This window comes from Xyrauchen texanus, chromosome 18 (genome assembly GCF_025860055.1).
Source record: "Xyrauchen texanus isolate HMW12.3.18 chromosome 18, RBS_HiC_50CHRs, whole genome shotgun sequence".
Lineage (NCBI taxonomy): Eukaryota > Metazoa > Chordata > Actinopteri > Cypriniformes > Catostomidae > Xyrauchen > Xyrauchen texanus.
The window spans coordinates 20782102-20926280 of NC_068293.1; the positions used below are offsets into that span (position 1 = coordinate 20782102).

General features: G+C 39.6%; 4 protein-coding genes and 2 pseudogenes across 4 annotated transcripts; 3 read left to right on the forward strand and 3 right to left on the reverse strand.

Moving 5' to 3' along the window:
- Positions 1–8426: 8426 nt before the first annotated feature.
- On the reverse strand, positions 8427–22049 carry LOC127659069 (ADP-ribosylation factor-like protein 5A). Its single transcript, XM_052148699.1, has 6 exons — positions 21675–22049; positions 15934–15994; positions 15600–15747; positions 13576–13659; positions 13283–13434; positions 8427–8963 (listed from the first exon to the last, which is right to left on the reverse strand). The coding sequence occupies exons 1-6, from the start codon at positions 21718–21720 to the stop codon at positions 8915–8917; spliced, it is 540 nt and encodes a 179-aa protein (XP_052004659.1). The 5' UTR covers positions 21721–22049; the 3' UTR covers positions 8427–8914.
- A 2121-nt stretch (positions 22050–24170) lies between these two features.
- Positions 24171–42809, forward strand: LOC127658799 (translin-like; annotated as a pseudogene).
- Positions 42810–43123: 314 nt separating this feature from the next.
- LOC127658638 (uncharacterized) lies at positions 43124–90849 on the reverse strand. The gene is made up of 9 exons (XM_052148017.1): positions 90720–90849; positions 65504–65652; positions 61132–62268; positions 60668–61083; positions 52301–52475; positions 49811–50009; positions 48536–49113; positions 47948–48093; positions 43124–45389 (listed from the first exon to the last, which is right to left on the reverse strand). Exons 3-9 carry the CDS (start codon positions 62215–62217, stop codon positions 44564–44566), a joined length of 3426 nt encoding a protein of 1141 aa, XP_052003977.1. The 5' UTR covers positions 62218–62268; positions 65504–65652; positions 90720–90849; the 3' UTR covers positions 43124–44563.
- Positions 90850–119047: 28198 nt separating this feature from the next.
- LOC127658634 (ELL-associated factor 2-like) lies at positions 119048–123854 on the forward strand. Its single transcript, XM_052148013.1, has 6 exons — positions 119048–119247; positions 119778–119872; positions 119978–120114; positions 123062–123225; positions 123334–123561; positions 123644–123854. The coding sequence occupies exons 1-6, from the start codon at positions 119145–119147 to the stop codon at positions 123691–123693; spliced, it is 777 nt and encodes a 258-aa protein (XP_052003973.1). The 5' UTR covers positions 119048–119144; the 3' UTR covers positions 123694–123854.
- A 2305-nt stretch (positions 123855–126159) lies between these two features.
- On the forward strand, positions 126160–133418 carry LOC127658800 (sterol 26-hydroxylase, mitochondrial-like; annotated as a pseudogene).
- Positions 133419–135807: 2389 nt separating this feature from the next.
- On the reverse strand, positions 135808–142563 carry LOC127658636 (rho-related GTP-binding protein RhoE-like). Its single transcript, XM_052148014.1, has 5 exons — positions 142119–142563; positions 141371–141458; positions 138225–138334; positions 136830–136958; positions 135808–136652 (listed from the first exon to the last, which is right to left on the reverse strand). Exons 1-5 carry the CDS (start codon positions 142212–142214, stop codon positions 136407–136409), a joined length of 669 nt encoding a protein of 222 aa, XP_052003974.1. The 5' UTR covers positions 142215–142563; the 3' UTR covers positions 135808–136406.
- Between the last annotated feature and the right edge of the window lie 1616 nt (positions 142564–144179).

Here is a 144179-nt window from a genome sequence, read left to right on the forward strand (position 1 = left end):
ACAGAGATTTTGAAAAGAGAGACAGACTTCGACTCACAACCTATTTACCAAGAGCCAGATACTGACTCGGAGGGTCTAAAGAGTACACCTGAGCCCACAAAGGTACAGGAAGGAGAGCCTGGAGTAAATGTTCAGAGACAATGTCCAGAGGTACCAAAACAATTTGTTATCTCTATGAAAAGAAAAATGTGGAATGGGATCAAGCCACGAATATGGTCATCAAAATTAAGACCACCTTGGACAGACCATGTGTATGACAGCTTTAAAGAACAAAATCCATGTTGTACTCTCTCATTTAAATATCAACATGCCAAGACTCCCTGGAGCAGAAAAAAAACACACTTTTACAATGCAAAATAATCCTGCTGCACTGGGAAAATGTGATGTGAAAATGTTAGTCCAACAAACTGGAGATATACACCACAAACTTTCAGAGAAAAAGGCTAGGCCAGCAACCAAACTAAAAAGAGGGAAAATAGCAAAGGCCCTAATGCATGGACCCAGTCAGTATTTTTACAGCGCACTACAATCAACACCAAACAAGCAGCTCCTGGCTGGGAACATGACGGAATCTCTCAATAAAAAAGTGTTGAAAGTTATAGGCTCAGAAATGAGGAAAAAGGAGTCCATTCACTCCAATGTCATGATGGAAATATACTTAATGCAGACATTGCTCAAGGAATGTGACACAAAATACTTCACGGTACCAGGCTACGTACAGCTTTTCAGTATGAATCTGCTCATTGTTCATTCAGTACACCGAGCTTGGCATCAGCATTCTTGTGCATCATTTGCGAAGTAAGTCTTCTGTGTCCCTCTATCTTGATGCCACTGGAGGAGTTTTGTCAAAAATATCGAACAGCCGGGCGTGTGCTGTACTATGCACTCGTTCTTCCAGGGAACGCTAGAGATGCTCCACCTCTTCCCATCTGTGAAATGCTCTCCAACAATCACTCAGTACCACCAATCACATTCTGGCTCATGCAATTTACATTGCATTTGTCAAAATACACACAAATAAATGTTCACCAGGTCGAGACTGATTACAGCTGGGCTTTAATACAAAGTGTAATGCTTGCTTTCAACAAAGAGCACATCAGCTCTTACCTCGACAGAGCATACAAGTTCTGCATTGGGAAAACATCATGGGATGAAATGAAGTCATATACTGTCTTGCACATTTGCTCTGCACACATTTTGAAAGCTGTCAGACAGGCAATCTCTAGGCAAACAGATGACAAAGGACTGAGAGACTTTGCCACGTATGCTTTCAAGAAGACTCCAAAATGCCAACAACATGACTGAATCAAGAATTGTGTTCCGTGCATTTTGTGGCCTGCTCACTAACCCCATAAAACACAAACCTTGTCAAAGAAAGTCTGTGTGTTTTGGAGAGTGTCATTTCAAGATCCAAAGAGGATACACTGGAAGAAACTTCCCAATCTGAAGACTGGGAAATGTGTGAAAGTGAAGAGAGAAGACATGCAATGACCATCATTGGCAGATCACCATTCACTGCTTTCTTCCAGCAGATCATGAAAGAGGTGAAGGAAGAAGAGGAAGGTGATGAGACATGTTTGGCCAAAGAGGACAACCCATACTTTTGTCCATTTTTCCTCTTTGGAGTGGCTTGCTGTTGGGAGACCTGACTACCGGTAGGTATGAATCTTGTGAACAGGATTTGGTGACAACATTGACACTACCAAAAACAAGAGATACCAATTGTCACTTAGAAAGGTGCTTTGGAATTGTCAAACATTCCATAATGCATAAAGAACAAAATGTCAAACCAGGAATCTTCATAAGAAAAATGCATCAGTCTCTGCAAACAAGATATACAGAGCACATCATTCTGCATAACCTTCCTCAAAAGCTGTTGCTCCAGCCTGAGCCACCTCTGAACCTTGATCAGTGTCAAGAAACTTGGATGAAGAAGAAGGAAGAACGTTTCCCAAACACCAAATCCAAATTCTTTTCTGTTCCTCAGAGAATGCCTGTTCCACCAAAAAAGAAAAGAAGGATCCACAAAGATAAGCCAAAAAGCCACAAACAGTCAAGTCCTGAGCCAATGCAGCTTCCTGCAGAGGCACTCCCTGTAGAGGAAGAGGTAATTAAGTTAGTACAACAAATGAAACTATTTATTGCATATATTCAGCTAACTTATTATTGACTATATGAAGTGTGTAACATTCACAGATTGACATGTTATGGACAAAACCAGCACAATGAACTGGTTGTAGCCATTGTGAAGTCTGACGATCAGAATCTGGAGTTCCTGTTACATCACGAGGAGTTCCTAACACTGAAGCCACATGACTGGTTATTTGGAGAGGTACACATATCATAACAAAAATATCTAGTAAATACAAAATTGTACTATATATACATTTATAAACTATAAAAAATGTTGTACCTAAGAAAAAGTAAATGCCAGATACTAAATGTTTTTTTCTCAATGTACGTACTAATTTAAATAAATTGAATAATTGCAATTATTTATCTTTTTTTTCCCATACTTTCCCATATGAGACTAGTAATGTTCTCCGCTCTCCTTCTAGATGGCCAAGCAGGTGGTGGAACACTTTCCAAAAATTCCTGAGAGCATCAACATAATACCCAGCAAAGAGGAGATGTGCCACATCAGGAAAAATGTTGCCAAAACAATTTTGCAGGCATCAGGTATTGGCAAACTATTTTGAAAGAACAGTTTATTTCCAGAGACAGAGTGATGGAGTATAATTATCTACATTATCATAATTGCAGTGTCGAGAGATGAGTATTGCTCTGTAGTGGACAAAAAGACACTAAGAAAAAAAAAGGCCAAAAGGACCCAACAGAGCAGCTCTGCACCTGGGTATTCTTTATGTCATTATTGCCTATTTGTTGAAAGTGAAAAGAAATTGAAGAGAAAATGAGTTTTCACAAATACATTTCATAATTACAACAGTTTCTGAATAAATCTAACAATGTCCTATTTTTCTTCCAGGTTCAAAGTGAATTATGCCAGAGGTGGTTTCATGTCCAGTGCCTCGAAATTAATCTGCCACCAAAAGAGGAACCATGGATTTGTGGTTTGTGTTTGTAAGCTATTCAGTTAGAGGAGCTCATGCTAAAAGTGTGTTTAAATTGTAAAAAATATGTATGTATTTGATGAAGCAGAAAAAATACATACGTATATATATTTTCTTGCTTATGTTTTATCAATTTTGCTTATGCTTTATCATTTAATCATTTGTATATTAAATATAATTTAACCAAATCTAATCACTCATATTGTAAGAAACATTACTATTAGGTTGATGTGTTTACCATTATTATCATTTGAAATGTATGCTTGCTTTTCTTTTATTCATTTGTATGCCTCAAATGTAGCTGACTGATTTAGAAGTCTGTAAGTGTCCATAGACAGACCACAAATGCTTGAATGTCTCAGAATAAAGTGACAAATGAATGTTCTCTTAGCTAAACCTCTTGCAGAAGGGACATGTTGTGCAGTTCTGTATTGTGTATTGTATTAAGATGAACATAAAATAAACAACTTTCTGACTGACACTTTTAGGGTACCAGACAATGTGTGTATGCCTCACCCCACTTGTCCTGGCAAATTATCTCCGCCCCATAATTCCCTTTATAAAACAGACAATATAATTTTCCTTCAATGACTTAATAATCAACAAAATATCTCAACATTGCTGATTCCAGATTCATTTCTGGAAGCCGGGCTAAATTAGCAAGCACTGTTAGTGCATTCAGATATCAGATACAGACATTAAAGAATACATGAAAAGAACATTTCAGTAATTACACTGGTAACTTCTATAACAAAGTAAAATCTCACAAGCCTGGAGAAGTCATTCAACTCATGTGATATTTAGAAAGAAAAATATTGATGAATACCTTGATAAGTCACTTATTACATTTACATTGAAGCAGCAGTTTATTCCAAAATCCACACCCAAAATAAACATCATGTTTGCTGTCATGTTTTCTGAGTACTTGTCAATAATCTGATGGATTCAGTACCACGGACAGTAATATTTCTGCAGGACTGTAAACATCAATCAATGTACATGAATTGTGTTATTGTTCCATGTTAAACAGGGAAACATAAAATAGAGTTTAGCCATTCTTTTTATTCAACACCTGGAGAACACTGTTACACAGTCTTTATCACAGATAAAAACAGAAAAACAGAGGTGAATAAAACAGCCATGGGCTGTAGTATGTTCTGTAGAGTCCAGACAAGATGATCCAACTTGCTTTGTAGCAGTCGTCTCAATGCTTTTCAAAACCTTTTGAAATAAATCATATGTCATTATTAAAACCACCACACTTACACAGTTCTTTTTCATTTTTTTTTCTCAAATAAATAAATAAATATAAACGGTTGTAAAATGAAGCAATTAACTATGTTCAGGAGATTAAACATGATTTTCCTTTCTACAGTCTGGATTGTTACCAAATTACAGTTCATGTACAGATTCATTCATTATTATTTCATAAACACATTTTTAAACACCATCATTATAATGCAGGTTTAGTTGCTAAAGGACATTCTATAGCATCAGAACACATAATGTGAGAGATATTTGCCAGTAGGCTACATCTGCAGTTAGCTAAAATGTAGTTGTCTGTTTGCACACGATGACAAACAATATTAACTTTTTAGACGGTCCCTATCTTGGTTAGGTTACGACACACATTGAATATTCATCTCTAAATTACATGCTTAAAAATATACTTGCCCATTTTGATCGATTGTAAAACATGTTGTAGTTCACAACCTTTGTTGTCAATATCATGTAGCTGCTTCGAATCTGAAAAAAAAAAAATAGCTTTATTGACAATTTAATTGAAAAAGTTCTTTAACGCGAATGTGCGAATATAAAACCAACTTTACCTAAGTGGATAGGTTGGGGTGTTACCCGCCATGGAAAGCTGATCGAAAGCTCTGTGGGCACACTCAATTTTGAGCCGGTGGCCCGTTGTGTCGATCAAATTCAGGATAAGCCCGTCCAAAAACTTCAACATATCTTGACCTTTTTTCCCGCTGGGATTCCAACAAAACGAACATTACGCCTGCTCTGATTTTCCATTTCGTCTAGTAGTTGATCTCAATGTACATTTATTTGCCTGATCAGCAGCATCACAGAGAATCCATTAATTTGTTGATATTAGGTCAAGAACGCAACAAATCCATGAAAAAAATAAAATAAAACTCAATAGTGAAGAGAAGAGTGGCCATCAGCAAGCTGCAGCAAACATACAATAAGCTGCAACGTGGAGGTTAATTTACTAATTGGCTACAGGTGGCTGAACAAGGGGACGGTATAACACATACATATTTTACAAATTACAGGGTGTCCCATAGTTAATCATATATATTTTCACATTCAAAACTGTTTTTTTATGTACTTAATTATTCACATTGCCAAACATAAAAACCTGTGTTGCAAGGTGGCATAACAGGATTAAAAGGTAGACTTAACAGTGGAAGGAACACCAACATTTTGTTTTAAGCTCTGTACCTGTGAATGAATGACAGGTATTTATATATATGGAAACATGTATAGGGTGGAAATATGAAGGCTAAATTAGTTGCAAGTCATAACTTTCAAGTCAATTCAACATCTACTATGACACATTTTACAGTTTTAATATTTAACTGATTTTCCATGTAACATGGTGGAAGGTTAAACATAAAAAAGATCAGAAATCGAGAGTTGTATTAAGACTTATTTTCAAGAATGCTTTCTATTTGAATTACTCTCATTATGTGGTCACATCAGGAAAATTATGTCATATTTTGTTGGGTTGTAAATCTACCATTATGACACACAGATTGGAAAGTTGTATGCAGGCAGCAACCATAGCCTACTGAGGATACTGTATAATAAAGATTTCAAGATTTTTGCTTAAAACCCCCAAAACACACTACCTCTGTTTAAGTAATAATTAAATAGTGTTACATATTCAAATATTTACTATTTTATTTAATTATATTAATGTGCTTAAATATACAACTTTAAAAAAAAAGTTTGGTGAGCCATTTCAAACAATGAATTTTAAATGAAATGATTTTCTTGAGTGAAAGACACTAAAGTGACTGGCGCTCTTTATGACGTTCATTGCAAAATGTCAACATTAATGTATTACCAAAGTTTATGAATGTGCTATTAACTTTAAATATTTTCACATTTAAATGCTTTTAATAGAGATACTGATATTTCCAAATGACTGCCTATAAGCTTATGACAAGCAAAATTCTTCAGTAAAGTGACCCTAGCAGAGCAACACTGGTCATGGAGTGTCGCAAAGCTTAGTCAGTTGAATAAATGAGTAGCTGATATAACGGGGTATCTGAACAGCTGAGGATGGGTATTAACACACCTTGAATGACACCCTGTTTAAATAAAAACAATTCTGGAAAACATCAATAACATTGGTCATGGACTTAAACAAAGATGCTGTGGCAGACAGCCTGTTGGGTTTACAATAACTCATAAAATGAAAAGTAACTGTCTGCACAATCAATACTACCACACAGGTAAAAACAGACAAAAAAAAAAAACAGTAAATGTTTGTGTAGGCATAGCTTTCAGGCTCTGAAGTGTTGTTGCGATGGTAGTGGAATTTTCAGAAAAGTGCAAGGTACTTGTGCTTTTATACACACTAAGAACTTATGAGTATTACCAGAACAGTGCTGTCCCGTCTTCAAATGTATCCTCATCAATAGGGACTGAAGTTACATGAGGTCATCCTTTGGTGAGTCTTCCAGAGGAAATTAATATGGTGAGGACAAGCTCCACATTATTGGCTGATTAAAAGACACTGCAGCAAATTACAAGTTGAGAACCATTAGCAGCATCAAATTTAATATATATTTTTTCCCTAGTCAATACTCTAAACTTCACACTACATATTTAGTCAAATACGAGTTGAGAAAATGACCGAAATTAGAGAAAACAGCATGACTTTTTTTATAATCCACATTTGGCAATACAGTCGTCTCTGCATATTAAACTGGAAAAGGACAAATCTTGACAAAGAAACTTGCACAATTTACCTTATTAAATGTAAACATATATATATATATACACACACACACACACACACACACACACACACACACACACACACACACACACATACATACACACACAGGCGGCCAGTTTGAAAGAATGTACAGATTTTGCTGTACAAAGAAATTTGTACTTTTATTCACCAAAGTGGCATTCAACTGATAGTCAGGACATTAATAACATGAAAGATTACTCTTAAAATTTGAAAACATTTTTTTGGAACTTCTTAAAACTACTTAAAATTTCTCATAAAAACATCCTCCACGTGCAGCAATGACAGCTTTGCTGATCCTTGACTAAGTTTGTTCAGGTACTCCGGTAACATTTCACCCCACTTCCAGTAGCACTTGCCATAGATGTGGCTGTCTTGTTGGGCATTTCTCACGCAACTTACAGTCTAGCTGATCCCACAAAAGTACATCTGGCCTTCCACATCTCTTTCTGTCCTTGTTAAAGCCAGTTGTCCTTTGTCTTTGAAGAAAAAAAGTTTCTTTTTTTACCATATTGTTCTCAAGACAAGCCAGTCTATTGCTTACTGTGGCAACTCCAAAACAAACACAAAGACAATGTTAAGCTTCATTTAATGAACCAAATAGATTTCAACTGGTGTTTGAAAAAAATGGCAAGAGATTTTCTAGTAACAAATCAGCAATTTAGCATGATTACACAAGGAGTGTTGGAGTGATGGCTGCTGGAAATGGGGCCCGTTTAGATTTGATCAACAATGACTTTTTTCAAATAGTGGTGATTCTGTTTTTACATCAGTAATGTCCTGACTATACTTTTCAGATAAATTACACTTAGATAATAAAGTACAAATTTCCTTATGAAACTGCAAAATCTTTACATTATTCCAAACATTTGGCTGCCAGTGTGTGTACACACACACACATATATATATATATATATATATATATATATGTATGTGTATGTGTGTGTGTGTGTGTGTAAGTACTCTACATACTTGCAATCACTTTTCAAAATTAAGTAGGTCTGATGTCAAAATTCTGTGATATTGACATGTGGATGATCTGGGATATAAATTGTATAAATGTCAGAATAAATGATATGTCCAGATTAATTTTAGTCTAACCCTACTCTGAAGTGAGTCCTGGTTGCTTAAACACTTCATGACACATCTTAGCTAACAGGTTAAACTGATTTTAGAAGTTGTCCATGCAAAACATTTGTTGCCCCCTAGAGGTAGCAAACAAACATGTGAAATGTAACCAAACAGTTTAACATTGTGAATTTTGGCTGCCAACTTTTCTTTACATTCATATCAAGCTATAATAAACTGTAATAAGAAAATATGCAGAGAATAAAAGAGTGAAACCTCTGTCATGACAGATAAAAACACTATTTATTTGTATTTTACATGAGTGCTGCCTCCCCTTGCATGGCATCTTGTCTCCTCAGCCTAGGGGAGACAGAAAGTCAGGTGCAGGCACAAGGTTAATGAAAATACTGGACTGTACACACTGGGTAACACCATGTCAGGTAGTTGGGCAAAGCAGCAAGGCCACTCCAGACAGGGATCCACTCAGCTAGAGACAAGTCCTCTTAGACCAAGGTCTGTACCACCCTAAAAAACTTTTTAACATCTATCCGTGCAGAAAAACACAGTTTATGCTTGTAAGTCTTGCAAGTCCTGACAAATTTTAGTAAGTTAGATGCAGATTGTTTGTTCACAGTTCTCAATGATCTGTAATAAATTAAAGAAACAAGTTCTGGTGACGTCACTGAGTAAACTTCACAGTGAGCGACAACCGGCCTCCACGCACGGTGGGAGAGAGAGAGAGAGAGAGCACACTGCTTTCTGAGGTCAGAGGTCATCTTACTCGTAGCCGTGACATCATCCATTCTAGTCCCAGGCAGAGCCTATGGACAGGAAAAAAACATTCAGAGCTGGAAGTTAACAATGAGTCCTTTTTCTGGCTCTCTGAATAAGACAAAGAAACACATTTGTGCTCTGTCTGTTAGTCAGAAAGAGCCTTTAAAGTAATGACCTGGAGCTAAAAATAAAGTCATGCATCTTGATTCCAATTCTGTCATCATTTACTCACTATTCCAAACCTGTAAGACAGAATGTTAGGTCTCAGTCACCACTCACTATTCATTGTATGACAAAAGTGAATGGTGATTGAAAATGTCAATCTGCAACACTCTGCCCAATATCTCCTTTTGTGTTTCATGGAAAAAAGTAAATCCTTCAGGTGTGCAACATCCTAAGGGTGAGCAAATATTTAAGCTCTGTCTGTTTAATGGCTGAACATTCCATAGGCTTTTTGAACAACATTATGGTTTATAACACATTTTAAATACTAGTACCTGCTCAAAAAGTGCACGAGTGCATTTAGGAATCGGAATACATACATAGCAAAAGCAGAAATGTAAATTTTGAAAGGTCTGTTTGCAGCTTTGTAAGTTGCTTTATTGATACAATTTGCTAACACCCCAAGATGGTGCACTGGTACAGCTCAAAGCCTTCAAAAATATAAAATATTCCTTAATAATAAAGACCAGTTTGGACTGAAAACACAAGGATGGCTCTGCATTTGCCTTTCAGCAACTGGTGTCTACTAATAGGAATATTCTGTGTCCAATACAAGTTAAGCTCAATCGACAGTATTTGTAGCATAAATGCTGATTACCACAAAAATGTATTTTGACTTGTCCCTCCTTTTCTTAAAAAAAATGCTAAAATCAAGGTTACAATGAGGCACTTATAATGAAAGAGAATGTGGCCAATTTTTTTGAGGGTTTAAAGACAGAAATGTGAAGCTTAAAATTTTATGAAAGCACTTTAATTCTTCTGTTAAAACTCATGTATTGTTTGAGCTGTACAGTTGTTTAAATAGTCGTTTTTTGGGTTTGTTGACATTAGATTGCCATGGCAACAAAGTTGTAAAATTGGCTAACTTTACACAGAAAAGGTTAGTAAGTGATTTTATCACACTAAAATCATGTTAACAAGCAAATGGTTTACACCTTGTGGCTACACTTTTGAAACATTGAGTAAATAGCGTTTACAGATTGCCCCCCATTCACTTCTGTTGTAAGTGCTTCTCTGTAACGCAGATTTTTGGCTTTTTTCTTTATAAGAAAAGGAGGGACAAGACAAAATTTATTTTTGTAGTATTTACGGACTACGTTTACATGGACATCAGTAAGCAGCTTATTGCGAGAAAACGGCGTTCCCGTTTACATGCACTGTATAAACTGCGTCCCCTTTACTCACATATACATGTGAGCAGTAAGCGGCTTTCTCCATAGCAATGTAATTTTCCTGCTTTACTTCTGTAATTAACACACATGTCATCCGAGAAAGACTTAACTATTTTACTCTGTTGATTCGCTTTATTTCCAGATATTCCAGAGTTGTTGCTGTGTTTGTTTCCTTAACATTCTATTGCGACCTGCAGCTGAATTGCGATGCAGTACTGGGTTTCCCCAACGTACAAGTGCATATATACGTGGACATGAGGCACAGTCGATATTTTACAACTGTGTGTATAAATGGGTTTAGTTTATATTGTATGTGATTTTCCAGCTGTACTCATAGAAATGTTGAATTCTTTCCACTTGTTGTTGGGCTATGACGTTTGTTATCAGGTCTGTTTGCACTCTTCAAACACTCATTAGAACACCGCTTATGTGTTTACATAGCCACAATAAGCTGCGTTCTCGGAGAGAAACCTAGGTGTATTAAACTGATTTCTTTTAATCCCTTAACCTGTTGATACGCACCCCCTTTTTGAGCACAAACCATGAAAATGACATACCTGAACTTAAATGGTTGTATTTAGTGCTGCACGATAAATCATATCGCAATCGCTATGTCAGCCTGTGCGATTATATGACGGCAAAATTCTGAGATTATATTAAATAAATAAGTGTATGTGTGGACGTGACAGCCCATTCTCTTTTAAAGCGGTTTGCCCGTTTTCTACACTGCTAATAAAGATGACCAGTCAGTCTCAGTTTAGGCAGTGGCACGTGTGGTCATGTCATGTCAGTTTCCGGTGTTCAGCGTGGAGATAGATGCCGAGCAGACTGACACTGAACTGGTGGCCAGAAAAAAAATAACATAGAACATAGCTTGGCGATATATCTTTATTTCATTCTTAATTAAAGTTCATATAATACAGGAGCGTGCCAGATACATAAACACAAACTCCAAAACTGTCATTCTCGGTGTGGTCAGAGCCACTTCAACCAGTTGCGGAAGACACAATCTGAGCGGGAGTCGAGACCGGGAGAGATTTAAAGTTCTGCCGGGTGATGCGCACTCTAACACGGAGATCTTATTTTCATGAAAATGTGTATGTTCTTATTTATTGTTCCATTTTATTTAGGTGTAATATTGAGAAAATAACAAGTTTGCAGAAATGCAAAGATGTTATTATTTAATTTAGTAAAAATATTTTAATTTGAAAACTGCATTTATAATTGTTGCTAGTTTGTATGTTTGAGTTGAGAAATACACATTTCAGCATTATCAGTTATCCATTTGTGCATTTTCCTTGATAACCAACCAAGTTGACTCATGTTACCATTTGTTTATTATATCGAAATCGCATATCGCAATATGACATTTTCCACAAATCGTGCAGCCCTAGTTGTATTTAATGGACTGTAGCAGGGCGGAAGGTGGGGCCGGGTTGTGATCCTACACACCCGTTCCGTATTAGGCTAATTAAGCCTCCGAGGGATAAAGGTCGACTGCAGGGGATCGTGCGGGAGAGAGAGATCGTTTACAGACATGTCCGTCATGTGTGTGTTTATGTTGTCTTTTAAGTTTAACATTAAAACTATTATTTATATCGTCAAGCCGGTTCTCAACGACTCCTTTCCATTGAATACGTTACACGGACCCTTTGGAGTATGACACAGTTGTAGTATCTTTTGAAAAAGACACTTTGGGCTTTATTTCCCAAGTTTCAGAATTAATATATGCTGTTATTTTTAAAGTTAGAGAAGCTGAAGTTTATAGTAATCGAAATATTTTGTGCTGAACATGTTTTTATAATCTACGAAAACAATAATAAAAGTGCCAAGACAACCCAGATATACCATGTTCTCAAAGCCACAATTCTAAAGAAGTTATGTTTCAAATTTGAAGATGATCTAACAAAAAACGAGGTTCCTGCAAGCCTTTTTCTCTGTAAAATCGCTGGAATCATACAGAGTAAAATTAAGGCTCCGCCTTTCAAGACGACACAAAATCTGACTACACTGCTCGGCCATTAAGAATAAAACTAAGCTACATTTTAAAAAATAGACTTTGGAGACAGGCTAGTTTTGTTTATGAGACTCTAATATATAAGATAATATACAGTTTTACAACATGAATGCTGCTCAGATTGCATAGTTTGTTGAAGAATGATGACGAAGGGCAATTCTTTCAGGTGAGATCTCATGTAAAGAATGGAGAATATATCAATATTTCTCAGATTTATCACTTTTATGGACAAAAAGTGCTATTGGATGTTTTTCAATGAACGCTTGTCATGGACAGTTGACCCAACTGTGGTGAACTGGATTCATCTGGCGATTGCGTTTTCATAACAAAGGTATGAAGTCCCGTTTTGATATTGCATGTTTTCATTTGTACTCCTGACACAAATAACTAAATTGCAGTCTCTGGAGCATTGCTATTGTGAAACAGATATCGGATAACAATGTTGAACCCTTAGACCTTTGAAAAGATGTATAATTTGTTAACATTAATTACATTTATAGATGGTAAATTATATATTAAAACGTAAGCAGAGTGACGTCACCACGGCGTTCGGGGGGATTGCGTATGAACAGGTTAAACGGCATAAGGAAATCAGCGTTCTTGATTACATGATGTTTCAGAACACCTCTTTCTGCTAAAACCCAGAATAAACCATGATCTTAAATGCATCCAAGCATGGTCAGTATTATGCCACTAATGCTGTAGATTGAGCACAACTTGTATTGAACTCTGACTATTCCTTGAAGACCACTAATACTACCACAACACTTCTATAATTTAGTGGTTCCAAGTTCAAACAACAAAAATGACTACAATAGCAGACGTGTACACAGAGAAGGTGACAATTTCTAAACTTGTTACGTCTGCAATTAACTCAACCTGTATATGTAAATTTCTTTATACTGTGTAAACTTTGGCCCATGTGCTGTCTGTAGGTTGGATAAATTGGTCTTACCCCTCCCCAGTAAGGGCACAACAGGCCTGGATGTGCCACTGATGGTCTTTGATGGAGGTGAGCTGTAGACTCTGGGAAATCTCAGCAACAGTTAAACAACCTTTCACATCTTGCTTGTTGGCAAAAATCAACAAACCAGCTTTTTTCAGATCCTAAAAAAGGAAAAGGGAAATGAGCAGTATAACAATAAAAAGCAGAAGAGAAAACCAGACATCATCATCACTTCTAAGCATAATCCCTTTAGAGTATTTGTATTTAAACTCAAAGGCATGTACTGACATACATATACTCACCTCATGGGCTAACATCCTGTAGAGCTCCTCTCTGGTCACTGAGATTCTCTCTCTGTCTGTGCTGTCTACCACAACGATAACAAACTGCACAGAGAAAACTTTAATGAAACACATTCCCTTTGCCTTTCCATACTTTTTAATCTTTATGCAGTACATCTTTAATTTATAATAGGGACTAGCACCAGTGCCAGAGCAAGCACAACATTTTTACTGATTTTGAATTTCAATAACAACTATACACATATGTGTTGAAACGGTACCTCATCTGAATTATTTACAAATGCAGGATGTGAACAACTGGGCAGTGCGCTCATTAATGGAACAGAATGCTTGATTATGAAATGATCTTAAACAAATGTACTTAACACAAGTACATGCAATGTGTGTGGCTGTGGCATATATTCACTCTTGTTCCAGTTGATAACATTTTATCCGTTAATATTATGTTTTTACAGTCGATTCTTTCTAATCACCCCTCAGACTGTGTACATCGGGGGTGCCCAATACGTCAATCGCAAAGGCAATTCTGGTAGATCGCACAAAATCGAAATGTTCTTTTGTTAAATTTTTAATAAATATAATGTCTTTCCTTCGTTTAGTTTCTGTCTGACTTGAACTTGACAAGAAAATTTTAACCAGGCGAGATTTTGGTTTATTCAGTTACCATGACAACTAGGTTTGCGCCAAGGGCTTCTGAGAACAGAGCATGAAATTGCGAAGCTAGCAGTGTTTGAGACTAGCTACCAGCAGCTACTGCCCGGATTAAGCAAAACTGTCTGATTCCATTCAGTGCAAATCATCAGAATAAGGTAAATGCCCTGTCTATTGTAATCTATTGTGCTGCAGGTGTTTTGGGTTTAGTGTTAAAACTGGATGATATCAACATTGAACATTATTTTATTTTTTTAAATTAATCTGAAGATGAATTAAAAAAATGGTTTATTAAAAAATTTAATTTTATTTAATTAAAAGTAGATCACGCAAAAAAGTGTGGACACCCATGGTGTACATGATAATATTTTTAGTGAAACTGAAATAGTTTTGAAAGTCTCTCGAATGTTTTCTTTCTTGCTGAGAAAAATCAACAACAAACTTGTCATCGCTACTACATCTGGAAGATAAATAATTTTCTTTTTTCGATCTACCCGCAAGAGAACTCGTTTGTTTGTCTTGGTTGTTTTGCAAACATGTCAAGTGGTTCTTCTCATCTTTGATGGGCAAAGAGCAGACCAGCTCAAAAGGTGCGTTGAGCCACCTATCATACCGAAGTAAAATTGCATGTTGATAAGTGCCACCTATCGACAAATGCCATCCTTGGCCCATCCTTCAATACTGGCTAATCTGTTTCAAATTCAAACTTGCTATAAAATACATAGCACCTGTCGTATGGCTCTTACCATTGCTACTCTTTTTTCTCTGTAGCATATTACACATACTCGGAACACACAAGGTTCATGAAGTGTTTTCCACCAAAATGCAATGGCAATTGCAATAGCAATGTTGCTTAAGAAAAAGAAAATATTACAGAAATATTAATATTGTAAATAATAATAATACGATTTTATAATAATAATAAAGTATTATATGAGTAAGTAATGAGCAGAAAATCAACAGAGACCCTTTCACAAAGTTCACCGTTTTATTTATTTTTAATTTTCGAAATACAGTGATACCATGTTCTAAAACAAAAGCGCAATACATCTGAAGTGTAAAAATAAATAAACTCAAATGACATAATAGTAATAAATAATCTATTATTGAGTAAAACAATTGTGATTACCATTTTAACCTTTATCGTGCAGCCCTAACAGAGCGTATAATGATGAATATACGACACGCTAAGCAAACAGCAAGCCAAGCGCTAAAGAAGATAAAATGACCAAATTTCCCATCCCTAGTTTGAATTAAATTCATTAGATTGTAGTTAGATTAAATTCATTTTCCACACTATATGGTACATTTAAGAAAAAGATAAAACACCACACATAGAAGAGTCAGAGAGATAGAGATCTTAGCAATCCTACCTCTGTATTAGTGTAGTAAGTGTTCCAAGAGGAACGCAGTGATTCTTGTCCCCCGATGTCCCACATAAGGAAATGTGTGTTATTGACCACAATCTCTTCCACATTGCTTCCTATAGTTGGTGAAGTGTGGACCACCTCATTCATAGAGCTGAAGATTAGAACAACATAAACCAAACTCTGCATTCTGAATGGAAGTATTTAGAGTGCCTGCATGTCAAGAATGCATTTAGTCTATTACAAATTATATAATCTAATGTAAAGCAAAATCATAAATTTATGTATTTTGAGCATATTCAAGAATTAACTGCCTATCACAAGCAAGCACAATACTTACAACTGATAAAGTATGGTGGTCTTTCCTGCATTGTCCAGCCCAACAATAATGACTTTGTGCTCTGGGAAAAACAAAACAGGAATACAGTTAAATGTTGTGGTAAACATTGCACATCAAGTGCAGAGTAGGAAAATCATTAAACAAATTAATGTTGTAATATATTTTGCTATATTTTAGATACCTGCAACCACTGCAGCCATTCACGTGGTGATTAGAACCTGTCTATTTCTAACCTGAACATATTTTCATATATTCAAAAGGAAATATTCTAAATTCAAAACAATCAGCTTAGCATGCTGCTTTATCTTTTCAATGCACATACAAAAATAATAATAATAATATTATGTATAATTCTCTGCACAAAGGAGTAGGCCCACATCAAATCTATGCACGTTTTTTAAATTCCGATTTACAACAATACAAAATATGCCATTGCCCAGCACCCTGGCAAAGTTTCTGATGTGGTAAAACATCTGGAAGAGAAAGGAGGTTACTCAAACACTAGTGCAGAAATACACACTACAACCAAAGATACTTCATGCTGGAACTACTAAACACCATCCGGGCACAAGTGTTCGCGCCTGCAAAAATGTCATGTAGGTGATGTGGGAACACCTATTAGGCTGTCAATGTGGCCAAATAGTTCCCAGAAAAATAGAAAATACCTGTAACAGGTCTTCACCTGCTCCAGTGTATCAAGTATGACAACACACAAAAAGGAAATGTACAGGTAATGCAAATATCGGAGGCTAATTTAACTGACTGACACATGCAAAAGAGATTTTTTTTTCCATTGTTCACAAAATAGGCCCAGCAGAGCATAGGATGTATATAATATAAATATTAGTCACTTCATTTAGGTATTTGTCAAACAGTAATGTGATCATGAATTGGCTGCATGTTCATTTCCAGCTCTGTGAAGTGTTTAGATTTTAAATAAAACCATGAAAAAGGAAATGAAATCAAGCTTTTCTGTAGTCCATAGTTTAAACAGGATGTGAGGAAACATATGTTGTTTTTCTGTGATTCACATTTGGTAAAAATCAACCATTAAGTTCAATCGACAGCATTTGTGGCATAATAATGATTACCTTACAAAGGTAATTTCAATTGCCCCTCCCCTTCTTTAAAAATAAGCAAAAATCTGGATTACATAGAGGCACTTACAATGGAAGTGAATGGGAATGGGAATTTTAAACATTAACAGTGCTTTCACACTAATGACATCAAAGTTTGGTTCCTTTGGGTGGTATGAAGGCTGTTTTCCAAACTCAGATACACACCCGCGAACTGCACCAGAGTCCACTTAAAAAGGTGGTCTGGGGTATCACGTATATTTCACGCCTTTTCAGGCTCCTGATCCCAATTACTATGGTTTAATGAATTTCTCATACCTGCTTTTGTCCAAATAAATCACCTTCGGAAAGCTGCTCACATTCTTCGCATCTCTTGCAATGCATCGTTGGGCTCGTGGCAGACAAACACTAATATTCTTCACATTATTGCACATTCAATGCATCCATGGCAGACAAACATAATAGTCATTTTGTGCATTAAAGTGTAGGTGGTAAGTCCACGGAGATGAATATTTTAATAACACAGCGAAGCTGATATCTTCTTGAGTTGTTGCCTAGTTACAGTGGTAATCAGCTGCCATTGTACTCACGTTGATGACGTAATCAGACCACGGTTAGGATCCAAAAAACATGATGTGAACAGAGACAAGTGGGGGCAGGGGGGAGAAAACAAACTCTGGTTCGGTCCAATCATTCGAACAAAGTGTGAATGTACCCTCTAATACTCACTGTTTCAAAAGTATAGCCACAAGACAAACAATATGCATTTTAACAAGATTTTTGTGTATTTAAATCGCTTACCAACCATTACTGTGTAAAGTTATAGACAATTTTACAACCTAAATGCTATGACAATGTAATGTTTAGAAATGTTAAGCATTCACTTTTTTTTTTTTTTTAGGTAATAAATTACTCTATAAGAAGCCTAACTGGACCTATACAGTTCATGGACAATGAATAGCCTTTTGAGGTGAGAAAAATAAATAAATAAAAGCAAAACCTCTACACATCTGAGAAAACACCCTGAATAGGCATACAACCCAACAGAACTTGTGTATACACAAAGGACTTCTTAACTGCACTCAGCCACTGCCTGCCAGTGTCTACTGCATCTTTACCTGCATCATGTATTCAAGGAAACATTCAGACACACCTATTTAGATAGCGTTAAAAAATTAGGCTCAAGTATGCACACTAAACAAACCACTGAACACCGTGCTTGTTCATGAGGACACAAGAATTGTTTAGACTCTCATAAAATCATTGAGTAGATTTTATGTAAGCCATGTTCTTGATAGATTCCGTTTATAAGAGCTTTGTTGAATCCACAAGAACATACAAAACTGCTCTATACCCTGTTTTGCAAGAGAAATAGGCCAGGTTGACACTGTATTTAAAAACACTATATCATGGGGCTAACTGGGAAAAACACAAGGTGTATCACATTCAAATTTAATGCTCTGTTGACATTCAGATTTAAAAAGGTAGTTTGAGCCACTTGGTTCCGGATCTGATTCCTACAGCAAAGTCCGCACTCTCAATCATCTGCGCTTTAGATACACATTAAGAGCTTTCAAAGGGACACAAGAACACCTACATCTAGCAATGTAAGAAACGTTGACTACAAAGGGAAAATATTAAACAAAAAGTGAAACTTGCTTGTTAATTTCTCTTACAATTTGAAACTTGATAAACATTTCCAACAATTTTTTACTTTCATATTCTCATTCCTAGAATGCAAGATCCTCTTTACCTGTACAATAATTAACATGTAACTAACAAAGTGATTTGGTCATATTACTTCTCAAATAAACTGGTTTGAAATATAATTGAAGCAGTTGTGTCTTCCAAGTGTCCACCAAACGGGCAAGAGCAACATTGTTAAACAAAAAAAAAAGAGCAAACCTGTAAAACTCATTTTTATGTGTACTTGGAGGGTAAAACCAAGAACTATCATAAGAAACTCCTAGAGTCTTTTTAATCACTTTTGGGACCTCCTCTTAAAAAAAAAAAAAAAAAAAGTACTATTGGTGCATCATATATTTGCAAGAAACCGTGTTAAAGGGATAATTCACCCAGAAATTAAAATTATATCATTATTTATTCATTATTTACATGATATCCCAGGTGTGCATGACAGGTGTGTAACACATTTGAAAGAGAAATATCATAGCTCAGTAGATCCTTAAAATGCAAGTGAATGTGATTTTTGAAGCTCCAAAAATCACAGATAGTCAGCATAAACGTCATCAGTGCGACTCCAGTGGTTAAACGAATGTCTTCTAAATAGGGTTGCAGTGGTATACCACAGTTTGAAAATTGACGGTTATCATACCATGTACATTTGCTTATCTACGGTATTGAGAAAAAAATGCAACCGGACGGAGATTCTCACATGCGCGTGTGCATCTCCTTTCCTTCTCGACTGTCTGTCAACTTGCGCCACACACACACACATGCAGCAGATGTCAGAGAGAAGCGAGGGGGTTTGACATGAGTGTGTGTGTGTGAGTTAAAGCAGTGTTTCTCAACTGGTCTATTCGGACTGGGAAATAACAATGCCATGGTAACTTCTCCCATTGAAGACATTTCGGCGGCCGCACAAGTGATCGAGTATTTTGCGCGTTCAACAACTGGGCTTCCCTCGATATCAAAACTGTGACCAATTTCAATTCTAGCAAGACTTTTCTAGTTTGAAGTGTTACGGAGATTGTCAATTCGAACCTTTCAAACAGTAGCAGCCCTGACAAGCCAAGCAACACTGAGGAAAAGAGCAACACTGTGCTATGAGCCAAAAATAAATACAAATCACACACATCACCTTTACAAATTTGTTTCAGGATTTTACATGAGTAAAAGTAACTATTTTGACAAAATGTTATAGTTTCATATGAAATAATCTAAAGTTAGAATCTATTAGACCTCATTTTATATCAACAGTGGCAGTTGTAGTTAAAGTTTCAAGATGTGTTTCAGCTAGTATTTATTTTTCATAAATACATGAATTTATTATTATTATTATTATTTAAGACTAGCACACTGACCTAACCAAGGTAATGACGAGCCTTTCCTTCTGTGGAATACGTGTATAAATATTTAATATTAGGTAACAAATGAGATAATAATGGGCTCATATAAGTAAATATGCTCTTAAATTTTAAAAGGGGGAGAGACAGCTTCCTGCAGATTTTGACATCAACGACAAATATAATGTCACTTGATGCATGTCCTTGTACTGGAAAACCATGAACAAAACTATGCAACACAAAAGGAAATGCAACCCAGGATACATTAAATACAAGGTTATGTTTAATCTATGGCAGGTCGACACTTGATTTCCAATGTAAAATCTGTCCTGAAGCAAAACTAGTTGAGAAGCACTGAGTTAAAGGTACAGACAGGAGCAGTCTGGCTCTGTCGCGCACCTACAGTATTATGTTAACTGTTAATAATCATAGGACATTACTTCAAAAGCTCACACAGCTGATGTTATTTTTCATTTAGTAGTTAATTTAACATGATGTTTAACAATGTGTTCTGGTGAAGAAAAAAAGTCATACACACCTGGGATATAATATCGAGGGTGAGTAAATAATAAAGAATTTTCATTTTTGGGTGAACTATCCCTATAACTCATGTTACAAGGCTAACCCATATCACAATTATCTGTTCAGCTAATGAGTAAGGTGAGAACTGAAGAGAAATGTTCCACTGGGTTATGTTGCAATTTGCACAGGCTCAAGACACCTGAAACTATGCACTGAAAACAGGCTTACTGATAGAAATCTAGAAAAAAATTCCATTTGCAATCCCTCACACACAGATTTGCAAGTGTTCAAACAAGATTGAGCTTAATGGATACGGGCAGTCATGCAACAACCATTAGCACCACTATTATTATTATAAACCCACAGCATGTATAATAAATGAGAGACCGCTAGCTATCACATGGACGACCAATCAATGCTAACACAAAGTCCACAGCTGACCACAATGCTTGTATAATGCCCTCGCTGCGCTATCACAGAGCAAAAGGAGACAAACAATGTGTTAGAAAAGAAAAAAAATGGTGTAATGGCTTTTCCACATTTTGATTTGTATTTACTGCTAAATCGTGTCAATATATTCTCAATTCTGTTCAATGCCTTTCACATTCACTTGTGTGTACTCACTGGTAACTTAAGGCACATTACATCAAAACAAGACAACTGAACATATAGTACTACCCACATTGAAGGACTACTTGTGAGGAGGGATGTATCGCATAAGCGTGTCACTTGGATTTAAATGCTGCACAATAATTATCTATTAGTGGAAATAATGATTTCAGGGATAAAGCCTCCATAAACAGAGACTGTACTGAACAGCATTCCAACATCTGTCACCCAGTGCGGATCTCAGCCAGGATTATTGACGTTTTATCGACTATTTAATGCAAGCACATTGCGTGACAGGACGCCTCTGCCCTGAAGAATGTATATTAAGCGCATTTCCAGTTAATTAATTTGTATATAAACATCAGCATCGGTGTTTTAAAGAGATACAGGCAGGTTAGCAGACGCTTGCTAGCTAATAATTCAACAGCCATACAGTGGTTGAGACGCGTTAATATTTTAAAATAACATGACGACCGTTTGATATTTTGACATGTAATATTCGACGTACCTTGGTGGTTAAAAAGCCTCCATAACTTTGTGAAAATGATTCCCATTTCTGCTGTACGGCCACGGGCAATCAGCACCCAGGAGCGGACTAAAAACCGATGTGCTAGCCAGGTAAGCTAACGATCCACTCCAATTCAGTCGAAAACAAGAGCTCGCGGTAACAGCTTTTAACTAATGTAATATTCTGTGAACGGTATCCATGCTTCTTGATAATGGGGTTTCGAAATACTGCATTATTTCGGCGATGTCATCTCTGGAAAGTGAAACGAGGGCGTTCATTTGGCTCGTCTTGTCGTGCCTTGTCTGCGGCAGTCAGAAAAGCGTCTATCCGCATTCGCAACCACTCAAAGTTATCTCTAGCAAGTCAGTCCACTGTCGGCCATATTTGGAACGCTCTCGGGATGCTATTTCCAGTCGTGCCAGTGCAGCTCATAGCCACTTAAATAGATAAAGACCAAAATCACAAAAACGGTTAGTCAATATTACGATCAAAGGACATATTTCAAATAAAAAATACAATCTGATAATTCTGGTATCATTAATAGTGATTCTTTACCTAACATTATGCTAAAAAATGCAATTTCCCCGGCTTGTATAGCTAATGCGCATGCGCGTTCTAGTGATGATTGACAGGTGATGTCTGTATCTAAAAGATGATTGGCTTTTTAACTGTAAGGCTGGATCTCCTTTCTACATCCGTTGAACGTTGGTTGCTCAGAGCGCCTTGGTTTAGTGTTCCAATTTCTCCCATTAATTTTAATAGAAGTGGCCCATCTCTGCTAAATATTCTCTGAACCATTGAACTCAATCAAAGCCACGCAACACTCTCCGGAAGTCACTTTCACGATTCGTCTCTAGGGATGGGCGGATCGACCCTAAAAGTATTAAAAACTTTTAGCGAAAATATCGATAATGCTTAGGCCCACATGAAATAACTGATGATACGTGTGGCCGCCAGAACAACGCCAGAGCTTTTGAACTTTATCAATCTAATAACACGATGCCTCAGCACCGTTGAGTGAATTGTGTTTTATTATTATTATTTAAAAAAATATATATATAACAAATGTACAGAGGTTCTCTCTAAACGTGCACGGAGATGCACTGGCAAGACAGACAGCCAGACTAAGCTGATCCACCAATCAGAACGTTCATTTCAGACGCGATTGGATGATTGCCAACTAATCACATTTTTCGTTTCAGTAGCCTAAGGGGCGGGACATTTCCAGCGTCTGACACACAAGCGCTGGAAAAACTATAATTTGCACTGCATATTTATTTCCCTGCTAAACGTAAATGTATGTATACACATTTAAATGTAACTTATGCAATTAAACATTGTGAAAATACTACATGTTATTGCACCCCTGATAGTTTTTGATGCTCTTTTTTTTTCTTTTTTTGCCCTTTACTGCTGTCCGTGGTGCATTTTTCTCGTCATATCAAATAATGTATATTTCTAAGTAGGAAAACAATTTCACTATACACAGAAAATCACATAATATTACACAAATAAATAAAAAACATACATTTTTATGTAGGCTATATATGTAATACAATATAAAGTGTTAACGTGAACAGTACAGCTCATATTAATGCTTAACAGTTTATTGCGTATTATGAATTAGTTTATTATTTAGAATAATAATCAAGTATTAACCATTTTCATAGTAGCATAATAAAAGGAACAATAATGACACCTATTAATTTAAATACATATTTAACATGAAGTTACTATACCATTGAACCCATTGATTTACTATACAGTAATATTGTAGTAGTCACATGGTTAATTGTGTGGTAACTATGGTTTAACTAAATACCATGGTTAAACTATACTGTATTACTGTAGTGAAATGGTTAATTTCTGTAAGGGTAAACAAAACAGAAGTCTAATAATTTTCTGTTAATGCAAAAAATAAATAATAATAATAATAATAATAATGACTCAAAATATGATTTAAAATTACCAATTTTATCCAAAGTAATCGCAAATAAATACATTTAACAGAAGTATCGTATCAGTATTGGTATCGACGATATTGGACTTGAAAACGTTGTTATCGGAACGAAAAGAAAGGGTATCGCCCATCCCTATTCGTCTCAAACTTTAGTGCGCTACCTATAGGCATAGGAAAGAGATAACACAAATGATGCCATATTATATCCAAAAAGCTGTGTAGATAGGCAGCTCACTCGGTTTTGACGAAGACACAACCTCAATCTCTCTGACTATATAGTCGACTGCAAGAAATAGTATTTCTGCATGCTTATACGGCATTATAAATGCAAACCCAGAAGTGTCTAGATAGTAGATCTGTGTGAAAAGAATATGAGAAAAAAGAAAAATGCAGCAATACGTTTTGACTGATGTTTTAAAATAGAGAACAATGTTTGTATTGTAAATTATAGAAACTTATTGAGAAATACGTTTAAGATTTTAATAGTGCATGCGGTTTAGGCCTACACTTTCATAAGATCATATGCAGCGCTGGTAATGGGGGAAGGAGTTAATTTAGAGGGGTGGGTTTTTTTTGCATCAGGTCCAATGCATTCACCTTCTCCTGTTGTGCAACTGAATGCGTGTTGGGTCAGGAGCGCCACTGGCCTGAGTTCTTGAATTGTATTGAAGCCAGGAAGTAGTCACGTTCACATAAACGATAACAAGCGGCATTTAAAGTAGTGCTTGAAGTGGGGCGGTACCAGTATCGGCAGATTTTCTTGCGTATCACCATTCCTCAGAGTCTCCTACCCAGTACGATGTAATGTCTTTATTTAATGTAAGTCAGTTATTCACTGAGGCCAGGCAATAACTTTTATCCGAACTTCCAAATTACTTTTGATAAAATCGCGGTAAACAAACGAGCGCACTCTGCGCAAAACTCGAGCGGTGATTTTAACAACACTCAACACGTGCACAGCATCAGCGGTCGTCAAGGAATCCGTGGTCTAGTTCCGGAGAAGCGCGCATGTTTAAACTTGTCTGGGCTAAGTTCAGTTACAGTCTTCTCCAGCAACTTTTGGGTGAGCACATTTTATCGCGTCTTATTCAATTAAATGTATTTATGCAATTGTTTTTGCTGCTGGGTGCAGTCAAAACTACAGACTTTAAAAAAATGTCAAAGCTGTTACAGAAGTCGTCAGCTCATATGCACAACCTTTTTTTAACAAAAGATAAATCGATGATGAAACCGAAGCTTCAATAAAATATACCGGAAAATTAGCTTTTTATTCGCCATTCTTTTCTGTAGTGCTTGTAAAAAGATTGTGAAGTGTCAATGAACCTGCCTATTAATAAATCCTGACAGTTGCGGAAGCAGACGAAGGCAGACGAGGGGTGAGGATCTAAGTGCGGTTTATTGAAAATAATAAGACTGGAACAACAAAACATCCACAAGGGGAAACAAAAGATATAAACAAGGGAAAACGTCCATGACGGGCTCAGGCAGGAACACAGACCAGAATATCCTAGACATTAACATTTACCTTTAAACATACATTCACATATGAACATACACATTCAACGACAGACTACGAAAGGAGAAACAACAGGGTTTAAATACACAAGGACAATAATGACTAAACAACATGCAGGTGAGAACAATGACTGACTGCAATGATGAGGGCAGGGAATTATGAGAAGTGTAGTTTATGACAAGTGAAACACGGGGCAGACAACAGGGGATCGTGACACTGACAGTGTTTAGTTCTACATACGCGTTCACAGTCCTGACTTGAACATCATCAAATCAGTTTGTTCATAATTTCTAATGATTATTTATTATCTGCACAAGTATCTGGCTCCTGTGTGCAAATTAATGGGTGCAGCACAAGAAAAGGCTCATTATCCCCTCATTGAATGGGAGGATAATAATACAAATGAAACAGGAAAATCAGACATAGGCCTAATGCTTTTTTTTTTTCTTTAACACTTTTAGGACAAATTATTTTGTGTAAAAAGACAGTTCAACATTAGATTGCCATTGTTCTCTTATGTGGGTTGATATTGTCAAAGATACAGACTTAAGCAGGTCTAAATATTCTTCCTCAGATTTCATAAACAATATCCCTACATTGTGTGTTTTTATTTTCAAAATAAAGTTAATCTAACCCTATTTGTTAGTTGATGGTGTGAGGTCATGTTTGTTCTTCAGCAAGATCTTTTGTCCTTCTGGTAATTTTTGACCCATATTGAAAATAATTCAAAATGCATTAATTCTTGATTACTGTACAACGGCCACTAAAGACCCCTTAACAAAAAATTGTCTTGTGGTCCCAAAGTGTATAATGACTGGGAAAAAAGTGCTAGATTCTGAATATAACTGAATTAATAATTTTTTTATATAATTAAAATAAATACATATTTTTTGTTGACCCTTTTATATATATATTCATGTTAGTAAATGTGTTTACTACATATTACCTTTTCAAGACTCTTCAAAACGTTCTGTGTGTGTGTGTGTGTGTGTGTGAGTGTGTGTGGACATGTGCATGTGTGCACAAACCCCATTTTAGAGAAAAGAATGCAATTTGTGGGAAAGATGCAGTAGCCAGTGAAACAGATGGGGAAGCTAGAGCAACAGCGAGAGAGGAAGAGACTATTTTATTTATATGAAATGCCGTACCTGCTTTCCAATCTTCATCTTGATGTAATCCTTCTTCGTGATCACCCAGCATGTTTTCATGAGCTGAATAGGAGGTTAAACAAAAAGTTAAAATTTGACGAGTCATACCCAACCTGGGGTGGATAATGACTAGCAAGGGCCCTGGGGCCAATTTTCTTTTAGGAGAAAATCTTGCATATATACAGTACACAATTCATCTTATCCTGTAATCCTGTGTCTAGCTGTTGTATTTCTGTATATACTGGAAGCTTTTGATAAGAGGCCAAATTCCGTATGTGTGTGTGTGTGTGTGTGTGTGTGTGTGAGAGAGAGAGAGAGAGAGAGAGAGAGAGAGCACATCTGGGCAATAACAATGTGATTTCTGATGGTAACAGATGGCAATACCATGGCATGGCACTTTGATACACAACTATTTATGCACCATTCTGTAGTTGCATGGTGCTTCAAAGTACTTCAAAGTATATCATGTTACTACCATGGTAATTTGATATACGATTACCATATTCTTATACTGGTGTATTTACATAGTTTTTCAAGTTAATAAAAAAAAATACCATGGTACTTCGCTATATTACCACATTCATATAACATTGTATTAACATGGTGCTTCCAGGTAATGGTACATGTCCAAAAAACAGTAATGTCATGGTACTTCTTAAAGTGTTTTTGTGTAGGCTAATAAGTAAGATACTCTTTAGGTTGGAGATTTTATTTACCTGCAGAAGTTGTTCACAATCTGCACACGTATTGAAATTAATAAAGACTTTTTTCATCAATGGCAAACGATAGGATGTATTATTATGTACAATATTGTGAAATGCAGCATTTTTTTGTAACTGTGCCAACCAGAACAATTTTGTGTAATACATCTTTTTTTGTATGTTTAACACCTAACGAAGCAGGATTTTGGAGGGCTACCCAGCGCAACACCACAGAAATAGAAACTATACAGCCAACAAAATGCCCTGTTGCTTATTGTTTGTTAGAAGAGAGGATTTATTGGTAAAAATTTAATATTTTTAAGTCTTTAATATTTTTAAGTCCTAAACAACAGCATTGAGGGATACAACATACCATAGAATGCCTCATAGGCAGATTTTCTTAGGAGGTCCCTCCCCATACCCATAGTCAATAGGTTTGACCTCCAGGGTGTCTGTGTTCAGCAGGTGTTCTTGTTTGATGTCTCCGTGGTGAACTCCACGTCGACAACATATCTTTGAAGCTAGCATTGCCTGTGGCATGAAAAGCCTAGCTAACATCTTGTAGATGGTGCCTCAGTGGTGCTCCACAAAATCCACACTGGGTGAAGGATGCTCCAGGACCATTATGTACTGATCTCGCTCCTCTTGTCAGTCCAGATCTCGGATACTCCGGGGCCCTTGTAGGCAAGGATTGTAAGCGCCACCTCTAGAGGAAGGGGTTTAGGATGTCCAGGCTAGGAGAAAGACAAGTTTTATGATAGTTAGAAGGTGGTTTCCCAAATAAGGATTTAGCTCAGTCTAGGATGAGTTGTTGTCAATGGCAGATTGTCTAATGAAAAACCACTTGTGGTCTGTGATTACCATTTATATATGATGTCTGAAATTGAAAACAGAGATTTAAAGGAGAAAACATAGAGTACATACAATGCTGATGTAATAATCATCATTCGTCCTGATGACAAATTATAAAAATGACAAATTTTATCAATAATAAAATGACATCTTAAGGTGATCCTTTAAATTCTGTAACCGGTCCTGCTCAACCCCACTCTGAGCGGTGTTCAAACCGGGGTCCCCATCATGGGAGGCGGGCAAGCTAACGAGGTGGCTAAACGCAGAAGTACACTTCCGGTATGCGCGTTGCGTAATGTTCTGCGCACAGTAAGTGTGACGCAAATTGCGCCGCCTACATTTTTTGGACTCACTCACGAAGTCCCCGGCTTTGCCCGTCGTCTGCACATGTGTTGGCCATTGACCGTATTAAAAGAGTTGTGCCCTTCAAGTGGAGTCGGAAATGTCATAATTACGAGTTCCGAGCACATGAATGACCCAGCGAAGCCGTATTAAGTGGAAAGCTTGGATTTCTAGATGATACAGGAGTTTCCGAGTTGGCGCGTTGGAAGGGGCGTGTCAACATGAAAGATGATAGGAAGGAAATTATTTCAACTTACATTTACATTTATGCATTTGGCAGATGCTTTTATCCAAAGTGACTTACAGTGCACTTATTACAGGGACAATCCCCCCAGAGCAACCTGGAGTTAAGTGCCTTGCTCAAGGACACAATGGAGGCGGCTGTGGGGCTCAAACCAGCGACCTTCTGATTAACAGTTATGTGCTTTAGCCCACTACTCCACTACGCCTTTTATAAGGCTGTCAACTAATGACTCACCTTTCATGGTTTGTTTTAAGCAAAATCATTATTAATATGTTAGATACCATTATAAGTGTTGCAGGGTTATTCACTAATGTTTATTCACTGGTACAACAGAATAAATTGCATTTGCCGTCGTGCATTTCATAATTGATTAAGTTTGGCTTCTTCCGTTTATATTTCCCCTACTTTAATTCGTAACATGTCATTGTAACAAATGCCCAACTCGGAGGTAGGAGCTTCCCAGGTGCACTTGAAGGAAGCAAGTGTCAAAAAGCAGTTGTAGTACGCACGCATCAAACATGTTCCTATTCGTTCGTGGTCAGAAAAGTATACTCACAAAGGCAACGCGGTCGACCAGGTGCAAGGCGATCTGGAACATGCAAAAACATGTACCTGGGCCTTAAAGGCTACAGCCTCTAAAAAATTTTTTTGGATGAACACCCCCCTACTTCATTCCCTTCAATCATCCTGCCTCTGTATACAGCCTCTGAAGGCAGCATTTTCCTGGTTTCGGATGCAGCACCTGTTTCGAAGTCACACCTAAAAAATCAATTGCCTTGTGGTCTTAGGTTTGTAACTGCCAGAGCAACGCAAGAGTGTACGTAATGTATGTACAACAGGACCACTCGTTGGCCATGCGAAGTATGCGTACTTGCTTGACGTATGTTTCAGCCTTAAGAGCTTGAGTTTTAAGAGCTTTATGCTCGCACTGCTCTGTCCATTGAGCTGTATCCATCTACAGAGCCATACAGGTACATTAGTCGAGGTTGTGCCTCCGCCTGTTTATTTGACACGGCTAAACCAGATAATTCAAATGCATCGCTAGACTTCAAAATCAGATGAACCACGGTACAAATGCGTACCAACTTGTTTAATTGAGAACCAACTGATATACTCCAAATCTAGATAAACGTTTTAATGCAAAGAGGAACTTGACGATAGATTTGATTATTATAACTGATAACCACCCCCCATATGTAACCTAACGACCCCATTTCTACTAATTGGCTCTCAGCACACCCAAGCATCCTTTGAAAGTTTCCTGGAGACGGTACCGCCCCGTTGAGAACCTCTGTTCTTGCGTCAGTTGCTAGTGTGCCTGTTGAGGCCAGGGGAGTGAGGTTTACACAAACTGCAAAGCCATTGGGTCAGGAATTGGCTGGTTAGCAGGTTCCTGTTAGCACCTGCTAGTAGATAATGGAACTACTCCATCCGATGCAAAAAGCATGTTTCTCCATAGAAAATAGTTGTGTTTTATGACTAAATAATTTTTTCCCCAAGAACCATTTCAATTAAAATTATTTTGATGGACTGTATTTGAAGGGATCTTAAAAAATCTTTATATTTTCCCTGATCTATTGCCATAGTGACACCCGATGCCGGATGAGCAAATATGGCAGCCTCCATTTTGCTAGTTTTCTGGGAACCCTGTGCAAGCTGAGCACAGTCATGTATATGAATGTAGATGCTAACGAATAGCACTCTCTGGGTATTTTATAACTCCACGTGCACTGCACGTGCCAGCTGGCAGAGATGCAGGGTTGTAATGAAAGAGTACATGATTGCAGTCTTCTTTGACATAGAAAAGGCTTATGACACTTTGTGGAGGGAAGGTTTGCTAATTAAACTGAATAAAATTGGAATAGGTGGCAAATTTTATAATTGGGTTTTAGATTTCCTATTTGAACGCACTTTTCAGGTGAAAATTGGGGAAGAATTATCAGCTCCTTATAACATTCTAAATGGAACTCCACAGGGTAGTGCAATTAGCCCATTATTGTTTAATTTAATGATCAATGATGTTTTTGATAAAGTTAATAGACCAGGAATAGGATTGGCTCTTTATGCAGATGACGGAGCATTATGGAAGAGAGGCCGTAATATTAAAAATGTGGTTAAAGGTATACAGGAGTCAATTAAAGAAGTGGAAGAATGGTCATTGGATTGGGGTCTAAAGTTTTCAGTCTCAAAAACACTATATATGCTATTCACAAAGAACAGGAGGAATGAACATTTATATCTGAAGTTGTATGATCAAACATTGGAAAGAGTACCTGTTTTTAAATATCTTGGATTATGGTTTGATGGAAAATTAACATGGAATTGTCATATCAGTAAAATTGAGTCAAAGTGTAAAAAAATCTTAAATTGCATGCCTACGGTTGCTAGTCACAACTGGGGAGCTAGCCGTAGTGCATTGTTGTGCATGTATCAAGCATTGATTCGTTCTTGCTTTGATTATGGATGTATTGTGTATGGTTCGGCATCCATGTCTTTACTGAAGAAATTCGATATAATTCAATCCAAAGCATTAAGAATATGTTGTGGAGCAGTTAAAACATCCCCTGTGGATGCAATTGGAGTAGAAATGGGAGAGATGCCTCTAGATATTAGAAGGAAAAACTGGCAATTACATACTGGGTAAATCTTCAACAATCAGCAAATAATCACCTTACTCGCAAAGTATTGGAGGAGTGCTGGGAATACTCATATGATGGAGGACACAGTTTTGGATGGAAGAGCAGAGTATGGGCCAAGGAATGTTGCATGGACAATAGGATCTTCTGTCCCAATATACCACTTACTGATACTCCACCATGGAAAGTCCCTGAACCGCTTGTAGATTTGAGTTTACTAAACAAGTCCAAAGAGGAGTACATTGGAAATGAGATTAATGCTTTTTTAAATAACACATTTTATTCAGTGTTACAAATATTTACAGATGGTTCAAAGGAACCTATCAGTCAAAAGGTTGGATTAGGAGTATATATTCCACATTTTAAAAAAACAGATTAGTTTGAGGTTGACTGATGAGATGTCCGTGTACACTGCAGAGTTAACAGCTATAATAATAGGACTACAGTGGGTTGAACAATTCAGACCAAATAAAGTAGTAATATGTTCAGATTCTTCTTCAGTTTTAAGTAGTATAGTACATGCAAGATCAGACAGAGAAGATTTATTAATGGAAGTATATGTATCTGTCACGAACCCCTTTCCTCTGCCCCATCTCAGCTTCCTCACACACGCACACTATCACCCATACACTCCGCGAGCATGCTCGCTTCCCGCTCCCTCGCTCCGCCCCCTTGAGCGCGTACGCTCTTTTTCCTCCCTCGAGCACTCACGCTCCTTTTGCTATTACGAGCTCTCGCTCGTAAACTCTCTCCCCCCTCTGACTCATGCTCGCTTCTCACGCGCACCAGCCTGAACATTAGTAGTAGTAGTAGTCCTTTATTGTCACATAGTAAACCAGTGAAATTGGCCATCAACCTGTCCATACAAACATACATATGACAAGGGGATAGACAGGACAGGAAGACAGGGAATTAGAAGAAATACAGCATGACATGAGGAGAGGAGAGGAGAAAAAAAAAAAGGCAGCCCCCAGACTATGCTCCTTAAGAAGTACAGTGTGGGAACAGGGAAAAAAACACCTCAGCAACATTAGCACATAATCAGTACACTCTACAACATGAACAAGACTTGCAACAGGGGAGGGATTGGGGGGTGGAGGTGGCCCAGCACAGGCAAGCAGCCATCCGGACCTGCAGCCATGTTCGGCGCTGGTCACAGACCCGCCTGTCAGACTGGGGGTACAAAGCTGCAGGCGAGGGATAGGGTATCGGGCGGATGATTGCATATCTGTATATATGTGTAAGAGTTCATGTGTGTGTAGGCCTGGAGAGTCGCTATGCCAGCATCTAATCTAGGTGCCTCAGTCCACAGGGTTGTCATAGCGATACACAGCAAGTTGCCATGGAGACAACCTTGATCAGGTCCCAGACATAGTCAACAATCACCAGGTGTCTGGGGAGTCGGGAAGGAACGCGAGAGTGGCTCACTGCAGTGCTCTTCCGGGGAGTTGTTGTTCCAACAGCGGCCTTGGCCAAGGCCAGTGCTGGTTGAGGGTGGCGAAACAGATAAGATTGGGATTGTTTGGTCTTAAGGAGAGTAGCGCATTCTAATTTACACGGCTATTCTCCTGGTCCATTTTGGTCTCTGAAGCGATCCATTTGCCTTTGCAAAGCTGTGAGCTTCTCCATGATGTTATCCGTATTTTGGTTCATAGACCCAGTCTGAGTGCAGACAGCTCTGCCCACTGTTTCAATCATGACGGGCAGCCTTGTGAGGCTTTGGACAGCTGTCACCGTCTTCTTAACTTCGTCGATAAACCAGGGCAATGCCTAATCCAATCAGCAGAAGACCTGTTATCATGGTACCGAATAGGTAGATATCTTCAACGTCCTCCACGGAAAGAGCCGCCAGACACCACGACCGCCACCTCTCCCACGCGTCCATCGTGTAGCCAGCTGCGAACGTTCCGTCAGGGCAGACAGGTTCCCCCGAACCCAAGCTTCTCCTCGAGAAGATGGTGTCAATTGCGTTGAGAGACCAGTTGATCAAATCCATGATGACTTAGTTTGAAGAGCAGTGCTGAGAGAGTCTCTCAAGTACAAGACAGTAGACTAGATATGACGAGAGGAGCAAAGCAGGGAAGATAAGGGTAGGGAGAGGGTGAGAAAATGCGACCGCCTTCGTTGAGAGCCAAGAGAGAGAGCCATTATGACCACTTGCACTCACGCGCTTCCTATCCCCACACATTAGATTCACCTGCACTCGTCTCGTCACCTTCATTGTTCACACCTGCACCTTCCCCTATAAATACCCAGCACTTCCGTTTCACGGGTGTTGGTTATTGTATGTATTGTATGTATTTAGATTCCCGTGTTTATGCCCCCGCTAGTCTCGTCTAGTTTTGCCTCTGCTAGTTTCGTCTAGTTTCGACCTCCCTCCTCTTGATTATCCTCTTAGCTTGCCAACTCTCTCGTTCCCCTGTCTTTGTTCCCGCTAGTCTCGTCTTTTCCTTCGCCCTAGTTGTTAACTGTTTTCCCGCTTATCGTTCACCTCCCTCATTAGATCTGCCCCCTTGTTTATATCGTTGTTTCCCGGCTTCCGACCTTACGCTCCCCTCGACTACTCTCACTGGATTTCCCTTGTTTTGTACTTTTGCCTGCACTGCTTTTAATAAACATTAAAAGCAGTTTCATCCACATTGTGACTGTCTCATCTTGTGTGTGTGTGACCGGGTTACAGAATAACCAACCCCACCGTTGACAGTCACAATGCCCCAGCTAAGGAGTCAGCGCAGCTCACTAGAGCGGAGGTGCCGCGTCACATTCGGCAGCGGAGCTACAGTGTGGAGAGATGACCACGCGCTCACGACCCAGGGGCAGCAGGTATGCGCTATTTCTGATTTTTTTACCGGTTTCACCTGTGTCTGCCCCTGAGCCCGTTTACGCATGTCTGAGCGCCGTGAACTCTCCACCCCGGAGAGGTTTTATGGCTCTTCGGACGCAGACCAAGGGTTTTCTATGCAAGGCAGCGGTTATGTAACGCATAACCCCGCCCTTGACATTATGGAGCCAGCGGCCCGACTATTGGTGTTGCGTCAGGGGAGTCAACCCTTGGAGGTTTATGTCACTGATTTTTGTGCCCTGGCCAACCAGGTGAATTTTGATGAGGTGGTTCTGAAAGACATTTTTCAAGATGGACTGAATGAGCCAGCCTCATCATACATGCCTGGTGGTCGATGCTCTCTCAACCTGGCTCAGTTTATTGACCTCGCCCTGCTGTGCGTTGGTTCCTCGTTTACTGTGGGGGAGGCAGATACTGAACCAGCGCTCCACACCATGGCCCCCGTCTCGAAGCCTACCACGGCCCCCGTCTCGAAGCCTTACACGGCCCCCGTCTTGAAGCCTTACACGGCCCCCGTCTTGAAGCCTTACACGGCCCCCGTTTTTAAGCCTGACACGGCCCCAATCCCGAGGCCTGTCACGGCCCCAGCCTCGAAGCCTGGCATGGCCAGCGAGTCAACGCCCATGCCTGCCACGGCCAGAGAGCCAGCGCCCATGCCGCCCGGCCAGAGAGCCAGCGCCCATGCCGCCACGCCAGCGAGCCAGCGCCCATGCCGCCACGCCAGCGAGCCAGCCCATGCCGCCACGCCAGCGAGCCAGCGCCCATGCCGCCCGCGCCAGCGAGCCAGCGCCCATGCCGCCACGCCAGCGAGCCAGCGCCCATGTCTGCCACGGTCAGCGAGCCAGCGCCTGTAGCCTCGACCGCCCCAGAGCCAGCGCCTGTAGCCTCGACCGTCCCCATGGCCACATCCCCTGTTGGCCGAAGGCGTCAGAGAAGGAAGAGGGCCCCTTCTCCCCAGTCTCGTCTTGTGCTCAAGACCGCAGAGACACCCCAGAGTCTTCCACGGCTCTGCCGGGTTCTGCTCCGCCCCAGAGTCTTCCACGGCTCTGCTGGGTTCTGCTCCGCCCCAGAGTCTTCCACGGCTCTGCGGGCTCTGCTCCGCCCCAGAGTCTTCCACGGCTCTGCCGGGCTCTGCTCCGCCCCAGAGTCTTCCACGGCTCTGCGGGCTCTGCTCCGCCCCAGAGTCTTCCACGGCTCTGCCGGGCTCTGCTCCGCCCCAGAGTCTTCCACGGCTCTGCCGGGCTCTGCTCCGCCCTCAGAGTCTCCCACGGCTCTGTCGGGTTCTGCTCGCCCCTCTGAGCCCTCCCGGGCTCCGCCTCCACGAGTCTCCAAGGGCCCCTCACAAGCCTCCCAGAGCTCTACCCCTCAAGTCCCTCAGGGCTCCACCCTTCAAGCCTCTCACGGCTCAGCCCCTCGAGTCTCTCAAGGCTCCATCCCTCGAGTCTTTCATGGCTCCCCCCTCAAGCCTCTCACGGCTTCAGCCTCTCCGAGTCTCTCAGGGCTCCATCCCTCGAGTCTTTCATGGCTCCACCCCTCAAGCCTCTCAGCCTGGCTCTCAGCCTCTCGCCCTCGAGTCTCTCAGGGCTCCACTCCCTCTCGAGTCTTTCATGGCTCCACCCCTCAAGACTCTCACTCGGCTTCAGCCTCACTCCCGAGTCTCTCAGGGCTCCACTCCTCAGCCTCTCAGGGCCTCAGCTCCCCTCCTCCCCGAGTCTTTCATGGCTCCACCCCTCAAGCCTCTCAGCCTCGGCCTCTCAGCCTCCTCTCGAGTCTTTCAAGGCTCCCCCCCTCAAGCCTCTCGAGCCTCCCAGGGCTCTGCCTCCCGAGCCTCCTATGGCTCTGCCTCCCGAGCCTCCTACGGCTCCCCCTCCAGAGCCTCCTACGGCTCCACCTCCCGAGCCTCCCAGGGCTGCAGCCACTAGAGGCTCCTATGGCTCTGCCTCCCGAGCCTCCCTACGGCTCCCCTCCAGAGCCTCCTACGGCTCCACCTCCCGAGCCTCTCATGGCTCTGCTCCCAAAGACTCCAGAGCTTCCTAGGGCTCCGCCTCTCGAGCCTTCCACGGCTCCGCCACCCGGGCCTCCTGCGGCTCTGCTCCCTAAGACTCCAGAGCCTTCTAGAGATTTGCCTCCCGAGCCTCCTACGGCGCCACCTCCCACGGCGTCACCTCCCCCGGCTCTGCCTCCAGAGCCTACCAGGGCTTCACTCCTGGAGCCTCCAGAGTCTTCCACGGCTCTGCCGGGCTCTGCTCCGCCCCCAGAGTCTTCCACGGCTCTGCCGGGCTCTGCTCCGCCCCCAGAGTCTTCCACGGCTCTGCCGGGCTCTGCTCCGCCCTCAGAGTCTCCCACGGCTCTGTCGGGTTCTGCTACGCCCCTCTGAGCCCTCCCGGGCTCCGCCTCACTGAGTCTCCAAGGGCCCCTCACGAGCCTCCCAGAGCTCTACCCCTCAAGTCCCTCAGGGCTCCACCCTTCAAGCCTCTCACGGCTTAGCCCCTCGAGTCTCTCAAGGCTCCATCCCTCGAGTCTTTCATGGCTCCCCCTCAAGCCTCTCACGGCTTCGCCTCTCGAGTCTCTCAGGGCTCCATCCCTCGAGTCTTTCATGGCTCCACCCCTCAAGCCTCTCACGGCTTCGCCTCTCGAGTCTCTCAGGGCTCCATCCCTCGAGTCTTTCATGGCTCCACCCCTCAAGCCTCTCACGGCTTCGCCTCTCGAGTCTCTCAGGGCTCCTCCGCCTCTCAGGGCGTCCCTCTTGAGTCTTTCATGGCTCCACCCCTCAAGCCTCTCACGGCCGCCTCTCGAGTCTTTCATGGCTCCACCCCTCAAGCCTCTCACGGCTCGCCTCTCGAGTCTTTCAGGGCTCCACCCCTCGAGTCTTTCATGGCTCCACCCCTCAAGCCTCTCACGGCTTCGCCTCTCGAGTCTCTCAGGGCTCCTCCGCCTCTCAGGGCTCCACCCCTCGAGTCTTTCATGGCTCCTCTCCTCAAGCCTCTCACGGCTTCGCCTCTCGAGTCTCTCAGGGCTCCTCCCCCTCTCAAGCCTCTCAGGGCTTTGTCTCTCGAGTCTTTCAAGGCTCCCCCCCTCAAGCCTCTCGAGCCTCCCAGGGCTCTGCCTCCCGAGCCTCCTATGGCTCTGCCTCCCGAGCCTCCTACGGCTCCCCCTCCAGAGCCTCCTACGGCTCCACATCCCGAGCCTCCCAGGGCTCGGCCACTAGAAGCTCCTATGGCTCTGCCTCCCGAGCCTCCTACGGCTCCCCCTCCAGAGCCTCCTCACGGCTCCACCTCCCGAGCCTCTCATGGCTCTGCTCCCAAAGACTCCAGAGCTTCCTAGGGCTCCGCCTCTCGAGCCTTCCACGGCTCCGCCACCCGGGCCTCCTGCGGCTCTGCTCCCTAAGACTCCAGAGCCTTCTAGAGATTCGCCTCCCGAGCCTCCTCACGGCGCCACCTCCCACGGCGTCACCTCCCCGGCTCTGCCTCCAGAGCCTACCAGGGCTTCACTCATGGAGCCTTCTACGGCGCCACCTCCCACGGCGTCACCTCCCTCGGCTCTGCCTCCAGAGCCTTCCAGGGCTTCACCTCTGGAGCCTCCCTACGGCGCCACTTCCATGGGCTCCACTTCCTGAGCCTTCCAGGCCTTCAGCCCCTAAAGCCCCCTTGGCTCCACCTCCAGAGCCTTCCAGGCCTTCAGCCCCTAAAGCCTCCTTCGGCTCCACCTCCAGAGCCTTCCAGGCCTTCGCCCCTAAAGCCTCCTTCGGCTCCACCTCCAGAGCCTTCCAGGCCTTCGCCCCTAAAGCCTCCTTCGGCTCCACCTCCAGAGCCTTCCAAGCCTTCGCCTCTAAAGCCTCCGTCGGCTCCACTTCTAGAGCCTTCCAGGCCTTCGCCCCTAAAGCCTCCGTCGGCCCCACCTCCGGAGCCTTCCAGGACCCCACCTCCAGAGCCACCTACGGTGCCACCTCTGATGGCTCCGCCTTTCACGGCTCAGCCCGGACTTCCTGACCCTCTACCTGTCCTGTGGCCTCTTCCCTGGCCTCCGGACCCTATTCCTGTCCGGTGGTCACCTTCCAGACCCCCGGACCCAGTCCCTGTCCTCCAGTCGCCTTCCAGACCTCCTGACCCAGTCTCTGCCCTATGGCTGCCCCCTAGACCTCCCGACCACCCGCCTGTCCACTATGTTCCCCCTGACCTTGTCTTGAACTGCCCATTGACCCCCATGGACTGTTTCATTTCCCTTTTGTGCCTTCTGCCCTTGGCTGAGCTCACTACGCTGCGTTCTGTTCCCCATCGAGCTCACACTCTCGTTCTGTTCCCTCGAGCTCACACTCTCGTTCTGTTCCCTCGAGCTCACACTCTCGTTCTGTTCCCCGTGAGCTCACTGCGCTCGTTCTGTCCCCTCGAGCTCACACGCTCGTTCTGTCCCCTGCGCTCCTCGCGGCCCAGCGTGGCCGTCAGGAGCCGTCCTTTTCAGAGGGGAGTACTGTCACGAACCCCTTTCCTCTGCCCCATCTCAGCTTCCTCACACACGCACACTATCACCCATACACTCCGCGAGCATGCTCGCTTCCCGCTCCCTCGCTCCGCCCCCTTGGCGCGTGCGCTCTTTTCCTCCCTCGAGCACTCACGCTCCCTTTGCTATTACTGAGCTCTGGCTCGTAAACTCTCTCCCCCTCTGACTCATGCTCGCTTCTCACGCGCACCAGCCTGAACATTATGACCACTTGCACTCACGCGCTTCCTATCCCCACACATTAGATTCACCTGCACTCGTCTCGTCACCTTCATTGTTCACACCTGCACCTTCCCTATAAATACCCAGCACTTCCGTTTCACGGGTGTTGGTTATTGTATGTATTGTATGTATTTAGATTCCGTGTTTATGCCCCGCTAGTCTCGTCTAGTTTTGCCCCTGCTAGTTTCGGTCTAGTTTCGACCTCCCTCCTCTTGATTATCCTCTTAGCTTGCCAACTCTCTCGTTCCCCTGTCTTTGTTCCCGCTAGTCTCGTCTTGTCCTTCGCCCTAGTTGTTAACTGTTTTCCCCGCTTATCGTTCACCTCCCTCATTAGATCTGCCCCTTGTTTATATCGTTGTTTCCCGGCTTCCGACCTTACGCTCCCCCTCGACTACTCTCACTGGATTTCCCTTGTTTTGTACTTTTGCCTGCACTGCTTTTAATAAACATTAAAAGCAGTTTCATCCACATTGTGACTGTCTCATCTTGTGTGTGTGTGACCGGGTTACAGTATCATTATACAGACTGAAAGAGGTTGGAGTAGTGGTGTATTTTTGTTGGGTACCAGCACATGTTGGGGTATCTGGTAATGAAGTTGCTGATAAACTAGCAAAAAAAGCACTAGACAAGAGGGAGGTGGATGTTAGAGTACCTATGGGGAAAAAGGAGGCAAAATCGATTTTAAAGAGAAAGTTAATGAATAAGTGGCAAATTAGATGGGATAGTAGTAGCAAAGGGAGATGGTGTTATAGTATCACACAGACAGTAGGGAGGATAAACTGTCAGGGAGGAAATAGGAAAGAAGAGGTATTGCTGTCTAGGTTAAGACTGGGACATACAGGGTTAAACTCAACACTGGCAATTATGGGGTTACATGAGAATGGATTATGTGATGTGTGTGGTGTATCTGAAAATGTATGTCATGTTTTATTTATTTGTAGTAAGTATAATATTTTTCGGGGTGTATTATTCAGTTATTTGGAAAATGGAGAGGATAGAATGAAGAATGAGGATATTCTAGGAAAAGGTTTATTGAACAGACAGATATATAGAGCACTAATTGCGTTTATATATCATTCAGGTTTGGGTTTTAGAATATAATATGTCTGTAAAGTTGAACCCACCATGGGGGCTGAGTGTGGACGGAGGAGCTGAACACGCAGCGCCGGATGAAACTCAATGAAACTTCTATTGCAGGTACTATAAATACTGGTGATGTGTGTGGGATGATATAGATAGTTAGTCAATGGTCCACTGGTAGGAAGGAAGAGGAAACAGTTTTAAACTTCAGACTTATCACCCAAGGTTAATTTGCTATCCAGTACAGTAGGTGGCGATAATGCTCCTTAGGAGTTAATCGCCATTAAACAAGAAGAAGAAAAGAAGAAGAAGAAGGTGCAGGGTTTTTATTTTGACTCCAAATAAACAGTATATGAATGTCAAACACGTCTCTCGTGAGACCTGTTGCAATCGTAGGGTTATCTTCTAGTCATCATTATGTTGTTATAATGCGACGGATATTGGTGGATTACTCGAATTGTAGCCGCACAAACAGTACATTTCTGCAGCAGCGAGTTACCATAAAGAGCAACGGCGCACAAATCGAACACGTTTGACGATGTCTGTGACCGAAATGTTTAGCTACATCCAAGGCTTTTTAAGTGCTGACCAAGATATTCGAGAGGTAAATTGGCTTTTTAAACCGTAAACACACACAAAGCAAATACACAAAATAAATTGTTTTTAAAAATCAGCATGCAATCTTGTTGTTTGAAATGTCACATATACTGTTGCTATCGCAAAACTTCAGCTTTAAGTTATGGAAAACACTGGACATTTCCAACGATAACATCAGAGAACATTAGAACACTGAATTATACACAATGTGCCACAGATTCCACAGTTTTGATAGAAACTTCTCATCTTTCTTTTTCTTTCTTTCTTGCTTGCTTGCTTTTTTCTAAATCAAATGGGTTCTTGGCTGATTCAAATTTGTGTTATTTTAGGACATAAAAAAAGTAGTCCAGGTCCTGGAGCAGACGGCGAGAGAAATCCTAACTGTTCTTCAAAGTGTCCATCAACCTACTGGATTCAAAGACAGTAAGACAAGTTGCAATACTTACCCTGTGTTATTGATCTACACGATCTGTATAAGTCTTTATAATGAGATCTTATTCACTTTTTCAGTTCCTAGCAAGTGTCTGAAGGCCAGAGGACAGTACGTTCTGCACTGTTAGAACTCACACTGGAGAGCTGAAAACAAAGTTCCCTGTGGAACAGTACTATCGGTTAGTGCACATATCACATGAGCTATTTTATTTATTTATTGTGCTTTTCCCCCCAATGATGTTTGTTTCCAGCCCCCAAAATTGGCCTGTCTCCTTTCACCTTTCCATAGGTATCATGAGCATTGGAGATTTGTTCTTCAGCGTCTTGCCTTTCCTGCAGCATTTGTGGTATATTTGGAGAGCGAGTCCTTGGTCACGCGCGAGGAAGTGGCAAACATACTTGCCAGTAATGTATTGTGCATATCTGAAGTGTAAATTTATACGTCTTATACATTGTGTGAAACCATCATAAATTAATATTACCCCCTTATTTTGCAGTTGAAGTTGACAGAGAAAAAGGCTTTCATTTGGATGTTGAAGACTACCTAGCAGGAGTTCTTATTTTGGCCAGTGAGCTGGTAAGAGTTTTTTTATTGTGAGGACCTACAGAGATGAAATATTCTTTTAAAAATCTTCAATTGTGTTCTGCAGAAGAAAGAAAGTCATTCACATCTGGGATGGAGTGAGTGTGAGTAAATCATTAGACAATTTAAATTTTTGGGTGACCTTCCCTTTTTAAAAAAAAAATCATACATTGTTGTTTTTTCTTTTTTTTAGTCCAGGTTGGCAGTAAACAGCGTGACAGCAGGGGACTATGGACGGCCGCTTCGTATCTCAAACTTCATCAACGAACTGGACTCTGGCTTTCGGCTGCTCAACTTAAAGAATGACCCTCTCCGCAAGCGCTACGGTGGCCTCAAGTATGATGTGAAAAAGATAGAGGAGGTGGTGTATGACCTTTCCATCCGAGGCCTTGCCAAGGAGCAGGAGACTGGAGGTGATAAATAGAGCCAGTAGGGGAACACAAGAGGCCACGGGGCACTACTCTGGCTGGGATTCTCCATGACTTGGAAAGTAAATAAACCTGTCAGCAGGCAGGTGATCAAAGGAGGGTGGTAGGAAATGGAGGTTTTGAAGCCCCAGAAGCATTGAACAGTGGCTTGTTTTTTAAGCCACTTGTTCACCATGAAGGAAAGCCATTCAGGTATGTTATAGTGGGGAGATGTTCAATGTCTTACCATTGTTAAGAGATGCTGGCTTACAAATGCATTCTGTTTGACCTGTTCTGTTTACTTGGATATGCATTTTGTATTATTAATATTGTCTATGTCATCACTCTTGTGAATCGTTGTTTTAGGTTGGGGAACTGTCACTTGACTACAGTAGTTTTGGTGAGGGACAAATTGGCGAATGATATTGGAAACTGGATATTTTGGATATTGGATATTTTTTTTTTTTACTACTTTGACCAATAAAGACATCAAGACACATGTTTTCACAATGTTAAGCAACAGAATTGCCCTTTACTTGAGATGACTAATTAATATGATGGGTGTTCCACACACATAGCACTTTTCTAGATTATAACCATGACTGAAACCTATGTTAATGTTATCTCGCAGGGACCTATGTGAAGATAAAATTTGTAAATTTGTGGCAAAATTCCTGAGCCTAAATGTTTACTTTCTTTAAATGAAGACATTGATATTTGAATTTGTAATGTATGTGATGTAAAAAATCAAGAGACATTTTTAATGCACTTGGTATCTTGCTGTGCATGTTTGATTACTTGTCAGTTTGTATGTTCTCTGCCCTGTTTCTGCTTTTACATTGTAGCATGCTGCACACAACTGGCAGAACTAAAATCTTCAAATGCAAAACTGTCAATGCATCTGTTTTACTTTTCAAGGCTTAATGGCAACTTTAATGTTCTTCCATATTTTGTTTGTGGATTCTCAGTGCTTTAGCATCCTGATAGGCTTCTTTTGACTGCTCTGTTTACTGTTGTATCTTTGTTGGTGCTTGTGTTTGTTTGTTTGTTTGTTTGGGTATTACTAAAAAAAAACTATTTCCAAGTAATTGTTAGCTGTAATGCTTTGTATTCTTTGTTTCCCCCAGCTAAGATTTCTCACTATTATTTCCTATTTTGACTTTGAATTTTACAAAGTATTATTATATTTCTGTTTGAAATGCCTGTATTGATTTGGTACTTCCAGGTTTCAACCCTAATTGGAGAAACGTTGATTAATAATGTAATGTAAATGTAATTTCACTGGGGAAAAATGCTTTCAGATAAGCAAAAGCAAGTCAGTGAAGAGAGAAACTGATGCTTTTTTTTAATTGTAATTCACAATATTTTACACAAGAAAATTAAATTAGGTTTTATAAGAACGGAAACAGTATTTTACAGCTTGATTGGTCTCAGTTAATAATTTCAGACAAAGTTATCTTGCAGGTGAAATTCCTCTTTCTGTTGTGTAATGTGGAAGCTATATTTCTAACAGTATTGATGCCATTGGATAAACAGTAAATGTTCATGTTGAAATCTAAATCCAAAAAGTGTCATTTATTAGTGGCTATTTTAAACATACAATGAGGTCACAATTGCAGGGTGAATGAGGTTGATAGCTATTGCTTAAGTCAACTGTGGTTCATGTTTCTCTTAAAGCTCAAACAATCTTTAAAACAAAGTACAGTAAAGCTTTTTAAACTGCAGAACAATGTCCTCACTCCAGTTTTAGGACCTTAATATTAAAGTGCATCAAACTAAGTCATTTAGCGAGTTGTCATAAAGCATGGGTTGTACATCAGTGGGACAGTTGGAACTTAGCACTTACTGAAAAGGAATAGTTTTTCAATATTCTGCTTAAGGCCTGATTTGAGGGCAAAGAAGAGGGAAAACAGAGTAGTATGAGTGTCTTAATCAGTATCAAATAAAAACAAAGGCACATATTTCCTCCCCCTCATATTACAAAAGAAAGCTACATCTTAATCATAAATTACATAATTTTGGGGGTTCAAAAACCATCACATCAACATTTTGTAAATTGTGGTTTATAGTTAACTAATTTATGGCTACAGATAGTTTCAGCACAACCATTAATGTGGCTTGATGCTTAGACCGATACTACATTCTCATTGATGGAGAAACAGCACAAAACTGTTTTGTTACATCACTGATCCCACAAGAACCTGTGAATAAAAACGTAGCGTTACCGTTGCTACTGGGTACAATGAAGATTATTGCTGCTTTGTAGGCCAGCACAGTGATAAATATACAAAAACGGCCTCTGGATCTTTTGTGGCAATGGGAGTAAGTTCTTACAGAAAACAGAGGAAGAGGTAATTGAATATTCAAGGTCAGAAAACAAACATTGAGCTCTACCTTGGTCTTCACACCAAACACAAGATTCCATTCTGTTGTGCATTGTTACTTTAGAGTTTACTTGAAAATCCATTCGATCACATACATTTCATCTTATCATAGAATCCATTTCACAACTGAAAACATTTATGAAAATTTCTTCTCAGTAGCAAACTGGTTGTACAATCAGTGTTATACAAGTGCAGCTGTGAGGCACCTAGCAAGGCCCACATTTTGGTATGCCAAAGGGCATTACTTTTTGCATGACAGTTATACAAAGTACCCCCTTGCAGTATATAATAATATTCCATTCATCTTTTAAATCACAGTAAATCCTTGCGAAGTATAAGTCCATTAGTGGAGAAACATCTGATTTCCTAACACAAATACTGTACGTTCATCAAAATATTAACTTTGTTATTTACATCAGAGTAATGCTGGGACAGGTTTAGATGTCTCACGACCGACTTTGGGTAGTGCTAATCATAATATTAGGGAGAGCGTTGCGTCTTTTTCTCCAACATCCCAGATCACAAGCATATCTCTTGATCTGACAAAACCACTGCTGAGTGCGAAGTTTGTCCGAGGCACGGAAAACGAAGGCCTCGCGCCGAATGTCAAGCACTTCAAAAGCATCATCACAGTCAGGGTCGGCGGATACCACACAGTTAGCTAAATGGATCGGCTCGCGTAACACAGTGAATTTCCCACTACTTTTGTCTTTGATGAGCACCAGTACACCATCCTGCACCATCTCCAAGGTCTCCAACTGCTCTACTCTGAGAGACCCATCAGCTGAAGTCACCACCTCTGCTGAGCGCAGTTTGCGTACCATGAGTAAACTTTGAACATTCTGGAATTTGAGAGATTTACTCCCCTTCTTAAGCCACTGGCCATCAGCAGGCTGGGCCAGCTGGAGAGGCCCCTCCATGATGAAGCGTGTGCTCTCCCGAGTCCAGCCCACAGTCTTTATGGACAGCTCTCGCATCTCAATGTTGAACACCTCCCGGTTCTTGCGGCTGTCTCGCCGGAAAGAGCGCAAGGACCACGTGGCGATGCCCTCCTGTTTGGTCTTCATGTTGATGTGCTCGAGATGGGACTCCACGCGGCTCTTGGCTTCCTTTAAATGTGAGTAATCCGGGTGACACTCGTTGGTGGCTTTGCTGATACGACTCAACAGCAGCGGGTACTTGGTCACGCGTTGAAGAGGGGCCATGAGGAAGGAGCGTAGATTCATCCGCCTAAGCGCTGTGTTGTCATTCTGGGACACGTCAAGGAATATCCTGAGGGACAATAAAGGAGAAAAAGCATACTTTAAACTTCTTAGACTCAAGAGATCTAAGATTCATGTGTATATATTATATAAACAAGTTTGGTATTATTTACCTTCTTAAAGTAGAGTTGAATGAATTAAGACTTTCTTTCTAATCCAATATGAGTTTGCAATGTAATGTTCTACATATCAGGGCCCAGATTCACAAAGATTTGATCTTACCACTAGGAGTTCTTGAAAGAGTTCCTTTTTTTTTTTTTCTCCAGATGAGCTACAGGAACACTACAAAGAAAATCTTAAGGTAAGAGTAAGTTGAATTTTACCATGTTGCAATGGATGAGGTCATATTCAGTAAACAAGCTCTCTTATATATATATATATCCCAAAGTGATTGGTAGACAGGGAACTGCTATTTGTTGGTAAATTCTTTATAGACAGATAGTGGGAAGTGTTATTATATAAACCAGCTTTAAAAAGACTTCAAGCATAAAATACCATTGGATAATACAGAACCCGCACCAAAGAAAAGGCAAAGGAAGGTTGTGGTTACTAGCTCAAATTACAGGGAAATTTGGAAGCGGCATCACCGTTAACGTGAAAAAGAAAGCATGGGGGACAAACATTTCACATCAAAGTGCCATTTCCTTTGATTTTGTGAAATATTAAAGAGTGTGAGAAACTGTTGAACTCTCTTCAGTCTCAGTCAAACGCAGAGATTGCGGACTTTATGCAACAAACATCTGCCACACGTAATTGGTTCATTCGTTCTGTGTAACTGTAATCATACAATGTAGCCTATTTATATAAAATAAAGTTAGCTTTATCTCACAATGCTTCACCCCAAACAGTAGACTACTGATTCTAATAATATATCATTCAAAATCTTTATCTCTGGTGTAATAGGGTTGAATTGGCTCCTGGGGGAGGTAATTGCATACCTATATAAGTTTACTGTAATGAAAACACTTTCACGATTTTTAAAAGGTCAATGGCATTGTTAATGACATAATTATATATGCATGTAATATATTGTAATACTGACTCAATTGCGACATGGATTGACAAAAGCAGCCATGCTCTGGATCATGCTCTGGGGATTTAGGAGTCCTCAGAACGACTTCTTAGTTGTCTTGGATTTTAGGAGCTACGTTTAGCATTAAAATGCTCAATGAGTTACTCTTCGATGAAAAATATACCTAAAATTAGGAGTGGCAAGCCCATCATTTTTAAGAGTTGCTCTTACATTTCTGAATTAGTAGGTACTTTTAGCCTTAAGATTTTATTTGTGAATATGGGCCCTGATTGTCACTGCAATCCATATCTGCATAAAATATTTAAAATACATACATCCTATATGCTGTTATTTTTTCTGTGGATCACAAAGAACTTTGAAGAATCTTTCTGCAGCTTCATATTGTGGATTGCATTTATGCTTTTTTGTCATTTTAGGTGCTTGACAGCATGTGCTCACTATGAATTGTCATAGTATGGAAAAAGCTGTGTGAAGATTCTTCTAAATTTGCATTTTGTGTTTCACTGAGAACACAAATCAAGTGCAGGGTCAGTTCAGGCATGTCACGTTAGTCAGCTGATCATGATGTCTACAATACAATTCAGACTCCAATCAAAACAGTCCTTTATAAGTCCTCCCTTTATTCATTCTCTCAGCTAACTTTTCATCGCATGGATGCAAGCTGCACTTAACACCCTCCTCTATCCCCAGCTCCACATCTCGTATGACAGCTTTGCTTTTTAGTTTTCAGTAATCTGTCTTGTTGTTCTGTGCTCTCAGACTACAGTCGATTGCCAGTTTGGAATTCCTATTTTCAGTGTTCTTGTTCTTGAAGATACAGTATTTTTAAGTTTTATTAAGTGTTCATTTAACCTGTTATGCAAATGAACAAGTGTACCATGTTGTTCTATCAGAAATGTTTTATATTCTTGTAAAAAGTCTCCTGGATCTGTTCTGTTACCACTGGGGGGTTTTATTCGCTGCTCTTTCTGCTCCATCCATGCATGGCTGCATGGGCGGCGAGTTTGCCCAGAACAGAATCATACCGCCAACACCAACGGATGCTTAAATTGTGTCCAAATCAATAAAGTATTCATCCAAGTATTCAAGTTAGTATTCATTTGACGGAAGTGGTCCTGACTGAACAGCACAACAGATTTGGAATGACATGGGAGTGAGTAAATAATAACACACTTGTAACGTAATTTAATGGAAAGGAGAAGGCGAGAACCGGCTTGTCAATATAAATAATAGCTTTAATGATAAACTTAAAAAGACACAAACACACACGACGGACATGTCCGTAAATGATCTCTCTCTCGTCGCACCACCGTCTGCCATCGGCCTTTATCCCTCTCAGAGGCTTAATTAGCCTGATAAGGGACCGGGTGTGTATAATCACGACCCGGCCCCGCCCTCAGCCCTGCCACAACACCATTTCCTTTACTTTTACATTAACAGTTTTTACAATCTTTATAAGTGATACTGAATGAAACTGGAAATATTCAAACAAAACCCTAACACTGATTAATGTGTGTAATAGTGTTTCTTAGTACCTAAGAAGCTCCTTTTCTTTCTCAAGTGTGTTGAGCATATTCACAGATGTGGACTGCTGCAGGCAGTAGGTTTGAAAGGCTGGAAGCATGCTGACAAACTCCAGGAAGATTTCTCCAATGCACACAGCCTGCAGATCCTCATCACCCTGTATGGAAGCAGTCAGCATTCATTTAAATTTACCTGGCTTGTATATTTGGACTGCAAAAACACTAAATTCAGAGCAAAGCATGCATTTTACAAAAAACTGATTGCTGAATGTTTTTAAAAATGTCTAACCTTAATGCAAATTTTGGCATCCATTATAATGAATTAAAAACATTTTAAGTCATGGAAGTGATTGACCAATGTGGGTATTTCAATGGTAATATCTATTGAGAGTGCAAATTTTATTAATCCTGATAAATGATGATGATGTGCAACATCTGCATTATCCATTAAAAAGGTTGTCTGTCAGTTTTGGCACAAGAGAGAATAAACACGTATTTAATTGCAAGGATATATGAGTAAACAGCAATCATTTTTAAAATAGCTAAATGTTTGCTTACTAATTGGCCAGGCCAAACCGGTCTATCAGTGGTGCTCCTTACCTGATCAAAAGCCTGATCAATGCTGTCCTGCAGGTGCTCTGTGAACCTGTCATTCACATCAATGAGCTCTTGAACATTGCTGAAGACCACAGCCAGCTGCTCAGTTGTAAGCAGCCCTGCGCTCTGCATGGGGCAGTAGAACTCTTCCTTGATAATACGCAGGTCCTCTCCATAACTTGACTCAGTGTTGAGGAACTCCAAAATGGCCTCTTTGCGCTCAGTGCGGAGCTTAGAGCAGCGCTCGCACATGCCTTTCCCGTGCGCCCCCTCTTTATGACCGCAGTCTGGGCAGGGCTGCTGAACCTCCCAGGTCCTGAGAGATGGTGAGGGTCTCCTCCAGCCCCGAGCCAAACTAGGACCGATGCCACTGTCCATGCGTTCTACTTCGGCTCCAGCACTGTGGCGGGCACGCCGGGGCACTTCCTCTTCTTCGCGTTCATCGCTCAATCCGACCACACCACTGTCTGCACTCAAGCTGCTGACTGTACTCCAGCGGTGCTGTGCTGTCCGTGTCACACCCAGGCTCCTGCTTCTCTCCTCCCCTCTGGGCTCTGAGCAGCCCCTGCTTGTGCTCGGCACTGATGAGAGAAAACAAACAGTGGAGGTACAAGGTTATTTGTATGTATGTTCTTGTTTTGTTTTTAGTATGTAAAGGTATGTTCGTCTTTTTTTGTTGTTAGTTTATATATATATATATATATATATATATATATTTTTAATATATTTTTATTAATATAAATAAATAAAATATATATTTTTTTTTATTGTAATATTTTGTGATATTATTAATGATACAGTATGTTTATTTTTTTTGTTGTATGTGCAATATGACTTAAAAAAAAAAAAAAATAGTAGATGTATGAGGGAGGATTTAAATGATGTGTGTAGTTTCTGTGCCTCTAGGGACACCAAACAGAATTGTAAAAATCAATAATAAAAATAGGTCAGCAAATAATTGAACATGTTTCCAAAACATGATCCCCTTGTCTTCCATTGGTCAGATTAAAAATAAAACAAAGAATGGACGCTGAGTACGGGTGCTATGATGTGGAAAGATAAAAGCAGTGAGTCCTTAAGGTAGAGGTCATGCATGTGCTAAAATAAGAGCCACCTTAGGGCAGCTTTAAGTAAAAGCATCGTCTCAGTAATGTATCTAAAGAGATCCCCATGGATTGCAGGCAAGTCTGGGGATTGTTTTGTGAATACAAAACTAAGAGGTGAGCTCTAAAGTGCAGTTGGGAATTTTGTAAAGGTTTTACGCTGTGTTTGTCTTACCACTGTCCCTCTCTCGGCGGTGAATGTGCAAACGTGCTGCTGCCGCTATCTTCATCTCCAGCTGCTTGCGCTTGGCAGCATCCGTAGGCATAGGGTCGCTGTAGTGGGGCCTCAGACGGCACTCACGCTGGGCCCTCACTGACTCGGCCAGCTCATAGGCCATGTCTGAGCTGGAGCGCCTGCAGCCCACTCCAGATACCTGCCGATAGGACGGAGATCTGTCAATCATCCATGACCATCTTACAAACCATTCCTGTGTTTCAGTAATAAGAGTTAAACCATGTAAAACCTCAATGAGGACACATTTGATCATCTCTAAACACAACAGAATAATTGGAACCACTAACTGTTTCTGACATAGATCAGAGTGACTGCATTAAAAGTGCATCCAAAGGGGGCGTTACATTACCATGGTTTTAATAAATTGTTGTAGTAAATTGATAAATAATATTTCTATATCTGCTAGTGGGTTTTCATGCAAAGGTTATTGGCAGCCTCTGTTCAAAAATTGCATATTGAGCAGAAACATAAAATCAGAATTTACACTATAAGTATTTTATAAATACACATTTCTGGGTTTCATTGTAAATGATTCAATGCAAGCCCTCCCCTCCAACCACCTGACATATTGAGATAAACAATCCAAAACAATTTCGGTTGGAAAAGTCCTGTCCTATATTTTTCTCAGTAAATATCCTGTTTTACAAAGATATGTGTCACATTACGGAAGTCAACTGGGTTGCGAGCACTGTTTCTTGTTTACTTTAAAGGTAAACGCAGTAATTTTTCACTATGCACAGTAAACCAGGATTAATTTAATCCACGAATGAAAGTGTCCAATAAAAGTGACATTACTGTGATTAAGCAAGTAGTATTCAGCTGGTCATGTGATCCCAGTATGGTTATGTGATTGCATCCCTGTCCCATGTAGAATAAAACAGCTTTTATAAGGTTAATGATATGACTGAATTCTTCATCTCGTATGAGTGGTCATTATTTTATCCATATGTTTCAATATTACTATTTATTTCTTTAGAAGTAAAACTTTTTGAATGAGGAAAAATGTGAATACTGAGTGAACCTTTACGGCCACGTCTACACAAATCCATTTTCAGATCAGAAGGAATACATTTTGGAGTGCTGTTTCCTGGAGGGACCTCGAGGAGTAATATCCCAGAAGGTGCTCTTTGGTTAAGTTTTAATTATGGAAATTAGAAGAAAAGTCCAGGCACTTCTTCAAGTACAAAAGTCACATTACATAATTTCATTACATTATTATTGTGCAGTAACTGCTTTAAAACAAATGATGTCCTAATGTGACCATCCAAACAACAATAAAAGCTTTTTAACTTTTGTACTAGAAGAATTGAATTGGAACTTTCTTCAAAATTTCCACTAATCCATTTTCACTTGAAAACTGTTTTTTCTGTAATGGAAAGCATTTTTGAAATACTACATTCCAGTGTGGATGAAAGGCTTAAATGTATCAAAATCTATGTGTTTTTCTAGATATTTCTACATCTTAGCGTGGACGTGGCCTAAATGTATTGAAACTGACAAGATCTGTGTCAGCCTAACTCTCAGTCATCAGTTCTGACAGAACTGATGACCTTTCATATTTTACACCTCTAAAACAGTAGAAGACCATTTTAAAAATCAGTCTCTAAACCATGTATCAGTATACAGCCTTTTTCGGTTGCATCCGATAAAAACACACATCTTTGTTAAAAAACAATTGTCAACAACATTAGGTTCTCAAGTGCTATCAAAGCACAAGAAACAACACACCTTGGGTTCAAACAACATTCAGAATAATGAATATGGCAGCTGTTATCTTAATTAACAACAGACAAGGTGATATGCTCAACAGTAAGCCGATGAATCATAGACACATTGCACATATATGTCAGATTTACAAGGCTAATGCAAATCACAACCTCCAACAGACAGATGATCCAACCAGCATCACCTTTAAAGGTAGGTCACCCAAAAATTAAAATGAATCATTCTGCCAAACATCTCCTTTTGTGCATCACATAGAATAGAAAATCATATGGCCTTGGAACAATATGGGAGTGAGTAAATACTGACAACATTTCCATTTCTGAGCATCCAGCCAGTCTTATGGATGAATGAAAGTGGCGCAATGAAGATCTGGCCAGCATTTCAAGCAGTAAGGGCAGTAAATAGTGAGCCAAGCATTCACATACTGTAGATCCTGACATAAAGAAGGTATGAAAAGCAGTTCCTACCATGAAACCTTGCTTTAATCCTCCCTGCGTGCCGCTCTTAGCCGTGGCTCTGCGTGCTTCGCTGCATGGCTGCAGTTGTCTCTGCTGTGCAGATTCTCCTGCAACCTACCCTGATAATGCTCCCGTGCATGCACATACGAGTCCCTGTTGTCCTCATTCACAGGTGAAAATCAGAGGCAAAAGGTGTGTGTGCTTGTGTAGTGCGAGTGTGAATGTGAGAGACAGGAGCATTCCTTACGCATTCTGTTGGCGCTTGTCCTGTGGGCTGGAAGCAAGCCTCCTCTCCGCAGGCCGACGTTGTCATGGCAACCTGGGCAGATTGATGGTTGGGCTGGGGAGTGGTGATGTCAGTGATGTCATTCCGCTCACGCGACAGTCGGACGGGAGTCTCGGCTGCAATCTCTGCACTGCAGCTGGGGCAGGAAGAAAGAGAGAGAGAGAACATGATAGAGAATGAAGGAAAACAGACAGTTAAACTTGAATTGTAATTTTCTTGCTCCTATATGTGGTGTATGGTGTATGGTCTCTGAAAACATGTCTTATTATTTAACACAAATTTTCTTATTAGGTAAATGTATGTTGCTTTACATTTGTTTTGATATTTGTACTGGAAAACAAGATAAAAATAGTGATTTAGAAAGTGGTTGTTTGCAGTGAATCCCTATCCCCTAGGGAGGGTTGCTGCCCAGACCAGAGGGGATTAAGGAGGACAGCAATTAGACGCATCAATTCACATTAACACCTGAACTGCTAAGTGCAGGGGTCTGAATCTGAACACACTTAATCAATCTTTTAGATTCCTTTGTGTGTGCAGGTACTAGAAAAATAACGTATGTATCCATGGCTGGTGGAGCAACTGCAGACTGAATGAATTTATAATGGCACATCTGTCTCTCGTGAGCAGTGGTGGTTTCTCAGGGCCAGCAAAGCCTTCTCTGCTGGCGTAACATGCCTAATATAAATAAATACATTTTCATTCTCATTGACCTTTTTGCCTATGTATTTGCCTATATGAAGCGATCTAATCAGTTTTGGGTGATGACAAACCAAAATGTAACTCCTTTTTCACTATAAACCTTGAAATCAGCAGTGCCCTTTGTGATCATGATTTCAAGCTTGATTACACTTCCTAGCGTCATCTAGCCCCCTGCGTATGCATCAAGCTCTAGAAGTATAATCAAGATTGAAATCATGATTGTATCTAGAGAGAGCAATGGCAAGATGGACAGAGAAAAAGGAGTTATATTTTGGTCTGTTCTAACTCTAAATAGATTTAATCGCTTCAGAAGTTCTAGATTTAACCACCGAAGTCGGATGGATTAGAGCAAGGCAGCATCCTTTATGTGCTTTTTGGAGCGTCAAAGACTCAAATCAAGATTCACTTGCATTGTATGGACCTACAAAGCTGAGATATTCTTTCTAAAAAAAATTTTTAATTTGTGTTCAATGTCATACACATTTGGGATGCACAATGGTGAGTTATGTGTGTGAACTACTCCTTTAATGCCAGGTGTAAAGGGGCCAGGGTCAGAAATGAATGTGGGCTCTGGGCAAAAGTGCCACTGAAAGTGACAAAAATGCCCCTGTAATTTAAAATGTTGGGTAAAAAAGTCTATGTATATAATTGTATCTAATATAGGTCTTAATTTTCTATTTTAGGCCTATTTACTGTACTATATGCATTCTATCTTTGTTAATGTTAGTGAACTAGGTAAAATTAAGTATTTAATCTAAACTTATGACTCAAAGTACAGATATAGAAAAAAAAATTGCACACATAAAAGGTAAAAAAATGCCCCTGAGAATCAAATGCAGGGGATAGCCATGTAATGGTAAAGTTATTTCTGACACTGAAAGTGGCCAATATTCAACAATTAACACATTTGTTTATTCATTGTTAAATAAACATGCTAAACACATTAGTCAGGTGTTTGCTCCTCTCCTACAATTCTTTATATGCACTTGTCTCTAAAGTGTAAAGAACAGGTTTTTTGACAGATTGTTTTATGAGCTCTTTCTTAATTGGCTCTCCCACATCTTTTGTATCTACTTTGATGCCTCAATACCTGATAATGCTGCTACTCTCATTATTTGCATAGATCTGATCTGAGAATAAGAGAATGGTGCAGACAGCAACCATAAGCACTAATGAATAGAATTAAATGAAGACACACACACACACACACACACACACACACACACACACACACACACACACACACACACACACACACAGAACTCTTGACATCTCACAAGGAAAGAAAAAAAAAAAAAGATCACAGAATGTGGATGTTAATGGCCGGTGTGTGTCTAATGGAAAGAGTATCTCTTCTAACCTCTACAAACCTCTAGCCATGGACTGACAGCAATTAATATTCTTCTCTGAAAATGGCACTAAAACGAATGTCTTTCACACATGAATGAAATTGTCATTAAAGTGTTTCAGACCTGTCATATCAACACTGGGTTAAATGTATTTTGACTGTGTGGAGACACATATTCCAGCATACAGTCATTGGACCTATACCGTAGCAGCCAAACACAATTCAGAGCGGTTGATCCCTCACTATAGTTGCTACCACATGCTTATAACACAAACCTGTTTGCTGTATTAACAAGTTGACATATTTTGATTTCCATAGCATTTCATTTAGTCTTAAATAGCAAATTTTACATTTGAAAAGCACCCATACTGAATGCTGAATAATCTAGAGCAGGGGAGCCCAATACGTCGATCGCGATCTACCAGTCGATCGCAAAGGCAATGCTGGTAGATCGCACGAAATGTAAATGTGCTTTCGTTAAATTTGTAATAAAAAAAAATTATAATTATATATATATGTCTTTCCTTCTTTTAGTTTCTGTCTGACTTGCACTTGACGAGTACATTTTGACGAGGTGAGATTTTTGTTTATTCAGTAGCCATGACAACTAGGTTCAGGCTTCCAAGGGCTTCTGAGAACAGAGCGCGAAATTGCGAAGCTAGCAGTGTTTGAGACTAGCTACCAGCAGCTACTGCCCGGATTAAGCAAAACTGTCTGATTCCATTCAGTGCAAATCATCAGAATAAGGTAAATGCCCTGTCTATTGTAATCTATTGTGCTGCAGGTGTTTAGGGTTTAGTGTTAAAACTGAATGATATCAACATTGAACATTATTACATATATTTTTTTTAATTAATTACAAGATTAATTCCATGTAGGGATACATGCAGTTGTCCCAACAAGCATTTAAAAAAAAATTTAACTGATTTTTTTAGTTGGTAGATCTTATTGAGTTGGCCATTTAAAAGTAGATCATCATGCAAAAAAGTGTGGGCACCCCTGATCTAGAGGTTGATTTCATTTTTTGTTATATTCTAACTCTACTTGATTGTTTAACATTTATTTAATGAAAAGGGTGTTTCTTTTAAGGTGATGTCTTGCTATTTATTTAAAGATAAGTTATGGAATTGTTGTTCATGAATACGGACTCATGTATAAGAATTTCATGAACAGAATTATAAAAATAAGGCCTAGGATTAGTCATATATCAACACATGAACCTCCACTGAAATGTATTAATCTTTGCTGGCCAAAGAGAAAAAGATGCTAAGCTTAAATGCAAAAATGTACTTATGACTTGATAATAATATTCATGTTCTTCTTTCTCTATTAGGGAGACATAAAATGAAAATAACGGTCTCATAAAATGGATCTGGATGCCCAAGGCTGCTCTGTTGTAAATTAATACCCACACTTGGGGCACTATGGTACAGCCAGGATATTGGATGTTATATTCAGACTGTAAGCAGCCTGGACTCCTGCCCTGGAGGTACATAACAAAAGAGAAAGGGTTGTGTTGAAATGGCTCACATTCACCAGCAGTTAAGCTCTGTACTATGTCTGGGGCAAAAGCAGATGAAGAAAAATCTATACAGATTTATGCATGCATGAAACATTTGAGAAGACTGCCAGGGGCAGAATTATTTGCTGTTATGTTAACCAAATTCCTGTCAACTTCACATATTTAATGCTTGTGTGAGATTCTGTGTAAAGCGTCCATATGACAGATACTGTTGAGGATGGGGGTGAACCAGACAACCAGCACTACAAAACACAACCTCTGCAGAATCCTCACAATGGAATTACTGCCTTACTGAATCAATGGAGAATATACTGCATAACAATTGCTATACAAAAACAGTTTCTTAGTTTTATTTTGCAGTAGAAAAATATCTAAACAGAGGAGAACAGAAATAAACTGAGAAGCAAATATTTTTTCACTGTTTTTAAGCTTCTGAATTTAATAAGGTTTATGCACAAGTACAACAATCTACTAATGAAACAAGACAAAATCTTGCTGTGGTTCTTTAGGTATTTTATTTACTGAAAAACAAAACAAAGATACTGATTATGAATATTTTTCTTTTCAGTGTTCGCATAACATACTGTTTATTACCCATGTTCTCATTTTCCTAATATTGCTGAATCTTCTAATCACCACACAGTATCACATCTGCTAATGTGTTCCTGAGTGCCAGGCATGAATGAAGGTACGGAAATGAGGTATCACATCAATAATGATGATAAATTCACACTGTCTCACTGTATACTAGCTGTTAAGATATGCTGGAGTAAATCAATACTACAAACACAAATATTGATGCAACCACTACTGAAGCCTGCTATGGGATCCAATTTCACAGTCAACACACAATACTGATATCCCTAAAATACAGTGTTCCAGCTGATGTCTATGGCATTTTTACCATCCAAACAAGTTTGTGGAGTGGAGGGGGTGGGGCCGGGTTGGAATATCACGCCCGGTCCCCAATTCGGCCTGATGAGGCGCGCGAGGAATAAAGGCGGCCGGTGACGATGGTTTGAGAGAGAGAGAGAATTACGGGCATGTCCGTCATGTGTGTTTGTTTGTGCTGTTGGTTTAAGTTTGCATTAAATTATGATTTATCTTGACAAGCCGGTTCTCACCTCCTCCTTGCCCATCCTTTAACTGTGTTACAAAGTTATACAGAAATGCATATGCATATTTTACAAACATTCTGACTTAAAAGAATTTGATAACAGTCTTACTGTCTTTTTCAATCTGACCAATAGATGACGTAATTACTATTTCAACATTTGACAAAAAGCCAGAATGTAGAATAAATACAAATTTAACTTAAAGGAATATTCCGGGTTCGATACAAGTTAATCTCAATCGACAGTATTTGTAGCAAAATATTGATTACCACAAAAATCCATTTTGACTTGTCCCTCCTTTTCTTAAAAAAGAAGAAACAAAAACCAAGTTCCTTACAAGTTCCAAGCACTTACAATGGAAGAGAACGGGGGCCAATTTTTGATTGTTAAAATACTCACTTTTTCAAAAGTATAGCAAGACATAAACAATATCTGTGTAAACATGATTTTAGTGTGATAAAAATAATTTACTAACTTTTTGGTGTAACGTTATAGCCATTTTTACAACTTTGTTGCCAAGATGATGTAATGTCAACAAACCATAAATCCCTTTAGATGACTGTAAAAATTACAATTTAAACACTTTTACAGCTCAAATAATACTTGAGTTTTAAAAGAAGAACTAATATAAGTGCTTTTATAAAATGTTAAGCTTCAAATTCTACAATTTTCCTCAGAAGAAGAGGGGGACTCCGATGAACATTTGTATTTTGAAGAGTGAATTGATCCCGCCGAGGATAAAATTTCGGATGAGTAAGTAAATTAGTTTTCATTAGTTGACATGCTATTTTATATCAACATGTACATATTTTACTAGTGGGACTGTTTCTAGACTTGCCAGCCAGGATTCAGGGTATTGAAAATTGAAATATGCCCTAATAAGCAAGTTTTAGTTATATTTAAATGCTGTTTCGGCTAAACAGGTATTTAAATTGTATGCTGTATGATATATATATGGTATGTAATATGATATAAAAATAATATGAATGTTTAGTATATATTTGATCTAGTGTTTATGCTGCCTCACTTTCATCATCAAAGCTTGTGCTTGTGCTGAGTAAAATGCACTTTAAATATGCCCATATTAGAAAATCACCATCTTATAATGATTTCTGAAAGATCATGTGACACTGAAGACTGCATAAATGATCATAAATTGCATTTGACAATATATTCAAATAGAAAACTGTTCTTTTAAGTTGTAAAAATAGTTCAAAATATCACAGTTTTTACTGTATTTTGGATCAAATAAATACAGCCTTGGTGAGCAGAAGAGACTTCTTTTAAATGGTAGTGTAGGTCTAAAATTAACTATTTATGTAAAGAAAATGTATAGTCAGATTACTTCTTTTAACTTAAAACATGATTTTGATCATTAAGTCTCTTCACATTAATTCTCTTTCTGTCACATTCCTCCTCTTTCTGTCACATTCCTCATTGATAGGCCCAGGGGAGGGGTCTTTTGTCTCCTCAGGTGTGAATTACAATCAATATTCATGATAGTTCACGCCTCCTTGCATATGACCTTTCTAAAACTAAAAGACTATTACAAAAGTTCAATTACTATATTGTTTTGTATGAATGAGTGATCAGGATGGTTTTCCACATCATTTTATAGCAACAAATCTAGGCTACAAGATCCAGTTCTCAAAAGGCTTGTGGACAAATGTTTAGTATGTGTTGAGTATTTCAATTACTCAAAAATACAAACATGTACACGCAAGTTGCTCACACAAGTATGTTATTTGCAAAAGTATTGATATAACACAAGTATGTTATATGCACAAGTAATGATATAACACAAGTATGTTATATGCACAAGTATTGATATAACACAAGTATGTTATATGCACAAGTATTGATATAACACAAGTATGTTATATGCACAAGTATTGATATAACACAAGTATGTTATATGCACAAATATTGATATAACACAAGTATGTTATATGCACAAGTATTGATATAACACAAGTATGTTATATGCACAAGTAATGATATAACACAAGTATGTTATATGCACAAGTATTGATATAACACAAGTATGTTATATGCACAAGTAATGTTATAACACAAGTATGTTATATGCACAAGTAATGTTATAACACAAGTATGTTATATGCACAAGTAATGTTATAACACAAGTATGTTATATGCAAAAGTATTGATATAACACAAGTATGTTATATGCACAAGTAATGTTATGACACAAGTATGTTATATGCACAAGTAATGATATAACACAAGTATGTTATATGCATAAGTAATGATATAACACAAGTATGTTATATGCACAAGTATTGATATAACACAAGTATGTTATATGCATAAGTAATGTTATAACACAAGTATGTTATATGCACAAGTAATGATATAACACAAGTATGTTATATGCATAAGTAATGATATAACACAAGTATGTTATATGCACAAGTATTGATATAACACAAGTATGTTATATGCATAAGTAATGTTATAACACAAGTATGTTATATGCACAAGTAATGATATAACACAAGTATGTTATATGCATAAGTAATGATATAACACAAGTATGTTATATGCACAAGTATTGATATAACACAAGTATGTTATATGCATAAGTAATGTTATAACACAAGTATGTTATATGCACAAGTAATGATATAACACAAGTATGTTATATGCATAAGTAATGATATAACACAAGTATGTTATATGCATAAGTAATGATATAACACAAGTACGTTATATGCACAAGTAATGTTAAAGCATGTACTAGTAGAGTTCAACAATAATGTCCCGGGGCCAGTGTACGAAAGTTTCATTATACAGTATCTCAATAATTTCCAGCAAAAAGAAAGATTTTGTTTGTAAAAAAAATTTAAGGGATAGTTTACACAAAAATGACAATTATTTTATCATTTAATCACCCTCTTGCCATCCCAGATGTGTATGACTTTCTTTTTTTCCCGCAGAAGACATTTAAAGATTTACAGAAGAATATCTAAGCTTCATTGGTCCTCACAATGCAGGTAAATGGTGACCAGAACTCCAAAGGGTCCAAAAAAAGACATTCAGCATAAAAGTAATCCATAAGTCTCCAGAGGTTAAATCTATATCTATAGAAGTGATATGATACTCGTGGGTGAGAAACATATCACTATTTATGTCTTTTACTATAAATCTCTCCCTCTGACCAGACCCAACCAGTAGGTGGCTGAATGTGAAAGTCATTTACACACCAGAATGTGTAAATGAAAGTGTGGATTTACAGTAAAAAAGGACATAAATATTGATCTGTTTTTTTACCAACATCTATCATATTGCTTCAGAAGATATGGATTGCTTTTATGCTGATTTTATGTCCTTTTTAGACCTTCTGAGATCTGATCACCATTCATTAGCATTGAATGAACCAACAGAGTTTAATATTCTTCTTAAAATCTTTGTTTGTGTTCAGCAGAAGAAAGTCATACACATCTGGGATGGAATGAGGGAAAATGAGAGTTAATGTTGAGAGAATTAAAATTTTTGGGTGAACTATTCCCCTAGTATACATTTTATGACAAATATATATATATATATATATATATATATATATAGTATGTCCACCAGCAAATTGTTGAGCCCTGAATAAAACAATAGCTGCATCATCCACTCACCTTTTTTTAATGATGTCCATGGCAGAGCCCAGTAAGCCATCCCTCATTTTGTAGATTTTGGCTCCATAGCTGGAAAGGTCTGTGCCGTCCAGAAGGATTGCAGGGCAGCAGCTGGATGATCCATCTCCACTCCCCCTGCAGAATGGGAAGGGAAGAGCAACTGCATCTGTGGCCCCGGGGCCTCCTGGGCCCTTTGTCTCCTCCACTTTTCCTGTTGTAGCTTGAGGGTGTAATAGAGAGAGGGCCACTGGGCCTGTGCAGATGGGTCCACGCGGGACCTCTGCGGTGGAACCAGGCTCAGATATGTCTGCTTTGCTGTGTTTACAAGAAAGCTTTGAATCCTCAGCAGTTCTATTATTTTGGCTGACTTTAGTATCAATCCTTTTCTCACTCTGTGTTTCCTCTGTCTGCAATCTCTGCTCTCCATTAACATCTTTATGCATGTTATTACTCTCAATTTCCACACTACATTTGAGAGATTTTGAGGGACTCAAAAGGGATTCTGAGGAATTCTGACTGTTCTCCCTCTGTCTCATTCTCTTAAACTCCTCAAATGTAGGAATGTGCAGGTGGCCCATGGGAGGTCTTTTCCTCTCAGGGGTTGACTGGGTAGAGTTGGTGCAGATAAGCTCTGAGGTGTGAGCTTTACTGATGCTTCTAGACTCTTGTCTGCAGTTCAGTGACAGGTTAGGGGTGCTTCTCTGCGTCCGAAGCTGCAATCGTCGCAGAGCCTCTTGTTTGATCTCTTCTGGACTAGTGATGCGACGAGCACAAAGCTCTTGCTGTCCACTTTTTTGTACCAAAGAGGATGGCAAACCCAGGCGAACTGCTACTTCCTGAACACATGGATAGATTGGAGATGGTGCATTACCAAGCACAGGTTGAGGTCGCAAGGGCTTGAGAGGCTCTGTCACACGTGTGCTCTGGAGTCGAAGTTTGTCTCTAAGGCCCTTTCGCCCATTTCCATAAATGCCCCAGTCCTCAACTGCAGGGAATAGCCACTGAGGGAAAAGAGGTATATCCTTTCTAACTACTCCTCGCTGGCTGTAGAACGCTATATTTTCAGGGGATGGGATTACACCATATACCTGCGACCTCTGAGGAGATCCGCCATACCAATGATTGCTTGAAGCATAGTTAAGAATAAACTCACTGTCCACACTCCTATAAGGATATGTACTGGGGTCGGACACTGCAGCCCAATGCAGGTTTTCCAGGCTGCGGTAAAGCCGAGTGCTGCCTGTATTCACACAGCCCTGAGGAAAACGCATCGCTCCAAATGCAGAGTGAGCATCAGGCTGCTTCAGGGGATGTATACTGCTGGTGGAGCAGTGGAGCCCCAGGTTGCTAAGCAAGGTATTGTTGTTGTTGTTTCCCAGAGGACAGGGGTCCGGCGTGATGTCCTGGGCAGGAAAGGGGGACACACCATGATGGGGGAAAGCAGAAAGCGGAGAGCTGAGGATGGACAGGTTCACAGACAAGTCCATGCTGCAGCCTGCAGGAGAGCCTGCTGGGGAGTACTCACATGGTGGAGCTTTCACATCTGGCATTGCCACAGAAAGAGCTGCAGACTATCAGAGATGAGCACCGGCACCACAGCCCTGCAGAAATCAGAATGCACTAGCATCACGACAGCATAATCACATGCTGAAAACAAAAATGCATCTAAAAATCTATTATTCATCAATAGCGAATGGTTAAAAAAAAAAAAGCTTATGCTGAGTCCGATTATCCATAATTCCCTACTATAGAGTATGCCAAAAACAGTACACCAAAGGACTAATATATCTGAATCCTCATTATTCATCAAACAGTAAGCAACCTGCTATGTCCTGTGAGATCCTGAAATGAGAATCAACTGGACACTTTAAGACCCCATAATCCCTCGAGAGCTAAGGCGACATCAGCTCAAAATGCTGGATTTAAAAGAATGATGGTGAACTGCGTGTCAGACAACTCTTTTCAACTGTGAGTGATATACTTACAAAGAAAGCTGTTCCTTGTGCTTACAGTAAATGGTACTTGGTTAACAAAACCAAAGAAGATTAATTTTGCAGTTGTTGTTCTAACGTCAAATATTCGGGTTTAGGACCACAGCTCTATATGACAGGTGATTGGACAGGAGGAGTTTAACGTTCAGGAGTACTTGGTGATATCAGCCAAAAGGGAAAGTAATTTCAGAAGTAGACCAAGTTATTATGTTGTAATGAAAGATTATGAGGACAAATGTTTTTTCCCTTGGATTAAATTAGTTTTTCTTTTGGCATAATTCATTCAAAATAAGACCAGTGTGTATGATTGTGTATCAAGAAAGTAAATATATTTCCGCTATAGACGATATTTCTCGCATGTTGAAAAAGGCTCTCGTATGCAATACTGACAACGTTCCTCTTGCCCCTAGAAATGGCTATGTAGTCATCTAATCTGAATGAAATAATCCTACCAAAGAGAAAACCATGTAATTATAATGCTCATAATGTGAATTCCTATGACTTGTACAGTATAATTTAATTAATATTCCAAAAATGGCTCATTCTTTTGTATGAATCAAATGGGGTGTGGGTTATGGGGGTTATATCTATGGCCTTAAAAAATGAAAAATGAGAGGAAAGAAAATCAAAAGAAATGTAATGTAAAGAGCATTGAAGAGACAGTAATGAAGAGAGCCACAACACTCATCTGGGACTCTTATTCTACTAATCAGATGAAAACTGTGGATTAGCAAAGAGAGCACTTCTCTCTCAGAAATTTTAACAAATTGCCTGGCTTTGAGCCATACTAAAATCAAATTGTAATCTTAAACAGGTATCAGGATCAAGCCAGGAGTTACAAAAGAGCATGTTGGAATCATTCCGGCCACTCCTACAGTAGGAACAAATTCATTTAGATTAATATCTATAATTTTCATATGGCCTGTCAGAGAACAACAATAGCATTGCGATTAGATTGAAAAAGGCAGGAAACCATCATAGCGCTTTTGAATAGCAAATAGTGGGGGAAGCTCAGAATGTTCAGGTGTTCAATCAACATTTGGGCCAATTTAATTAAAACTGAGCAATTGAAACATCACTGGTATTATCAGGCTAATTTCAACCCTCCATTTGGGAGATAAGCAAGGTTAAAAAACTTTTGTGTATTTCTGTGAATTGTACAGTGGATCACTAGAAAGAAATTGTCTTCGTGGACAAGTAGACTCACTCATTGTCTTAAAAGCTGCCAGTGTTTTTATTCACTTGTGCTTAAAAACTGCTGATGTGTGAATAAACAGTCAATTAGCATAATCAGCTTGTTTAATGTGGCTCTGGATCAGTTCATGTCAGGCCCACCGTGTCCTCTCTGTATGTGCCAGACAGGCAGATGCTAGATTTCCTATTTGAGATGAATTATTATAGACACAAGAGAAAATTAGCAGACAGTGTCTCATTGAGATACAGCATGGTTTTTCAAGAGCTCCATGCTAAGTCAAAATCCTGGAGAATAATAAAAATAATAAAAAAACTACTAAGAAGAAATATAATACTCTGTCCCCCAAAATGTACTTGGACATTAAAGTAACACTATTATACAAATTATATATGTCTATGCATTTTATAACAAAAAATGTATAGGCCTAGGCAAGTGACATTTTATTATTGTTTAAATGATAGAATAATAAACATATTGTTAAGAAAATAATAGACATACCATTACAAAAATAAGTATTTGGGCACTTTCTGAACACCGAACATGGAACATCAATAGTCAATGTGATGAGCTACACTTGTGTTTATTCTGCTAAGCCAATTTTGTGAAATTGAGAGGAAACATCCAAAAAATTTACTTGGAACCAGTAGATAGTTAGAAGTTAGTTCTAAAAAAAACGTTGGCATTATTTTTATGAAGATACCACTTGGTTTGAAATCGTTTTATCTAATGCAATGACATTCATAAATTTAGAAGTGTGACCAGGGCTAGACAAGTAATCTGGCATACAGGGCATATTCCCGGTGGGCCGACACACTTAGCCGATCAGGGTGGACTGGCCATCGGGAGAACCGAGCGGGCCAGTGGGTCGGCCGTGAAACGGGTGGAATGGGCCAGCAATAAGCTAAAACGATCCGTGCATTATACAGAACGGACCACAAAACGGTGCTGCGATATGCAGAAAAGGACAGCTTGCTATGTAAATATTTGTACAATGTAATATTTGAGCTGTAAAGTTGTTTAAATTGTCATTTTTTTCAGTCATTTTAGGGTTTGTTGACGTTATATCATCATAGCAACGAAGTTGTAAAATTGTCTATAACTTTACACAGCACAGGCTAGAATGCGATTTTATCAAACTAAAATCATGTTAACGCACATGTTGTTTATGTCTAGTGGCTATACTTTTAAAAAAGTGAGTATTTTAACATAAACAAAATTGGCCCCATTCACTTACATTGTAAGTGCCTGACTGAATCCCAGATTTTTGCTTTTTTAAAAGAAAGGAGGGGCAATATTATTATCAATATTATGCCACAAATGCTGTCGACTGAAATTAACTTGTATTGAACTCGGAACTCTATAAGTGCTTAAAAACTTTGTCACCTTTGTATATCATTTAAGTATAATAGCTTGGAATGTCACCTGTAGCAACAATAAGAACACAGTTACTGTAAGACAAAAGACAATATTTTTCACATTTTGCCTTGAAACTGCTCAGGTAGCATGATTGATTTTATTTTGTTTACTTCATATATTTGTACAATAAGGCCATATATGTATTTGCAGGCTACTTGGCTAACTTAGTGTGTTAGAAAAGCCCTTGAGGACTGCAGTATGTCTGTAATATAGCTTTTAGTTCTACAAACTTACCCCATTTTTATCAACTGTGTGTGCACCTTCACTCTGCTTGCTTTAGGCTCTCATTGACTGACTCAGAGCCTACGGATTGTTTTTCTTTTGGTTTGTCCTTAGAGGTATACAAACCATCCACATTTCCAGACTGCTGAGACCCCAGGCAACTACAAACAAGAGGAAAAACATAAATACAAGCATTCAAAAATAATACTGACCAACTTCTGGCATGAACAATGTGACTGAAGTATTTATAAGCATCTTGTATTATTGTACTTTTCAGAGAGAAAACATCTGATTGAATTGAGCTCATTTTTTAATTGAACATAAAAGAGAAGCCTCACATCACTGGAGTTTCCCAATACTGACAAATTTTCTCTCTCTCTCTCTCTCTCTCTCCAGTTGAATGCTACTATTTATATTAATATTAAAAATAACCAGAAAACAGCACTTCCTCATCTTATCAAAGTATTTGTGTGTACACGTTTTGTAGCTTTCTCCATATGGTACATCCATTTGTGTGTGACAAAAAGAAGAGAGTGCTACAAGTGATATCTGAGCAGTGGAAACACACTGACACACTCTGAACCCTTTCCTGAGCAGCATATAAAGATGTGATAATGTCCTCATAATCATTTCATTTTTGCACCTCTATTAGTTCCTGCTATAAATCAGAGGAGTGAAAAATCATAAAGGAAAAAAAGAAGAGAAAAAAAATCAATATAACCCTCTCTGCAGGTGTTGCTTACTTACCCCACCTGCAAATGTGGCGTCTTTATCACATTCACTGCTGCTGTGGTGGGGTAACATATTGATCTATGCAAGCTGCTCCATGGGGAATCAAAGACTGAAGGCCACATATTGGTTATATTTGTAGTCTATGTGATAGCATGGCAGGGGTGCTTTCTAGGTTTAAAAAACTGAATATGATTAAGCTGCAGTGTGAAGAGTGACTGTGAAGAGTGGCCCATAACTGGCCATCCTCTCAATATAGAAAACAATAGTTCTGCCTCTAAAGTGTAGTTGCTATTTCTCATAATATTGCAATGGAGGCAGTAAAATATATCCAACCTGTTTCTAACCTCTGGATTGTGTGTTCCCACCAAAAGGAATTAAAGCTGTGTCAGGAGCAATATCAGTGGAAGAGGGCCATATGAGCATGTTGGAGGGAGAGTATCATTGACAGAAGATATATACGAGATAAAGGCCAGAGAGCTTTATGGTGGAATTGCTGAAATGCGCATATCTGTACAGACTCAACTCTCCCCTTACTAGCATAATGTTTGTAGTTCGTATGCCACTTGGTTTAAAATAGTTTGATCTAATGCAATGGCATTCATTAATTTAGAAGTGTGACTGAAGTGCTTAAACACTTTTTGGCATATCACTAAGTATAATGGTTTAAAATGTCACCTGTAGCAACATTAACAACACAATACTTAAAATTCTCAAATTTTGCCTTGAAACTGCTCAAGTTTGATTTTCATGATTGATTTTACTGTGTATACTTTATGTATTTTTACAGTAAGGCCATATATGTATCTGTAAACTACTCTGCCAATTCAGTGGATTACTTAGTGATGGCTTACCTAGTGAATGTAGGTAATATGTGTTAGGGTTAAGTAGCCATTCTTGGATTAGTAGCCGTTGACATTTTTGCCTAATCGCCAAGATTTCATCTGATCCTGAGAAAGCCAATATATGGGAAGACTCTGGAAGGTCCAGCCAATTATTGATCCTTGGCTGCTTATCTCCAACATCTTGCCGTAAATGGACTATGGGCAATCTTTATGGTTACATTATCCGTATTAGAGTTTTGCTGTAAATTCCTACGAAAGTAAATCTTTCATAGCTTTAAATGTCTTTAGGACCATAGATTGCATTCCTAATCAAAGGTGTCATGACCATTCAAGCGTGCCCCCTCAGATTTTTGAGCCAAGTGGATTTTGAATGCAACTTCCAAAAAATTTACGATTTCACAATGTTGCAAAAAACAATGTATATGTTTATTTTTGGTCAGTCCCCAGATAATTTGTTTTAAATGGAAAATTCTGTAATCATCTGCCCACCCAACATTAATATGTATTTTTCCTTGTGGAACACAAAAGGGGGATGATATTAAAATGTTGAAGCTTTTCTCTTTTTTTCATAAAATGAAAATCTCAAGTTCAGTTTGTTAAAAAAAAGTTATAAACAAGTTGCTAAATAATACATTGTATTTCTAAATCTGAACTTGTTTAGCCCAGCACCTTTTCTGGGCTCTGCTCTGACGTGTTTTGTCCTCTAACTTCCAGTTTGCATTGAAGCTGAGAATAGTTGATCAAAATCAAATTGGTTTGAGGCTCTTCAAAACCCTCTTCAATGTGAAAATGCAAGCAAGGTGTTTTGCTGTCACTGTGAATGTCTCTGACACTCACAGCGGTAAATTGGACCTTGCAGATCACATTCAAAAAGCTATGACACTTTGCACTTTTTTCCATGTTAAAAGCAAGTTGTAATGTGGAAATATGTTTTATAATTCTTTAGGTTTAAACATTGTGAATACCGTTAATTTGTGTTTTGAAATGTCAAACAGCTTGTATTGTTATCCAATTTCATTATGACATTAAAGGAAAAGAACATTTGCACTTTTTACAATTAATTTGTGAACAACGAGCCCATTATTCGAGTTGAATTCAACTAGTCATGACATCATTCCACTCCCCCCAAAATTTCAAGATGCTTGCGCACTAGTTTCTCTCGCACATGAGGTCAGTAAATGCCCTAATACAGTATCTTGCTATCATATCCAAATGAAAAAAAGCTCCAATTTATCAGTCAACTGACAAAGAATGTCTTCAAAACAAAAAGATTTTGAAAGCTTGAATGATCATTCATTGCAATTTGCGATGAGGCCACAGAGGCGGGGGAAGTTACGGTGAGGTAGTTACAGACAGAGGGAGATCTACATAATCAGATGCAAACCTCCTATTACTGAATTGAAGAGCTCCTCTATTACCTGTCAGCAGTGCGCCGTACTCATTCTGACAAGAGCAGCGGAGATGGAGCTGGGTTACAGTTCTTCAAAGTAAGAGGAGGCAGCTTCAAAACATAGTGTGAGACTCATCAGAGGTGAAGACTCAAGTACAAGCTGTTTTTGTGAAGCAATGATCTCGGTTAATGAGGATTCAAGCCTGCCACGAGTTCATAACCTTCAACAGTATACTGAACAAAGTGTACTTCTGCGATATCTGCAACATCTCGGTCAAATAAAAAAACATAAGCTTACTGTCACAACAGGTCTACATATTAATCACAAGTATCTTAGTAGGTGAACAGAGGTTCCATACATCAAGCACATAAAAAAACAAAACATGACAGATAAACTACAGGGTGTGTCTTCTCCTGTAGCTCAAGATGGTTTTGTAAATATTTTATGTTTTTGCAGTGTTAACTGAGCTGATGAATAATGCACTAGGTAGATTAGGTGAGAGAACCATTGTTAGCTCAAAGGTATTTCCATAAACACATTAGTCTCCCTACTATTCTTATATTTATGGCAGGCCTTTGATAAAGGTGAGTACAGGTTTAAAGCCCTAGCAATTTGTACATATTGCAAGGCTGTAATTAAGTTTTCTATCACTAATTGGTGCAAACCAGTGTTTCCTGCACTGCTGCTACTGAATCTGAAAAATAAAAAAATTAAGTTGTGAGCTTGCATTCTGAATTGAATGCGATGGTAGCATTTAAAATTAGCGCATGCTGCAAAATACCGCAAAAACAACATGTCTTTCTATTGCATTGTGTAGGGCTGAACAATCCATCGAAATAAAATCGAAATCAAGACCGCAGAGGGCTGTGATGTGATTTAATTAATCAGTCTGCATGCTCTGTTTGGAGCACAAGTGAGGTGGTTCCATGCTCGCTCCTCAAATCTTGTGCACAGAATAACAGACGCGTTTCGTTGGTTTCAGTTTGGTAACGTGCGCTGACCATATTATATGTACAGTGCTCGTATGACACCAGGTTTTTGTGGACAGAAGAGGAATTGAGATCATATCAAAGGTTTAACCAGATCCCATAGCAATGTCGTGTACAAGTTTATTAATTATAGAAATATAACTTGGGTATAATAATAATATAGTTATTATTAGATTTTAATAATACAATTGTAGGCCTAATATAATTCTGTAATTTCTTAATATAGTAATAATAACTATTATTATAATTATTATTATCAGATTCAGGGCATGAAATTCATCGTGGATGCAGGTGTTGGACACAAATTTAAACAATCCTGCATGTTCCATGTTCAGAATGCAGGGAATTTCCACACTATTTTATTCTTTATTTTTTCTCCCCAATTTGGAATGCCCAATTCCCAATGTGCTCCAAGTCCTCGTGGTGCCATAGTGACGTGCCTCAATCCAGGTGGCGGAGGACGAATCTCAATTGCCTCTGCGTCTGAGATGTCAATCCACGCATTTAATCACGTGGCTTGTTGTGTGCGTTACCGCGGAGACATGGCACATATGGAGGCTTCACGCTATTCTCCGTGGCATCCACGCACAACTCACCACGTGCCCCACTGAGAACGAGAACCACATTATCAGGACCATGAGGAGGTTACCCCATGTGACTCTATCCTCCCTAGCAACCGGGCCAATTTGTTTGCTTAGGTGACCTGGCTGGTGTCACTCAGCATGCCCTGGATTCGAACTCGGAACTTCAGGGGTGGTAGTCAGCATCTTTACTTGCTGAGCTACCCAGGCCCCCCCCTATTTTATTCATTTTAACATGTAGCTGACAACTGGTCAACCAATCCATTCAGATGACCAAATCAAATCAATAAATTTGTCTTTGAATAAACTGTAATTCCACATCTGCGCGAATAAATCATCTCTCTCCCTTGTACAGCTTTCAACTGCTCATTAAAGGTGCCATTAAGATATTCTAATCCAATACACTTTTTTATCAAATTCTGCAAATATCTCCTCACATTCTGCTAGCTGTCTGTTCGGTGGGTGGGCTGAAAAAAAAAGTCTAGAATTTGTACTCAGCCCTGGCTCTGTAAATGGGACAAAAACAAAGTGGATTGGAGTGATCCACACAACACTACTCTAGCCAATCAGCAAGAGGGGGTGGTTCTTGCGCATGCACAGGATGGGGGGTGGGGGTAGAGTGAGAGGGAAATTCATTAGAAGAGCGACGTCCAAGTCTGGCTGATGCAAACTTTCTAAACTCCGAGGAGGACAAATGGCTCAGAAACAGACCAGAGATAAAATCAGATGAATATAAACTTAAAGATAAGGATTAGTACTAGAAGTCGAGTACAAGAAGCCGGGTCAACATTGGCAAGACTTTTCATCGATACAATAGGATCAATCTGCCCATCCCTAGTGTGAGCTTGCTCAGTGAGGATGCGCATATTTAATGAATTAAGATGTTACAGATCTATAAACATGTTAATTCGACATGGGAATGGTGTTGTACTGCGTAAAAATATCGCTCTTATTTATAATTAAACAAAGCTGTCAAAATTGCAAGTGTGTGATGTTTGAGCGATCTAATTTTGCCGCCTTTCATACTGTGGCGCTCCAAACAGCTATTAGGCTACATCTCATCTCACCTCCCTAGAGCAGTTTTAATACATATGCAATAAACATAAACAACATTAATATTAGAATATTAATAATACATAAAATGAAATTATTATTATCAATCTATTTTTAATACATAAGCAAGGTTCTCTCAGGATTTAATTTGTTAAAATAATTGTTTTTAATGTAACTGTTGAGTATTGACCTCTTAACTCTTAAAGTGATAGTTCACTAAAAAAAATAAAAAATTATTCAGTAATCACCTACTCACCTTTGTGTTGTTGCAAACCTGTCTGAATTTCTTTCTTCTATGGAACTTAAAAGGAGATATAAGGGAGAATGTTAGTATTAGTCACCATTCACTTTTATTGTATGGAAAGATGCAGGTACAGTGAATGGTGACTGAGACATACTGCCTAACATCTCCTTTTGTGTTCCCCGAAAGAGGCAAATTCATACAGACTTGAGGTAGAATAATGACAAAAATTGCATTTTTGGGTGAACTGCCCTTTAACTACCAGTTAAAGAATTTGTTTATGGTATCTGGTTTGGTGGAGCATTTCCCCCCGCAGCAAGAGCTGAATTCTGTAGGAAACACTGGTGCACACAATTTGGGGAATCATTATATATCTGGCCAAGTTTAGAAGTTGTCTCAAATAACTAGCACAGATACACGTGTGTCATGACATTTTAGCCAGCAACAATAGATTGTGCTAAGGTGATTTACAGAGCTTGCTTTTCCAAGAAACACACGTCAATATGGCACTGGAAGAATGTCCACTGGTCCTCTTGTTGGTGGATGTGTTTAATTAATGACCACACTGCCACATGCAATATCATTAGTGCAGGTTTTTACCCAGAAAATTGGAGCGTGATCCAAATAGCATTAATTCTTCCACCATGCTAAATTGGTTCATCTGTAAATCTGCACCAATCGCACATAATCACATCAGAGATTAACCCCAGGAACCATAGGCCAAGACTTCCCTCATGAAAAGCCTAAGGAGGCTTGCTGATTTTAGCTGGTTTAACCTGGGTTATCTGATCTTCCAGTCTGGCCAAGTTGATGCTTGGCTGGTTAAGCTGTTTAGTCCAGCTGATCTCCCAGTCTGACCAGTTGTTTCCAAAAACCCCTCTAAAACCATTAAAAGACCAGCCCAATTATTCTGGTGCCCAGTTAAGACCAGCAAACCACCTTAGGCAGGTTTAAGTTTCTTTTTTTCACTAGGGTTTTAAGACTCCAAATGCATAATTTGAGATAAAATAGTATGCCTTTCACACATTTATGAGCGAGTTTATCCTCAATTTATTATGACAAGACCACAGCTTGCATAATGCATAGAGATAAATGGAAAAAGATCTAAATCTTTCCATGAAATGAATATGCATTGAAGCCCTGTGTGATGTAACCCTGTCATTAGCTGATTTAAGCCTTGTGAAGCAGAAGGGAATAAAGCATGATGATAATTGCCTTTTAGACTGACAAATCAATGAGCAGCTCCACACAAGGCTATGTTTCCTCTTCCCAAATTAGAGAAATCACATGAACATGACACCACGGCTTTCAAAGATAAAGCTGGCCATGGAGCTATTTAAGGACATAATGTCAACAGAGAGAGAGAGAGCTCTTATCTACTGCTGCTAAATCAGACAAAGTGGAGTAGAATTGGAAACGTGTCAATTAAAAACTCAATGTGCTGTCAATATCAATTTATTATACAATTATTTTTTATATATACAGTATGAATAGAAGTTTCAGTCCAATCAAATAATGCCTTTTTTATTTTGCTAATAAAAGGTACTATTGTACTTCTACATATTTCTGGACATGGTGGCATGGTAATATCAAGGTATTCTTTGAGGTACCTTCTCAGAAGTATTATGTTTTTTTTTTTAAATGTAAATATCCTGGTGTGTAAATATGTCATTCAGTACTATGATATATACCAAAGTATTGTGATTTTAAGATCTGACACCATCACTGTACTATGCTACCACCACAGTGCTTTTGGAAAGGGTTCCTTGAATACTAGGCCTAAATTATAAAACAAAACTAAAAAACAAGTGGATAATAATGATAAAATGCAGTATTGGACCCTCTATCAATAATTTCCACATTTCTAAAGGCTATGAATGCTGCATAATAAATATTACACAGCTCTCTGGAATACTTGATTTTGATTGGTCAAGCACAGCAAATATTTTTGTGTAATGAATGCAAAACTGTAGGATATAACTGACCGTTGTCAAGATATCAACATCCTCCATAGTTGTACTTGTCATTTCTTCCATCTGTTGACCCTTTCTTGTAATAAATTAAAATAATTTAAACTGAATTCATATTGCTGTAACGGTTACCCTGTCTTGTCCCTCTGTTGGTTCATCTGTAAATTTGCACCAATCGTTTGTGATTTTGTCACTTTTGGTATTCCTTAGTTTTCACTTTTGTCACGCTTGTACCTCCATAGTCTTGTGTTCACTGTTCATTGTTTGCACCTGCCCTTGTTAATTTGCCTTTGGTTTCTGTTAATCACCTTGTTATTGTGTTGCTTTGCTTAAACTTTATAATAAGCAGGCGAGGCGTATTTGCTGGTTTAACATACTTTACTCAACAGCTTTCACATCACATCCCGGGCTTCCCGTCCTGCCCCGTGGCCTGCCGGGTAATGGAGTTCTTAACGTACTCATAACACCACATCTTTCCCCCTTTAATAAAATAATATTTACCTCAATAACAAAATAACATTTATAACCTGTAGAAACATAACCATCTTCAAGTGCTATTATACTTATATATATGTATATATATATACTTTAACACTTACCTATACATGTAAACAACTTTTCAGTTTAAACTTTTTTTTTAGATATAGACAAACTTAAAGGTCCATGTTGCTCCTTTGTTCCACCAACTAAACAAAAGAAACTTTAGCAACTTTCGATCAACCTTTTAGGTGGCTGAACATGTCTCTTAGGTCTAGCCTGTATTTCAGCAGCTGGCGATTTCAACAGTTTAGTAGGTGTCGCAGCTGTTGGTGACACAGACACTGCTGTTAGTCCCCTGTCAGTTAGCTCTGTAGATTCAACCGTGTCCTGCTGAACCATCTCCTGAGCTGTAGTGTCCTTTTCATTCAGCTGCAGTTGAAGATCCGTGCGGTTCCTCCTCAGAAACACTCCATTCTCCGTCTGGATCCTGTAGGAGCGTGGAGCAACTTCCTCCTCCACCTGTCCCTTTTGTCTCCATGTGCCTGTAGCGATGTCCCTGAGACGCACCATGTCTCCAGGCTTCAGCATTGGCAGGTGCTTTGCCGTTCGATCAAACCAATGTTTTTGTTTTGCTTTCTGTTCCTCTTTTATTTTTCTGACTTTATGAGCACTTTTTGGCGTAAGCAGGTCTTCATTTATTGGTAGGTTAGAGCGAATGCGTCTACCCATCAGCATTTGGGCTGGTGATAGCCCGTTCTGTAGAGGTGTACTCCTATAGATCAGTAAGCTTTTCTGAAAGTCATCTCTGTCCTGCGCTTTTTTCATCATGTTTTTCACTGTTTTCACAGAGCTTTCTGCCAAGCCGTTGGACTTTGGATAGGTTGGACTCGACGTAGAGTGTTGAAACCCCCATTCTTTGGCAAAGGCAGCAAACTCGCTGCTGGAAAACTGGGGCCCATTGTCCGAAAACAATTCACATGGGACACCATGTCTGGCGAAGACAGCGTTGAGGTAGCTGATGACTGCCTTACTTGATATTGACTGCAGCGCTCCAACTTCTGGATAGTTTGACAAGTAGTCAGTGACCACTATGTAACTCTTTCCATTACAGTCAAATAGGTCAGTTCCAACCTTGTAGTAAGGTCTGTGGGGCACCGGATGAGTCATCAGCGGCTCATCTTGTTGTTTTGGCCTGTGGGTGCGACAAAGTTCACATGACGCTATTGTCTGGCTGATGTCTTGGTTGATTCTCGGCCAGTACATTACTTCTCTTGCCCGTCGTTTACACTTGACTTCTCCGAGGTGGCCTTCGTGTATCTTTTGGAGCATTTGCTTACGTAATGATGATGGAATAACAAACTTGCTCCCCTTCAACACTAAGTCATCCACAACAGTGAGCTCGGCTCTGCAGTTCCAATAGTCTTTTATGTTCATGGGGCAATCCTTTTTGTTTTCAGGCCATCCTTTCTGTATTGCACACTTGAGTTCTTTCATTGTTTCGTCTGCATTTGTCTCTCTCTTAATTTGTTCTGTTCTGTCCGCTGTTACTGGCAGATTTGTCACAATCATGTCCACGTATGCTTGTATTTCTGCATTGCTCTCGCTGTCCGGACGTTCCCCTTTATCTACTGCTCTAGACAAGGTGTCGGCGGTGTACATGTATTTCCCTTGTGTATATATCATGTGCACGTCATATTTTTGCAGCCTGATTAGCATGCGTTGTATCCGTACAGGACAGTCATTCAGAGGTTTGGACATGATGGACACCAGAGGTTTATGGTCAGTTTCTACTTCAAAAGCTTGACCATAGACATATTGGTGAAAGCGTTCACATGCATACATGCTCGCTAATAGCTCCTTCTCGATTTGAGCGTACCTGGACTCCGCGCTTGTCAAGGCTCTGGATGCATAGGCGACAGTTAGCCACTGCTCGTCGTATTGCTGCAGCAGCACCGCACCCAGGCCATACTGTGACGCATCTGCTGAGATCCTTGTTCTCTTTTCTGGGTCATAAAACTTTAACACGGGCTCCTGTGTCAGAGTCTCTTTCAGTTTCACAAAACATTTCTCCTGCTCATGAGACCAGATCCATTCATTCTTCTGTTCGAGAAGACTCCTGAGAGGCGCTGACTGTGCTGACAACTGTGGGACAAACTTGGCCAGATAGGTGACCATTCCCAGAAAACGTCTGACCTCATCTTTGTTGTTTGGTCTTTCCATGTTGTTGATTGCTGACGTTTTTTGGTCAGGCTTCACTCCCTCTTCACTGACAACATCTCCCACAAAGGTAAGTGTTTTCACTCCAAACTCACATTTATCTTTGTTAAGTTTCAGATTCACTTCCCTTGTCTTGTCTAACACATGTCTAAGTCTTTCATCATGTTCTTCTCGATGCGAGCCCCAGACTATGATGTCATCCATCATGGTCTCTACTCCTGGTATGTGCTCGAAGATCATGTGTATAGTCTTATGGTAGACTTCAGGTGCTGACAAAATGCCATACGGCAGGCGAAGAAACCTGTACCTGCCCTCAGGTGTGTTGAACGTGCACAGTTTCGAATTCTCCTCGTCCAGCCTCATCTGCCAGAAGCCTGATCGAGGCGTCTAGTTTACTGAACCACTTAGCTCCAGCAAACTGTGCCATGATTTCTTCTCTTGTTGGTAACTTAAAGTGTTCTCTTTTTATCGCTTTGTTTAAGTCTCTTGGGTCCAAGCACGTTCTCAGAGCTCCTGTTTTCTTTTGCAAAACAACCAGCGAGCTCACCCACTCAGTTGGCTCATCTATTTTCTTGATGACTTCCAATTTTTCCATGCTGCGCTTGTTCCTCTTTCAGTTTTCCACGCTAGCGAAAGGGATTTTCCTACAAGGATGCACAACAGGAGGCACATTTTTATCCACACGTATTTTGTGTTCTCCAGGTAGACATCCAAGTCCTTCGAAACAGTCCTTATACTCCTCCATGAGTGAGTCATGATCATTTGCAGTATCTGATGTCACAACAAACACTCTTTTAACTAGATTGAGCTTTGTACATGCCTTGAGTCCCAGAATTGGTTGTGCACTTGTATCCACGATCAGCAGCAATGCTCTTATCTGCTGGCCTCTGTGTTTGAAGGTTGCGATGCATCCGCCTTTAACAGGAACACGTTCTCCAGTGTATCCTGTCACTTTTGTTTTTATAGGATGAATTTTGCTTTTTACTGTCAATTTTTTATAGTCGTCAAAAGATAACAGGTTTACATGGGCACCTGTATTTAGCTTGAATGGTATTATTGTCTCATTCACTTTTATTGGCACAATCCACTCCTCTTTTTCTGTTTTATGAGCACGCACCACATCTACAATGAACTCTTCGTCTTCCTCTTCATCCTCACCAACTGCATGAACTTTCTGTTTAAAAGCTGACTTGCAACATCTTGCATAGTGATTGCTCTTTCCACATTTGTTACAGGATTTTCCATATGCAGGACATGATTTTGGCTTGTGGCTGCCTCCACATTTACCACATTTGTATTCTTCAGATTTCTCTTTCTGGCCTTTTTGCTTAGTAAATGTTTTCCTTTTCATTTGTTCTTTATGTACAGCATGCACTGTAGTTTCACCTCTCCGAAGCTCTTTTGCTTGTGCTCGAGTGGTTTCTGCTGCTCTGCACATAGTGACACACTTGTCTAATGTAAGTCCAGTCTCTCTGAGCAGTCTTTCTCTAAGTGCATTATCCACTGTGCCACAAACAATCCTGTCTCTCACTAGTGAATCTCTCAGGGTGCCAAATTCACATGTTTTGCTTAGTATGTGAAGCTCTGCTAAGTACTGGTCAAAAGGTATTCCTTGCTTTTGATCATGGGTGAAAAACTTATATCTCTCAAATGTCACATTCTGACTAGGCACAAAGTACTCTTCAAACTTTGTCATTAGCTCTGCTAAAGTCAGATTAGCTTCATCCAACTGAAAGCTATTATATATATCCAAAGCATCTTCTCCCATAACATGCAAAAGGATGTGAGCTTTCAATTTTTCATCCTCACCCCTGCTCCGCTTGCTGCTAAATATATATTAAATCTTTGCTTAAAACGCTTCCAATTATCAGCAAGATTACCAGTCAGTTGCATGGAAGTGGGTGGACTTAGCCTCTCCATTACTGAACGTCGAGGTATCAGGACTTCCCCAGCCCTCTCTCGTTGCTGGATGTCCTCTGATTCGGGCACAAGATCCTCTTCTACTTGTACGATCTGTCCCTCGTCCCCGCTTCACTTCCACTGCCACTTGTAGCTATCACACGCCGTAGCAAACTCTTTTAGCATGTTGCCGTGTTAACACGTTACACTCACGCGACCGGATATTTTTCTTTATTTTCCGTCGTTCTCCCGCGGCAAATCTTCCTTCCGTAGCTGCTCACGGCCACTTCTGACACCATGTGTTGCTTTGCTTAAACTTTATAATAAGCAGGCGAGGTGTATTTGCTGGTTTAACATACTTTACTCAACAGCTTTCACATCACATCCCGGGCTTCCCGTCCTGCCCCGTGGCCTGCCGGGTAATGGAGTTCTTAACGTACTCATAACACCACAGTTATCTTGTTTGAGTTCTGTTCTTTCATTGGCCCCTTTTCCCATGTTTGTGTATTTATACCCCGTGTCTTTGTTCAGTCTTCGTCGATCGTTGTTTGATGTTGTCCTGGCGTGTGCTTCTCTTCCTAGTGCCCTGTTCGTGTCTACCCTGGTCAGCTTACTTAGTTTATGTTTCTTTTCCCCATCGTGGGTTGTTCATTTGTTGTTTTCTGGTCAAATAAACTCAAACTGCGTTTGGATCCGCATCTCCTCGTCTGCCTCGTTAATTGTTCATAACAGAACGATCGACCAAGAACATGGATCCAGCGGTTCTAAGAGCGAACTACGAACTGCTCTGCCTGAAGCAAGGGGACCGACCGATAGAAGACCACATCCACGACTTTCTTGTTCTGGCAAACGTTTCAGACTTCCCTAATTCCTCCCTTGTGGTCTTCTTCCGAGGCAACCTGAGTGGCGGGCTGAAGGAGCGGTTGCCACCGGCAACGCGTGACTGGACGCTCAGCGTTCGTTGAGGAGACCCTACAGGCCTGTGGTTCTCCTTTAACAGTGGACATCATCGAGGAGAACCCGTAGCGCCTCCACAGTATTGACCCTCCATTCGCCCGTGGTTCGCCCTTTCACGCCTGTCAACGAGCCAGCGCGGCCCTCTTCGTCTGCCCGGAGGAGGAGGAGAATACAGGCTTCCGCCTCCCGGCCCACGCATATCACTGTGTGTGAACCAGAGCCCGCACATATCACTGTGAGCGAGCCAGAGCCCACGCATGTCACGGTGAGCGAGCCGGTCGCCTCCGATGTCAGTGAACCAGCGCCTGTCGCCTCCGATGTCAGTGAACCAGCGCCTGTCGCCTCCGATGTCAGTGAACCAGCGCCTGTCGCCTCCGATGTCAGTGAGCCAGCGCCTGTCGCCTCCGATGTCTGTGAGCCAGCGCCTGTCGCCTCCGATGTCTGTGAGCCAGCGCCTGTCGCCTTCGATGTCTGTGAGCCAGTGCCTGTAGCCTCCGATGTCAGTGAGCCAGTGCCTGTAGCCTCCGATGTCAGCGAGCCAGCGCCTGTAGCCTCCGATGTCGGTGAACCAGCGTCTGTAGCCTCGACCGTCCCAGAGCCAGCGCCTGTAGCCTCGACCGTCCCAGAGCCAGTAGCCGTGACCGTCCAAGAGCCAGTGCCTAAAGCCATGACCGTCCAAGAGCCAGTGCCAGAAGCCATGACCGTCCAAGAGCCAGTGCCAGTAGCCATGACCGTCCAAGAGCCAGAGCCAGTAGCCGTGTCCGTCCAAGAGCCAGTGCCTAAAGCCATGACCGTCCAAGAGCCAGTGCCTAAAGCCATGACCGTCCAAGAGCTAGTGCCAGTAGCCATGACCGTCCACGAGCCAGTGCCAGTAACCAAGACCGTCCAAGAGCCAGCACCAGAAGCCTCGATCGTCCAAGAGCCAGCACCACTCGAGTCTTCCAGGGCTCCTCCTCCCGAGCTTTCCAGAGCTCTGCCTTCCGAGTTTCCTGAGCTTTCCAGAGCTCCGCCATCCGAGTTTAATGAGCTTTCCGAAGCTCCGCCCTCCGAGTTTCCCGAGCTTTCCAGAGCTCCGCCCTCCGAGTTTCCCGAGCTGTCCAGAGCTCCGCCATCCGAGTTTCCCGAGCTTTCCAGAGCTCCGCCATCCGAGTTTCCCGAGCTTTCCAGAGCTCCGCCATCCGAGTTTCCCGAGCTTTCCAGAGCTCCGCCGTCCGAGTTTCGAGCTTTCCAGAGCTCCGCCGTCCGAGTTTCCCGAGCTTTCCAGAGCTCCGCCGTCCGAGTTTCCCGAGCTTTCCAGAGCTCCGCCCTCCGAGCTTCCCAGAGCTCCGCCTCTCAATCCTCTCGGGCCTTCTAGGGCTCCGCCCCTCAAGCCCCTCGAGCCTACCAGGGCTCCGCCCCTCGAGCCTCCCAAGCTTTCCAGAGCTCCGCCCTCCGAGCGTCCCAGGGCTCTGCCTCTCAACCCTCTCGAGCCTTCCAGGGCTCCGCCTCTCAACCCTCTCGAGCCTACCAGGGCTCCGCCCCTCAAGCCTTCCAGGGCTCCGCTTCTCAAGTCTTCCAGGGCTCCGCCCCTCAAGTCTCTTGAGTCTTCCAGGGCTCCGTCTCTCAAGCCTACCAAGCTTTCCAGAGCTCCGCCCCCTGAGCTTCCCAGAGCTCCGCCTCTCGAGCCTGCCATGGCTCCGCCCCTCAAGCCTCTCGAGCCTGCCAGAGCTCCGCCTACGGGGCCTCCTGCGGCTCCGCCCCCAGAGCCTCCTATTGCTCCGCCTCTCGATCCACTCAAGCCTTTGACGGCTCCGCCCCCAGAGCCTCTTGAGCCTCCTACGGCTCCGCCTCTCGAGCCACTCAAGCCTTCGACGGCTCCGCCCTCAGAGCCTCCCGAGCCTCCTATGGCTCCGCCTCCCGAGACTCCTCCGGCTCCGCCTCTCGATCCACTCAAGCCTTCGACGGCTCCGCCCTCAGAGCCTCCCGAGCCTCCCACGGCTCCGCCTCTCGAGCCACTCAAGCCTTCGACGGCACCGCCCTCCGAGCCTCCCGAGCCTCCTACGGCTCCGCCGCTCGAGCTACTCAAGCCTTCGACGGCTCCGCCCTCAGAGCCTCCTATGGCTCCGCCTCCCGAGCCTCCTCCGGCACCGCCTCTCAAGCCACTCAAGCCTTCGACGGCTCCACCCTCAGAGCCTCCTACGTCTCTGCCCCCAGAGACTCCAGAGTCTTCCTGGTCTCCGCTCCTAGAGTCTCCCACGGCGCCACCTACCCCGGCTCCGCCCCCTGAGCCTCCTTCGGTTCCACCTCCTGAGCCTCCCCCAGCTCCGCCTTCTGGGCCTTCTGAGCCATCACCTCCCTCGGCTCCGCCTCAGAGGTCCTCCTTGGCTCCGCCTCACGCGGCTCCGCCGGCCTCCCCTGTGGCCACTCCATCTCCTAGGCCACCAAAACCGGCCTCTGTCCTGTGGTCATCTCCCAGGTCCCCTGAACCGGCCCTTGGCCCACGACCACCTCCCAGGCCTCCTGACCCGGTCCCTGTCTTGTGGCCTCCTCCCGGGGCTTCTGACCCTGTTCCCGTCCTGTGGCCTCCTCCCAGGCCCCCTGACCCAGCCCCAGTCCCGTGGCCTCTCCCCAGGCCCCCTGATCCAGTCCCTGTCCCGTGGCCTCCACCCAGGCCTCCTGACCCTGTTCCCGTCCTGAGTCCTCTCTCCTGGCCTCCTGACCCAGTCCCTGTCCAGTGGCCTCCTCCCAGGTTCCCCAAACCTGTCCTTGCCCGGTGGCCAGCTCCCAGACCATCAAAACCTGTCCCTGTCCGGTCGATACCTCCCTGGCCCCCTAACTCTCATCTCCATTCGTGCCCTCGTGGACTGTCTCATTTCCCCCCCGGACTTCCTATCTGCCCCTGGCACCTCCCGGACCTGCCTGTCTTGCCCTCTGTGCCCCCCGGACTTCCTGCCTGCCCAGTGTACCCCCCTGGTCTGCCTGTCTGCCCATGTGCCCACTTGTACTGTCTGTTTGCCCCTGGTGCCCTCATGTTGTTCTTGTGGAGTTTTTTGTTGTTTGTTATCAAGGATCATCTGGTATCCGATCCTTAAGTGGGGGGCTATGTAACGGTTACCCTGTCTTGTCCCTCTGTTGCCCTTTGTTTGTGATTTTGTCACTTTTGGTATTCCTTAGTTTTCACTTTTGTCACGCTTGTACCTCCATAGTCTTGTGTTCACTGTTCATTGTTTGCACCTGCCCTTGTTAATTTGCCTTTGGTTTCTGTTAATCACCTTGTTATCTTGTTTGAGTTCTGTTCTTTCATTGGCCCCTTTTCCCATGTTTGTGTATTTATACCCCGTGTCTTTGTTCAGTCTTCGTCGATCGTTGTTTGATGTTGTCCTGGCGTGTGCGTCTCTTCCTAGTGCCCTGTTCGTGTCTACCCTGGTCAGCTTACTTAGTTTATGTTTCTTTTCCCCATCGTGGGTTGTTCATTTGTTGTTTTCTGGTCAAATAAACTCAAACTGCGTTTGGATCCGCATCTCCTCGTCTGCCTCGTTAATTGTTCATAACAATTGCATATCCATTTTTTATTTTTATTTTGGAGAGTAGCCATGTAATGAGGATAATCTACATTCTGCCAGTCATTTCTGCAAAATAAACCCATTCTAGACTCACCTTATCTAGTTTTATTTTGTGATAGTGACCGGATCGTTACTCATTTAGGTAAGGATAATTAATTGTGAAACACTTTAGCATAACCCTCTAACCACAAAACATACTCTAATATTACTTACATGAGAACTATAATATAGGCTTTTATACTTGAAGGAGAGTAAATAAATGCAGCAGATAGACAAATAGAGGTTTTACAAGTCATCTATAGGCAGCTCAGGCTCTCTCTTAATTACTCCTCAGCGTGTCTCTGTTTTTGTTTTCATAGGGTGGATTATGACACCAGCAGCTCTGGCAACAGTAACAATAACAACAACAACCCACAGACCTGAGGTAGATATGAGAGATTTCACAGTTATTAATCTCCAGAGAGAAGGAGAGAGCGCTTTGGATCCAGTGTGAAATATGGCAAGGATAACACAGAGAAATCTTTGCCAAGGACAGAAAGGAATGGAATAGAACAGGAAAGAGTGATTGACTGGTGAGAGCCGTAAACCGGATAAGAGGGTTAGGTGTGGAGAGCAGGAGATGTGAGCGATGAGAGGTAGAGTGAGGAGGGATAAGAGCAAACATGAGAGAGAAGAGGAAAATCCAAGAGCTCCATTGATAAACAACAGCAACTGTAATGCTGCAATGATGTATAACTGTAAGAAGCAGATGGCCTCGTGACTCACTCAGAGATGGGCTAAACAGACAAAAGCCCCTTTCAAACATGCAACCTGGTAAATTTCAGTAAAATTTGTTAGATTGCCTTTACTGGTAAATGTACCACATAGGCTATACACACATGCAACAGTTTCCGTTTTTTTTCCGTTTTGCTTCCATTCACACATAAGCAACAAAATGCCATTAAACTCTGAGATGTAGTTAGTTATTTTATCAGTTATAAACTGGATAAATACACTACGCTGGATTACACTATGCAACTTCTAAAATGTGAACATATTCTAAAAATACTAGGTATTACACACTTACAGACCATGTTAATGGGTGCGATCTTGGGTGGCAAGACGGAGACTGTGAGGCAAGTTTTCTCCACTGTTTGCCATCTCCATTTCTTCATTGTCTAGTGTTGTGGCAGCACATGGTTGATTTCCATTGGTTTCACGCCATATAACTTCAGGTTTGAGTAATGGAGCATCATACACTATGAGATTTCCTCTACAGTCGGCTGTAAAATATCAAATTTTTCCTTCATTACGGTCTGTACTGGACCTCACAATCCTGGAGTAATGCTCTGATTAGTCCAGAAAATCATATGAGTAAAATCTACCAGTGCCTGATGATGAACTCACACCAGGAGGGAGCTGCCTCTGTGCTTAAAGAAAGACTAATTCTCCTAGTCACTATATGCTTTTGTTGTAAGGTAATGCAGAGAGAATATTTCCAATTTCTTTCTTTTGTGCTCCTTGAAAGAATGTCATAAAGACTTGGAAAAACATGAGGGTGAGTAAATGATGACATCATATTTATTTTTGTGTGAACTATCTATTCGGTTTAATTAACAAATATTCACAAGGCAAGTGAGAACATCTCAACCACAACACCACATTACAAAGAGCCGATATGCCAATATAGTGCATAAAGAGCTAGGGCATTACACAGATTATACAGTTGAACAGCCTTAGCATTTCTCTCAGAGTAGGGCTTTCCGATGTCCTCAGGAGCTGCCTTTGGCTGTCAGGTTTCAACAGCTCCATGTGAGCCCTAATAGCTGTCCATTGGGAGAGCATCATAAGACCCACACAACCCTATCCTAAGGGGCCCTCCCACACACACACACATGTTGTGTTTCCATGTTTTATGGGGACTTTCCATAGACATAATGGTTTTTATACTGTACAAACTTTATATTCTATCCCCTAAACCTAACCCTACCCCTAAACCTAACCCTCACAGAAAACTTTCTGCATTTTTACATTTTCAAAAAACATAATTTAGTATGATTTATAAGCTGTTTTCCTCATGGGGACCGACAAAATGTCCCCACAAGGTCAAAAATTTCGGGTTTTACTATCCTTATGGGGACATTTGGTCCCCACAAAGTGATAAATACACACACACACACACACACACACACACACACACACACACACACACACACACACACACACACACACACACACACACACACACACACCAGCTCCTTTGGTGTTCTTCATGAAAGAAGACAGGATCAAAGCAGCGGATCTCTACGTGAAGGAGCCCCAGTCTCCGTCGGAAACCAGTTAGCCAGTAATGGGCTTTCATCGGGGGGTGATGAGGTGAGAGCAAAAGAGAACAGATTAGGGAAAAAGGGGAGATTAGGAATTTGGAGTGGGAGAGGAAGGGGACCGCAATTGATCAGCTGTCATCTCTGCTTACTGTAGGCTGGTGCACCTTTCACAGAAAACTATACAGTCCAAATGGGTAAGATGCAGGCTGGGCATGATTATCTCCATTTCAAATTGTCTCCATTTGAATGCAAAATCCAACAGGATACAACTCGCAAAACACCATGATTACAATAGCTTCCTTTCAGAAAACCCAAAATGAATGATGAAATATTTTTAAAATGATGATTTGACAAAAAAATTATATTTAATTAAAACAGATCCTAGATTCTGATTTGTCAATACAGCATTCTAGCCATGCTAAAATCCACAAAATGACCCAAAATACCGGTTCATCTTCGCAGCACCCACAACGATCATTATTTTTTCATTATATTTTCAATTATGTCACAGACTTAATACTCTAGTCTAGTGGAAATTTGCTGGAATATATGTAGTCATGGCTACACTTCTTGGCTTTTTAGCCATGGCTAAAGGGTGGCATGATAACAACACTTTTAAAATATAGAATTAAAATAAAATAAAATCACCATGAAAACAGTTAAAGGGATAGTTCACCCCAAAATGAAAATTCTCTCACCATTTACTCACCCTCATGCCATCCCAGATGTGCATGATTTTCTCTCTTCAGCAGAACACAAACAAAGAGTTTTAGAAGAATATTTCAGCTCTGTAGGTCCACACAACGCAAGTGAATGATGGCCAGACCTTTGTAGCTCAAAATAAATCACAAAGGAAACATAAACGTAATCCATAAAACTCCAGTGGTTAAATCTATATATTCAGAAGCAATATAATAGGTGTGGGAATACATGTCCTTTATTTACCCTAAATCTCCACTTTCAATTTTCCATCTGAAAGTCACATGTGGTGCCGGTTTAGTTTCACTTTCACATATGAAAGTGAATATGAAAGTGGAGATTTAGAGTAGAAAATGACAAAAATGTATCTGTTTCTCACCTATTATATTACTTCAGATGATAATGATTTAAATACTGGAGTCATATGGATTACTTTTATGTTTCTGTTAAGTGCTTTTTAAGCTGATCACCATTCACTTGCATTGTATGGACCTACAGTGCAGAGTTATTTTTTTTTAAATCTTTGTTTGTGTTCTGCTGAAGAAATACAGTTGTTTCAGTGTAATTATGCCAAGCATTCATCATGCATGAACATAACAGAAACTATGACAGTCCACATAGCAAACTCCTTTTGTTTCTCCATAAACATGCTGAGAATTCTGTTGATGGCACTGACCAGACAGAAATGGCAAAATTGCAAGATTTTACAAATGTCTGCACTCTTAAAAATCTTATTTAGATATATAACTCTACATAAATAATTTACAGTCAGCCTATAAATGGACAATATTTCACCGAACAAGGCAAGCCAAATGATTTACAGGGGTTCCTTTTAATTACAAGGCATACTTGTGAGAAGTAGTTTATATAGAAAGGGCAATTTTTTTACACTATTAAATGCCCACCCACCCTTGCTGCTTCATTCACTCCCACAGCAAAGGCGTTATCCCCGGACAGCTATTATGCAAACCTGCAATATATTGTCACTTCAATTTATTTTCCTATTTCCTTTGTGCTGAGATACTCTGTCCTTCCCTATCATTTTCTTTCCCTCTGCTGTCTAACTGAATGAAATATTGAGGGCTCTCTGTTCAAGAACGAAGTGGCCCATTTTCACCCCATGTGCAACAGACACTCCCGCGATTATCTCCGAGTAAAAGCATCAAGCCTGTTCACATCTAAGACCCAGTTTTGTGCCCTCACAAACACACAATAAATCAGTGGAGCATTTCATTAGGGCAGAAGGATGGGTCTCCTGCAAATACATGCCCTGTGCATTCCTTTGTAAAGGGATAGTTCACCCAAACATGAAAATTCTGAAAACTACTTTTTTTTTTTTTGCATGGAACACAATAGATGTTAGACACTATGTTGGTCTCAATCGCCTCACACCGCATCTTTGTTCCATACACTGAAAGTGAATGATGACAGACCGTTTTGTGTTTCACAGTAGAAAGAAATTTGTACAGGTTTGTGGGTCATTGACAAATAAGGTTGTCCAAGGTGATAAAAATAAAAGTTGGAAATATATATATATATATATATATATATATATATATATATATATATATATTAAAATCTGGTTTAAAACACTAATCTTTCAGTTCATGATGTTTTTACAAATTGTTTGAAAAAAAATAATAATTAATTATGACTTTAAAAATGTAATGTGGTGCAACCATCAAGTAAAAGATATTAAAATATTTTCCTTGTGTAAACTATTTTGTAAAAATATAACAAAAAAGCAGGGCTAGAACTGACAAACCGGACAGGACAGGAACCGACACCTAACAGGGAACAAATCCACAGGAACATCCACAATGAACTAGCACAAGACAAAAACACAATGGAGTTAAATAGGGAAGAAAACAAGATGATGAGGAGGAGGGCATTTGGGAACAATCAACTAATAATCAGACAGGTAACAAGGCAAAGGAGAGGATGGGGTTACAACTGAATACTGACAATCATGCACAAGGGAATGAGAAAACATAAGTGCATTCAAAAGGCACAAGACAAAACACAAGTGCCTGGACATAAAACAGACATAGAACACGTACAAGTCAGTGCTCTGCCTCAAAGGGAAAAAAACAAAACTAAAGACAGAACCCTGACAGTACCCCCTCAAGGGGTCTCTTCACCATCTAGACAGAAAACAAAATACATGATTAAAGGGGGGGAGAACAGAAAAGTCCAGGATTGGTCCTGCAGAACAGACCAAGGTGGGGGGGTGTGGGGGTGGACACCAAAAACGTGACTTCATGTTAGGGGTGGGGTCAAGTGGAGGGTCAGTGTAGGGTGCATGATCCGGCGGCCTGGGAGGAGGGTCAGTGTAGGGTGCAGGATCCGGCCGTATGAGCGGAGGGTCCAGGAAGAGGGTGGGTTCGGTAGCCTGGGAGGAGCCTTGAGGACAGGGATGAGGTCAGGCAGGGCGGCAGCCACTGGGCAAAGGTCAGGCAGGGCGGCGCGGGCACTGGGAAATGTGGTAAGGTCCGTCGACAGCCTCAGGGAACAGGACAGACCTGTCGAAGGCCTCAGGAAACTGGACAGCCACAGGGAACTGAACAGGCTCGTCGACGGCCACAGGGAACTGAACAGGTTTCGTTGATGGCTACAGGGAACTGGACACCAGGACGGGAGTGAGGACAGACGGCTCCAGGATGGTGGTGGAATCAAAAAGGGAAATGACCACTTGCAGCAGCTGGAGAACGGCCTCCATGACCGTGGACACTGGCAGCAGCGGAGGAATGACCGCTGCCTCCTGGAGGTCAGCAGCGGGCCCCTCCGCCTCCTGCCGGTCAACAGCAGGCCCCTCCGCATACTCGCAGTCAGCAGCGGGCTCAGGCTAGGGGGGTGCAGCTGAGCATTTCTTCCTTCTCATCCACTTAGGAGTCATCGGAGGTCTGGGGACCCCATTATCAGAGGGGGCGATGGTGGAACTGTCACTACTTGGGGGCTGTCTGTAAATCGGATGTGACCCAAAGAACCCAATGGGACAGGTAACTAACAAACCCCTCGAATGACAAGACCAGCCTCTTTGTAGTTCTGTTCTGAGGAACTCACTGGCAAAAACCCTCAAGACCATCTTCCCCTGATGGAGGGAATGAAGCTGGTCGAGCTGGGCTGAACACGCTCTAAATGGACCCCCCGGGGTTGATGGAAAAATATGCCCATCGCTTCTGCGGAGTCCAAAAATGGCCAGTTCGTTCTGTCAGGTTTAGTAGAGCAAATGGTAGGACTCAAATGCAGAGTAGTGATTAGTGCTTTTATCTTTCAAGAATTATAACAAAAACAAAAGAAACTACCCCGAAGAGGAAAAAACAAAGTCCAGGGTGACAAACAAGTTGACGGGTAGGACAGGACAGGACAGGACAGGACAGGACAGGACAGGACAGGACAGGACAGGACGCGACAGGACAGGACAGGACAGGACGCGACAGGACAGGACAGGACAGGACAGGACAGGACAGGACGCGACTGGCAGACAACTAACAGGGAACACATCCACACTGAACTGGTACAAGAAAAAAACAAAATGGGGTTAAATAGGGAAGAAAACAAGGAGATAACGAGGAGGGCAGGTGGAAACAATCAACTAACAATCAGACAGGTAAAAATGCAAATGAGAGGGCGGGGTTATCACTGAAGACAGATACAAAAGGCACAAGACAAAACACAAGCTCCTGAATTCAGCCAAAGATTGTCCTTGGCACAGTTTTCTCTGTGTTAAGAGTATATAAATCAAACCAACCAAAGTGGCTGAATCCAGACACAAGACATAAAACATATGTACATGTCAGGGCTCTGCCTCAAAGGGAAAAAACCCAAAAGTAACTTGACATCATGAACTTCATCATTAATTTAAAAAAAGTTTTCAAATATATGTGAAAGGTGAAAAAATAAATATTTTTTACAAATATCATGAATGTTTAAGGCAAGGCTGTCAAGACATTTTCTCATGGATACACCAAATTACCTGAACCAAATGTGCCTTTTCATTAAAATCTCAAAATATTGATATCTAATTGGACAAAATTATGATTTGTTTTTATATATTCACACACACAGTCTTCTGGGTCTAAAGATATCTTCTCTATTGTATGATTTTAGTCACATGACAACACATTTTCTACCTACATGTTGGTTGCACCACATGACTGATTTGGTGGACAAATGTTTTTCAAATAATAATCACATTTTAAAGTAAAATTGTTTCAAAGAAACAATTTAAAAGAAATAATAATAATAAAAGATTATTCAGCACAGTTCATGCAAACATTTATTTTTTTCAAGAACGTCAGCTTTTAATGAGACTTTAAGCCCCCCCAAAAAAATATAATAAATGAATTTGAACTCAGTATTTGAAAACATATTCATCATAGTAGAGGTGAATTCAAGTAATTGTTTTGTGTAAATTGCACTTGTAATGTATTTTTGAATAATTTATCAGATGCGGACAAAAAAGGAGAGTCACGTCATTGACACTTGTAACAACATGAGGGTGAGTAAATGATGGCAGTATTTTGATTTTTGGGTGAATTGTCCTTTTATGGTGCATGATGGGGGTCCAGGTTTAAAAAAAAAAACTAAAATACTGGTGTTGTTACAGCAAAACAGCCTGACCCCTCACCTTCCATCGTCACAATGACACGTCAGAGGTTCAGTGAGGCATGACAACTCACAACAGAAGGATCGTGTAACAGTGCAGTGTGTATAATTGTATTTCGCTTTTCTATATCCCTTTCCCTCTAGAGACCATGAGAGGTCTGTCCTCCGCTTCAGATCTGTCATGAGCAGAAGTATGCAAATCATATTCACTCTGTTCCCTTGAACAGTTCTACTCAACAAAATGCAAGCTGAAGATTTCATCAAGTGGCATTTTGCTCAAAAACATATGAAGCATGGCAAACATGAGTTTACTTAGTTTTAAACTAATAAAACTGAGTTTTATTGCATTTTTGCATTTTGTCAGGTACCCTAAAAATATGCTTCATGTTGAAACATCTAAATTGTTTTTATTCAAGTAAATTTTTGTAATAAGAATAGTCTAAATAAACCTGAATACATTAGGTTACACTAACAAAAATCCTTTTTAAAGGGTTAGATCAAGAATAAATTGCACCTAAAATTAACAATGACATGTAACCACTTTTTACAGTGTGGATATATTGATTACATCCAGACAAAATCAACATTCCATACCATATGTCCATTCATTCCAACACAATGCTCACAGTCAACAAGCAAAAAATATGAGCAATTTCAAAAGCATAAACCAGCAGTATCTAGTATCTTGTCATAATCCAAAATATCTGTCTAGGTTTCATACCTCTCTCAGATGCAGAAAAGACAGGTAGGGCACGAGAAGGCAAACCATGGCAGCAGAAACAAAGGTGCGCATGCAGAGGTCTATTCCACTTTGATGTGATATCAGCATGTGAGCTCATTTAGCTCTCTTAGCTATTGTTACAGCAGCCAGCTCCTCACTGAGCATGCTCCAAACACCACTCCACTCACAGTTGTCATAGGAACCACTCAAGCACAGACACTGAAGAGGACCTCCCAAATATACGCCCTCTTTCCCCCACCTGTCCTCTCAAGAGGGAGGGGGGTTTCTTGTTTTTGTGTCTGTAACCCTGTGAACCAAAGTAAAGCCACACAGATGATAATAAATGAATGCACAGCTTCCAATCATTAAAGAGATAGATCACCAAAAAAAATGAAAATTCTGTCTCACCATCATTTTGTTCCAGGAACACTAAGGGTCCTATTTTAAGAGCCCTAGAACTAAGCACAATGTTATGCTTTAAGTCATATGCACAAAGTCAATGGGCATGGCCATGGCATTTTGGTATTTTCGAGCAAGCATACACTAGGTGCAAATGGGCTTGGTGAAATGGGCTGGGCCAAGTGCAATTTAATCGGGAGGTTCTTCTTCGGAGGTTCTATTCGTCTGTGTCGTATATAGTCCCATTTCCTCATACACCATTGATCTAGGCAAAGACAGCACATTCATAAGATGTTGGTAGTGTAAATAGACTTTATTAATTAGAAGAATAGAAATATGGACTTATGTTCTTTTGTGCATTAACTGCATCCTTGTTGAATGCTGGGCATATTCCATGGAATACATGGAATGGATTTAGCCTTCGTTAAATAGAGAATGTAAGGATTATTAATCCATGGGTATCAGTAGCCATATCACCCTGTAGCTCAAGATTGGTTGCCCACTGAAGCCAAGCAGGGTTGAGCCTAGTCAGTACCTGGATGGGAGACCTCCTGGGTAAAACTAAGGTTGCTGCTGGAAGAGGTATTGGGAGGTCAGCAAGGGGTGCTCACCCTGCGGTCTGAGTGGGTCCTAATGCCCCAGTATAGTGATGGGAACATTATATTTTAAAAATACAAACACACTATATACAAAAAAAAAAAAAAACAACCTTCAGATGAGGTGTTAAACCACGTTCCTGACTCTCTGTGGTCAATAAAAATCCCAGGGCACTTCTCGTAAAGGGTAGGGTTGTAACCTTGGTGTCCTGGTCAAATCCCCCCATTGACCCTTCTCAATCATGGCCTTCTAAAAATCCCCATGCATTAATTGGCTCTATAACTCTACTCTCTCCTCTCCACCAATAGCTGGTGTGTGGTGAGCATACTGGTGCACTATGGCTGCCTTTGAGTTTGAGTTTAGTGTCAGAAAAGTGCTATGTAACTGTAACCTTCATTCATAATCATATTAATCAATTAACACACAAAGAATGGCTAGTATTAACAGTGATTGTTTCGGCCTTCCAGGTTAGGCTGTAGATCAAGGGATCTTTTTTTTCTACTTCTACTTGTTAATTTTGCTTTAAAAATGTAATTACCTTATTGAAACATGATAAATGTTATTAAAAATATTTCTAAATTAAAATTACAATTCAAAAAATTCTAAAATATAATCAAAATATCAAAGTGGCCAAAATTAATAAATAACAACCTCCCCAAATCCAGGGCTGGATTAAGACTCCATAGTCCCCCTGGGCCTGAACACATATAATGAAATTATAGGAGACATTTAAACAATGAACGGAGATTTTTAATAAAAACTGATGATTGCAAGGATTCATACCTGTGAATGGAATCTAACTCAGCAGTATCTATAAAATATATTTTTTAATTCTCATCCAGTAATAATAAACGACAGTGCAGAGAAAAGTAACACTTACCATGTGACAGAACAGTCTACGTGAAAAACTTTAATAACAATTTAAATAAAAACTGACCATTTTTAAAATTCTGTTTCATGGTGCTCCTCTGGAAATGGTGCCCCTGTTTAATCAGGCCCTGCCCAAATTCAAACATTTGACTCTCTCCTATATCTCAATGGCCCCATAGGCAGTGATTTAAAAATCAATATACAATAACAGGAAAATACTAATATAAACTACATCATAAATACAATTGTAATTATGAACATAATGTTAATAATAATAGAAAAATTAACCAGGACCTCTAGAAAAATTAACACAAATCATAAATATTTGGTTTCATAAAATGGCTACAACAGTGATTGTCAAGGGCATTATTTGATGTTCCACTATATTTTCAGAGTTTGTACATTACCACCTGCTGGTGGAATCTCCAAACTGCAAATGCAGGAACTGAGTTTAAACTTTGCGCTGAAAACAGATGTGCTTCTAAAACGTCTTTGCACAGTTTTTTTTTTTTGCACATTGCGATTTGCGGCACAATACAATACACCCACAGTTTGCACGCATACACCCATAGATAGTGCAAACACACCCACACCCACTTGCGCTTTGCACTGGCACAAAAATACGCAGCACATGGGCGCAGTGCTGCACTTAGCACAGTCACTAAATGTCTGATGTTCGAAAAAAACTTTATCCTCAGTCGCCATTCAGTTTAATTGCATCAGTTTTTCAATACAATGAAAGTGAATGATGACTGAGGCTGTCAGTCCCAAACATTATGACTAATATATCCTTTCTGGAAGAAAGTCAAACAGGCTTGGACAGAATTTTTCTTTTAGGGTGAATTATCCCTTTCACTAGTTTAACTTGACTTCTGTTGAGAAGTGGGCTGTAACAACTTTTTCTCAATTGTTTTTAATCTTCATTAATTGCAATGTCATTCTCTTTAAACCACAGCGCCCGACAGTGATGTAACAACTAGCCTACTCTTTTAAAATTGAGTTACACAACACAATCAAAACTTAGAAAAAACATAAACAAAGAGCACGTTTAGAATTACCATAATGAAATTACTGTCATCGCGTTTCAAAAGCAAAACAAGAGAGAGGCTCTCATTAATGGAACATAGTGCGGAATTATGCAGCATTCCTAAGATTTCCCATGAGAGAGATTTTAGAGCATATTGACTGCAGTGTAATTACAGTATGTTGCACGTGGTTATCGTAGCAGAGCCATATGGAGAGAGCTAATCCTCTCTGCTACCACACATGCTCCTCCAACGATCAGAGCGCTAAACAGACATCAGCTTAGCCTGTCAAGGCCTGTCAGTTTGTCGTAACCTCATCCACTGGATCTCTAGGGTTCAGTGATAGAGCAGGTCAAGGGATTTTCTATTTGTTTCTGCCATACCTTTGTGATCCCTTGGGATCAAATGCAGTAGGTCATCAGCCGATGCATTATCAGCATTTGATACCAAGCTCCCGGGAGGGACTCAAATTTACTATAAGCTTTTGTTTCAGGGCTTCTAGCTATACATGAGCCAAGGCCTAGACAAACAGTCACATTTAAAAAAAATAAAAAAATAATTGAGTAACCTAAATATGCATAATGTAAAATCAATTATCTGTTTTTATTGAAGCCAAAAACATTATTTCAAATGACTGATTTAACATGACTACTTTAGGTTACACCAACCAAAGGGATTTCAAATTTTGATAGAAATAGCTCCTTGTGTAAATGTTAGAAGCCAAATTACTTTCTCTTTTTCCAAATTTAATACACAAAGACATCTATAAGTTAGTCATTGGTAGATTGCTTTCCATGAAAAGTGTAAACACTGTGGCACTATCAAAACATGACCAGGCCCACATCACAACACTTGGTCAACCAATGGCGTGGATTTGAGATGGGACAATCTGTTTGTCCAACCAATGGAAAATAAGGGGAGTATACAGGACTTTTAGCCTACACCTAAACTGAACTTTGGGTGACATAAAAATGTGTTGCCGGTTTCACGGTATACCATGGTTTAAAAATGTACGGTTATCATACCATTTACATTTGCTTATCTACGGTATTGAGAAAAAAATGCAACCGGACGGAGAATCTCACATGCGCATCTCCTTTCCTCCTTGTCTGCCTGTCAGGCTCGTCAACTTGCGTCACACACACACACACACACACACACACACACACACACACACACACACACATGCAGCAGAAAAAATGTCAGAGAGAAGCAAGGCAATGGGATCTGACAGGAGTGTGTGAGTTAAAGCAGTGTTTCTCAACTGGTCTATTCGGACTGGGTCGCGGACAGCAGGGAAAGAGCAATGCCATTGAAGATATTTCGGCGGCCGCCCAATTGATAGGCTATTTAGGACTGCCGAGGCAGATTTAATGATAATCTCGCAAACAGCTAAAGCAGACATGGGCAATTTACATCCCGCGGGCTGGATCAGGCCCTAAACATGTTTTAATGTGGCCCGCGGCTCATTTATCGTCAAAGAGTTTTTTTTTTATTGGATATTTCAGTTAACTTGCATTGGGACCTAACGCGTCTCCACAAGTGTTTAACATGATCAGGGTTGCCAGATAAGAGATGCAACACCCCAGTTTGAGATTTATACTTGCACAAATTGGAAATATTCTGCCTAATGTTATACTTATTCTGTGCAATCTGGCACCCATACACGCGAGTGCACTTTTTCTGTCTCTCGCTTTCCCCTTTGAACAAACTTAGCGATCTGTAGTGCAATATTCTGCTCAAGGAAAAGCTACTCTGTGTCCATTCTTGAGGCTGCTTGTGATGTTTGGTGCTACTAATTTTGCAGGTAAACCTCAGTGATTAAAATATATATATATATATATATATATATATATATATATATAAATAAATAAAAGTAGATCTCGGCATCATTGACATGAGAGCAAATGCAAGCCAGAGTTGAATATGAAAATGAATTTTTTATTTGAGCAATTTAGAAATGTTGAAGTCCCTTCTTGCCTGTATGTTAATCTAACTCTTGCAGTAATTATTTATCATAGTCATGCAGTCTTCATTTATCATAGTCATGCAGCCTGTGTTATTCAGTTGTGTGCTGAAAGTCAAAGGTTGACATCAACAACAAAAATAACGTCACTTGATGCATGTACTTGTACTGGAAAACCATGAACAAAACTATGCAACATAAAAGGAAATGCAACCCAGGATACAGGTTATGTTTAATCTATGGCAGGTTGACACTTGATGTCCAATGTAAAATCTGGTCCTGAAGCAAAACTAGTTGAGAAGCACTGAGTTAAAGGTACAGACAGGAGCAGTCTGGCTCTGTCGCGCACCTACAGTATATGTTAACTGTTAATAATCATAGGACATTACTTTAAAAGCTCACACAGCTGATGTTATTTTTCATTTAGTAGTTAATTTAACATATAAACTAACATGTTTTAGTTACATGCTATTTCTTTATCATGTTTTATAATTCGATTTATTATTATAATTCTGTTAGAACTGTTATTTTTTCAATTTAGACTTTTTTTACACATACTTCAATAAAATAAAAGGTTTCAAGATTCAATTATAATAAAGCACTTGCTCAAAAATAAATATATAAATAAAATAACCCTTCCGTTTTCACTGATAATACTAATTGTGTAATACCGTATACCATGATCTTTTCTGAGACTGTTATCATACCGTGAAAATCTCATATCGTTGCAACCCTAGTTGCCAGTGAGTGCCGTTTCATGAATCTCAACATGTTGAAAAATTTACCAAAAAGTTCATTCATTATATTCAAAGCACTGCATAACTTCAGGAAGTCCTTCACTATTTTAAAGTGTCAAATCTAAATCAAAGAAACAATAAATCTCACCCAGGGTAACAATTTTTTTTTTTACATTTCATAATATAAAATTACATAATTAACATTAAATTGAACTTAAAACATAACTATAACCCCCAACAATTTTATATATATATATAATAACACCCCCAGTCCCCAAAACCTGCACAGATGTACATCATTAATTTATGCAATGACATCAGCCAATAGCAAGTCTTCAAGCATTAACAACAACAGACGTTAAAGTATATTCCTGGTAAGGAATACTATTCGGTGTAGTTTTAGCATCTGATATTCATTCAAAAAGGTAAACATGCCATTTTGCCCTTTGCACCAAGAAAAGTGAAAAAACATAAAACATAAAACATAAACACAGACGTCTGATCGATCCATCTAACCACTGATCTACAAAAGCCCCGGAACTTGAATAAAAAAAGCCAAAAATGAATGAAAGTTGATGAGGGTGCGCTGGCTACCTGTCACTGCCATTCTATGGCCCTGTCCCATTTCCCACACTTGCTGTCTTGACCACTTGAGTGCACATGCGCGTAACAGGAAGTGTTCAAGACTGTCTAAAACATGCCAAAGCTCAGTGCTCTTAACCCACACTAAATCCACAATAGTGTGTATACTGCTTCTGAGCAGTATTTCAGACTAAGTGTATCCTAGAGTTCATCACAATCAGGAGCCACACACAGCCTACCCAAGCAATCATTGTATTTTCGCCACAATGACGTCAAGGGAAGCTTTTTAACATAAGTTATTTATTATAATCAGATAGTGAAGAGTAAGTGAAGCATATATTTATTGTAGTATAAATGACCGCTTTGTTATCCTTCCTGCCCAGTAATCACTATATTGTTTGTTCTTGCATAATACTGCTGGTCATTTTGGTCATTTATAAGCCAGTGCAGCACACAATATGCGGCCCAGTTTGCTGACCCCCCCAAATAAAAATCTCTTTCCGGCACCAGTTATAACATGACAGTGATAATCACTTAGTTTGCTTGTCATAGTGTCATTTATTGTAATTAGTTTATCCTGATTTGCTGAAGGTCTTTAATAGCTAACCAAAGTTGTGGTAGGATCAAAATCACATGTCCCTGTGGTTCATTTGGGGTTGGTTTAATACAGTCAGTAAATGCTTCATCCATTAAATTGAATGCTTCTCCAGAGGACTGGACTTATACATCCCATTTATGAGTAGTGATACACAGTGCACATAAAATAAATGGTAAGTGAGGGCTCACAAATATCATCTGACTCACACTGAAACATGGTCATATGATTTTACACAGAAAATGACAGGGTGAATCATGGCACAGCAAACATATTTGTAGTCCATTATCTCACAATTTTACAGTGAAAACAACATCTATTTAATTGACAGATCAATTTCCTCATTATTACACAGAGTTTCATGCCGTGGAAAGGGATTGACAAGCCTCAGCGGGCTTAGAGAGTGTGTCATTTGCCATGACACTCAAGACACATAGTAGCCACAGATTCACAGCCATCACCCTGCCCAAAGACTCGACTATTTTTTCTCATTTATAAGGCCTCTACCACAGCCGCAATAATTCATAAACACAGCTCCTTGCAGTGATCACTGAAGCACGGAGTGCCTTTCACACATGAAAAAAAAAAGAAAAGGATTGCCACTCCATTATGAGATTTTTTTTTTTTTTTGCCACAGCGACTATATTTGGGACTGTATGTGAATCAGCATCTGATGCAGAAATTGCTGAAAGAAGAGAAGGGTGATACATCATTGAGAAAATGGACACAACATTAAGTGAACTGTTATTTGTCACAATGCCAGACTAAAAAGATGGGGTTTATTGTACTCTTCTAATACATTATGAGCTGAAATAAAGTGAATAGAATGACTGCATATCTGTTCTTTACTCAGATTGCTTACAGAGGTGTCATCTACACAAACGTGATTATCATAGAGTATGTGCCAATAAGTCAAAAATCCCATCAAATTCAGAATAAGACATTATGCTTATTTGTGTATTCCCCCCAAAAATGCATTGTTTGTGAGAGCCTGATAGGAATATTGAAGTGTAGGATATTTAAAAAATATATAAGTTTATTATGCTCAAGGGCTCCATATCCTATATTTGGCACCATATATGGCTGGATGAAGGACAATCGATTGCACAACTGGCACAATGCTAACACAACACACTGACACAAATACAGAGAGAGGGCAGCGAATTCCAACACAATGACAAACACACTGAATACATTGATCCACGTGAAAATTTCAAACTAATAGCAGCTAAACAAAGAAACTGTTCTGTATGGGATGTGCATTTACTGGTGTGGGTCAATGCTAGTCTATGCGGCTCCTCCACTGCATGCGTTGCTCATATAGATGCATACATTAAACGCGCCATACTGCAGGAAGAGTCTGGTTCTGGCATCACTTCCTGTGCTGCTCTGAGTCATGAAATATCATGGGAACTGTCCCACATTTCTCAGATGAGTCACGAGTGGGTATTGCAATCATGAACAGTTGGAATATGTCATCATTACTGCATGGAACCAGGAGATAAGGTTATCCTCCTCTGATATCGACTCAACAATTCAATTAAATTGAAGCTGCATTCTCTGATAAACATACCAGTGAACCCAACAACCCAATAGAGTTTGATGGTTTGATTAGCCTATTCAGTGGTGGATTAAGGGAGGCATATTGCAGCAACCCAACCACCCACCCCCACCCCTGTCAACAACGTTGGGGGAGTTCTCATTTAGAATCACATACCCGTGTTGAAGCGGGTATTGCCAGGGCGCCAAACAAGCTAGAACCGCTACTGCTCCCATTAACAATTTTTGACAGACTAAAGGCATGTCAATGTTTATATAACCGTAACCAACCCACATTCTCACAGTAAGAATCTTATGGCTTTCCCTATTAGTTAATAGGTCTAATTAAATGTTCTGTACACAGAGAAGGTAAAAACTCAAACTCCTGAAAAGTATTGAATCCTGGTTTCTCCTAATTATAATATAAAATCACATGTGCTCACATGATCATTTTATGCAATGTTTCCCTTCAAAGCACACACTTGTAAACTTAAAATAAGGGTATCCTTTGCAGCTCAAGTGGCACTACTTCAGAGGTCTGCAGAGAATATTCTTTACAAAAATTGGAATGTGCATTTACAAGCGGCTTCGTTGAGTATAAAACAGGCTTTAGTCATGCTTGCTAAGGTCTTGTAAGTACCACTATTACTATTGCTCATCCTTAAGGATAAGGGTTTGAACAAACCCATAAGCCTTCTTTAAGTATTAAACTTCCACTTGTTTGTGACCCATTTTCACCTGGTGAAAACGGGTGAATAATAGATTTACTTTGATGAAGGCACACAAGCCTCATGTAGGGACAGCAATTTCATAAAGACTTGGGGGGAGGAGGGCTCTTTAAGGCCACTAACTAACCATCTGAAAATCATAGAGATTATAGTAACAACCTAGCCATGCCATCAAAACCACAAAAATATATATATATATATATTTGCAACAGCATAGCAACTCGCTAAAAAACACTGAACTCTGTAGTTAGCGTATAGAGATGCCCTGGCAAACACCCCCAAAAGTGGCGGTATAAGTTTCTAAAATAAAATGTAGGACTTTTTAAGAATTTTTTTAAGACCTGAACAAATAAAATGAATACTGTATTCCCATACCAAAACAAACCAACACAATCTCAAAATAAATAATGTATCACAGACTATTACTTAAACAGTCAGAGGCACACATTCAACGTGGCATTAACATTGCTTATCAGTAAAACAGGGTAGGCTATATGCAAGTTTAAAATACTCAAGACATGTTTTCCACATACTGTATATATCACAATAAAATTGGTTTATGTACCATTATATGAATAAATACAAATAAGCGGCCAACCAATTTTGGATTTCGCTGATATGATTACGTGTTGAAAGGCAATTAACCTGCCAATAGTTTTAAAATCGGTAGCCAACATTAAATGTTCTTAGTCTTTCCTTCCTGTGATGGGGAGGGCCAGACAGAGGCTACAAGAGTCCAAATTTTATTAAATTCCTGATGCAATTTATGATGCAACACATACTAATAACCAGGGGTGGAAAGAGTACTGAAAAAATCATACTCAAGTAGAAGTACTGTTACTTCCCAAAAAAAGTTAGTGCCAGTAGAGTAAATGTATCTGTCCTAAAAACTACTCAAGTAAGAGTAAAAGTGTAGCTCAGTTAAAAGTACTCATGAGTAGTGAGTATTGAGTACAGAGTTGCAAAACCTCTGCATCATTATAATGATGACTATATGCCAACTTTTAAAATACATCACTTATCTATGATAAACACTCCATGAATCTGATTCCCAAAAATAAAAGGGAGACATGATAACAGAAATTAAAAATGAAAAAGTTATTTTCAATACACTGATCACCATTTGAAATCATAATGTATGGAACAATAACATTAAAATCAGTTTATGTGTAGGGTCTAAATTTCCCTTAATGCAGACAGAGCATTACTGTTGTGCATAAAACATGTTAAAACTATGCAAGGAATGCGAAAAAAAAAAAAAGCTTAATAAGCAGGATCACTTAACACGTAATGTCCTGCACAATAGAGGAGGTAGAGCAGGCATGGGAAAAGCTGTTTGGTACAGGGGCTACATCATGCTTAAAAAGGAATAATTCACCCAAAAATTTAAATTCTCTCATCTTTTACTCAGCCTCATGCCATCCTGGATGCGTATGACTTTCTTTCTTCAGCAGAACACAAATTAAGATTTTAGGAATATTTCAGCTCTTTTGGTCCATACAATGAAAGTGATTCAGTGCTAAAATATTGAAGCTCCACAAATCACATAAATCAGCATGGAGCTGAAACCACTGGAGTTGTATGTATTACTTTTATGCTGCTTTTATGTGCTTTTAGAGCGTCACAATTTTGGCATCCATTCAGTTACATTGAATGGACCTACAGAGCTGAAATATTCTTCTACAAATCATAGTTTGAGTTCTGCAGAAAGAAAGTCATAGACAGATGGCATGAGGGTGAGTAAATGATACGTTTTTTTAAGTAGCACACGGGGGGGCCACATTGTCCTCCTTTTGAGATACAATGTTCAACATTGATTTAGTTGTTCTATCTTTTAAGCCCAGAAATAGTTGGTTTCTCATTCTAATGCATTATGCACAATTTTCTGAAGTTTGTGACTGGTGCAATGCTCTGCTGAAGTATTGCTCTGCAAAGGTTGATACTATTCTATCTACTGTATATAAAGGCTAAACACAAATATACATATATATACGTGCAGTGATGGTGGCGTGGTGGCTAAAGCACAGGGCTGTTAATCAGAAGGTCACAGGTTCTAACCCCACAGCCACCACCATTGTGTCCTTGAGTAAGGCACTTAAATCCAGGTTGCTCCGGGGGGATTGTCCCTGTAATAATTGCACTGTAAGTCGCTTTGGATAAAAGCGTATGCTAAATGTAAATGTACATATCATCACTACTTTCCTGGTAATTTATTATACCAATTAACACACTCTCTACATCAGGGGTTCGTATTATTAAAAAACGAACAATATTTTCAAAAAATATAATTTTTTAAAAATGTCACTGTTTTATTCTATTACATTAATACTTTTAGAGCTACTCAAGTTATTCGTCCAAAAGTAGTGAGTGGATTTCTAATTTCCTTGTTAATGTTGTTTGATTAATAGACTTAATATGACATAGTCTACTAGACAGTGCTCAATTCGGTAACATGTACACTTCAAGTTCAACACTAGCAAATGCACTTTTTGTCTCACTGTTCACATTCACGTTAGACATAAATGACAGCGTTTACATTAATGCCTCAACAAGACGGGCATTGACGGAATTACAAAGTGTATTTGATCATTTAGGCACGTAACCGCATTAGCGCTCAAACATTACCAACCTGTCAATAAAACAACACACAGAGACAGATGTCAGGTAATATAGTAAATTTTTTATATTTCATCTAGATCAACAAACCAGTGGTGCTCTTGCTATCGTAATCGTTGTACTGAACACCCCTGTTCTATATGTAAAACACAGGCTAAATATAGAAAACGACTTAACAGTTTGATCTAATTTTATTGCCCAGCCCTATTGATATCATTGCATTAATCTCTCACAGCAGCCTAATAATCTCAGTGATAGATAGCTAAATCACAGGCTACGTTATAGACACCCAGATTCTAGTAAACAGAAATCTGAAATTTACCTCAATATGTTTCTTCAAATTAGAGGCAGGATTAATGGCAGGATTAATGCTGATATCTGTCTTGAGCAAGTTAAAGTCACATGACATGCCATTGGCCTTTTTTACTGCGAAAAGCCCTTCCAGGTGCAGCCGGTTATGTTCAGGTGTTGACTTGTGCTTATGAATTCTCCACAGTTGCGCTGATCTACAGCTGCCGTTCAAGTTTTCTTACGTGTGATTTGATTGGATGGGAGTCATGAGAATCTCGTAGCCAATCATGTTGATAGATAAAAAAAAAAAAAATCAGGACAGGGAAGTAGGGAACACAGACGGTGGGAAAATAGCACAGTAAAAGTACAAAGTAAAAGTATAACATTTTTAAACTTAAAAAGTACAATTCTTGGGAAAAAGTAGTTAATTACACCCCTGCTAATAACCTAGAAGAAAAAAAATTATTTGATTCATAGCACGGAACTTTGAACTTCAAAGGCTGAAATACACAGAGGACTCTTATTTTGAAATGTATGCGCTTCACTGCTTGTTTAAACAGATAAAGGAAATAAAATGTATACTCCTACAATACTCTACAACGTATTACAATATAAACAATTAAAAGTAAAAAAAAATTCACCAACACTACACCATCATCAACAGCTGATCATTAGTAATCGCTTGCCATACATTTCCGATATGGCCTTATGATTGCGAACTGCTCAGCAACAGCTTGAAACACTCACAAGCCCCCACGTGCAAGGAAAAAATACAAGTCATGTTTTCACTTTGAAGGACACAGCGCATGCATTTATTTAATTATAACATATTCTTTTAATGTTTGATAATCACATTAGCTCATATCAGGATTCTTTCCACCTCCAAATTTAAGACATCTTTAAGTGATAATTAAGACTTCTGTTGTATAATTTAAGATATTTAAGACATTTTATTACCTTAAATTTGGAAATTACCTTAAATTTGAAAAATTTAAGACATTTTAAGGATAAGTGGTAAAGTCAAGCTCTTCAATAGAAACTCCAAAGATATAATTTCATTGACTTACTGAATACTCATTTGTTTAGAGTCTTCCTTAAATTGCTCTCGCCATCATCAGGAAGTAAACGGTACCTGGAAGTGGACCATATTTGGTCAGAGTGGTCCTAATCAATGTCATGTTTGAGCAAGCAAAACAAAGAGTGAAATAGGCCACGTGTCGTATACAAAGTCAACAGAATAAAAAAGGAGGAAGAGCTAAACTTGTCATTGGCATAAGTATTTACACAACAAAAGGGAACTAATAAGCCCTATCCCCAAATATCAAACACTGGTGATATTATGATGCAGAACATTCAGTGCATTTGCCGAGAGCTATGCAGATGAGGGACAGCAACAGGGATGATTTTGCAACTAACAAAGTGTCAATTAAATCCCTGGAAATTGTTTTTATTTTTTTCCACCAGCCTTGATGTAGAGAGAATTCAAAACTGCACATTGAATGCATTACCAACCCCTTGATGGCCTTTAGTTAATCAAAACACCCATGGAATAAACACAGCCTGGATTCAAGTGAGCCAGGTGATAGTGATAATGTAAAGTGAATAACCAAAAGAACCTGTATTCTTTATCCCACTGCCGGACTGAGTGGAGAGTACTGAATCAGCGTGGATGGCAATTAGACTGATGCCTCTGCTAAACCAGTAAACCCTGGATAATTTAGAGTTCCATTTTAGATACTTTTAAAACCTTAAGAGAATGGAGACAGATTTCATTGATTATATTTAGCAGAAACCCTGCAGGAATCATGAAATAATCTGAATATGAAAGCCATAAGAAAGATATACAGTGTAAGTACATTCTCTCAATTTCTTAATTCAGTCACTCTCGCTCAAGACCTAAAACATGATTATTCACAGTCATGCTGAATATAGGGGCTTTTCGCTTTGTGAACCAACTCTTTTTTTTTAATCAGGGAATGACCGAGGAATTAAAGTATACTTAACCACATGAAATATGAGTTGGGGTAAATAGATGTACAATTTGCTGATAGATGGAAAAAAAAGGTCAGGAGCTGGATAAAAAAATCCATGAAAGTGAGTGCAATAAATGGTTGGAGACATTTTCACTATAAAAAAGGACATATTTTCAGTGTTGTGAAGAACCTTGAATGCAATAAAGGACACAAGCTAATTATGCTGGGGAACAACTAGGACTTCATGGCCAGTGTCCTCTGTGAAATGAGTAGTCTGGAACAACTCTGCCTGCAGGGCCTGTCCTGTGCCATGATGGCCACCCCGCAGACATGTTGAACTGCTCTTACCTCACCCCATTTCAGCCATAGCTACTGTATGTACCCACAGATGATTGGAAAGACAGCTTGGATGATGATAGGGTCTGTTATGTAAACTGTCAGTGATCACTTCTATTTTCAAGATATTAATGCATTATTATATTCTAAACCTTGATGATTTATGGATGTAGATTTAAACAAAATCTACAGGAAATATTTGTGTTAACAATGTAACAGCTAAGATCATGGTGGGTACATTTGCAAAAGTTTGTTTTTGCAAGCAAAGAGCACACTTTGATCGATCACCAATAGTTGTTCAGGTCTTCTAAATTCATTTGTTCAGAAAGGAAGTCACAGATTGGCAAAAAACATTACACTGTAGCCATGAAAACATGTTGACATAACAATAGATGCCATTGGGCTACAGATGATGGAAATGACAACACTCATTTATACAAAAGGGCATCACAACTGAATGTTGTGGGACATGACATAAAGGGGTAGCATGCTTGTATGTTTTTGAATTTGATTTATTTAAAACAAGCTGGCTTGGTAGCAGATGTGCAAATACCTAAACAAGAAAATGCACTTTACACTTATCCACAAATTTACACTTAATTCCTAATAGAACAATACAAACACAGCATCATAGAGCCACACAATCAGATCTGTTGTGTCATGGCTATATGGGCTGCTTGCTAACAGCATAAAAAGTATATCAAAGGTTAGCACATATACGTACATTTTGTTCCTTTGCTTCATAGCAAACCTGATCCATCTGTCAGGTCATTTCTCTATACGAGCATCAGATTATAATTGAAAAACTGCCCTGAAGCTGATGATTTCATTTAGGCAATTGCTTTTTTCTTCCTACTGTCCCATCAAAGGAATTATCATCATGCTTTGGTGATGTTTCTTTAATTCACTCTGTATAAAATTAATGGTTTTAAGATGACAATGTAATGTGTGTCTAGTTTTAGTAATGTTGCTGATTATTCTGATGCTTGAGATAAAGTGACATTCCTTATATAACAGACAAAGGCAGTCTGAACCTTCCAGAGAAGTCACTTCACTTTAGGCAAAACAAGCAGTGGCAATAAAACATGATTTGCATATTAGCCAAGTTAAATTGTAGAACATTAAACATTTATTGACATAAAACACCCAATGTGACACAGGTACTATGAAATCTACACATCATATTCAAATGTGCAATGAGTGACACATACCAAAGAGTTTTGAGCTCATCTCCCTTTACAGATCACATATAATTTCTTCTGCTATAGTGACAACGATGCATGTCTTGGCCATTTGATGTTTTTTTAGCTAATCTTGTTTGTCAGTGGAAGTTAGTAAGATAGCATGCAATAGCAAGATAACAGTTAGTTGTCTAATAGTTTACAAAAATTTTACATATTCAAATAAATAAAAGGTAATATTTATTTGCAATATCTTGCTTAGATCATTAGTGCCTCTTTTTGCGGGAATTTTTGTTTGTTGCCAAAAGATACAAAGTGATGTGACTGGACATTTAAAACTGCACTATGTAAGATTTTTTGGCTAAAAATGTCAAACTGCCATTATTGATTGAGTACATATACAATCAATGTTCAAAACAATGTCCTTACCTTACCCCGATTCACTACGGTAAGCTTATAAAACATTATATATGAGCTGTTGAGTTCCATTTGGTGTGAAATTGCTGGCTTATGACTTCATGTCCGCACACACAGGAAAGAAGTACCGGCAGTCTCATGTTCAGTTCAGTCTGAAACACTCACAGTTCAGTCTAGATGGATGTTTATCTGTTATGTGTATGACAATGATGTTTACCTGCTATAATGCTTAAATATGTTTGCTGGTAGGGTTGTTGAAGCTAATATTAATTGCCATGCTTTTATGAATCGAACATTACTCATGTGTAAACCGATCCTGATGTATATACGTTGTCCAGTGAATTTCTGTGACATGTATGACTTCTGAAACTGACTTCTTGTAATTGTTATATTGCATATTTAAGCTTAATATGTTTATGTTTAATAACGTATATTTTATCCCCATCATTACTGAACCCTCATTTTATGTTGTTAGGTTACGGTGTTATTGTGTGCATTGCATAGACATGCTATTGTAGTAACTGAGGCTGGACAATTTCATAGTAGATAAAACACTTGAATAAACATATTATCAGCTGGTGGTGGCTGAGGAGAGTCCCTTGTTTTGAGTGTAGTGTCAGAAAAGAGATTTAAGTGTAAAATTCATTCAAATATGTATAAATAAGAGTGTTGTTTATCTTAATCAAAGCAAGTAATATTTTAGTTTCAAATGTTTAATCGTATAACATAATAATCAACATGAAAATAACATGTTTTAACTCACAGGCGGTGTCCAGTTAAGCTCAAATTGGGAGATTCATCCGCCCGCAGAGCAGTGCCAGAACACGACTGACGTAATATGTTAATATATTCTTCTGGAAATTGCTTGCAATTTTAAGTTTCAACCACAGATGTTGCTTGAGAGCACAAAGTTACATAGTGCAGCTTTGAACAACCTATAAATCCTATTTTTGCTAAAAAGCTGCTTCTTTTTTTCTTACACAGTCTGTCTGAGAACAGCAGTCAGCTCTGATTAAAATTAATGATAATTTGATTTGTCCAGTAAGCAACTGAGGAAAGAACTGCAATCCCTTAATGACTCTGCTGACTTGAGTATTAGAATCCTGATCTCAGCTAATCATTTAATGGAGAACAATCATGATCCATCTTCCATTGCTATCTAATTAAAATAAGACTCTGGCTTATGTACCTGTGTGTATCACCTGGCCACTGCATTGTGGAGTCAAAAAGTCTGAGATCCCTAGTGAAAATTATTTGTAACAATTTAGCATTTTTCTAATTCAAAAGGTGCACTCAGTAATTTTTTCCCCATTAAAAAACATTTTACTCCTAAAGAAATAAATTGTAATTTTGAAACATATGTATAAAATCATGACCAATAACATGAGATAAGGACTCAAGTCAAATCAGTGACTGACATTTTAGAATCACATGACCAGCTAAAAAATACAACTCGCTTAATCTCAGTAACCGTCTTGTTATTGGACACTTTCATTCTTTGATTAAATTAATCATGGCTAATTGTGAATAGTGAATTTCTACAATGGCAACTCTAACTGCAAACTATTGATTTTTTAATGATGCTGCATCCACACAACTAGGTGTCACTCTAAGTCCAAGATGACACAATCAAAAAGTTACTGAGTGAACCTTTAATACGGATTCTTTTTCACTAAACAATTATATTTTCAGCATAACAATTTTGAGGGAAAGTTCAATTGAAATGCACATGAATTTCTTAAAGGGGTCATGCCACAAGGAATTAAATTTGTCTTGATCTTTTAACATAAGAGGTCATTGTACTATAAAAAGTCTTAAAGGAGAGGTAGAACCAAAACCAAACTTTTCTGAACGAGGATAATAAGGTGGTTGGAAAATTATCACGTTTTACAAATAAATATAGGCCTATGTTTTTTTGCCTTTTTTTTTTTGTCCAAATAAACATTACTAATATTATAAGTGAACCTCAAAGAACATATTAAAATAATAATACAAGGCATGTCACGACCCCTTTAAAGAGAATCTTGTTTTCTTCAGTGGAAGCAAGGAAACTGGCACAGAGAGGTTTTTGATTAGTGACCTACAAACAGTGCAGGATCTTCAATATTTCATCTTCCTTTTATGTCATAACATTTATTTGTTTTCAATACTAGTAATACGTTGTTTATTTACAGGCTTACCTGGGGAAAGAAATCCCAGATTTTGAATATGGTCTCAGACTTTTTGACCCCACTGTGTATAGATATATAAAATGCATAGTGCAGAACGGGCTGGCAACCCAATCTGTGTCCTCCATGAGGAGGACTCCTACAAAAGCTACAATGAATCTAATGGAAAGATAACCTCAGGGGTGCCCGACAGGAGGGGGAAGATGAGCACCCCAGTCGTATGGACACAATGGCATTAGACCCATGCAACGAACAACCGACTATGAGTAAGCAGTGTGCATGTGGTAACATCAGCAAGAACGAGCATGGAGAAGAGAAGAAAGGCATCAAAACACCTTACTCGAAGAATCAAAGAGCGGTGAGGATCCATAACATCAGGCAGGCGAAAGCACTGAAGTCCCAGTACAAGGAGGCAGGAGAAGAGAAATGCATTGGCTTGGCCTAGCTGATGAGCATCCATGAAAGAAGATGAGGATCCTCCGCCGGGCAGAGTGGCATCGGAGGCTGTGTCGTGAAAGAGCCCGAAAGCATGCTGTCTTCCTTGCAACCCCTTCAAGATCACTAAGGAGTTGCTGGGGTAGAAGCGCAGTGAGAAACTGAAATGTTCGCAGGATAACATAGACCAACATCTGAAGAAGACATACAGTAACCCTGAAAGAGAGCAGGAATTAGGAAAGCGTATAAACTCCTAATAAACCCCCCTGAACCGGATGTCCAGTTCAACATGTCAGAGCTACAGCTAAAGGAAGTCATAGAGGTCAACTGCAATGCAAGGGCAAGCTCGGTTCCAGGACCAAGCAGCACCTCGTACAATGTGTACAAGGAACTGTCCAAAAATCCTGCTGCATCTGTGGAAGAACCTGCAAGTCTTCTGGAGAAGGGAGAAGATCTCAGAACAGTGGAGAGTGGCTGAAGGGGAGTGATCCTGAAGGAGGAGAACTCCACCCAGACCAGTTCTGCATCATCTCCCTTCTGAGTGTCGAGGCGAAGGTCTTCTTTAGTGCCGTTTCCAATCGGCTGTGCAACTACCTGGCAAAGAACACCTATATCAACACATCAGTCCAGAAGGGTGACATTTCAGGGATAACAGGCTGTCTGGAGAACACCAGTATGGTGACACAGCTCATCAGGAAGGCCAGAGAGAACAAGGTCAACCTGTCAGTTTTGTGGCTTGACCTGGCAAATGCATATGGCAGCATTCCAAACAAGCTGGTGCAGCTCACACTGACCAAGTACTACATCTCCAGCAGAATCAGAGACACCATCACTGGTTACTACAGCAACTTCAGGATGAGGGTCTCTTCAAAGACAACAAGCTGGCACAAGTTGGAGATCAGAATCATCACAGGAAAAAATTTTACGTAGTTCATTAAAAAGTCATTTTTAATGGAAAGTAAAGTGTTATGTTACTTTTGCATTACTTTTGGGTTACTTTTTTTTTAAACTTAAGTCATGTCAGTGCACACTTGTTTTGAGTTTATCCACGGTGCATACAGACACCACTGGTTGATCGCATACAACTTCAAATGGCGCATGTTGATACAACTTTAATGGAATCATTTTTATTGCTACCAAAATGTCATACTCTGTGTACACAAACCATGTAGAATGTTGCTTGGAGTCACTGATCCAGAGTCAGCTTTTCTCATCCCATTCTCCCAATGACGTGAAGCTCTAACACGGAGCAGTTCAGCTGCATAAGTCTGTGAATTGAGCAAATAGTTCACCCTGTGTATCATGTCGTGGCCAGTGGAAGACTAGTCTTATAATCCCTCTGCCTAAATGCGTTTACAATTTTTTTTAATGCAGTGTGTATTATAACACATGAATCAACCATCTGTCACTCAACTGAATGTTGTTGACCTCATATTACATTAATACAGGAAATGTGCATGCACATTAGCGAGTTGATTGACAGGCGATCTATCTAAAGGTGACTGGCTCTTTTACCTGCAAGGCGGGACTTCCTTTGACATCCATTGACTGTTGGGTGCTAGAGCTTCTTGGTTGGGCGTTCCAATTTCTCCCATTCATTTAAATAGAAGTGACTCGTCTCTATCTGTTAAATAGTCTCTGTTTTCACACTCTATAGAAATACAATGCCCATCATGCACTACGTCTCCTCCCTGAAGTTTGCACACTTTTACTCCCCATTTCTCGCAATACAGGGACAGTAGATGTGTACAAAAGCAATGCGTTCCTTTATTTAAAAAGTAACTCAAATATTATGGTCTAAAATAAAACTTATTGCATTACTTTACTCATTACTCAAAAAAAGTAATCTGATTACGTAACATGCATTACTTTTATCACGTTACCCACAACACTGTTCATGGTTGACCTCAAAGTTACCACAGAACCAGTCCCAAGCTGCTGGTGGATTCTGCAGGTGCTCGAAAAGCTGGTGGAATGGGTCCGGATGCGTTTCAAATCAGCCAAATCAAGATCGATGGTGCAGAGGAAAGGGAAGGTGTAAAACACTTTCTGGTTCAACATCACAGGCACAGCCATCCCAACCATCACAGAAAAGCCAGTCAAGAGTTTAGGCAAGGTTTTTGACAGCTCTCTAAGGGACACGACATCCATCAAGGCGACCTGCATAGAGTGGATGGCTGGCTGGAATCCGTGAACAAGTCTGGCCTACATGGGAAGTTCAAAGGCTGGGTGTATCAGCATGGCATTCTCCCCAGAATCCTGTGGCCCCTCTTCGTCTATGCATTTCCGATCTCGACAGTTGAAGCCTTGGAATGAAGGGTCAGCAACCAGCTCAGGACATGGCTGGGGCTGCCAAAGAGCATGAGCAGCATCACACTTTATGGACACCACAACAAACTGCCACAACCCTTCAAATCATTGGAGGAGGAATTCAAGGTAACAAGAGCCAGAGAAGTGGTACAGTACAGGGAGTCAAGTGATCTGAAGGTGGCTAAAGCAGGGAACCAAGTGATGACTGGAAGGAAGTGGAGTGCTGAGGAGGCTTTCCAGGAAACAGAGGCAAGGCTGTGGCACAGGAAGATGGTGGGAGTGGTCACACGAGGCTGAGCTGGGCTAGGATCCTTAAAGAGTCCCCAAATTAACACCAGCAGAGGAATGGAAAGCCACGCCTAGTCCAGAAGGAGGTGAGAGCAACAGTGGAGGAGACAAGAACCTGCAAGGTGGTGGGAATGAAGCAACAGCGAGCTTGGACAAGATGGGAGAGTGCGGTTGAGAGGAAAGTGACCTGGGCTGAGCTTTGGAAAGCCAAGCCACACTGCATACAATTTCTCATCCAGGCAGTGTATGATGTGCTTCCAAGCCCATAACATTTGCACATATGGGTCAGTCACCACTGCACTTTGGAAATTAAAAACAGTCATTTGCCATTGGAGTTTGTGCGATTTGTGAAAATGTTAAATCTACCAATACCAGCTGCGTGTCAAATGGGTCTTATTAGAGCAGACGCAATACCAATGACGGTGATTCCTGAAACATGTTATTCGTGCAATATTCTTTATGTTGGCTACACCTCCAAAACAAATTTAGAACAGTTACTAAATTACTTTATTGCTATTTTGTACAAATCACATTCACATTGGCCTACTTAGTAACTTGACAAAACAAAACTGTTATTACATTTTTAATAAATTGTACACAGAAATCAAGAATGTGACAAATGGATCCCATTATAATGACTGCCGTCACTCACTGCAGGTTTACACGGAGCTTGCGTCGAAATGCAGGTCTCAAACAATAACACTCCGCACAAAGTTCTGCACTCTCACGAATGCACCCAATAAAAACAAAGCTGTCTAATCAGCATAATAAATCAATTATTTACACAGCGTTTGTGCATTGATTAGAACAGGAGCGTTTTAGTTTTGTCGTGTTGCTCATTTGCAGTGTATTTAACATCTTCGTTCAAAGCTTCTTAGCGTTCATAGTGACGTCGCTTTTTGATCCTTCGATGTCGGCTCTTCCTATCATTGTGAAGCAGAAATCACTAAGCGTTGGATTGTTCACCCACTAATAGGGAACGTGAGCTGGTTTAGACCGTCGTGAGTCAGGTTCGTTTTACCCTACTGATGATGTGTTGTTGCAATAGAAATCCTGCTCAGTACGAGAGGAACCGCAGGTTCAGACATTTGGTGCGTGTGCTTGGCTGAGGAGCCACTGGTGCAAAGCTACCATCTGTGGGATTATGACTAAACGCCTCTAAGTCAGAATCCCCCCTAAACGTAATGATACCACAGCGCCGCGGGACTCCGATTGGCCCCGGGATAGCCAGCCCGCGAGGGCCCGGCGAGGAGAGCCGTTCGAGACGGGTTAGGGCGCGGTCGAATGAGTGCCGCCCCTCACCCATCACGCACTGAAAATTTGTTGAGAACCTGGTGCTAAATGACTCGTAGACGACCTGATTCGTAGACGAATCATGCTTGGATGCTTTGGAGATGAAATGGACAACAAGAGAGTGAAGTTACTCGCTTGTGGTTTATTTTTTGAAGGCTGTCACCAAGCGAAGAGGTGAACATTTGAGAGGTTTGTTCACAGTAAGGGGTGATCAAGCTCCTGTGAATACTACAGCTCTGATTCTAGCTGGAACAATGAGCAGTTCTGTGGATGAATGTAAAAACAATTCAGGACTGTGATAGCGGTGCAATGTAAAGACACTGAACCCCTATTTGTCTTCAATGCAGTTTTACATTTAAAAATGTATTTATTTATTACTTTATCAGACGTAATAACATAGATCAAACAAGCAGCAATTACATAAAAATAATTGTGGTTTATGGTCAAGTTCTGTTTTAGAATGGGATTACTATATCTCTTGTGTTCTACACTGTAAAAACAATCCGTTTGTTTTTACAAAAAAAAATTGTCAGCTATTGTTGCCAGGATAATTCTGTAAAAAATACAGTTAAATGTAAACCACTTTACATAACAACATGTACATTTTACAGTTTAAAATGGTTGTAATTTACACACTGGCGCTGTAAAAAAAAAAAAAATTCTGTTAAATTTACAGTAAAATAAAATTAACATGCCTTCTAAAACTGTAAAAATCTGTTGTGTACTTTGAGGTATTTGTTAATCACAATAGTAACTACAGATGGCCACATGATGACATGAAGTTCATCAGTAGTGGCTTTTCCAGAAGAATGGCCGTTAAGCCTATAGAGACAGCGCTCAACATCACTCACACAAACACTAATCACAATCATGGTAACACATGTGAGATTTAAATAAAGCAGTAAACATGACCTAAATTACATCAAATATAACACAGAACACACCAGTGTACATAACTGATATTAAAAACAAGAAGAAACATAACTATTCCCATAAAATATAATGAAATGTAATGGGTCATGCAGGGAATTGTGGGAATGCCCGATTACTGTTTTTTACTGTAATTTTAACAATAATTTACTGTAAAATAAATACATGTACTCTCTTGTTCTTTTTACCATTTAAATCATTTTATTGTAAAAACTACTGTATTGACTTTTAAAATATATTACAACATTTTACTGTATCTTTTACAGTTAATATTTGTTAATCAATTAACATTTTATTTCTGTAGCATTTTTACACTATTTTACTGTTAAAATTACTGAATTTTTTACAGTGTAGCGTTCTGGTTACTGATGCTGTAGACCCAGAACTTTAAGTCCATCCAACGGCTGTGTGACCCAAAACTGCAAGTCTCATTTCAACTGGTCTGTCTAAGCTTTAGAATTGCCTTAAATCAAGTTGCATTTATTTATCTGCTCCCCCACCCATGTGACTTGTTAATACTCGTCTCGTCTATGAGTCATTTAGCACCAGGTTCTCAACAAACTTTCAGTGCGTGATGGGTGAGGGGCGGCACTCATTCGACCGCGCACTAAGCCCGTCTCGAAAGGCTCTCCTCACCGGGCCCTTGCGGACCAGCTATCCCAGGGCCAATCGGAGTCCCGCGGTGCTGCGGTATCATTATGTTTAGGGGGGATTCTGACTTAGAGGCGTTCAGTCATAATCCCACAGATGGTAGCTTTGCACCAGTGGCTCCTCAGCCAAGCACACGCACCAAATGTCTGAACCTGCGGTTCCTCTCGTACTGAGCAGGATTACTATTGCAACAACACATCATCAGTAGGGTAAAACTAACCTGTCTCACGACGGTCTGGGAAATCATCACAACAATGTGCATTATAACAGGAATAGACTGTTACACTGCATTTACACCCCGTCTAAAGAGAAGTAATAGCCTATTTCAGGAACACCAAAAAGTCAAATGGATAATTATAACCCTGGCAACCCCGGCATGGGGAATTTTCCACTGCAAAAACACATTGTAAATAGAAACCATTGACGAAACAGGAGCAGACTTAAATTGAACGCTGTAATCATCAGTTTTTACGATTACATAATCGTGGCAGCTGTAATCACAATTGCAATTAGTTTTTTCAATGAATTGTGCAGCCCTAAGCCAGCTAGCAAGCTAATCTAACTTTAGTTAGCGAGTTCACTAGCTATCGTTTTAGCAAGCTAAAATGGAATGTCATTCAGATTTGCCATCAGTTAACATGAAGGAAGAGCACTGGGAAGGGCAATAGCGTAGCATTGGACATTAGCAATAGCTAATCTTTCATGCAAGCTAATCGGTTGTTGGTGTTAGCAACTGATTGTGCATTTACTAACAAGGTAGTCAAGTGTGTAAAGCATTACTCCTTGCTAGATAGCAAGAAAAGTACCCATTGTTTTACATGTGATTTAATTAAAAGGATTCGCCACAAGTAATAGCAGGCTGCAGTGTAACCTGGACAGAAATATGTAGTCCTATAAAAGAAATGTCTGCTATTTGCATTTTGCACTACTTAAGTTTGTAATCATGTACCTGTTTATATATAATTGCCTTTAATTAATTGCCTTACATTACCTTACAAAAAATGTTATTCTTCTTAACAAATGTAATTTTTTAAATTATAGTACATTGTGGCGTGGTGGGGCGTGGTCATGTGTCTGTCTGCTGGAGAGCGCTAAGGCTCATCACCTGGGTTGTGATTTCTCTAACACCAGTCCGCACTCCCTCTCAAGCAGACAGACACATGACCATGCCGCATACATATTTTTGAACTATTTTGACTGTAATTCCACCAAATTCTGTTGGATTGAAAGAAAATGTAATGTTTCCAACTGAATTAAAGGGGTCAGTGTAAAAATGGGATGGATTTTGGAAGTACATTAACATAATATTGACTTTGATGTGGCTTTTGGATTTATTACTGGTTGTTTGTTTGACAAAATGTAAATAAAGATATGCATTCACAACATGATTGGTTTTAAAACATCACATTGCAAAAAATAATAATAAAAAAAGTGTACTAGTTTGAATTCTATTTGCCTTTAACCTAGACTGTACATTTTGGCCAATATTTTACATGTATTTTGTGTATTTTCAAGATACAAAATACTGTATTTTAATTTGATATAAAAAAAAAATCCATACAGTATTTGGTATTTTATTTTGATAATGAAAATTTTTATTTTAAGTACATCTTCATTCGTGCCCATCTCTGCCTATAGGGTGCATCGAGTCTGCCAACTAATCAGTCAGATGTCAACCTGAGATGTTTGCAGGACGAGAAAACCTCGCTCAGTAGGTTTCAATTTAAAAACCGACAGCCCATTCATATATTCTACGTTAAGTACACTCTTTAACAAAAAACAGGAAGTCACAAACTATCTCCAAATACATCGCCAATGACAATTCAATGGATGTTCACACTTACGCACGTGACGCTCAGTTTTCCTTGAAGATGGTTGTACCCCAAACGCGATTCTGTCGGAGAGACGAGATGCACGCCGTAGAAAATAAATAAACTTATGATAACTTCCAAATACGACGATATTTATAAATGCAGAGTTCATACACTTCTGGAATCTTTAATATTGAGTATTTCAATGTACCACATAGAAGCATGCTCACGTGTGACCATAAGATGGCAGCAAATAACCCATCCATGTGAAGTACTCCAGCAACATGTGACGCGTTTTCAATATCAGAGCAGAGGTGATTAAACAGTTTAACTGACATTTATCACCACGGGCTTCTCAACGAAAGTCATATTTTAGCTGATATACTTACATGCATGCACTCATCTAAAAACACACTGTGAATATTTAGAAATGTTTGCAAGAACAGAATGGGTAAGCTTACTTTAGTGATGTTATACCATTATGGGTCATCTGAAATTTGAAGGGTTCTCCATCATAAGTGTCATTCATAGCGATAATCAAACACAGCTCGAGAATACGGACCTGAAATCAAGGCATGTTGAGATTCCACAATCTATTTTTGATGTATAATATACACCTGTGGTGTCGAATTTTAGTAGACTTTGACAAATTATGGAATTATGGCTTGCAATATTATTTGAATTATTATTTTTTAAAAATTAAAAAAATGTTTTTACTTACACTTTAATGAGGTGCACTTAGTAATTTTTTCCCCCAGTAAAAAGTTTTACTCCTAAAGAAATTAACTGTAATTTTGCAACATGTATAAAATAATGACCACTCACACGAGATGAAGACACCAGTAACCTTATAAAAACGATTTTATTCTATATGGGCCTCATGGGGCTGCCAATTTAGTATCACGACCAGCCGAATACTACTCACTTGAAATCAGTAAACATCTTGTTATTGGACACTTTCACCCTTGGCTTAAATTAACCATGGCTGATTGTGAATAGTGAATTTCTACAGTGGCATCTTTAACTGAAAACTATTGATTTTGAATGATGCTGCTTCCACACCACTAGGTGTCACTACGTCCAAGATGACATAAACAAAAACTTACTGAGTGCACCTTTAAGAAGACCCCTCTAGGTTGTTTTGGGTGGAATAATAGGGTTCAAAACAATGTTACTAGCATAAGATATATATATATACATAAACAAACATTTCCAACATTCTTTTGAATGTCGATGTACTAAAATAAAATATTTGATGCCACGAGTGTACATTAATTTATTATTACTATTATTTTGAGTGGCCATGTAAAATGAAGCCATGTAATAACAATTTTACCTGGTCGGAAAAATTAGTTCTTTAAATTACCTGATGAACTTTCACCTGTCGCTGACCCGTTATGCTTTGCAGAGCTAACGTGTTCTTCTAAATCACTTGCACCTTTATTAACAACTGACACATAAGTGCCATCTTTATGTCATACATTCCCCTTCCTACGGATCTCATCCTGGACTATAGCATGGGAATATTTTGAGCAAATCCTCTGTAAATTTGCACTTTCGGTAGGGCATTGTTTCCACAGCTGTCATTTGCTGCTACTTTCAAGCATCTGCGTGATGACGAACAGCGCTTTGAGCGTTTGCGGAGAGATTGACAGGCAGGAATTTGGCCAATAGTTGCTGCAAGACTCTTATAATCGACCAATTGGTGTGCGAGAAGGCGGGACTTACAAAGAGGGGTTAAAGCAATCAAAATATGCGCGCACACACAATTAAGTTTTAGAGCAGATCAGAATCAGAAAAAGCTTTATTGCCAAGTATGTTTTTTACGCATACAAGGAATTTGTTTTGGTGTTGTAGGCACGTGTCACACATTCTCAAAATATAAAAAACAAGTATTAAAATATAAGCAATATAAATATAAATATGTCCACACAGTATATATTAAAAGTAAGAATAAAAATAAAAGAGCAGCAGAGTAAGCACAGTGGCATGTAGAGCCAGAGGTGGAGTGTGGAGACTAGTGTTAGGGTGGGTACCTTGTTGATAAGGGATAATGGGAAGAAACTGTTCTTGCGACGTGAGGTTTTTGTTCTGATGGACCTCAGCCTTCTGCCAGAGGGGAGTGTCTCAAAGAGATTGTGATCAGCCACAATCTTTTCAATTTAGCACGGTTCCTAAATCTCTGATAATATATTGGAATAATTTTATGCTTTAGTACAGTAAATATATTAGGTATTGCACCTTTAAGCAACTTACACTTGCAGAAACAGTCTCCATGTTTGTATGTTTGTAAACTGTTACAAACACATAGGCTACTTAAAGGTTTTATTTGACTGATTAACACCTGGAGCAAACTTTTCTAATCTGATAAAACACATCGATACTTTCACTTTCCATTCTCCGTTCCCGTTTTTCTATTATAAATATAAGATTTTATTTAGGGAACACTAGAGGGCGCCCGTGCGGTTTTGGTACTTCCGCTTGACGTTGCGTTTAAGTTGATTGACAGTTTTACCAACTAATTATAGTGAAGAAGAGTCGTAACCAATTGTACATACTCAGCCAGTCACAGCCAATGAAGTGCAAGCAACGAGTCGAGAAGTGAGGTGCCTTTTTCTGCCGTAGATGGTATCTAACCAAGTAGAAAGTTGAAAACTGGCGATATATGATCGATAATTGTGATTAGAATGAATGGAACAGCATATTCAAACTTTGACAATCAAGAACACGTTCTCAAACTAGGTGAAACCTTTGAGAAACAACCTAAAAGTGCTTTCCACACTGTACGATGTAAGTGCCATCTTTTACATTCATATGTGTATGTTAGATTTTTTTTTAATCTAAATATCGCAACAAAGATCATATTTTGAAAATAAAAGCGGTTTCTGACGTTGCTAGTGAAGCCACAAGTTGCTTTCAAACGATACGCACTGTTATTTGAGAAGACAGCTATGTGTTCTCCCACCCTGCTGGCTATCTCAGCTTTGGAGCGTTGAATGAACAAAAATATCCTAAATCTTTGTATATCATTTATAAACCTTCCTCCCTGCTGAGCCCACCAGCAACTCCAGGACACCTTATTTAAAAATGGTGTCATAAATTAAGTTTAATTAATTTGGAATTTGTGCTCTTCCATTACCATAGGGATTATACGCCATCTGTTGGGGGGGGGTTTGTGTGTGTTTTGCTTAATACAAGAATCAATACAAAAATAACTGTTCATTCAGATGGAAGAACAAACAAAATTAAAAAGAAGCACAGCAGTGACTCAACCTGATCATTATGAAACGCAATCATTAATGTTTACTTTTTGGCCTTAGATGATTTCAAACCAGCCTCCATAGACACTACATGTGAGGGTGAGCTTGAAGTGGGAAAAGGAGAGCAAGTTACGATCACACTGCCTAACTTGGAGGTTGGCTCAGTCACCTTATTCTACCCCTCCTACATTTCTTTTTGATAGCACTGGCAAATCAGCAGAATCTTAAAATTTTTCTCTCTTCCTCTCAATGTTTCCCAGGGATCCACAGCTCCTGTTACAGTTTTTAAAGGGTCCAAAAGGCCTTATATGAAAGAATGTATTCTCATTGTTAACCATGACACAGGAGAGTATCGTCTGGAGAAACTCAGCAGTAACATAGCAGTCAAGAAGACCAGGTTGGTATTAACTAAAACGATACATGTGTTTATACATTATTAACCCTTAAATGCATACTTCATGTCTTTAGTGACCCAGGACCTCATTTCACCCCCTGTACCTCATCCATTTTTTTGGAGTGTTACCCACAACTCTTTAGTATTGCTCAGTCTTTCTCTTATAAATAGTGTTACACACAAAAAAATTACAAAATTGCAAAAACATTTATATATACAGCTCGGAAAAAAATGAAGAGACCACTGTAAAATGATCAGTTTATCTGGGTTTTCTATGTATAAGTATATGTTTGAATAATATGAACAATTTCGTTTTATTCTATAAAGCACTGACAACATTTCTCCCAAATTTCAAATAAAAATATTGTAATTTAGAGCATTTATTTGCAGAAAATGTCAACTGGTCAAAATAATATAAATACTGTATCTCACAAAATTATTTAACACACAGCCATTAATGTCTAAACCACTGGCAACAAAAGTGAGTACACCCCCTAAGTGAAAATGTCCAAATTGGGCCCAATTAGCCATTTTCCCTCCCTGGTGTCATGTGACTCGTTTATGTTACAAGGTCTCAGGTATGAATGTGTTAAATTTGGTGTCATCGCTCTCACACTCCCTCAGACTGGTCACTGGAAGTTCAACATGGCACCTCAAACTCTGAGGATCTGAAAAAAGATTTGTTGCTCTACATAAAGATGGCCTAGGCTATAAGAAGATTGCCAAGACCCTGACACTGAGCTGCAGCACGGCGTCCAAGACCATACAGCGGTTTAACAGGACAGGTTCCACTCAGAACAGGCCTCGCCATGGTCGACCAAAGAAGTTGACTGCACATGCTCAGCGTCATATCCAGAGGTTGTCTTTGGGAAATAGACATATGAGTGCTGCCAGCATTGCTGCAGAGGTTGAAGGGGTGGGGGGTCAGCCTGTCAGTGCTCAAACCATATGCCGCACTCTGCATCAAATTTGTCTGCATGGCTGTCGTCCCAGAAGGAAGCCTCTTCTAAAGATGATGCACAAGAAAGCCCGCAAACAGTTTGCTGAAGAATAGCAGACTAAGGACATGGATTACTGGAACCATGTCCTGTGGTCTGATGAGACCAAGATAAACTTATATGGTTCAGATGATGTCAAGCGTGTGTGGCGGCAACCAGGTGAGGCAAGTGTGTCTTGCCTACAGTCAAGCATGTTGGTGGGAGTGTCATGGTCTGGGGCTGCATGAGTGCTGCCGGCACTGGGGAGCTACAGTTCATTGAGGGAACCATGAATGCCAACATGTACTGGTGACATACTGAAGCAGAGCATGATCCCCTCCCTTCAGAGACTGGGCCGCGGGGCAGTATTCCAGCATGATAATGACCCCAAATACACCTCCAAGATGACCACTGCCTTGCTAAAGAAGCTGAGGGTGAAGGTGATGGACTGGCTAAGCATGTCTCCAAACCTAAACCCTATTGAGCATCTGTGGGGCACCCTCAAATGGATAGTGCAGGAGCACAAGGTCTCTAACATCCACCAGCTCTGTGATGTCGTCATGGAGGAGTGGAAGAGGACTCCAGTGGCAACCTGTGAAGCTCTGGTGAACTCCATGCCCAAGAGGGTTAAAGCAGTACTGGAAAATAATGGTGGCCACACAAAATATTGACACTTTGGGCCCAATTTGGACATTTTCAATTAGGGGTGTACTCATTTTTGTTGCCAGCGGTTTAGACATTAATGTCTGTGTGTTGAGTTATTTTGAGGGGACAGCAAATTTACACTGTTATACAAGCTGTACACTCACAACTTTACATTGTAGCAAAGTGACATTTCTTCAGTGTCACATGAAAAGATATTATTAACTATTTACAAAAATGTGAGTGGTGTACTCACTTATGTGAGATAGTGTGTGTGTGTGTGTGTGTGTGTGTGTGTGTGTGTTCAGACCTCGAATAATGCAAAGAAAACAAGTTCATATTCGTTTTTAAATATCACAATACAAATGTTTCAACTTAGGAATAGTTCAGAAATCAATGTTTGTTGGAATAACCCTAATTTTTGATCACATCTTTCATGCGTCTTGGCATGCTCTCTACCATTATTTCACATTGCTGTTGGGTGACATTATGCCACTCCTGGTGCAAAAATTCAAGCAGCTCAGCTTTTTTTGATGGCTTGTGGCCATCCATCTTCCTCTTGATCACATTCCAGATGTTTTCTGTGGGGTTCAGGTCTGGAGATTGGGCTGGCCATGACAGGGTCTTGATCCGGTGGTCCTCCATCCACACCTTGATTGACCTGGCTGTGTGGCATGGAGCATAGTCCTGCTGGAAAAAAACAATCCTCAGAGTTGGGGAACATTGTCAGAGCAGAAGGAATCAAGTTTTCTTCCATGATAACTTTTTACATGGCTTGATTCATGCATCCTTCACAAAGACGAATTCCAGCCTTGCTGAGGCACCCCCAGATCATCACCGATCCTCCACCTGGTTGTCTAATGGTTAGATGGAGACCTGGAGAGCCCTTCAAGCCACAGGGTCTCGCACCCACTGTGAAATTTGGTGGAAGATCTGTGATGATGTGTTTAAAAAAATGTGTTTGACAGCCAGTTGAGTCTCATGAAAATTCCGTGAGAAAGTGATGAATCTTTTTCTAGACTTGTCCTGATTTGTTTTATTATCTCTTTGATATATGAAAAATAAAACATCAAAATATATTTTATTCTATTATTTTCTAATTGTCTTGAAAATGTTTTGAAATTTTTGCACTGTCTGGGCATTCTGTAGATCCATTTTTGATAGATTTACATGCCGGGTCTCTAAAGACCCAAATGTGTAAGAGTGTTTGGTGAAATTCCCATGTATTTAAGGGGTAATCCCAATTAGTTATGTCAACATGAACAATCAAGAGATTGATTGTTAATGCTCATGTTGAGTAAATAATTTGTCCTATTTCCTTTTGCTTACAGGGCTGAGGGAAGCAGTAAGATTCAGTCACGCCTGGAGCAGCAAACTAGCCGGCTTAGTCAACAAATGAAGACTGGTAGTGGCAACAGGGCTCCATCCAGCACCAAGAACTCTCCTCCTAAGGAGAAAATGTCTCCATCGTCCCCAATGGATGATATTGAGCGAGGTAGGTCTAGCCAAAATCTGAGACTGAACAGCAAACAAGGTTTCTGATCATTTCAACCAGTGCATCCAGTTGATTCCAGCATGTGTGTTTTATAATGTGTTTGTGCAGAGCTCATGGCTGAGGCACGTGTCATGGATCAGATGAGCAGTGGAGACAGCTCCTCTGATTCCCACAGTTCTTCATCCAGTAGCGAGGGCAGCTCCAGCAGCAGCGACTCAGAGGATGAGGGTCGACCTCCGCCCAGTGGAGCCCCAGCCCCCCCTCATAGCACATCAGCACTTGCTTCATCTCAAAATCATGTGGAGGAGAGCAGTGGGCATTTAATGAACACACTTAGTGAGTTCTAGAAATATTGGGGTGGTTTGGGCTGATCGGAAACTCTCTTTTGTGTATATAATAAACTAATGTTTTATTTCAGAGAATGATCTCCAGCTGAGTGAGTCTGGGAGTGAAAGTGATGATGACTGACCACATTGATGAAGTATTGGACAACCTTCTCGACTTCGATTAGGTACCGAAAAGGTCCAGGAGGTCTGGATTTATCTGTTCATAAGTTAAATCTTCTTGTGGTTCTTAAATCAAATTCCCTATCAACTTTTCAGTTATTAAACATTTTCTTTCTGCCAGTTTCCTAATTAGTAATATTTGCATCACCACAAGCTATGCTGTGTGATTGGATACGAAGCAGGAGGATTTACTGTATTAGTAAATTAAGATGAAGTATTTATTTAGTTGAGAATGCTACTGAGTTTTTCAGGGATATCCTATAGTTGCTTCCTCAGAGTTCTAGTAATATATGTTTAGAAAGAGCATCCTCTCAGTTAAGAGATGGCATATGATCGTCATGAAATGTCTTGTTTTTTGAGGCTCTGCTTGTTAAGTCCAAATGATTCAGCTGCATAGTATAAGGAGTCTCAAGGAGGACCAGTGCATTACCGAAATAGATCTTAGTGCTAGAAAGGTGCCAAGCTGAACTCTCTAAGATATTTACACATTACCCAAACTGCAATACTTGAATTTTTCGTGTGCTTTGTTTAGGTGGTCTATTTTAATCATCCTTCACATTCTCATAAGCACAGTAGTAATAAATGGGGTTTCTCATGCATTTAAGTATACCCATTTTTTTAGATTTGATTCCTTAAGATGTTATCTGCACTTAGAGGTAGAAGCCTATGTGTTGTTTATCTCTTACTGTATACCTCCGGCAGGCCAAAGAGCAACACACACTTCAAGGATGTCAGCAAACTCTTGAGCACTAATTGCAAAATATTACATGCCATGTGTTATAGCAGGGTTGACAGATTTGGGAAATGTAGTCAAATGTAAGGTGTTTGAACATTAAAATTGTGTGGAGCTCAATAAATATGTTTTGTGAAGTAATATATTAATTATATCACCTACTTGGGCAGTCAACATTTGTATGGCCAAATATGTTAACTTGGTTTATACTCCTTGCATAATTCACTTGATCAAGTCCAGCATTTAATCATTAGATATTAGTAATCACTCACATTGTTGGAGGTCTAAGTCATTGAGGGTTTCAAATCTTTTTTTAACAATGTGCAAGGTCTAATGGCAAATGTGAAACGTGCACTCTTGTTTGATGAGGACCTTTCCATATATTTATTTAGAGGATAATACATTTTAAGTGCAATTGTAAGAAGACAATGCACCATAAAAGTGTTCCACTAAATACTGTACCTAGATACCCAAAATACCTTTATCACTTTTGCTTCAGTAAAACCATGTTTATTTGATATGAAGCACTGGCACAAAAAATAGTGGAGACCTGAGATTTGAATCTGTGACAGAAGTGTCCTGCAGTATGACATGCCAAACTTCAAAACGTTGTCTAACTTCTGTTTGTTAATAGGCTATATATGCAGTGATTGACCTCATATTGAGAGATTGCATGTGATTTATTCATTTATTATTAATAATTTGTCACCGATGGCCTATCTAACTGAACTTAAAAAAAAAAAAGGTGATTAACTTGATTGGTGACGAAATACAGGAGCTGAAATATACACGTCCCCATATTTATACACAGTCAATTGTACCCTAAAATCTTGATGTAAAAATTCAAATAATGTCCAACAATTTGTTAAAGCCAACAGTCGGCTTTCATAGCGTTTCAATGAGAATGTTGCTCAGGCTAACAAGCGAGTTTATTAAAGTTCAGAGGCTGTGAAAGAAAGTTGGCTCTGCCACAGACTGGTTGCCATTAGTGATGGGTGATCCCACAATGTTTTTATGTGTGATTTCTTGGAATAAAATGGGTAATTCCTTTTTTTTTTTTTTTTTTTTTTGTCATAATTCAAGTCATTATTATTATTATTTTATATTTGTTAGCCTAAGCAGAAAATGATTAGACTTCTGTTTCGTTTACCCTTGGAAAAATTAAACATCACCTCTACAAAACTCTAATCCCTCTTGATTGAGTCCCCCCTTGTGACGGCGCAAGTGCTTACGTTTGTGTCTTTCAGCATGCATGTTAAAATGAGAGGAAGAAGAAATAGTTCCCACCATGCGTATGTGTTAATATAGCCTAATCCATTTAATTTCAATTTGAAGCTAATTGTGATTGTTCGTGTTCATGGTAACCCAATAATAACATCCTTAGTAACATTTTTTTTTTTTTAGAATCGATATTTCTGTATGAGGATCGTTATCCGTTAACATCAGTATCGGAAGTATCGATACTTTAAGATCTATCTGCCCATCCCTGATTACAGGACAGTACTCTGTTGTTGCAGGACTAGATAGACTGTGCTGCTTATTACTTGATTAAATATGGTTTCCAATTCATTGCTGAGAAGTGGAATATATTTATGCAAGCAAGAAAACAGTGGGATAAAATACCTGACATCGGCATTCCTCAAAGCTGGCAATCGGTCACATAGTACATTGGTAGGAGGTGATAAACAGAAAACGATGGACGACTTGGATGGCCCTAACCTTCTGACATCATTATACTGGCTTTTTGGAAAAGGTTATTTTAAAACGACACATCAAATGGTAAGCAGTGTCGTATATTGTCATAAATACGATGCATGATCTGTGTGGGTGCAGTGTTTGGTGCATTCAACTCCAAAGTCATCCGCTATATAGATAGCTTGTTTTGCTTAATTCAACTGAGGTAGATGGAACGTCTCTGTTTCGTCAATGTTTTCCGTTGTTCATTACGTAATATCAAGGAATGAGACGACTACCGTGCATTTAATTTCCGTAATGTGTCCCCTCAACCCACGCATAAACCATGTCCAGTGAATGTCAGACAGCTTCTATCAGTTTGTGTTCTAAAGCCAATTTAACACAAAGACCACGGCGGTGTTATTACAGTTTAAACGACATGGCTTTAACAACATCTTCCTGAAATGTAATTACTTTTTGTCCACTATACAATCTGTGTTGTTTGTCGATGTCTCTGAGTTCGTCCATGCCATTGATCATCTGTGTGGGCAATAGAATAGTAGTATAGACTATTAATAAAACGTGTTTAGAACGTGCCAAATAGCTTAATATTCTAAATGCCAGAATGTTTATATGCTGTGTCTCAGGAGGTTGCAAGACATGTTTTACTCTTTCTTCTATTTAAACTAATATTTGGGATTCAAACAGATTGAGCACAGCAAAATATATGGCCCACTTTGGAAGTCGAAATATGGACCACTGGTTGTTGTCAATGTGGCCAATGCAGATCTTATAGAACAGGTTCTTCGGCAAGAGGGTCGCCACCCGATCCGCACTGACATGCCACACTGGAGAAGCTACCGGGAGCTCCGGAATCAAGCCTATGGACCCCTCACAGAGTAAGTAATCAACTTGAGACTCCAGTATTATGGCCCGATTGTCTCTAACTTAAAAAAAAATCTGATGGAAAGCAATGCATAACAGGTAAAAAAAAATAAATAAAAAAAAAAATTGCTCCTGGTAACTGCAGCTATCTCAAAAAATACATTTACTTTGTCTTCCCTTGCTCAACTGGCCTTTTAATTGGTGTCATGCAAAAAAAAAAAAAAACACTTTTGGAAGTGGTCCAGTTATGAGATGTCCATTTGATTTTTACATTCATCTATTCAACTTAGAATTAATCAAGGGTGAGAGAACAAGAAGAAGAATTCAAAACAAATTCACAGGGCCAAGGGCATACAAAATTATGGGTGGCCCAATAGGGACATCAATTCGGTTTGCAGGTCTGTGCTGTGCACAAGTCACAACAGGTAATGAGATGTGGCAGTTGAAGTTGCTCTACAAAATGAAAACATTGACTAGGGGGCTTTCACGCTAGCACTTTTGGTGCGCACCCCGGTTCGAATGACGTCAGAGTTCGGTTCGTTTGGATGATGTGAACGCTGTCTTCCGAACTCGGGTGCGCACCCGCGAACCGTACTCGGGTCCGCTTAAAAAGGTGGTCTGGGGTACGGTTCATGTGAACTCCAGTACGGTTCGCTGCTGATATGAACGCAATCGAACCAAACCGCGGTAGTGCAGTGAACCGCTATTGATGACGTATAATGTGGTCGTCAGTCTCACACGCGTCACTTTCAAAATGAGCGGAAAGAGTTTACTTTCGTGCGTGCGTGCGTGTGTACCTTGACGAAAAGCGGGATTGACGCACAAGCACTGCAAGCAGAGAGATGATTTCTGCTTGCCTTCGCAAAAATTGTCTTCGGCGGACAGCCCGCTGTCTTTTGAACGATTTCAGTATTTTTGCGGCAGACAGACGCAAGTGTGTTTCTGTATCTTGATGTTGAAAACAAAACCAAAGGTTAAAAGAAAGAAGAACAAATGTGAACCGAGCAAGTCTATTCATTGAATTTTGACGCCTTTTCATTTCGCGGTTATCAAGCAACACGATTACGCACCAGCTGCAGCTTGATGACGCAAGCATACCGCGGTTCGGATACAAATATATAATGTGAACACAGTCCATCGGGGGGAGGGGGGAGCAATCGAACCAAGTGTGAAAGCCCCCTTTCAATAAATACAAATAAAATAAACTATTTTCGAAGATATTAAAATGAACAATGAGTAAGTCTTTTGAGTCGATCCATTGAAGGAGGGGAGTGACAGAAGCAGTCAAGAAATGTCAGTGCAAATGGGAAAACCAGTTTTAGTTTCAAGGTCTTTATAACAAAGTCCAAATCTAAATCTAGGTGGTCTAGGCTGCTCTTTTTGTGTCCAGTGATCAACCACAGAGTAAACAGATTAAGAACATTATTTGTTCTTCATACATTTTATTAGTGTCTTCTAATAATCCATGATTTGAACTAATTTCTACACTTTTGTGTGAAATTTTGCTATCAATCATAGGTAGATTTCAGGTAATTCTTTGCTGGGTATGACAGCCATTCAGCAAGTACAGTACTGGTATTCATAGCTCCCCAGATCTCCTAAATTAATGTATTTATTGTTTCATATGTCACAAGTCCGACTTTCTGTTACAGAATGGGAGTAGAGTGGCAGCGCATCAGAAGTGTACTGAACCCTCGAATGCTGAAGCCCAAACATGTGTCCACTTACGCCTGTGCCATTAATGACGTAGTGAGTGACTTTATTGAGAAGGTGGCTTGGCTTAGGACAACAAAAAGGCAATGGCGTTATGGTGTACGACTTGGCAGGAGAATTGTACAAGCTCGCCTTTGAGGGTATGACGTATTGCGCAATTTAAAGGTCAACTCACTTTAACCTTTATTACTCAGCCTTTTTAAATAGGTCTGTAAAACAATTACGCCTAATTACATCTTGATAAAATCAATAAAATGGATAGAACAGTTGGACCGTAGCTGATGTTAAACAAAATTTTCATTTTTGGAGTGAACTTTTCTGTAAATGTTCATGGCGTCCATAACACAGACTTCGTTTTTGTCTCTCCTTTATAAGGAATTTGCTCAGTGTTGTTTGAGACTCGGTTGGGCTGTCTGAATGAAGTTCTTCCTGAAGAAACACAGAAGTTTATCTTCTAAGTTGGAGAAATGTTCCGTCTCTCCCCCATCATAATCCTGTTCCCCAAATCTGTCTGGCCCTACATGCCTTTTTGGAATCATTTTGTGGCTGTTTGGGACCATTTGTTTGAAATTGGTGAGTACTTGTTAGAATAAGATGGTTCCTTTTGAATGGACAATATTGTCATGCTGTGAACAGTTTTCAGAGGCATGGTTCATAGCTGGAATTCAGCCCACAAGCGACTAACACATAGGTTTAAGTTGTGCTCTAAATAAAGATTTTCCATGCATTCTCAAAACTGCATTCTGAATTACTGTATGTTTCTGATACTTGTTTAAATTTAGCCAAATCAAATCCAGTTTTAATATATTATAGATACACAGTATGCATATACTGTATCACCATAACAGTAATCATTAAAAATGTATTTTTTTTGCATAGCGGATAAACTGGTGCGCAAGAAGATGTCAGAGATTGAGGAAATGGTGAAAAAAGGGCACCCAGTGGAGGGAGAGTATCTCACACACCTCCTGGTCAGTGAACAGATGTCTGTCAATGAGGTTTTGGGAAGTGTTACTGAGCTACTACTGGCTGGAGTCGACACAGTAAGCATTTTCTGTAATTTATTATTATGTTGAGGTAATTTATTGTTTTTGTTGTATTTGTTGTAGTTTCATTTTAAGAATAATTTCACCATTTGCAAAATTTGATTTGAATCAATTAGTCAAGTTATGAATTTGCTTCTTGGGCATGATTTTACAGTAAAGGGAAAGTTAGTACTCTTCCAACAGTTCTCAATATGTTCTCATTCTAGACATCAAACACTATTTCCTGGGCGCTGTATCAATTGGCACGGGAGCCAGAGATCCAACAGAAGCTACATGAAGAGGTGGTCAGTGTTTGCCCTGGTGGCAAAGTACCCTGCAGTGATGACATCACAAGGATGCCATTGCTGAAGGCCATTGTTAGAGAGACTCTCCGGTACAGCATACTGTCTCTCGCTTCCATACTGTGTTATATACATGCAATAAGATGTTAGCCGTGTCAGAGTGAACATTTTTGTATAAGGAAACTTACACACAGAACACCTGTTATTGCATTCTTTTTTCTTTTTTTGGTCTATGTACACGCATCAGAAGAATGTCTTTGGTTGTTGCATTGGGTCTTGCTGTTTTTTCTCTCCATGATTGGTGAAGTTTTAAAGTAATTGTTCACCCAAAAAGGAAAATTCTCTCATTATATACTTACCCTTATGCCATCCCAGATGTGTATGACTTTCTGTCATTTGCTGAACTCAAATTTAGATTTTTAGAATAATTTATTTTGGTCCATACAATGCAAGTGAATGGGTGCCAACATTTTTAAGCTCTAAATCACACAAGTCAGCATAAACAAAAGACTCCAGTGGTTAAATCAGAGTCTTCAAAAGCGATATGATAGGGGTGAGAAACAGATCACTTTTATATTCTTCTTCTTGTGCTGTTGGTGATTCACAATCTTCATTTTCAAGCAAAAGTTTCTCACTCACACATATCATATCACTTCTGAAGATATGGATTAAAACACTGGAGTCGTATGGATTACATATGGCACTTGCATTGCATGGACCTACACTGCTGAAATATTCTTCTAAAAATCATAAAGCATGTCATACACGTCTAGGATGCAATGAGGGTGAGTAAATGATTAAAATAATTTTCATTTTTGGGAGAAATATCCCTTTAAGATGCTTTGTCAAGATAAAGTAGTTCAACAAAAAAATACACCTCGGTTTTGTTTTTTAATGCAAGAGCGCATCAAGTCATCATTTTTATTTGTATAGCGCCTTTCACAACACGCGTTGTTTTTTCATCTGTAATTTCGGTGAGGACTATCCTAAATCCAAGGTTCAGGCAATGACATATGAAGTATCTCATGTCTTACAGTTGGAGTTGGCATCAGTACATCCTCTGAGGTCCATAATAGACTGAAGTGATGTCTAGCTGGCACAGGCTGCATTTTGTCGTCATAACTCAGAGACACGTAGAAGTAGAGTCCAATACCAAGCAGGAATTGAGCTGGATCCAGACGGTTCTGGTGACCTCGGAATAAGAGTCCCGAGGTTGAGACATGGAAACAAATATTATAATATTTGCGTAGATGCCATGTTTGCAGAGTTATATATAGATCATGATCAATGTTTCAGGTTCCTGCAGACTTAACTAAAGCAGCCTAATTGTGTGGTGAAGAATAAATGGATGAGTCTTACTCAGTGAGTGTGTCTGCATCCCGAGCAGTGTTAGGGAGGCTATTCCATAGTTTAGGAGCTGAAAAGGATCTACCTCCTTTTGTGGATTTGGATAATCTAGGAACTAGGTTATGCCAGAGTTTTGCGATCTTAATGAGCGTGATGGAATATAGCATGGTAGAAGGTCACTTAAGCACTGCAGAGCTAGACCATTCAAAGCTTTGTACGTAGTTAACAGATGATCATATTTCTAATATGATCATATTTCTTGTTTCTAGTCAGCACTCTGGATGCTGCATTTTGAATCAATTGAAGTTTATTTATTGAACTTGTTGGACATCATGGGGGTGTGTATATATATATATATATATATATATATATATATATATATATATATATATATATATATACACTGTTATATACTGTAGCAAGAGTAAAAGACTACAGATATTTTTTATTTATATCTAGTTCAAAAGACTCAAACTTATATCCTGTCCTCTGAGTAACTCCAAACACTTCACTGTAATGTAAATTCTTCAAGTTTGACCTTAATCAAATTTTTTCTAAATGACATCCTGTTCACATCCTGTGTGAACACCTCTTAAACCTGCTAAATGGATCCACATTGCATTTTCAGTTTATACCCAGTGGTTCCAGGGAATGCTCGTATTGTTGCTGAAAATGAAATAGTGGTTGGTGACCATCTCTTCCCTAGAAACGTAAGCTGAACTACAAACTGGCATCTCATAAGCCTGATAACTTGCAGCAACATCAAACACCAAAAAGATGATTTATTCTTGCAAAATCAAACCCCAAATAGAGTAAATTGTTTAAATAATTCCAGCTGCCATACATTTTGTAATAATCATATATTAATTCTCGTTTCAAGTTTTAAAGTGACAAAGCTCTTTAGACTGATCAGATTGTGTATTCCATCTTTTCTAGACTCTGTTCCATCTCTGTCACTTTGCGGTGTCCTACGATGAGAAGGTGTTCCCCAATCCTTACGCCTTTCTCCCACAGCGATGGATTCGTGGGCAGAAGCAGTTAAACCAACACCCCTTTGGTTCTGTACCATTTGGCTTTGGCATTCGTGCTTGCCTGGGTCGCAGATTGTGGCTGAACTGGAGATGTATCTCCTTTTGTCTCGAGTAAGAATAGACAAGCTTTTCCCGAACCTTTGTTTAGAACACATTTTTTATTTCACATTTTTTGGTACTATATATTTTACATGCAACTTTTTATGTACATTCAGAGAAAGGATATTACATCATATATATTATCTGATAACAGCCCTTTGCTATGACCAGCACTCAATGAAATGCAATGTTGTCTGTCATACATAAATAGATAAAAAAAATCTAACCAAAAAAATAACTTGGTACAGCACTTGCTTTGGAAACTATTTTATAAATTCTTAATTCTAATCTTGTATTCACATATGTTATAGTGAGTGTGTCACTGTTCAGCTAATAGTTATGTGTTAGCAATGGATCTTGCTTTGGATATTGGATTTTTATAATATAAAATAAAAAAATTATATTCATTTTTGACCACATTCCAACACATCCACAGTTGGCACGGAATCCTGCCTCACTACTAGAATTCCAATAAATATCTTAAGGCTCTTAGGCATCCTCCATGTGGTTGAGAGGTGCAGTTCTTCACCTTTGGTCAGAGATAATTCAGCTTGTGTGATAAACCATGCCTGTTTCAGGGTTGGTCAATAGGCTGTGTAGTTTTCAGTTAGATTGACATGTTTATTTTTATCTTTTGCAGTTAATTAAACACTGTGAAGTGCACCCAGACCCTTCAGGAAGGACTGTGAAACCAATCACACGAACTCTGCTGGTTCCAGCCACATCCATTGACCTTCAATTTATCGACAGGCAAAAACAGCAAGAGGAGCCAGTCAAAGCATAGGTTTCTGTGTAAATATCTCTGGACTTTTCAAAGCAATTTGCTTGTAGATGATGTTGTTTACGCATGAACCATAAATGTAACTGACTACAATGTTTAGCCTTGTGGACATAAAGCTACTTACTAAACATTGTTTTACTGATGCCTTGTCCAGTGCAACCAACTATGCTTTGCTATGGAGAATTATATTTAGAATAAACAAAGACTTATTTTATTGTAGAGCTGTAAATGAAATATAATTTTGTGGTCTTACATTTGTAGGGAATTTTATAATTGGCCCTAAGTATCGAGTCAGGTCTGCAGTCGCTGTCTCAATCTGGATACTCGCGAGGGGAGAAAGAAACGACAGATAATCAGATAATTCTCCAAAGTTTATTGTCCAGCTCATCATTATATGGTCCAGGAAAAGAACATTCCACTAGACCCACCAATTAAATAGTTATTTGGGGGTGACATATTTGTTTGAGTACAGAAATAAGAAATACATTCCTATAGATATTCCTATAGAACAGCTGCAGCTACACCAACAAGATAAGTTGTTGAGAGGCCTTTATTATTTTACAACATTGTATAAATAGTTTTGTTTTAATAGTATTGTGTATATGGATTCATTTGCCGTTTTTTTGGTGAATTACAATAATAAATATTTGCGATTCATATTTTTTGTATGACAGTGTAACATTTCTCATGTCAGAACAAATTGTCCTTCCTGGTAATACAAATATTTATATTCCTTTTTGACCACGTTCCAACACATATCCACAGTTGACACAAAATCCTGCCTAACTACTAGAATTTCAATAAATATCTTAAGGAAAAGGAGCTCTACTGATGCCTCCATGTGTTTGAGAATTAGAAATGCTATAAAAAAAAAAATCAAACTATCTAATGGCCTTCAGTTATAAATAATTCCAACATATTTTAAGCTGCATGTCTTTTCTGAATATAGAAAGATTACAGCAGTTACAATTTTTTGTCATATTCTACACCACTTTTATCTACTTAACTGACATTTTAGACCTAACCAATGACAACAAAAATAAGCACCCTGTAGTAATGTTGTTTGCCATTTTACCACAGGGGAAGTTTTAGGTCCCATTGACCATGTTGCCATATATCAGCATGTCTACAAATACATTTAAACAGATGTTAACATTTAAACACTCCAAGTTTGTTGTCTGAAAGATTACTGTATGTTGATGTCTCTCTTTACCTAACCCTAGCTTTCAGATGAAAAACTAAATATTGCTGCTGAATTCATAACATAATGTCATGAGTTCATAAATATATTGAATGTTTCTGATGAAATAGCATTTGAGCTTAAATATATTTCACCAATAAAGAATATATATTGATATATGTGATGGTTATGTGTGCTTTAACAACTTTCCTTCTGTCTGTTTTCCCATTTGTTATTATTCAGCACTTATTAATAGATATATTATGAATACATTTTGTAGATATTTTTCTTTATTCGTGACACATAATTTTCCAAGATTATCTTCCAATTCCCCTTTCCCTCTTCTCTAAGTTTTTCCTCTTTAAATGCCCGTTTTGCACTTTGAGCTCCAGTCTTATAATTGTGTGAGGAAAATGAGAAGAACAGGTGATTAAAAATCAAGGCACTGGGGTATAATGCAGGATCAGGGTCAGAAATTAATGGGATCTTGGGACAAAAATGCCACCAAAAAGCAAAATGTAGGGGAAAAAATGCTCCCATTATAATTCCCTCTTTAACATCTGATGTTTTTCAAAAATGTTATTCTTAGCCAAAGACATATTATTAAAAATTATGAATTGATGCTGGTTTAAATTGATAGGCAGCAACCTTACTGAATTATTTTGGATTTTTTTTTAATTATTATTAAACTGAATAAATTCATTTAGAAAAATGCTCTCATTAAGATAAAAAGGCCTATAAAAACTATTGCCCCATAATAAAAAAAGATCATTTCTGACCCTGTGCAGGATGTAAATAAGATATACTCAATGACATAAAAATTGTCCACACATTGCATTTAGGGATTATAACCCACCCCAGGGACATAGACTAGCACTTCATACAGGGGGAAAAAACATTACTTGTACATTTTCTCAACCAACCTGCATTTCCACTATATCCAGCAGGTGATACTGATGGATCACACAGGTTTCACAAAAGACGCTTTTGCTTTATAGTTGGATCGTTTCTGAGTGCACACTTCTTTTGGCCTTTTAAACAGCTGTCCTCCAAATCCCAGGAGAATCTAAGAATACCACAGATAAATCTTCTACCTTCAATGGACTTTTTCCATATCAGTTTTAAAAGGGATCCACCAACAAATTAGAAACCTAAATAGAATTATAATATAATTATTAATGATAATTGAGCGTTTCAAAGGAATAGGATGAAAGCCAACAATGAGCCAGATAACTTACTCATGATTTTATAAACTTAAATCATTCACAATATAGAAGAAAAAGAAATACATAGAGAAGAATATAGTATCTGTTAGAATAGCTTTTAGGTTATGTTGTTTGGAATGTGTCGATGGCATAATGTTAGACATGAGTTAACCATATCACGTGTTTTGACCAGGTATAGTCTTCATTTATTGCCTCTTATTTTCATACAAAACTACCTACAATGTATATTTGTGGCATTATTTTACACTTTTTTGGTGTAGTCAGGTGTTATAGGACAGGCCTGAGATTAGCAGCATTAATCAAGTGTTAAAGTTAGTTATGTCCATAATGTGAAATATAAAAACTAATTCCAGAGTAGATTTTGTTAATGTAGCTTCCCAAAAAAGTGCTCAATTTCATTGGCAGAAAATGAGAAAATTAGTGTTTTCCCTGGTTTAGGTTTTAATGTGCTTTTAAAATGCATAATTAAACAGGAGAAAATAGACTTCATCATCAGTAATACTTGTCACTGTCTCAGTTCAGAGGTACATATTACAGCTGGAGATGAATATAAATGCTAGTGAAGGGCAAAGTTTATGTCACATTTATTTCCAATGGACCTTCATGAAAAATCCTGATCGAAAAAGGAATGCATGCAGAGGAAATGGCATCAAGTCCTTTCTGTGTGTGTGTTTTTTAATCACATTACTATGCAGGTTTTCGCTTTGGTCTTGTGAAGACAAGACACTGAGTTCAGCTCAGGCCTTCTAGGTACATGTGAGGTCCTCTTGGTGGCTCTGCTGGACTTGATGCGCTTGACATTCTTTTTGCTTTTACTGATGCAAGCCAGTGTGGCAATGTGGAAGATGTCCCTTACACTGTTCTCAGACTGCTGTGCTGAGCATTCAATGTAAGGGGCAGAGATCTGCTTGGCCATGTTTGAACCCTAAAAGAGATTAAGTAGACAAAAATATTAAATCTTGACAGCTAAATACTTTATTTCCAATAATGTGATTGCATTATTTTGTAGTACAGTCTTTAAGAACTGTGTGTTACAACTGTTCTTTATCCAGTTTTGTTATTGCATTATAGCTACTGTATTATCTCCTTTTTAAAAACCCACCTGGTCATATGATAAAGGAATGTCATTGGACAGCTGCACAAATGTGGCCAGGTCTGTGCGCAGATCTGACTTGCATCCAACCAACAGAATTTTGGTATTGGGACAGAACTCCTCAATTTCCCCCTTCCACTAAAAGAAACATGGTGTTAGTACAACAAAATGCCATTACTTATAACCAATACAGAATAAATCATTATTATAAAATTCTGTAAACACTTACACTACTTACACTAACACTTACTATAAATTCCATTAAAAGACAAAAATGGATTTGATTATGTGGTAACCCTTACTTACGGTATATTAAGTAATTAAATTTTTCCCTAAAAACGGATTCATTTCTATGTTTTTATTACACTGCTCACTAGAAAAATCCATTCTGATTGGTCAATCGCAGCAAACAGTCCGGTCATCCAGGTATCGTCAGTAATCTTTCCTACTTGTATTACGTGCTTCTGTTCTCTCTGCTATCTCTACAAGTAAACTAATAAAACAATTAAACTCAAATCAATATGTCATGTCTATTTCTTTATTTATTTGGCAAGTAGCCATGTAATAAGCAGGATAATGAACAGTCAGACGGTCAATAAAACAAACACCAACATGTTGGTCAGATCTCTGATGCAAACTGAGGATGAATTCTGTGTTTATGGAGACTCTGCTGTCTCGTTTGTCTCACACAATTACGTAAATAAAATAAAATAACCCCATTCAGGAGGTCATATAACAAAATAGGTGTCAGGGGTCACATAATCCCTTCAAGGTGATACAAGACCCCTCTGCGATAATGACCGGTTGACTGTACATTATCTCTTACTTGTTGCATAACTGAAAATGAGAATGAGAAATTTGCCCCCAAAATTCCTTTCCAAATTGTTTGTACTGTGCAGTCCAAAAAGAGCATAAAACAGTGCACAGTTGGCACAGATCCCCTTTCTCTGTGGAAGCATCAGAGAGAGTACCAAAAGAGAATGATGCTCCAAAAAAAGCATGTGTCAAACTACTATCTCTCCAGAGGGCCATGCGCTCTCTATATCTCTTGTGCAGTTCCCTCCTTTGGTACCACTTGTAGTGGCAGAGGTTACAAGATATCCTACCACACAAAGGCTCAATGATTCTGAGACAAATTATAAACTAGCTCTGTACTGGTTGCTGCTCTCCCTCTCATGTGATAGTCAAAGGATCAAAGGACTGCCACACATTCCCTCCCTCATTCATTTGATCCTTTTCTCAGATGTCTGGACTTTTGTTCTCGCTACTACAAAGACAAGGCTTGTGAGAATACTAGTACATGCTACTTTCCAACCAAGCACAATTCAGGAGAGCTATAAACATTTCTAAACACTCAGCACTGATGATCATATGTCTAAGAGCATAGATGAAAAAGCTACTTACCTTCCTTAAAACATTGTCCAGTGTCTCTGGTCGACTGATGTCAAAACAGATGAGCACTGCATCTGCATCCGGGTAAGAGAGGGGGCGCACGTTGTCATAGTATGGCGACCCTACAATAAGCCAAAACAATAATACAATTATTATTTACATAGCGAATAATAAATCTGAACATTAAAAACTTGCGGGGGCCTGGGTAGCTCAACGAGTAACTGACTACCACACCTGGAGTTGTGAGTTTGAATCCATGCGTGCTGATGGATTTGTGCTGAGTGACTCCAGCCAGGTCTCCTAAGCAACCAAATTGGAACAGTTGCTAGGGAGGGTAGAGTCACATGGGGTAACCTCATGGTCACTATAATGTGGTTCTCGCTCTCGGTGTGGCACGTAGTGAGTTGTGCATGGATGCCGCGGAGAATAGCATGAAGCCTCCATACACGCTATGTCTCCACCACCACAAGGACTTAGAGCGCATTGGGAATTCCAAATTGGGGTGAAAGGTGGAGAAAAGAAACTTGACAATACAATGGGATAAGTGGTCACTAGCAGGGCTGGACTGGTAATCTGGCATACCTGGCATTTTCCGAGTGGGCCGACACCCTTCAGGGGCGGACTGGCCATCGGAAGAACCGAGCGGGCCGGTGGGTCGACCGTGAAACGGGCTGAATGGGCAGGGATAAGCTAAAATGAGCTGCCGTGTTATGCAAAACAGACCACAAAATGGCACCGCGATATGCAGAAAAGGACAGCGAATACCCATCATTCAACTTTTGGGCCAGTTGCTATGTAAAATTCCAGGGCTATTTCTCTTCCCAGTCCAGCCCTGGTCACTAGAAACTGTTGCAGCATGTCCACACATCCTGTAGACATACAACATTTATGCAGATGAAAAATGTATTGTATTAAGATTGCATATTACTGTTTAATGGAATCCATATTTAGAAATACATGTCTCTTTCTAACTTTTAGTTCTATTCACAATGTGACATTCAAAACCAGATTTTCTGTATGGATGTAAATGGACAAAATACAATAAATTCATCTTTAAAACTAATTTACACATTCGTTTATTTTCTACCAATTAGCAGATATTTCACCACTCAACCAAAGTATTTTAACAAGAGAGCTCTATGAATCCCTCTGTCTGAGTGCCTCATTTACAAAAATGCAGATTATGCAGCCAATCCATTAACAACGGTTTGCGGAAATGTATACAAACACATTAACAAAGTGCAATGTGGTTTTGTGCCAGAAATGCCGTCCTCTGAATTTTAAAAGGGTAGATACCTACAACAACACGTTTCTAAGTGATGACAAAACATTATATTTAATGAAGTTCTAACATGTTAACTAATGCAACGTTCACTGCACATTTCAGTTCAAGATTTTCACCTAATATTACGTGCGAGCTTTAAAACACAAATCTTTGCTCTTATGGCAAGCACTTTTTTAAGTTTTTTGTAAATATGTATATATAAAAGCTGATGACAGATAACACAATATACTTCACAATGTATTACATTTGTCATATATAAACCACTGTTTTTTTTTTGGGGGGTTTATATTGCATAAAGTCCTAGATTTATTTACTTTTTTAATTTTTATTTATTTGGAATGTAAGCAAAATATTTCTATAGTCTACAGTGTTACTTGGAAGAACAGTCTCCTACGGACAATCATTCAAACTAGTCTGATACTTGTCTTGATTTTCTTTGGGATTTTGTTTTTGCAAGTCACTGTCCCTCTGAAAAGGAAAACAGCACATGTGCCATGATTCAAGCACAGTAAATTAGGTTACAGTGCTATTCTGGGAGGTGAGTGTTGAATCTGCTCTAGAAAGTTTGTAGGGCTTGAAATGAGTTCAAAGCTCAGATCATTAGACATTGCTGAAATATTTAAAGGTCTTATTTTAAAATGAATGTCCGATCTGATTAAAGAGCAGCTGTCTCATGAAATTCTTGATGAGGGTTGAGAAGAAAATGGTAACTGGAAATCCACATTTTATAAATATATATATGAGAAAAGGTTAACAATATTAATTTTTGATGAGTGTGATCCTGCTGTTAGTGAGTATATATCACAACTGCAGGAGCTTCTGTAGGTCACTATATGTTATTAGGAATAGTTCACCAAATAAAATAAAAATTCTCATGATTTACTCGCCCTTATGCCATCCCAGAAGTGAATTACTTTTTTTCTTCTACTGAACGCAAACACAGATTTTTTTTTAAGAATATCTCAGCTCTTTTGGTCTATTTAATGCGAGTGAATTGTGGCCAGAACTTAGAAGGTCCAAAAAGGACATAAAGGCAGCATTAAAAACAACCCATATTACTTCAGTGGTTTAATCCATTTAATCCATGTATGTGAGTTGCCAAAAACAAAACAAGAAGAATGTGAAAGTGGAGAGCTGTAGAAAAAAAGACATAAATATTGATCTGATTCTCACACCCACCTATCACATCTGAAGACATGGAATTAACCACTGGAGTCATATGGATTAATTTTATGCTGCTTTATATGCCTTTTGGACCTTCAAAGTTCTGATCACCATTCTCTTGCATTGTATGGATCTACAGAGCTGATACAGTATGTTCTTCTAAAAATCTTAATTTGTGTTCTGCAGATGAAAGAAAGTCATGCACATCTGGGATGGCATGAGGGCGAGTAAATGATGAGATAATTTTCATTTTTGGGTGAACTATCCCTTTAAAACTTAAAATGATGTGAAAGTGGTCCAACAATAATCACTGTGTATGATGTTCTGTGCAAAGACATTTTCAAACTCATTGTCACCAAATTCATTATACATTTAATTAGCCTACTGCTGTAATCATATCAATCTGACAAGATTCTCACTCTCCTCACTTTGGTCCTCTCCTAGATCCCAGTTAGCCAGAACTGGTGATTGACAAAGGACATACATTTTAAATAATAATAATTTTAAATAACTTCATAACATACTTGCCAAAACTTTAATGCCTTAATGTGTGTCACTGTGTTTGGGCATTTTATAACCACCTATAATTTACATTTATTGATGTAAAAAATAAAAATAACATTGTACATCCTATAGACCATATTATGGAGTCTAAGATATCCTCAAAGAGGTTTTGTTCATCATCTCAAATAGCCAATCCTCCTCTTACCTGACGTATCCCAGAGGCTGAGCTCAACTCTCAGCGTGTCGATCTCAAAACTGGCTGTGTAGTTTTCAAACACGGTAGGAACATAGTTCTGCAAGTAAAAAAGAAACCATAAGGGGCTGTTCACATCAAACGTGTTTTTGCATCCATCCCTGCAGAACATTCAAGCAGCTCGGCTTTGTTTGATGGCTTGTTGCCCTCCATTTTCCTCTTAGGAAACTCTGAGGATTGGTTTTTTCAGCTGGACTATGCTCCACACCACACAGCCAGGTCAATCAAGGTGTGGATTGAGGCCCATCGGATCATGACCCTGTCATGGCCAGCCCAATCTCCAGACCTGAACCCCACAGAAAACATCTGGAATGTGATCAAGAGGAAGATGGATGGCCACAAGCCATCAAAAAAAGCTGAGCTGCTTGAATTTTTGCATCAGGAGAGGCATAAAGTCACCCAACAGCAATGTGAAATACTGGTAGAGAGCATGCCAAGACGCATGAAAGCTGTGATTGAAAGGGTTATTCCAACAAACATTGATTTCTGAACTATACCAAAGTTAAAACATTAGTATTGTGATACTTAAAAATGAATATGAACTTGTTTTCTTTGCATTATTTGGGGTCTGAAAACATTGATTTGTGACTTCAATATAAGTTTTACACCTACAACACAAATGCATTTATATTGAGAATCATTCGATTTTAAATGACTGAGACTCAACCATTGTAAACAGCAAAACAACTTTTCGACAAACCTCTGGAAAGGAGTCCTTGGCAAAAACACTTAACAAAGACGTCTTCCCACACTGAGTATCTCCGACAACAACTATTTTACATTTCAAATCCATCATGGACTAACGGCACCGAAACGATTTCAACCTCATCTTCATTCACTGTCGTTAAACATCAACCACATCCCTCGTGATATTCTTCACTCTATCCATGATGTTACAATATGAGAGAAACATTGAAAAAGCGCATTAAATGCTTCAAGTTCTGAGTGGTCCTGAAGAGTTGATAAAGATAAGTTATCAGCAAGTTATAGCCTGATGCTAGGTTGTCATGGTACACACTATAGTGCTCAAACTTGCAAATACATGAGGTGCATCCTCTTTCCCCTGCGCTGATATATAAAACTTCTCAAGCGTCTCGCTCTGGAGTCTGAAACGTTCACATACTTGTGTGATGAGCGAGGCGCGAGACCGCCCATCAGAGAGAGAGTGTGCACGCCGCGGCGCGCCCCATTACATACTGTAAAGATCTGGGTGGGGTTGCACCAGCTAATACGCAAATTAAAGCTTAGCCTAGTTGTGGCGTAAATGGGCACTAAGTCACAATTTACGCACTACTAAATATTTGAGGTAGACATTACTAAAAACTCATTATTTACCAAGAGTAACGGTTGGAATAAAAAAGCATGACTGATATTTTATGACATCAAGCTCATGTTTTGTGTGACAGGCATCAATCATTTCGACATACAGTCTGATGTTGACGTTTACACTCGTTTACATTTACGAGAGAGAGAGAGAGAGAGAGAGAGAGAGAGAGAGAGAGAGAGAGAGAGAGAGAGAGAGAGAGAGAGAGAAATACTTATAAGTGGCTCTTCAGCATGAAACCGTTCAAACTGTGCAGTATTCAGGATACGTCGACCGGTGTCAAGTGTCAACATATACGAAATGTTTTTCCAGCCTGTTGTATTAGTATTTATTTATCATCCCTTATTTATTTTAGATACAGTTCCTATATAGTGTTATTTACACAGTGCAAATATACTATTTATAAAATTTTATTACATTGTATTTCAATGGGGGTATAATTTATTACAGTTGACATTTATGTGAGCAAACAAGGTTTGTACATCAACCGTAACAAGATCAAATTGAAGTTCAAGTCTTTTTAACACTTCTGTGTACAAAATTGAAGGCTGCTTATTTGATCAATACGGGTAAACGTCATATTATTCGACTACGCATTACTTTACAGAGAGCGTACGACCTAGTTGACTTGCCTTAAGAACAGATGATGCGACTTAATTAATCACAGACTTGGTTACAAACTAACTAGTAGTTACTAAGCCCTTAGTGCGAACTTTACGTCCTAACTTATGTTAGACCTTACGCACAGCTGGTGCAACCCTACCCAGCTGAAGAGGATCCATGTCTTCAGATGGAATTACAGATGTAACCGAGGACTGTGATGTAATAATACATTGAACAGCACGTAAACATTAAACTGGCTCTATTTATTTATTTGAGCTAAAACTGTTTTCATTTACATAAGTGATATTTACTTTCCGTTATCATTAGCTTTTATCACTCACAGAAGAAGTAGCCTATTGCAATTATCGTGAAAGAACATATTACTTATTAAGGTTTCCTTTTCCTAAAATGTCGAAATTCAAATATCTTTATAAAATTAATGTTAGGTAGGCTACAACGGGGCTAAAGGCACACCTAAAAGGGGTCATGACACAAGGAATCTCATTTTCCTTGATCTCCTTTTGACATAAATGAGGTTTCATTGTACTATACAAACATAATGTAAGTTTCAGAACTCAAAACATCCTCTTTACGGCAAAAAGAGCCTTTGTTGAAACCAAGCCACCAAAACAACTCGTTCTCTACTTCCTCCACATTGTGTTGTCACACTAGATATTTGCATCTGAACCACCTCCACAACAACACATCAACTCCTACTTTACCATAACACTTCAGTAGCCCCACCCAGCAGAGGTAAGCAGTGAGATAGCAAGAAGAGAGAGCCAATCAGAACAGTGGGCGCTTAAACCCAAAGTATACTTCGGTATGCAGTAC

Excerpts from the sequence above, each read along its gene's own strand:
- LOC127658636 (XM_052148014.1), bottom strand. The coding sequence starts at position 142,214 with ATGATGGATTTGAAATGTAAAATAGTTGTTGTCGGAGATACTCAGTGT. Across the intron at positions 141,459-142,118 it reads CCAAGGACTCCTTTCCAGAG|AACTATGTTCCTACCGTGTT; the intron begins GTTTGTCGAAAA and ends TTTTACTTGCAG. Across the intron at positions 138,335-141,370 it reads CAGCCTCTGGGATACGTCAG|GGTCGCCATACTATGACAAC; the intron begins GTAAGAGGAGGA and ends GGCTTATTGTAG.
- LOC127659069 (XM_052148699.1), bottom strand. The coding sequence starts at position 21,720 with ATGGGAATCATTTTCACAAAGTTATGGAGGCTTTTTAACCACCAAG. Across the intron at positions 15,748-15,933 it reads ACCACCATACTTTATCAGTT|CTCTATGAATGAGGTGGTCC; the intron begins GTAAGTATTGTG and ends TCTAATCTTCAG. Across the intron at positions 13,660-15,599 it reads CTTACTACACTAATACAGAG|TTTGTTATCGTTGTGGTAGA; the intron begins GTAGGATTGCTA and ends TTCTCTGTGCAG.
- LOC127658638 (XM_052148017.1), bottom strand. The coding sequence starts at position 62,217 with ATGCCAGATGTGAAAGCTCCACCATGTGAGTACTCCCCAGCAGGCTCT. Across the intron at positions 61,084-61,131 it reads CAAAATCTCTCAAATGTAGT|AGATTGCAGACAGAGGAAAC; the intron begins GTGGAAATTGAG and ends AATGGAGAGCAG. Across the intron at positions 49,114-49,810 it reads CCGCCGAGAGAGGGACAGTG|TGCCGAGCACAAGCAGGGGC; the intron begins GTAAGACAAACA and ends TTCTCTCATCAG.
- LOC127658634 (XM_052148013.1), top strand. The coding sequence starts at position 119,145 with ATGAATGGAACAGCATATTCAAACTTTGACAATCAAGAACACGTTCTC. Across the intron at positions 119,248-119,777 it reads TGCTTTCCACACTGTACGAT|ATGATTTCAAACCAGCCTCC; the intron begins GTAAGTGCCATC and ends TTTTGGCCTTAG. Across the intron at positions 123,226-123,333 it reads AATGGATGATATTGAGCGAG|AGCTCATGGCTGAGGCACGT; the intron begins GTAGGTCTAGCC and ends GTGTTTGTGCAG.